This window comes from Copidosoma floridanum, unplaced genomic scaffold (assembly GCF_036245765.1).
Source record: "Copidosoma floridanum isolate Cflo_tuat_1 unplaced genomic scaffold, Cflo_Japanese_pri ptg000019l, whole genome shotgun sequence".
Lineage (NCBI taxonomy): Eukaryota > Metazoa > Arthropoda > Insecta > Hymenoptera > Encyrtidae > Copidosoma > Copidosoma floridanum.
Window position 1 is genome coordinate 20781775 of NW_028321896.1, and position 111701 is coordinate 20893475.

The 111701-nt window shown below is 42.7% G+C and overlaps 7 protein-coding genes across 9 annotated transcripts; 3 read left to right on the forward strand and 4 right to left on the reverse strand.

Moving 5' to 3' along the window:
* The first annotated feature begins 2861 nt into the window (after positions 1-2861).
* Positions 2862-8002, forward strand: LOC106641017 (uncharacterized). Its single transcript, XM_089593062.1, has 2 exons — positions 2862-3165; positions 3227-8002. The coding sequence occupies exon 2, from the start codon at positions 3737-3739 to the stop codon at positions 6011-6013; it is 2277 nt and encodes a 758-aa protein (XP_089449188.1). The 5' UTR covers positions 2862-3165; positions 3227-3736; the 3' UTR covers positions 6014-8002.
* Positions 8003-11791: 3789 nt separating this feature from the next.
* LOC111642970 (uncharacterized) lies at positions 11792-12541 on the forward strand. Its single transcript, XM_023389845.2, has 2 exons — positions 11792-11894; positions 12195-12541. Exons 1-2 carry the CDS (start codon positions 11799-11801, stop codon positions 12426-12428), a joined length of 330 nt encoding a protein of 109 aa, XP_023245613.1. The 5' UTR covers positions 11792-11798; the 3' UTR covers positions 12429-12541.
* Atg5 (autophagy protein 5) lies at positions 12054-14155 on the reverse strand. Its single transcript, XM_014355238.3, has 4 exons — positions 13843-14155; positions 13536-13747; positions 13144-13466; positions 12054-13065 (listed from the first exon to the last, which is right to left on the reverse strand). Exons 1-4 carry the CDS (start codon positions 13996-13998, stop codon positions 12953-12955), a joined length of 804 nt encoding a protein of 267 aa, XP_014210724.1. The 5' UTR covers positions 13999-14155; the 3' UTR covers positions 12054-12952.
* A 37312-nt stretch (positions 14156-51467) lies between these two features.
* On the forward strand, positions 51468-56974 carry LOC106641025 (uncharacterized). The gene is made up of 4 exons (XM_014355236.2): positions 51468-51984; positions 54377-54520; positions 54729-55286; positions 55418-56974. Exons 1-4 carry the CDS (start codon positions 51500-51502, stop codon positions 56427-56429), a joined length of 2199 nt encoding a protein of 732 aa, XP_014210722.2. The 5' UTR covers positions 51468-51499; the 3' UTR covers positions 56430-56974.
* Positions 56975-57643: 669 nt separating this feature from the next.
* Nup54 (nuclear pore complex protein Nup54) lies at positions 57644-60968 on the reverse strand. Its single transcript, XM_014355245.2, has 5 exons — positions 60707-60968; positions 59381-59851; positions 58355-59295; positions 58052-58279; positions 57644-57947 (listed from the first exon to the last, which is right to left on the reverse strand). The coding sequence occupies exons 1-5, from the start codon at positions 60807-60809 to the stop codon at positions 57819-57821; spliced, it is 1872 nt and encodes a 623-aa protein (XP_014210731.2). The 5' UTR covers positions 60810-60968; the 3' UTR covers positions 57644-57818.
* Positions 60969-61375: 407 nt separating this feature from the next.
* LOC106641023 (uncharacterized) lies at positions 61376-105664 on the reverse strand. Of its 2 annotated transcripts, none has more exons than XM_089593198.1 (6): positions 105520-105664; positions 98347-98792; positions 65862-66111; positions 64903-65270; positions 64234-64618; positions 61376-64088 (listed from the first exon to the last, which is right to left on the reverse strand). In XM_089593198.1, the coding sequence occupies exons 2-6, from the start codon at positions 98367-98369 to the stop codon at positions 63912-63914; spliced, it is 1203 nt and encodes a 400-aa protein (XP_089449324.1). In that variant the 5' UTR covers positions 98370-98792; positions 105520-105664; the 3' UTR covers positions 61376-63911. The 2 variants fall into 2 exon arrangements, with proteins under 2 accessions (XP_089449324.1, XP_089449323.1); XM_089593197.1 differs by having other exon boundaries at positions 61376-64091.
* A 2375-nt stretch (positions 105665-108039) lies between these two features.
* Positions 108040-109544, reverse strand: LOC106643650 (uncharacterized). Of its 2 annotated transcripts, none has more exons than XM_014358865.2 (3): positions 109367-109544; positions 108849-109279; positions 108040-108769 (listed from the first exon to the last, which is right to left on the reverse strand). In XM_014358865.2, exons 1-3 carry the CDS (start codon positions 109443-109445, stop codon positions 108452-108454), a joined length of 828 nt encoding a protein of 275 aa, XP_014214351.2. In that variant the 5' UTR covers positions 109446-109544; the 3' UTR covers positions 108040-108451. The 2 variants fall into 2 exon arrangements, with proteins under 2 accessions (XP_014214351.2, XP_089449388.1); XM_089593262.1 differs by having other exon boundaries at positions 109352-109544.
* Positions 109545-111701: the final 2157 nt, after the last annotated feature.

The window sequence follows — 111701 nt, forward strand, 5'->3', positions numbered from 1 at the left end:
CTGTGGAGCGCAAGATATTATCAAACTTGTACGTGCCTTATAGAAAAATTGTCGAGATGGTTTGAGATGTTGTGTAAGTGTATATCGTAGAGGTGAGTATTGCATGATGAGTGCAAGTATATGTTTGCATTAGAGTATATATGCGCATACACATGTACACAACAAGATGAGAGTCATGAGAGAGAAAGGAAGGGAGAAGAGAAGCCACGGCGCGTAAAAATCCGCTTGGCTCCGCGCTGGCTGGCTCGTTCGGCTGCCGCGGCAAACGACGGCACGACGGCAGCCGATCGGGGCAGACAACATGGCGCCGGGACTGACTCGCTCGCCTCGCTCCTTCTCTCTCCCCTGCAGCGCTCACTGCTCCCCCACCTCTCTCTCTCTCTCTCCCCCCTGCGCTACCGCACTTCTCTGTCCCTGTTCGCTCGCCGACCGGAGAGTGGTCGTCGGAGACCCGGCGTCGCCTGGGATGATGTTTCCCGCCTCTACAGCTCACACACTCGCTTGCCCTGTGCAGTGTCTCTCTTGCGATCTTCTTGCATATTAAGGTAAAACGCCCAATACTTGGACAGATTTTTCGAAACTAATTTTAACGCTCATATTCCGAAGTTAATGTGCAATACTTCCATATTTTTTAAATAATTACTTGTAATTAGGATGCCTTAGGATTATATAACACACAAAAAATGTTTTAAAATAGCTCTTAAATAATAGTTATCGTACATTTTAAAACATGTCAACTTATCGGAGTAGTTGGACAATCATTCTCGACTGTCGTAGTAGTTGGACAACCTTGAAAACCAAAAGTTGGACAATGCTGCAGTACTTGGACAAGTTGGAAAGCAGTACTTGGACAATACTAACTTAAACGATTTTACAGTTGTATAAATTACGATAAGGCACAAGTACTTATTAAAACTAAAGTATGTATTTAGATAAATACCTTATAACGAAAAAATGTTAACGAAGGGGATAAATAATAACAAATTTATTACGTAAAATTCGTAAGTAAAATTATTAATCTTTTTTCCAAAAATAATTTATTAAATGCAAGATAAATCCCTCAGGGTGCATTTTGATTTTCAACATTTTCAATTGTGAGGAATCGCACTTCTCCTTCTTGATTTGAATTTTCTTTAGAAGGAACTGCATCTCTTCAATAGCAAACGAATTATCCAACTCAATTAAGCTCTCACCTCGGTACTCAGTTTTTTCAATTATTCTATCAGTGAGATAGTGTAAAACCAATTTTACTGTTTTTTTTTTAATTTTGTTATTTAAGATTTATTTTTAATAAGACTATAATTTTTCTTACTTTTCTTTTTTGTTTTTGTTGTATGACCTCCACTTTTGTTCTTTTTCATTATTTTATATTTTTTTAAAAACATTTTTCCTCTTTTCAGAACCCATACTTCATCTGTATTTACAGTGAATTGGAGGTTAACTTTTAAAAATGTTGAAAAAACAATTTTCTTAAAGCGGTGCACCCCTTAACAACAAAACTGATTAGTAAAGTGTTTTTTTTCTACAAAGTACTTCACTTTTTATACACTTTTGTTTAAAAAATTCGCATAAAAGATTAACTACGTTAAAAGGTAAACAACTTTGATTGTATGTCCATGTACTGGCTACGACGTTTTTGTGCCTATGACCTGAAGTTGGACAAGAGCTCCACGTCTGTCCAACTACTACGAAATCGTGAGGTGTACTTGGACAGCTAATTTTACATTATAAAAATTTTTTTTGTCCACGATTACATTAGAAATATTGTTAATTAATGTAAAAGTTGTAAAATAATACCATACAGCATTTATACAAATGCATTGGATTAATTTTAACGAGCATTACCTATTATCAAAATCATAGAAAACGGAGAAAAATTATCGCAGTCTTATGGCGCCTACGGTGAAATTTAGAATCATTCGCATGTATTAAATGTTGCTGAAATTTTTTTAAAAATTCAAGTATATCATCAATAATAATCATAGCAATATTAATCTATTACGTTTTTTAAAATATCTCTTTTTTATTTGCTACAATGACTGATTTTCCACTGTCCAAGTATCGGTCTGAATTTCAGTTTTGTCCAAGTATTGGGCGTTTTACCTTATACGTTTTTCCTATAGCGACGACAATACGACATCGAGGATGACGATTTTGTCGAGAAAAAAAAAGTATAGATGCCATGCTCATGGGGCTCATGTTCGGCTCGTCATACCAAAGTGTTAAAGGAGAGGAAGGAAGAAGGGAGGGCGCCTACGCCTACAACATGCTGTACTAATGTACATAAGCGTGCAATATTGCAGGCTTAAGGCCAGCAAAATAAGTCAAAGAACGACTGCGGTGGCACTGGGTATATGGCACGTCTCTCTCTCTCTCTCTCTCTCTCATTCACTTTTTTCATCTTGCTCGGTCGTGCGGCGGTAAGTAGTAGCATAGCCTGTAAAGCGCTGCCGGTGCTCTAGCTCACATAGCGCCTCGTCGTGCTGTTTCTCTCTCTTGCTCGCACACTCGCTCCCTCGACCATTCCTGGAAGGGTAAACGTATAAACGGTCCGAGGGGCGCGGAGCTGGCAGCTATAGCGACCGAGCGGGGGGTCATGAAGGGAGGGAGGGGGAGAGGCGCGTCAAATGCGCTGCTTGTAATACTCGTGTGCTGGCTCTCCTCGCCCGGCATGCGAGGGGAAGAGACGAAGGCGAGCGGAGCGATAGAGGGGGTATAGCCGGTCGCAGTGAGAGAGAGTGCCAACCTCAAAGTATATTGAATGCGCGGGCGGGAGAGAGACAGAGCAAGCCGAAGCGACTAAGAGTCTGGCGAGGCTGGCACTCTGGCAGCAGTACGACGAGTCAGTCAGTCGTCTGGTCTACAGTGCGTTAGATGTTTGACGAGGTGAGTCGTAATAGTAGTACGCCCAGCTCAGCGTAGCAGCAGTAGCTACAGTAAGAAGATACCAATAGAGTGGGGAGCTCGGTATTAGTTACGGCATCCTCGGCTGTAATCACAGTTAAGCCCTGTAGCACCGAGGCTTGAAGAAACGTTTCTCACCTGATCTTACCGTCTGCTCGAGTTAACGTCGTTGCTTCATGTGTCATACGGAAAAAAGCTAATGGTTCTACCAAAAGATGAGATTCTGCTCGAAGCTTCTGCTACTGACTCGTCCTCAACATAGTAAGTTTTTTCATCGCTGTACCATCATCACGTACAGTAACATTCACCTCGTGTTCAACAGTGTACGTTAAGTGGCCGCAGTGGCACGATTCTCCGAGTGGCGCCTCCATCTCCTCTCTTAGACTGGCCTTCTCTTCATCTCTTTCTCTCCCGTTTGCTTTGGTTTATTTTTTCTTTTCTCTTCTTATGTTCACTGTCCGGTATTTCGTTTTAACTTGGTGATGCTTACCCCTGCTACCGCTGGCACAGGTTTTCTGCCGCAATACAGGTATACGTTGGGTAGCATTCACTAATATTATACTCACATACATCCCTCGCACTTTCCTCGGCGGCGTTGAGGCAGCAGCGGCCACCGTCATCATCATCGCCGTCGTCGTGTCTCGTTCGTACGTACGTTTTACCCGGGACCAAGTGAGCGGCAGCATTGTGTAAGCCGTTCCCGGCGCCAACTGTGCTTAACGCCACCGGTGCTCCATCCAGAAGCGGCGCGAAAGTGCAAAACAAAATTGCAGTAGAAGCTGTAATAGTAAAATTATAGTAACAATAGTTGTGAATTAATAAATTTACAAGCATGGCATACGAAGTGAGTGAAGTGCTTAGCGAAGACAGCTCTGTCATCGAAATGCTACGAACCAAGCCCCAATCCCGGCAACGACAGCAGCAGCAACATCGCCCACATGACTCACATTATAGGAACGTCATGGGAAGCAGGCGTATATTTCCACCTTCGTTTAAGGTCAAGGTGCTCGACTCCTATCGCTACGACGATGATTGCAAGCTGAATCAGCGCGCAACCGCACGTAAGTTCAATATACACCGGCGCCAAATACAAAAGTGGCTCCAAAATGAAAAGACTCTGCGCGAGTCTTGTCTCAATGGTGTTAGTACGGCCTCGAGCAGCAGTGTTGCCATCCCCACGGCTTCTCCACCACAGGACCAGTCTTTGCTCAACCAACAATACCATCCGCAATCGAGCGAACCAACTCCAGTTTCGCCGGCCTTGAACCTCAGTCTTGCCAGACTGCACGGCGACGAGCTGGCCGCTCAGCAGCAGCCACCCCCTTCACCGAGTACAGCGCAAGCGCTCGCTATTCACCAGCAACAGCATTCGCCACAGCAGTCGGATTACCAATTCCGAGTCTCGCCTGCGGCAGCTACGACGCTTGCCGTAGCAGCCACCGGATATCCGGACTTTAAAAACAGCCTTCCGATTCGTCAGCCGGCGCCGGATCATTACGCTACCCCAGTTCACCAGGCACCCGCCAATTACCCGATTCTCGACGTGTACCATCACCAGCCGCTGGTCTACCAAGCCCATCAGGAGCACCAAGCCTTGCCAACCATCACCCAACATTGCTACGAGCCAAACCTCGGTGAAAACCTTCAACGAACGCGTTACCACCCATCATCGCACTTCCCGATGACCTTCGAGCCGAAACCCGAATCCTCCTCGTCCGCGTCCTCTCCCTGCTCTACCTCCTCGCCACCACTCCAATCTGAAGATGAGCAGAAACGTCGGGCATCATTCATCTCGTCGACCAATATCAAAATTGAGCGCGCCAGTCCAGACTCGTTGATTACGACGACGGTCCCCACCACCAGTCCCATTTTCTCCAAAGCCACGCAAGCCCCAATCCCAGCACCGATTCCATTACTCAGACCCTACAACACTCAAAGGCCTTTGAAGCGCGAACGTTCTGACGAGGAGGACAACTGCGAGGAGCACCATTTTAACGGTTACCATCCCAAGCAGGCTCGCAGCGACAGCTGCAGCCCGTCCGCTAACCATGTGGACCAAGTACTTGTGAATTCTCTGCCACTGAGCCCAGACAGATCCAGTGCCTCGTCCGATAGCGAAACGGAGCCGCAACCGTGCGGAAACGCTGATCTCGCCCGCCGGAGGTCCTACACCTTAGGTTTCAAGGTCAATGTGCTCGACGCCTTCCACAAAGACAATGAAATCGGGCAAAATCAACGAGCCACGGCGCGCAAGTTCGGCATCAACCGCCGCCAGGTACAAAAGTGGCTGGGCCAGGAGGAAGATCTCAGGGAACTCTTGAACATGTACAACAGCGGAAATCGTCAGCGCCTGGGACCAGTCCAGGAGACCGAAGAGTCGGCCGTAGACATGAGGATGTCATTTGTCGCTATTACCGATCTCGGCCGGATCTCGCCATTGTCGCACCATCCAGAACCCTACAGCTCGAAGTACAAGAACGCCATGTCACCCAGCAACTACATCGATTCCTCGCTTACACCGCCCTACAGCTCCCCAGGCTGCTCGTTATCTTGCTGCCCGGAAGTGCCCCAGACGTATTACTGCTACTCGCCACCCGCTGACTTAAAGTCGTTGAAGCGCCCAATGCGCACACCGTCCTGCGATCTACCACTGGCCAAGAAAGTTCACGCTGAAGTTGTAGATACAACCCAATTTCCGGAACAGGATGAACCTGAACAGGAGAGCGCACTCTGCCTGGTAAAGCCAAAAGGCGACTCGACGAGCCAGCACAAGCAACAGCAGCCCGTGGAACCGGTCTCGAGCACCGTATCCAGTCCTCTGGCAGTGCCCGTGGTGGTACAGCCGTCCCGCAAGAAGGATGCTATCCTCTTTAAACCCTACCTGGACAATCCCGTGAGCAAGCCCTGCCTCGATGAGTCAGCCAACAACAACTGCCAGAACGTTTGCAACCTCAACGAGCGATCTGGCCACGATCTCAAGCTGGAGCTGAGCTTCAAGCTGCCGGTCAACTATAGAGCTCAGGAGGTGCAGTCTCAACCCTCGTACTTGGACGTCTCCCAGGCAAGAAGTGCCTTCGTCAGGTATCCCTCGAGCGTTCACTACTCGTAGTCTCACCATAATATTCAGAGCGTTGCCTTAATTGCCTTAATTGTACAATATACGTTTATTATTATATTTTACGCGTAGTGTTATATATACTTATTTTGTTGGAGGACTGAGAGAGCTGAACAGATGGGATCTAGTCGGTAATTGAGATTTAATCCCTTCTAACGAAAAATTGTTTTAAATTTTATCTTTGTACTTTGAGGTTCGGTTCTCACTCGAAGACATTATCAAACGGAAAATAATTTAGCAATGAGACACCCGTCGTATTATTTTCCTTATTTACAATTTAAAAACAAAATTGTACACATATGTAAATAGACATATTCGAGCGCTAAGCAGCAGAGATATTTTTGTACCTCATAAGGTCAGATAAAAAATTCTGAGATAATGTTAAGTAACAATAACTTTTTTTCTAGACTTGTTACAATGAAATCAAAATGGTGAAGAAAAAAAAAAATTTTTTTATTGCGTGCCTTCACTTTCGCTGAGAAGAGAACTCGCGATCGGTGCTTTGTTGAATGCAGGATTCAAAAGAACGGAGTGCGATCTCGATTCAAAGTCTTGACGAACGAAACAAATACTAATTGCAACTCATGTGCCTTAAACGTGCCTAAGCGTACGGATATATAGGAAGATAATATTTTTAAGAGATATATTGCTCATTTTAAACAGTATTTGTTGTTCAGACTGCCAATCGAGCCCACAGCAAAGACTAATTGCATAATAACGCAACACACATATACGATGCATATTGATGTATTTTTTCCAACGATTGTCATAGTTGTATATACAAATGTTGAATAATCGTATTTGTGTTGTATTTTTATACAATTGTTCTTTTTAACTTTTAACGTAATACAAGCTTATGTATGTATATACATATAATTTATATAGCTGGAGCAGATTTTAATAACAAAACGGAGCATACCGCCTAATGACTGAAAAAGGAGCAGGTACTCGCCTAGTGCCTTTAGCGTGCTCCCTAGCATCTAAGCGGTCCGTTGCATCATTGCCCACATGAGTCTAAAGCTATCTATAGCTATCTGTATATTAACTCATTAATAATAATATTTTATAAGGTAAGGCGGCACTATTTTTCCTGAATACTGATTATATGAAATATCTCATATTGCGTACGTAAAATGCATGAAAAATATCATTTTCGTTCACCTCTTTCTCCCAAATTTTTCCTCCCCTTTTTCTATGCACTCGATGCTTCGATTATAAATATATTAAAAATTTTCTTCTCTACTATATGATTTTTTTAATCCATCTTACTGAAGGTACGAGATATTTTATGTAATTGATACTGAGGAAAAATATTACCCTCACATCTTATACAATATTCGTCTTTTGTATATATATATGAGAGAAAAAAAAAAAAATTAATAAAGAAAGAAATTGCTCTATACTGTAATGAAATGTGATAAAAATATTCTTTATAAAGCGAGCGATGATTATTTTTACGATGTATTATAGTGCCTGCAAAATTTTTAGAATATGTATATTTATTAATGAATAATTAAATATTATGAAACATTTGTTGCACGATACAAATGTCTAAACATTCACACACGGAACCACACCGTATTTTTGCATTGTTCTCGCCATTTTTTTTTTCTTTGTCGTATTAACATTAATGACATAGGCGATGAATCACAATGTTTAATAACGTGCTTGTTTCGCACGTTCAAAATTTTATTTCATTGTTGTTTGTTTGTTTGATTTTTGTCGAGATACGATTTTTTCCATGCATAATATACATTATACAAATACTGTATCGACTTGTAAAAAAAAAAAAAAAAAAACATTAAAAGTTAAAATTTTATCGATTACGAAAATCGTCCCTTTTTCTACTTTCAAAATCGAAAATATATATATTGTATTAACTATTTTATTGTATTTGTACGTGTACATATTTTGTATATTCTTATAAGCGCGTAGCTGTATAAGATAATACGACCTTAAAAAACTTATGGAATTTGAGAGAAATATAAGAGATTATTTTAAACACATAAAACAAAATTGTTGTTATTACGTGCATTCTTCCTTTCCTCAACTTAAATTTTTTGCCTCTTCATAAATTTCTACGTCTTGAAAATATACTTCGATATTAATCGAAATGTATCAAGTAATTTTTTATTAAAGAGTTGATTCAAGTAACGATAAATAATTTTAAAATTACTATGAATACAAAACCTTAATTTTTTTAATGTATTCAAAATTTTCTGACAACCGAAGGCTGAGCCCATTTTCGAACATTGACGTTTTATATGTAATTTTTCCAAAATGAGAAATCGCTTCTCTCAAGCATTTAAAAATGAATTGAAAACGGTTACACCGCATTGACGTCTATCTCACTAACCCAAGTATTCCAAGTTGCCGTAAAATCGAAAAAATTAAAAATTGAGGTACTAAGCCAATTTACATTAAAAGCTATAAGGATATATATCGATGAACCTGAACCAGTGAGCTTTTTAATTTTCCATGTACACGCAAAAAGATTGTACGGCGTAAAATATTGGTATTGTTCGACAATCAATGAAATTCAGCGATAAGATCGTCTGCGATTAGGTGTTTTTGTAGAACCGTAATTGAGGTGATATATGCTTTCCCAATCGCACAGTAACGTAGAACAACAAAAAAATGATTGGTCATAACTAATCTTCGGCTTTTTTAGTAAACAATTTTTTAATTTTTCAATAACTGAAACAGTCGTGCCCGTTTCCTGGAAACTCGAGCTTACTGGAGTACTAAGATCGTCTCGATTTCGCGCTCGTCTCATCTTGAAAGTACCTGCCAGTGGCGCGAGGCGAGTGTCAGTGAAAAATCGGCGAAAACACGCGCGTGGCGCTCCAAAGAGACGTACTTGCCTACCTTTAAATATAGGAAACAAAAGAGATCGCGGCCAAACCAAAGCGGCGCTTGTAGGTATACTGGCTACCACGAAGGCTAGCTGTAGCTTCGATACACTAGTTTTTCGAGCTCTCGTGAATCATAACATTATTTCCTCGAATGATTTCAAGAAAATGTAAAAGAAAATAGGAAAAAAAGCTAGTAGCCTCGACTTCTTCAGGAGTGGCATGAAAAAGTGTCGCAACACCGAACACAGCGACACCGTGCCCCCCAGTGGCCGAGATAAAGTCGCGCGCTCGCATTGTTTTTCCGTTATCTTGCTCGCCCGCCGCAGTGATAATAGGCCGAGATAGAGGAGGGAACGGAGAAAGAGGCTTCTTCAAACATTTCGAGCAGCCCATCACTCGTGAGTGCCTACACCCATAATTGGAAGAACTTATGCTTGGTGCAACTAGACAACTTGGACCTTCAAGTAGACATCAGGTATTGAGTAGCAAAGGTCTGGTTACTTAAAGTTAGTGAAACACTTGCGCACGTAATTCTTAACGGCTTGATCGCTCGAGCAAGTCGTCGCCAACTTCATACTACATACGAAATAATTGAGCTATACTAAAGGCAAATAAAAATAAGATTTTGATTAAAAATTATCAAATTAAAAAAAAAAATTGACTTATGCCACCATACTATATGGACACAAATATTCTTAGTTAACACTACTTCGCTTGGCTCAGTGAGCTCATAACCATTTTTTTTAGATTCAGCCCTCCCCACATATTATATCACAAGCGATTGAGCCCCTGTGACAATTTTACATGAAAGAATGTCATTTCCCAGCGAGAGATGAAAAACTCGCCATTGTGTGACATTAATAATTAAATTAGACCTATTGAACGATGGCGTGTTTATCGGGTTATTATTAAGTATTGCAAAGCTGCAGCAGCAGCCAGCCGAGACGAGCAAACATGTCACTCGTGCGCCAACTACTGCGAGCCGATTCCTTCCTTCTTCTTCTTGTCGAGTTGCCTATCCTCATTTATTTACTGTATGTCGCGCGATTTACACACACACACACACATATGCATGTACGTATATATTGCAGTTGCAGAGAGCACAAGTGCACGCAAGAGCGCACGTGTGTGCATAATAATGTGTGTGAATGTCGTGAATGAGTCGATGAGCGCGCGACCGATCGTCTGACCGAACGGTTAATTCTCTCGGCTGGCGCGCGGGCGGCTAATTACCTGCGTCGCATCACGACGCAGACAGACCATCTTATATACTTTGTACTGCGCTCATGTGGTCTGCAATGCTCCGAAGCTCCCACAGCTATTGATTCCGAGGCATTTTTGCACGGGACTCGAGTCGTTCGATTAAATGCTACGGCGATCGACTCGACTGCTTTTTTTTGCTTTTTTTTTTTTTTTTTTTTTTTTTTTCGATTCACAGTGGGTGCAGTGTGCAGCTCTCGAGCTATTTTTTTTTGCGCGCCATCGCTCGAATACGTAATTATTTTGTCAATCGCTTCGTGAGACACTTATCAATGAGCCACAGCTCGTTGGGAATTCCTCGTACGGATAAATTGTTTAATAAAATAAAAAATTTCCCGATTCTTAGGCCGCAGCGATGCATGTTTGCGCGTCTCGTGTTGTTACGCAACGTTTATTTCCATTTGTCGCACAGCGACGAAAATAATATTTTGTCAGCGCTCGAAGCAGTGCGAGACGGTGGAAGGGTTGATGAATCGCGCGTAATTGCATTTTCTTCGACGGCGCTCCGACACCTGCAGCTGCACTCGCTTGTTTCATCAAAGTGAAAAATATCATTTCAATACCGTATTATATAGACTTTGCGTTACAAATGTACGACGAGAAAGTTGCGAAACAAAACGGTTCGATAATTTAATTGGCGAGGAAAAAGAAGAAAGAAAACGTTAGCGCATATACACATCGTCCGTCCAATTATTGTGGATAAAAAGAAAGTAAAAATAAATCGGCAATTCTTCCACACATTTGGAGAAAAAAATCACATTTATTATATACTATTTACAGGAATTGACACGAATATAACAAAATACAAAACCTTGTGCGATTGAAAAGTACCTGCGCAAACAATCAAACGAACCCGATCTCTCGGTCGATTTGATATTTGCCTTCCCAAAGCCAAAAAATTGCCGAACGCAAAAAACCCAGCAAATAAAGCAAAGTACGATAAATGTAAAAGTTTGCATACGCACAAGAGTCGCGATTTTTCCCTTATCTCCCGCAGCACTACATACATGTATAACACTCTCGCTTTTGCTACAAAGAGGAGCCGCGCGAGAAGAGATCGCGTTATCTCGAGTGAAGGCAGCCGATGAGGATGAACAATGCACAGAGTGCAACTTACGTAGATCGGCGCTCGATCTCCCTGCCCCCACATTATGATGTACAACAAATGGCCCGGGGGGGAGGGGGGCTTAAATGGCGCTAACCCGAAAGGCCACCACCGACGCACGCTACGCACATCACGATTCCTCTCTGTCTCTTTCTCACTCGCACGGGTATCTATATATACGCTTGAACTTGCTCTAAGCGTCGAGAGAGCGTCGTAAGTTATATTTTTATCTCCTCGAGTCGGTAGCATCGGCCGAGGAGATACGCTGCGTTAATCTTCTTTACACCGATAGATAGATACCTTGTGCTTTGCCGCTAGAGCTTCTGCACGGGCCGCCCGAGCTTTCGCTTGAAAAACACCGCCGTCTTTTCACGCCGACTCGCTTTGATTCTTGTGTTGTATACATATACACACCCACGCACGTGTGGTCTTTCCTCGGATGCTGTTGCTTTTGCTTTTTCTGTTTCTTTCGCACTGCATCTGCATCGCCCGTCCTTTGACACGAGCTCATTCGTGAATTTTGCAGTTTTCCAAACGGTGCGGCGTGTTTTTTTCTTGGATGCCTGCGAGCTATGAGTCGCCTGAGGTTGCGAGTGCATTGACGCCACACCAAATACGCCAGAGATATCGGGACACGTCGCTGGTCATTTTTAAAGTAAGGTACCTCTCTACTTTGTGTGCCTCTTTTTTTTTTTTTTTTTTTTTTTTTCTTCATTTCAATCTTTGCTTTTTCCCTTAGATCTTTATTTGTCTTCTGAAATGTCACCACCGTGTGTACGTATATGTATAAGATATAAACATTTTGGTTTTGCTGTATAGCTAACGCAAGAGTTAGAAAAAAAAAAAAATTCAACTTTTTGTTTTTTAATGCCAAAAATCAATTTAATACAGCTAATCAGCTCAGATCGATACAATGCCAAAAGAAAGTAAGTATGTGCTTTGTTTTTTTACATAGGAACAACAACAATATCAATTGCGAAAAATACGTGAAAGCGAACGGGATCTTACATCGTATCTAAGTTTTGGTAACAATCGAAGAGTCATGACGTACAATAGCAACGGCAACGAGCCTGTAGTGGTCCACAGGAGCACAACTAATGCCGTACAGAGAGCAAACAACTATGTCGAACTATCCTCGCAAATTTTCAGGATACATCGGAAGCCTCGTGACAGTTGCGCAATTACTTGACTTTTTTTTTTTTCTCTTCTTTTTACATCTTTGTGTGTTTTTATGTGTAAATAGCGTCGCAAAGTCTGTATAGCAAACGTATTTTTTTTATTTATCAATAAAACTTTAAACAAAAACAATAATCACATTATTTAAAGCAATACATCGGATACTCGAAAACACTCCTAAAACTATTAGCCAGCTTTGCAAATCTGATCAGCCATTACTTTAAAAACTTATGTACACAAAAAAGTTCAACATTCAATTACTAGTGGTTCAAAAAAATTATGTACATCACAACAGATCAAGATTGCCAGCTTCATTGGAATTCAACTTTAGTAATCTCAAGGTACACACTCTATAAGCTTACAGATACAATTCTAAAACAGATTTCTTTTTAAAAGAGAAAAAAAAAAAAAAAAAAAAAAAAAACGAAAATAAAATTATGTATAAAAAAATAATATACAATATTCTTTGTCTTCTGAGATTCCTTCTCAGTTCATCAGTGAGAACAACCAGAAGCAACACGATTTTTTTTCTTAATGTTACGTTGCTAATACTAAATGGATAAAATTATCTGGATAACTTAGGTGCTCCGATAACCATTGCAGAGGTGTATCCAACGGAGGAATGATTCCATGTGTACGCACTACAGTTGCTGTGGAGAAAAAGTTAAATAAATGTTTTAAACAGATTCATCGAAAACAATAATGAAGAAAAAAGAAATCTATTGTACTTTGTTCGCTATCTGGAAATGTTTCGTCTAATAAATTTTTTAGAGTTTTTCTCTGACCTTCCTCGCCAACAGGCTTCACCAATTTTTGTACATATTTATCTTCGCTAATGTAACATCTAAAAGGTATGTATTTGAAACCTTCATCACCACTGGGTTCCATCAGTTTGCGATTCACAGCCCAAAATTGATCAAACTTGTCGTTCAAGAGTCCAAGCCACAATTGATTGTGATCCTTCTTTTGCATACCAGACACCACTTGACCTCGATGCTTCAGGACGTCTGCTTCTTTGACACAAGACAAAAAATATGACTCCACAACATCTCTGGAATAAAATATGAAAATGATAAATAACAGTTATTCCGACAGCATAAGATAACAAGTTACAGCATACTTATTTTGACAGCGCATTAGGACATCTTCAGGATACTTGTCAAAGTGAACTGTTATGTGCCAGGGCAACTGAATGTCGTTGTGATAGAGATCCATAAGCACTCCAATGGGCAGATGCCATTTGAGAGGAGTACCATTAAACTCCAGCCACATTTCAGTTTCTTGTTTATCTTGGATTTCTTGCTGAATGTGGCGCAAAAAGTGTTTTCTAACCTGCTCGCGTTTAGGAATCAAAGTACAATTAAACATCGCATATTCACAATAATTGAAGATAACGAAACGTTGCAAACAAATGATGATTAGCTTACCTTGTCGGTACAGAGAGGAAAGTAACTAAGTCGAGGTAACATCAAATAAAAAGGATCGGGAGCCTGTAGGCCGTAGATCTCTTCCGAGTCCAATTCAAAACAAACGGGAATCTTGCCTTCCCATATTTCTCGCAACACTTCACGATCGTTTGCCATTATAAAATCGTTGGACACTCATTGACGTGTACCCGAATCACAATATACAATTAGCTTTGGTAAACATTTCGACAGGTAATGTCAAACGCAATAACATTGATTTTGATGTTGTGTGTGGGTTATGTTTCCAACTTTCGTCGATAAGTATTTCCTTCTCTCTTTTCTTCCACTTTGGCAACATGAACCCACCGCCATCGCCCAGACGCCCACACCATAAATACCATACACCATATACCTATATACGTTTTCGTATACCATTACCATGTAGTTTTCTGATGTAGTAGTCGTATTAGTAGTGTCATAGTTCCGAAGGAATCACTTACTTATCGACAGCAGGTCAACGAGAACTTGTTATAGGTACCTGTATCGACCAAAATCGGATAACAATTTTCTTGCACGTATACCGCCCGTAACTTGAAATAATATTTACAATACCAATCTACGATAAACGGTATTATTTATCTTTCGATGCTACGAATAACCAGTTGTTAGTTCCTGTCCTATATGCTTTTTGAATTAAGTAACAAAGGAGACACAATTATTCGAATCCAGATGATGTTAATTTTTCGGTGTTATGTCCACAGACAAATTTAATTATAATATTAATTAAAAAATAAGAAGCCTCAATTTATGCGAAACACTATGTACTTGCGTCCTCGCATTGAAATAAGGCACACCAGCCATTACAATACATATTCATGCAGACACTAAGTACATAGATAAAAAAAAATTAATTTCTCACGCGCGTGTGGCATCACGAATTAATTTTGATTTCTATCAATTCTCGATATCGTATTTCATTGAATTATGAAAACGAATTTTTTATCGAAATGAGAAAAATGTTTCAAGTAGCAGATGACTCCAAACATTGTATGTAATAAACTCAAGTTTCTTCAACTTTTATATTAAAAATAAGTAAGTACACAAGGATTTTCGTCATTTAGAGTAATTTAGTATTAGCAACATAAGATTTAAAATACAAAAAGTGGTCGTTCGTTGGGATCGTATATATAGCTTTGTCTCTTCGCGCGAATGTGCATAAGATCTCCGTGTTAAATGTCATAGCGAAAAGATAGGTTTTTTTCCTCAAAGCGGCATAGTAGAAATATTATTTTCTATGAAAAGGTTATAACCATAAACCCAAAGTTTATCGCCCACACAGGACCAACTCGGCCCACACGTGTTGACACCCGAAAAAATAGAGTTTTAACAAGTAATTGCACCTTTTGGTCCAACAAAAATACACATGAAAGACGCTCCTATGCCCAAAAAATTACAATAGTTATAAACGATCGCTGTATTTTATTTAGATTTATTTTCGTAACAGCTAACTTGGACTTGATAAATCTGCGTACGGATTTAATCGAGAGTGAAAAAAAAAAACACATCGATCAACAGCATGTCATACATAGATTCGGGCTTTACCTTATGGATGTGTATGGGTACTTATCTCGAGTTGAAGAGAAAAGAAAGCAAAAACAGCGTCTACAACAAAAGCTCCAGCTGCGAAAGCGATAAGCCGCCTGTAGAAAGCTTCTCCATCGGTATCATAACTTACACACGCGGACGCGTGTTTACTCGCGATTGATGGAAATTATTATTTTAATATGTTTTTTCACCGCGGATTCGTCGAAACGATGACATCATAGGAAAGATCGCTCGCGCAACCCCGACCCCTTACGTAAGTATAATATGTATATTATGCAAACAACTACTCGGCGAAAAAAAAAAAAAAAAACGCAGCGTGACGCGACCATCGGCCCTTGCGTACAGAAACCAAGTCGCAAAAGCTTCGGGAAGTTTGGGGAGAAGGAGAGGTGGTGTGCGCTTATCGGCGCTTTTCAGATAAGGGAAGAAGCGAGGAGATAACGTGGCTTAAAAATAATCCACTGCGCGTACGTATATACACATTGCAGTGGGCGATTAAAGAAAAGCCGCTATCCATGTCCGACCTTTGCTCTGAGAAAGTCCTCGGCCAGCCATCGTGTATAATTATACTTTACGCCGAGATATATACGGGAGAGCGCGAAGTAATGAAAAGCCCCTGCGCAGACGATGCAGTTTTAAATAAAACTGTTACGGCCGGCTCGGGTTTTCGGTCGATGGTCGCATCAATCATCATCACCACCATTCTCCAACCCTACGAATAATAGTCCCCACCGCATCCGAGGAGATAAACATAAGCGCGTCGCAATCATACGCAGATATTCGGTGAGAAACGAGGAAAACTATATGCGCAGACTGTTCGAACTTTGTACGTAGGTATATACGCTTCACGGTCTATTTGTTTGGGGTGTATTTTTACTATAGTGTGGCGGCGACGCAAGACAATTATAACAATGGGTACATTATCGCCCCTCGATATCGTAGTTTATTGCGTGTACAACAGCACTGGTGGATCGAGTGCACGGCTCGCCGTATCTCGAGGTTGTCTCTCAAATTGACGTGTAGAGTCGAGTGACGAGTTTACGCATGGCCCCTCGCTGGTATACAGGTATATAAACACACAAAAACAAGTCACTCCCGCGATCGTAATTCACCGGCCGCTTAACGAACTTTCATTCCTTAATTAATTAATCGGCAATTTGTTTTAATTGAGCAGCTCATCCGCGGCTCGGGAGATACGTTTTTTTTTTTTTTTTCGGACGGGGCCGCGCAGGAGTATAGGAGGAGTGCATCGGAGAGCCGTTCCACGTGCATCTGCTCTGTGCGCTGTATCGTGCCGTTGGCCGCGAGGCGCGACCTCGCGACCCCGACTTCTTCTCCTGCCAAGAAATTTATCCCGCTTCGCGTCTATCGGGGAATTGAAAGCGTCGCGATTCGCTTCCGCGTTTTCATGCTGTATATACAGCACACCCTCCTCTCGCGCGCTATTAATATACAAATCTGTGTCGATAGTTTCGATGGTTCGAGTATGCCGTGCGAGAAGTTTCACGAAAATCATTCGTTTTGTACAACTCAAATAAACGGACGATTTCTGTGGTTTTTCTTCCAAAGGTTTTATTTTATTGGCAGATATATTGTCAATGGCATTGGCATCCAGTTACATTGGCACACCTTGGGGAACCGTTTTGGAATTCCGAAAATAGTTTATTCTATAGCTAATTGGAGGTGGTTGAAATTGTTCAGCGTGAAATAATAATAGGTGAACTGAAAAATATTCACCAGAGATAAAAAGTCTGTGATTTTTGTAATATTCATCAACTTTGACCAAATTTGGTTGGATTATTTTTTCACCTAAAAAAGTGAAAGAGGCGTTCAACAATATATATTATAATGAATTAAATATAATATCAATGGTAAATTACTTTTGACTTTTTTTCGGAATAACATAACTAATGATTTTTTTGAGGGACCTCCCACGTATGTATGTTGTTTAAGTTAATTGTAGACGAATTTTTTTTTAGATAAGGTGTGCAATGCGCGCGAGTAGTACATATATATATATATTCGAGCGCATCTGTAACTTGTACGTTTGTATGTACCTCGTCGCTATCGTTTGCTCCCGTTTTTTAGAAGTTTGATGAAGTCGGCGGAGATAACATGCATTTTTGCGTGCAAACCGCAAATCTGAACGCGCAATGTATCGCAAGCTTATCGCAACATTATCGACCAACCCTTATCCTGATTTCGATATGTTTCTTATCAGGCAATCACATATCTATCGAAAAAAATGAAAAATAGTGATGTACACTTATTTTCCTCATAGTTGATAATGTACTGAAATACGTATCCAACGTCTAACATTATAACTATTTGTTACTTATTATAAGGGTATAAAGAAACATTTATTAGTTGTTTTAAGAAATTAACATACGTTAAGTAAATAAATTCCGAAACCGGTGTTTCAATATAGATGACACCACAGTTAAACAACCGAATAAAATATCCACGGTGCATGGAAGACTCGAAAAAAATCACATTTGAAAAGCGAAACCCGTGCTCTCAGATCCAAACGAACCAAAGTCACTAACAAGAAAATTAGGCATTGTAAAATCATCGACAAGCTGCCAGCGTATCTGTTTGGTGGTAAAAAAAAAAAAAAAAAATCAAGGGTCTCGAGGCGCACCCCTCGAAATCAAACACGGCTAAACAGATTGAAAGTATGCACCGGCTAAATTGGCCCGGTCTGTAACACCCGTGTATAAGAGCACCGAGGGTCGAGGGTACCCTATACATTATACGTATATCTTTCGGTGTAGGGGGCGAGAGCGTGAAAACAAGTGCATTATATAAGCATCACCGGAGCAAAGAGGCGCATAACGAGGGGGTCAAAGTGGCGCTGCCCACAAGGTGCAGATATGACACTCGGGTGTATAAAGTTACAAGCCTATATATGTATGTATACGCATATATAAAATGGGCACGTCGAGCTGCAGAGAGTACCGAGGGAGGGTGGGACGTGCACGTAGGAATGTCCCGCTTCCGGTCGGCGAAGGAAAAACCTGCATGCGATGGGTACAAGTATATTATATACAAAACCTATAGGTGCGTGCACGCGCGGGAGACGGACACGGTTACCTACATATACGTATACATGTATGTGTACTGGGGTCTAACGATCGCTCGGCTCGGCCTCGACTGCACCGGGTGATTTCACGCCCAGCCGAGCACGGAAACGAGCCTCCCCTCCTTTACTTATTACGAGCACCCATACAACCTGCACTTGCTCACGAGATTTTTCTTTAGTTAATCAAATCGCGACCCCCCCCCCCCCTCCCTTCCATTTTCCTGGAGTGACCATAAAGTGTCGGGGGGCCATTTAACGCACCTTTGACGCTATTACAGCGTATAATATATACAATTACCCTACATCATAATATTGGACGGTGCACCTCGACGATGAGCTTTTGATGTGCTTACACGACCGAAGGGGGCCCGCTCGTAAAGCCTTGTCGAGGGCGCGACCAACGAAACTTTACGGATATTGAAAATTCGACGTTTCGGTTTCGGGAAAACTAATATTTGACTTGGACGAGACGGAGCCTCGTATGGTACATGTTGCATATGACGCGAGCGTGTCAGAAACGAAAAAAAAAAAGAAAAGTATTCCCTCGCGCGTCGACGAATCGACTAACAGAAAAAATAAAAAAAACACATCACCAAAAAGCCTCGAGGGCTCTCGATCACTGACGCGTGAACCCTCGTGTGCATGCTATCAAAGTAACGTATGCATATCCACCTATATACATACGAAATAGTAATTGTATAGTGCCCTCCTCAAACCCCCCGATCATCTGATGCCTCGAGCATCGGCACACGTCATTATAATTGTACGCGTGACGCGCACAGGTGTCGGGGTATGTACAGGCATACAGCCTCCGTTGGTATGTATGCATGGAGGCATCGAATGGGGCCCAATATGCTGTCGTTTATATACGTATATGGAAGACGGCATAACCCGAGCGCGAGAGCAATAACGATCCGATATCACGGGCATACGTATATGTATATGTGTATAGCCGGTGTCAATGTTGTAGGTGGGCTGTATTATTATAACACCGATCGCGGGTCGACGTATGTGTATCGGCAGGTGAGTATCGGTATATATGGCGATGAGATACGTGTATATAGTATAATATATACGGGGTACGTGTTTATGGGGTGTATAAAAAAAAAAGTACATGGCTATCCGACAGACGGGTAGCGACGACAGAGAGAAGAAAGAGGCGCGCAGCTTTCCGCTCGTCGTCGCACATGCTGCCGCGGACAATTTACCACCACCACGACCACACCAGCTCCGGATGAGACATATGGACGGACAAACCATTCGCGAGATCCCCTTCTCTCTCCCCTTTTTTTTTCTCTCTTTTCCATGCGCATCTACATGTAACATGTATATAATACAACACAAGTAGGTGTATATGCGCGTGGCGTCGTGCATCTCTCCTGATGGTGTCCCTGGCACGCGCCGGCGACCAATGGCACCACGTCATGCATATATATATTGTTACCAAGGGAAGCTCGCCTGTAGATCGTTATTATTTTTGTGTTGTACTCGTATGCGCGGACCCAAATTGCTCGATTGCTCTGTGTGTGTGTGTGTTTGGGTGAACTTTGGGTGCCGTTGTTCTGCAATTTGTCGATTATAATGAAATTTGCAGGTATAAGTACGAGTGAAGAGAACAAAAAGGAAGGTGGGTCCTTGTATATTGAAAAAGCTAAAAAATTCGAGGCAGCGTTAAATCGATATTGTATATTTTATCGTTGGAAAATGTGGCTTATCTCACTTATCTCAAAGTTGGAAAATTGTAAATTGGAACAATCACTGCTGAAAATATAAAATATCATTATGAAAAAAAAAAAAAATTTTTCCGAGAAGCCGGCCGCAAGCTCTTGACGCACAGATGCGATAGTCGGCGAGTAGTTTGGCGCTAAAAATGTCATTAAAGGAACGTTGCAGCCTCTCGACACCCAACTGACTGAATAATTGCATATATTATACAATATACAAGCTGGTGCGCTTGTTTTTCGTGAAAACTACCTGTAGCTAATGCGATGGCCCGTGAGTATGTATACATGTAGAGAAGAGGAAGCAACTCATCATCATTGGTGTCCCAAGAGAGGGAGAGGCTATTAATTTTTTTTTTCCCCGGTTGACACCGACGCGTCACAAATTACACACAGCATTTAAGGAGGATCTGTTGGCAAGAGCACCCACACAATATCCTGATCCCGATGGGCTAGGGTGGATAGAGAGCGGCCTGACAAAACAAGTCGACGCACACCCTGCATCATCATCACCGACAACCGCCAAATTCTGCTCTCCGACTATGACTGTACTTGTATACACGAGTAAGGGCGAGCATAGTTAAAACTCGAAAGAGATATATATACAGCTCATCCTCTGCTCACGCGTATACATATACCTATAAACACGTGCGAGGCGTAGTCGGCGCCGAGGAAGGGAGCACCTGATGCTCCCGGGACGACGGTTGCTCGCAAACGGTCAAACGGTCGTCGAGCCCGCGTGATTCCCTTCGGCCCACATACAGATATAACATGTGTAATGTATACGCAACACCATCATCCTCTCGTCGTGATGTACAACTTTGGAGGATCGATCGGCCCTTTGGTAATGAGGCGCAGGTGATCGCCCATACCTCTAACGTCTTCTTGACTTCCTGCTTCTTTCTCCTTCAGCGCAGCTCTCGCTCGGCCAACGTAATTCCTTTGGATTCTAGAACACCATCGGCGCGCCCTGTGTCGCCTACACCCAAATTCTCTATGTTTTCCTCAATTTCGGTATTAGGTGTACGTAAGAGGCGATTGGTTAAATTGTGTGTGTGTGTGTGTATGCATTATTATACATATATGTAGGACTGGCCTCGCTCCACGAGAGGTGTAAGAGGTCGCGCTATACCAGATCTCTTGGAAACGAGGAGGTGGAGGCCCGGTGGGCTCCTGCACGTATATGTATGGATACCCACTTTTGTGTGTGTGTGTGTGTGTGTGTGTGTGGAGAGCAAAAGGAGAATAAGCACGAGAGAGGGATGGGAGTGTGTATATATACATGGTGGCAAGTGGGTGCGGGGCCCCCGTGCACCTGCTGCCCCAGCCGACACCTGTTGACCGTTGCGTCGCGCGGACTCTCTCGCTCCGGTGATCGGTTACGAGTTATACTCTTCTGCGCGCACATACATACATACATACATATATACTACCCATCAGCAACGGAGCAGCCCAAAAGCGAGTAGACCATTTTCGACAAAACGAACTTTTCTTTTTTTTTTTTTTTTTTTTTTTTTTTTTCTTCCATACATAATATACTTATATGCTTGAGTTTTTATCTTTTAATTTTTATTTCTTTTTCATTACTTTTTTTTTTTTTTTTTTTTTTTTTTCTACTTTTATGTCCCTCGGCGGTGTTTTCATCCCCAAGTCGGTGCGAGGCCGCGTGCGCACAATATCGTGCACCCGCCGGCGCGCACCGTCGTTGGTAGTCGCCGGCTCCCCGCTGCTGGGCGTTTGTCGGGCTGTACATGAGAGGCGGGCGGTCGGCCGCTCGAGGACTTTTCGCGCCGCTCGACAGGTATACCCTATATACACACACGGCTTTTCCGTTGCAGCTCCACGGAGAGAAAAGGAGCACGGCCTCCCTTTTTCTTCTTCTTTAATAGGTGATGAGGCGGTGACACTTTGAGTTACGGCAGCTGCCGTTTCTCGGACTTTTCGACTCGTGAACCCACCACGGCTTTTGTTCTCGCGTCCATGGGTATAGCCCCATATTATATATACATACGGCCCGTTCCGTGCAATTGATATACAGACACGTATTTACACGCGTGGGGTAATTTAAATTCAATTTCTTTGCATCTTTTGTTCCGCCTCTGTAAACCTATTGAATTTCCTCCGTTGGCGAGAAAAATCAGAGACGAGCTCGTTGGGGAGGTCCGCCGAAAAACAAAAGGCAATAATATATTATTCCGTTCCAAGCGACAACCGGGTATGGATGGGAGACATTTGCAGTATGGACCCTGCATCGATCAGGAGGGAAAAACAAGGAGTGGAAACGTTAATTACTCGGAAATTCCTCGAAGCCGCAGCAGCGGAGTCGCGAGTCGCGTGCGCGAAATTTGGATCTCCTCTCGTCCTTCCCGTGCAGTGGCTGTGCATATAATATATACCTATAGGGCTGTCGTTGCTCCGAAAAGCAGCAGCTGAGCCGCACGCGCCGTGCAATTTCGCGACGTAGGAGCCAACAGCGGCGGCGGTTTCCTATGGTACGCACACGCTTGCACCACCGGACACACATGCCGATACACCAAAGTGTTCCCCGGGAGAGGAGAGAATAGCAGCCCCCTGCGCAGCAGGTGCGTCGCAGGTGATTCCAGCCGGCGCTCGCCCGGTAGCCCCCCCCCCCTCATCTCTATACACGCTGCTCCTTATTCTTCTTCTGCATCGCCAGCTTTCGTCTGCCCCTATCGCCGCTGCCTATCTCTCCTCTCGTGCCACCCTGTCTTTTTTTTTTTTTTTTCTTTTAACAATGTAACGCATACATAGGCGCACTTTACTCGCTGGATCTTCTCCTGATGGTGCAGCCGGCCGTCGGTTGAGTTGCGCCACAGAAGACGAGAGTCAAAAGTCAGAGCCGCTCTTCGAAGGGGCGAAAGTGTCCCGAAAATCGTGCCCCCGAGTGACAGATGACGGCCCTCGCTCTCGAGCACTGAACCCGATTTCTATGGTAAGCGTAAGTACATCCAATGGAGCCGAAGCGGTCGCAAAGTCATAAGCAGCTTACCGGCCCCCCGAGCCGCGGATAGCCATGGCCGAGGTGTTTTGGCGGCGTTCGCGCGCTTACCGAGCCACAGTACATAATACCGAGCACCCATACATAAATATACCGAGGTACGTGTGTTGAGGGTCCCCGTGGATGCGAGCCATAAATTCCAACGGGGCCGTTTGCCTCCGTCGGTGCGGCTCGGCCGATGATGGCCGGCCTTTGCGCGGCTAATGAGATATTTATGGCCGGGCATCCGCGATGTGCTGTTGTGCCATTTTGCGAAGGTGAAAAAAAGTCCGAATCGTGGATATATTGTTCCCCGAGGCTTTGGCCGTTCGGGGACATCGTAAACGTGCGTTCGCTATACATACGTCCCTGTGCTCGGTTACTGTCCAACGCCGATCACGAACCGTCGGGTTTTTCGGTAAAATCGACACAACTTTTCCCGCGTGTATTTTTTGGTACTGGAAACAAAAGAGCTGCAAAGTCAGAGTGTGGGGGACGCTCTGGAAGCACATGGGCATATGCCATCTCGAGCACCGATCGAAAAAGATTTTTGAAGGAAAAAAAAAAAAAAAAAAAAAAAAAAAAGACTCAAGATCAGCTGCAACACCTGCGCTACATGGCATACCAAAATAGAGGCAAGAGAATAAACAAGCCTCTGCGAAGAATAAAATAAAAATAAGTCAACCCCGTGGGTGCGAGAGTATACCTATGGTGGATCAAAGTCGAAAAATAGGGGCTAACCGGACAAAGTAGATGAGCTTGCGTTCCCACGATGGTTCTCCAAGCTCGAGCGCAAAAGCGAATAAATAATATATAATAAGCTACGAAGCTCATATCGATGAGCAGCAAAGGGTGGGTTGCGTTTTAACGGCGTTTTAGCGCAGCTGTGACGGCCAAAGAAAACTGGAAACAGCGGCTCTTTGCCCTCCCCAAATTGAAGCGGAGGGAGAGAGAAGCAAAAAAATTGGATTCTTCGCGCCGATTCGGCAAAAGCGGCACGCGCGCACATGCTCCGCTCTCTCTCTCTCGTTGGCGGGCACGCGTTGTTTCGCGCTCCTTTTGCCCATGCCACACGGCGCAGCAACAAAAAACAAAAAAAAACCAAAAAAAAAAAAGAAAAAAGGTGGTACGAGAATAAGAAGAAAAAGAAGATATAGCTGATGGCCAAAACGCAAGAGAGCAGGAGGAGGAGGAGGAGGAATAAGAAGCCGAGGACGAGCTGCGGAGAGCAAGGTGCTCGTCGTCGTGTGGCGGTCGGTTGGTTGGGGCAGCAGGTGGATGTGTATACATGGGGAAGGTGCACGCGCCTCGCGCAAGATGCGATAGGAGGAGGAGATGCTATATATACACACACACACATATGCAAATAACTGCAGTGATGTTGCACGCGCTGTGGAAAGCTGCGCCGCCGGTCTTCCTCCCCCACCGGCCTCATTGTTACCAGGGCAAAAGGAGAAGTGGCCACGAGCCAACCGCCCTTGCGTTATTATCATCATTATCATTACGTATACCCCGCTGCTACTGCGGGTGTACACATGTATACCTCCTCCGCGCGCACCGACAGATTTATTATTGGGAGAGCCTGGCCTTACGCGGATCCCCGAAGCGGCCAATAATACACGATATCTATACGTATAATATATATTATATGCAGTATGGTTTGTAGGTCGATGATGCCGATGCCCCGGGGTATATAGTATTATAAGCTTGTATATAATACAATATATGGGTACCTATACTGGTATCGCTGCGAACCGACGGGAGAACTAATTGAAACGTCGAGTGCAAGGGATGCTCTGCTCCATACAGAGACTCTAGTTTGGCAGTCTATAAAATGGACAAATGATGGTAATAACGAGGAACTTTATCTATCGGATGGAGACTCCGTTGGACAGAGTTTTCGGAAATTACAGAGAGTAACTGATCAGCCCTCGATAATTTTGGGAGATTTTATGGAAAAAAAGAAAGAAAGGAAAAAAATCGACATCGAACGACCGAGTAGAGACAAAAAGGAAAACCTCGGACGACGAGAGGGTCGACTCGCACGGTAGCCGAACATAATTAGTGTAAGCGACGACACGGGATCTCCCACGGAGGTGCTCGGAAAAGAGAGGTATATCGAATAGACGACAACACCGGCTTTTTTCCCTCGGACACACACACACACACGTAGGTATAATAAATACGGACAGGAAGTTGAGATAAGAAGAAAGAAGAGAGAAGAAAAGAAACAATGAAAGGTGCCGGCTCTCTTTCGCACATTGTACCCCGTACCGCAGATCACCGGGGCAGTTGTGTCGGGAGATGCGTCGCACCGGCCGTGCGTTGTATTATATTATACACGGAGGCGTGTACCATCACCTCTGAAGTTCACCGCCCGTGTGTCGCCGCCACACACATAGACCGACGCTGCGGATGATGTAGCCTACTTTTCAGCCGAGAGTGGCTTATCTTACATTATATGCTCGTATATACCTACGCGCTCCCTATATATAGCTGGGCCCGGCTCGTGTCGCGTCGACGACCACGTAGATAAAAATTATCTTCCCCTCCCCTTTTTCTCTGTTACTCATCCTCTTTCTTCTGGTCGCAAATGCGTATAAGTACGTGCCTATATTTATGCATATCCCCGAGGAAAGTGCGCCTTCTTTTACAAAAGTACACCCATTCAATATATTATATACTTTAAAGAGCTTCCGATGTTCTAACAAGGGAGTAAGTATACTGCATTGACGAATCGACGTATAGGTAATTCTCATCGTCATAGTTACACCTACATACTTATTTGTGGGTGGTCAGGGCTAAAATAATCGCAGAACCTCGCCACCTAATCTACGGAGAGTTAAAAGGATGGAAGAAAATTCCCATACGTTGTGTAGGTACTCGTATATACATACAAGATACGCCTGGAATTTCTCTACAAGCGTGTATTTATGTTATATATACTTGGTTACCTGTACCTATATATATATATATATATATATATATATATATATATATATATATATCATCAGTGCCGCCGACAACGAGGCAAGACAATATAATAAAGGTAGAAAGACAACCGACCAAGACGATGGAGTACAGGCGGGCACCAACCGCCAAATCGAAAAAACAAAGAGAGTATATAAGGCGGTGTACAGCCAAGTGGGGATGATGAGGAAGAAGAAAGTTGGTGTGTATATAACCGCCCGTGCACGGGTATGTGTATATATATATGTGTGTGTGTGTGTGTATAAAAGAGGAATCACTCGGGTTTACATCCACCTGTAAGTATATGGATATACATGGGACGTAATGCGTATAACGTATGAGGTAGATGTACGTGCGCGTATCACGCATCAGCGGGTTGCGGTTTCGTAACGTCTTCGCGCGCCAAAAGAGCGCCGGGGAATGAGGAACGAAGTGGGTAATACGCTCAAGGCGCCTCGGGCCGAAGGAGAGTGTTTTTTTTTTTATTTTATAATATGCACGCCTTTCCCATCGGGGCCCACCACCACCACCTTCGCCGGCGTCGTCTTCTCATGAGTCTTTCCGTTATCCCCGCTTCCCATGGACTTCCTAAGCAGCGAGCGACTTACTTCCTCGAGGGAGAGGGCAGATGGCCCATTAACTCGGTCGGACACTCGTCCATATTCCCATGGGGCTGTCCGAGCAAGACACCACCACCACCGCCATCACCGTGGTGCATCCCCAACGTCTTTTCGCTCCTAAGGCGCAACAACAAAAACAACGATGACACCGAGTGCACATATAATATACATATATATACGCGGCACTTCCTCCCAACCCCCCGCCCTTTTCACGCTCGGACGAGCATCGAAGGAGCTCTCCATGCGATACACCTACATTGCAAGGGACTCTTTCTCTCTCTTTGCAGCCCCCTCTTAGGTATATATACATGGGGTGCGGCGTGCACTTGTTGCGCCTCTATATTATACGGTATATCCTCCTCCTCCTCCTCCCTCCGCCGTGCTTGTAATTAACCACAAGTGTATACAAACCTGCTGATGCTCGTCTTAGAGTTCCCACCGATGCGAATTGGCTTTGTTTCAATCAACCTCGATCGCGCTGATTTCACGCATAAAGCTTCTTACGCTATATATACAGATTTGTACAGCTTAACTGTGGTTCGATGTATATAAATCTCACGGGCCGGCAAACCGTTGGGTTATCCATCACCTGGTATGCTACAGTTGGAGGGTATAGTCGATTTTCATGGCGCCGGCGCCCTGTCGATCGGTATACGTGCAATATCACATTATGGGGTTGTATGTATATACCATCACCTGTATCACATGCAGGTGTGGGTATAGCAATCACTGCCAAAGAAAAATCAAGTGTATTCGTAACGCGGCTGCATGTATAGAGGCATTGAAATGAATACAACTACCCGCTAACGAGAGCTTATTGTTCGAGCCTCAAGCCCGCGGGTACATAGAGAGAGAGAGAGAGAGAGTTGTCCGATGGAGTTTCCAAGGCATCGGTAATTGTTTTCGCGTGTGCTGTACACACACAATACATTTGAGTATGTATATATAGGTACCATAGATTATACATCATGCAGGAGATCGGCAATTAGGTATATACACGGCTCATTGAGCGGCGGGGAGGTTTACGGGTGGCGCTTGGCTCTCGACCCTTCACTCTCGCTCGTACCGCCGACAGAACGGTGCAGGGAGGTCGAGCTCATTCACGGTAATGGGTTAATGAACTAATGGCCCCATCAGCAGCAACAACGGCCCTCGGAGCATGAACGCGCTCCTTTGGACCTGTTTAACTGTTTTGCGATGCGCCAGCCCCGAAAAAGCCCATGCAATAATTCGTATGACCATCATCCCTTGTGCACAGTTACAAATATATCCCAAGATGATAATCGTTTGAATACCGCAGCCCTGGACAAATTAAGAAATCTCCATCTGTCTCTCGCGTTGTAGGTATATTCTGCATATACCTCGATTCTCTGGACGCACGGGGAGAGAAAGACTTTGGCTGTGGAGGAACGGTGGCTATGGGTAAGTATATAGTATACCCGATCGGAGCGAGTGTACATATATATATATACACACATGTTATCTCGTTTGAATTCTCCCGAAAATCCGTGCAATCTCGACGCGATGTGCCGCATCATCGTGGGGAACAAAGGGGGACGAGGGGGAGTCGAGGAAAGAATGAGGATTGCTCTTCTCGCCCACTGCCCAGCACCAGCGGCAAAAGAGCCAAGCAAGAGGAGGAGGAGGAAGGTCAGTCCGAACGAGCGATGGTGCAGGCTGCGGCGAGGGAAAGATATGATCTGCCGGGAGAGAAACGGCAGCTCCCGACTTGAGCGTGTATATGTATATATAGGAGGGGGGCCAGTCTCTCGCGCTACTCGCGGGTCCTTTGACGCGGCTCGCTTGTGTCGACTTTTTCGTGCCGCTATTAAAAAGCCATTCCCTCTCTCTCTGGACTATATATACATTTATACTGTGTGTGATGGGTTCGTATGTTGTATCATTTGTACAAGCAGATGAATGAAGAAAAAAGCCGTGACGATTTTTTTATTTTCATCGGTTATCACGATACTTGTGCAATGGAAACTAGGTTTAAAAAAGAATAAAAAGTAAAAAAGTACGCAATACCATGCATGTATATGCACTTTGTTTTGACACTTAATACATCGGTATAAGGTATACCTGTATATACACACGTTCATCGCCGGGTTACTTGAACTTTTTGTTTTTTCCGTCTGCCCGCCTGCAAGCAATACCATATACACTTTACAGCGAGCATGCTTCGACAAAAAAGAAGAAAAAAAAAAAAAAAAAAAAAAAAAAAAAAAAGAGAGAGAGAGGAAAGAATTCAAGGGAGGAGGAGTTGAGGAAGCCTGCAGAATCAATGCAGGACGAAAGTTAGAATGAAGAAAAAAGAGCCGAGGCACATGCACACGCGAGGAGAAAGAGACGATAAAATAAGTTGCTGGCTGCTGATGATGCAGAGGCGAACGTGTATATATATATATACATACACCGAAGGAGTGTGGGACGATCAGGGGGACCGTATAATATAGTATAAAGTAAGAAGCAGGAAGAGGAGGTATAGGAGCGAAAGGGGTTGGTTGCTGCCTTGCGGGAGGAGAGGAGCTCATTCTCGTATATGCTGTATGTAATATATATTGTACACACACCTACAGTTATACGGCGGGGTAAGGGTATATATATATATATATATATAGGTACAACAGGACGCCGCGCGAAAGGATGAATGGACCCTATTACGTTGGCGTGGCCGATACGCGCGTATATATGTGTGTATAGCATGTAAGTGTGCCATTTATCCCATCGAGAGAGAAAGAGAGGGAAAGTCCTTTTCTTTGGTTTACCTCGAGTGAGTGTAGTATACTTGGACATATATGTACGGTTACGCATATAGGCACCCTATACACGCGTAATCCCCCGGTATATAATAAATATGTACCCCCTTGCCTTACCGATCCTTTGCTCCTTTTTACCCTCTGGTGCACGTGTACGTGTGTGCTACAACTTCTTGGTCCCGTGCGCGCGAAAGAAGGAAATATAAGATTCTTTGTCGTGCTTTTCTGATACAGATGGGCATACGTGCGTCAGCACAACATATACGTTGGTTGGCAGAACGTGCTTTAAACACGTGGGGGGGAGCTTGCCCGGTGACCTCGATTACGGGGCCTTACGAATCCATGTGCATGTATACGATACTTCTTCTCCCCCCCCCAAAAATAATCATCGAGGCAACGAAGCACGTATATTTTTGTACATATAAAATGTGCGGATGGCGCGTGGCTCTTGATCCCAGAGTATATACCTTATTTACCTATAGATATACCTACATTACGTGTACGGCTAATCAATCGTCTTTTTTCTCCTATTTTCCAGATTGCTATGGGTCTGTGTCCTACTGAATTCAATGGTACACAATACTTGATACCCACTGTTTTTTTTTTTTTTTTTTGTGTGATGTATAGGTACTTACAGTCCTTGTACAGATGACCGAGACATCGGGTACCTAAACATATAATCACATTGTTTGTATATTGTTTGTTCAACGGTTAAAGATTTTCTGAGGCTTTGATTTAATTTGAGTCAATACCCATACGCACATACTACAAGAAATCACTGTGCAACAATTGTGAGGGTTCGAAAGCCTCGATGGTCTCGAAAAGACGCTTGCGCTGTGAATATGTGAAATAAGTAGGTACTTATAAAATATCTACGGCTATATGGCACGGAGACCGCAGCAAACAATCCATCAACGACACGTATATCCGAAAGAAAAAATTCAATCATAAATCTTGGGCCCGGAGCAGCGAAAATCCGGAAAAAAGAAGAAGGGAAAGGTGGTAAAAGGGGAAAAAAAAAAAGAAAACACTCGGTCAATCGTCTGTCAACAGCACGTAAAATCATCATCACGGCCATAAGTAAAACTTTTCTCCTCGGAGGTAGATCCAATTTCTAAAATCTCATAAAAGAGGCCCCACGCACCCACACCTATCGCAGCTATACCTGTATACCTTTACCTATACTGTATATATAATATGTATACGTGCAGCCAAAGCTAGAGCTGTGTATATATATATATATATATATATATATATATATATATATATATTAATGTACCAAGAGAGAGAGAGAGACAGTCAGGGCTCTGTTGAACCCCGAGAGGAGGAGGAAGAACGAAAACCGCAAAAAAGGACCGGCGAGCCAAAGATTTTTCTTTCTTTCTTCCTGTGGTCCCCGAACGCACACACACACACACACGCATATATATATATATACCTATGATCCTAAGCAAAGACGAAAGCGAAACGGTCGTAAATATCAATAAAATCAGAGGGACGGATATAAATATGTATGTATATATGTGTGTGTGTACGGGGTGGACAATCGCGCGAAGGAGGAGAATGAAGGCGTCACAAGGCCACTTATCGAGCCCACATGAGTGTGTACATACATCATATATAAATGTGATAGCGGCGATACAGCTTCCCTTCTTTCCCCGCGCTCGCATCGCGACACGATGTATGTATAAGAAAGAGACACGTATAGGGCTCCGATTTGTTATATATATTACATGAGGGCCCAGGGCGCAGTCTCGATGCTCATCTGCCTGTCCCGCGCGACGAGCCGGCAAACACAGCGTATGTATATAGGTATATATACATGTAGAGGGAGGGGGGGGGAGAGTGTAGTAGACGAACGGCGGGAGAGCGAGCCCGGGGTCCAGCTGGCCCCAGGGAGTCAGAGGAGCGGGCGAGGGGCCACGACGGGGGGTGGGAGAGACGGGACGGCCGGGTAGAGGTATATAGCCAAGAGGATGGAGGAAGAAAAAAAAAAAAAAAAAAAAAAAAAAGAGATAAGTGAGACGCCCCCAGCAGAGCCGACTCTTCCGATGCAGACTATCTCCTCTCTCCCTTTTCTTTCTTTTCTCTCTTTGTGTACATGCGTATGCCCATATATATAGTTATACACGCGTCAATCGCTCGAGTCCCACGCTCTGCTCTACTCTTCTCGGCTGGAGGCTCGCTCCATTGGGCCTTTGTATATATATATATATATATATATATATATATATATATATATATATACATATTCTCCGTACACAAATAATATACGTATGATAATAATTGAGCCAAAGCTTTTTTGGCCGTTACCTCGCCTCTCCTTATCACCAACTCGGCTCTATACGGTGTATATTCATTACGTGTTTTACACGTAACCATGAAAATTAAATTAAACTGCGTGCAAGCATTACTATACTGGGACCAGTTGGTTTGATTTTAATTGATAATTATACAGTTATATACGCTCAAGTGTGCAGCAGATGAAGATTTGGGAGATGTAAATGTAGGCAGCGAGTAAGCACGTAATGAGTAAAATTTGCGGGGGAAAGCCAAGTAAATCGAGATCGTATCAACTGATTGTACACGTTGCAGTACATCGGGTTGTTCATTATATATGCCGGAGGCTTATTTGATTTTTCAAGATTTTCATCATCGATGAAAAGAAGAAAAAAAAAAAAAAAAACTCGAAGGCGTGATGTTTATTTCATGGTATTGTTGTAAGCGGATCATCAACGAAAAGCAATATAATTGTTCACGTAGGTGAAATTTAGTTTTCTCGATACAAATGGGGGTTGAATCGATCAAAATATTTGAAATGATACGTACGATGATGCACACGTCGAACAAATTCGATAAAGAAGCGTGTGTTTTATTGTTACTTGAACGAATAACGTAAAAGCAATGTATGGGTAGGAGGCATAATTAATAAAAAAAAAAAAAAAAATCACAAAGCGAGGGAAGATCCACCGGTTGAGCGATAAGAGATCGGCGCGCAATGAAATCTCGGTTCGAATGTATAAGCTCCGAAATCTCGACGACTTCCTGTATGCCACTTGTTGCTTCGGCTCGCTCCGACTCCCCTAAACCGAGTGCTCCCCTCGTGTGATGATACGAGCTCCAACCCCACAACGGTACGTGGCAGGGCACGGAAACAGGCAAACCCGAAGAAAAAAAAAAAAAAAAAAGGGAGACGAAAACAAAGAAAGTCCAACAAAAAGCCAATCAAGTACATATAGAACAAAGTTGGTTCTGCGCTAATATATGGGTATAATTATATATGGGATGCAGAACCGACGCACTCGGACTATATGGATACACATGTATACAAAATTCGTCCTCGGAGGATGGGCGGCATATGCAGCGCGATTCCGCAGCGAGCCAAACCAAGTAAGAAGGCAAGCAAACAGACACGGGGCTCTCTCTCTCTCTGCGAAAGAATGGCAGCAGAAGGTGGCAGCTGTCGGGTGGTGGGCGATAAGAGAAGCTCTCTCTCTCTCTTCTCCCTTCCTGCGCGCCCTCGCACACGATCATGCACGGGTGTGTGTGTGTGTGTGTGCATCGGGAGTAGTAGTAGCCAATAGGTGTATACGGCGAGAGATGAAGAAGGTGCGTGGACGCACGCGGGAAGAAAAAGCGCACACACGTGCAGCGACTTTGGTCTCGGAGCAGCAGGCGGCACATCCTGGGCCCAGGGTGTCGTGTATAGGTGTGTACCGTAGGGGCCCCCACCACCATATATACCTACCTACTACCGTGTCGGTGGAGCTCTCTCTCTCGCTCGTCCTCGAAGACGCTGGCGAAGGAAGTGCAGGAGAGAAGAGGGGGGAGAGCGCCTCCCGCGGGGCCCCGGGACCCACGGCCATCGCGCACACTCGCTCACCCGTATAGGGCAGCAGCACGCGCGCGCGCGCACACACACACACATACATCCCCCTCTCTCGGACGCGCTCCCTGGCCCTCTGGGGGAATAAGGACAGGAGCGATCGGCTCTAAAAAAAAGGGGGAGAGAGAGAAGAGCCGGCCGGCCACCTTTCGGGCTCCGGAGACTTGGTCGCTCAGTGCGCGCCCGAGAACACAGTCAGTTCGAAGCCGTCCTTAGAAAGCGCCGCTTCTTCGTCTTCTTCTTTGTATACTTGCTTGCTCGCTTGCTTAGGTCCCACGACCAAAAGACCCGAGCGATCGACGAGACATCACTCGATTGTGTACACATTGCATATATATATATATATACATATATATTTGCACACGCGCGCACGGAAGGAAGAGGAGGAGCACACGTGGATCGATCGGATATTCGCTCCCCTTGTCTCCGTTGTCATCGCAAATTACTAGTCTGGGCCAAAACTTTTTGGGACTGTTCATTCAACGCGCCCGCGAGATATCGTCTCCTCTCTGACCCCCTCGCCGATACAAGGACGGGGACCCTGCACCGGTCCATGGTCCGTACGGGGTCAGCCGGTGCGAACAAGTGAGGGAGACGAGCGGTGGACCGCCGCCCGAGGTGCCTGGCCACTGGTAAGTCCACCGAACCTGTTTTTCAACACATTTTATTATTATTATTATTATTGTTATTATTATTATTTTTGTCGCAATACACGTGCACTCGCGCCACCAGCAGGCTTTTGCATGTTGTGTGTATATGGTATACACGGGTGCCCCCCTCGACAGCAGCCGGCTCCTCTTGCTGGTGGTCCCGTCCCTCATCCACTTGATAATCGGCTCTCGCCTGGACAATCATCAGCATCATCATCATCATTATCTTTATCCCCTTCTTTTTGCTGCCCAAGTGATGCATTGTGTGATGATGGTGGTGATTGTTGGATCGGTGGCTTAGCGCCTCTATAGCAAACGAGATTTGCACACAAGTGTCTCGAGCCATTTACTTACTTTGACGCGTGTTTGACTTGTTGCGCATGCAGATCGGCTCCTACTCGCGTTGCGATGCACGATCGCTTGGCCATCAAACTCATTGTTTTTTAAAATTTTTCACATTTCATTGATCCATAAGTGAACCGAGTGTGTTTGGATTAAAAATTCCCAAATTTTCGCATATACATTAATTTTTCGCTTGGCTAACTTTTATCAGTAACTTTGTACTTTCTTACGGTTGTAAGCCTACGGCGCGGTACGGACACGTGTTGCGCCTCACGATGCCTCTCGTGTATGTAGCTCACACGGGGCGGAAGTAAATCCGCGGTGCAACAAGTCTACCCTTAGCATCGTACATCAAAGCCTGAGATAAAGGGGGAAGATAATGGCACCTTTTAAAGTTTGCGTGAAAACGGATAATCCTCTTTGATATTGAAAAACAAAAATAATGCTTCGGCTACTTATTCCTTCTTACAGTACTCGATGCAATAAAATGTTGACATTGTCAATGAAAAATCAATGAATTCGTTGTAACTTTTCTATTTTTAACTTACAATACCATGGATGCGCCGAACTGATAGCAAACTTTTGAAATCCTTGACAAAATATCTTTCATCGATAAACAAAAAAAAAAAGTAAATTTTGCAAGCAACTCGATTGATTTCCCGTAAAATACTCATATATCAGCTAAGAAATCGACGATCAACCATATAGGCAGATCTTTCGAATCGACGACTGTGCCCGGCCGCGTGTCTTTGTTACGCGCACCTAGAAAATGCCGCTCGCGAGCGTCAAACTCGAAAGGAAAATTAATTAGTCGAGCAACTGTATACGCGTAAAGGGAGGAAAAAAAAAAAAAAAAAAAAAAATACACGAAGCGCGGCAAATTCATTTGCGTCGATTCACGGTCCGTCGTTCTTTGTGTAGCGCGACAAAACCTGCAAGATCGGAGTACAACCATACCCCCTGTATTGCGTTCGCGTATAGAAATCCATCCCCGGAAGGAGCCGCAACCCCTGTACTCATATAGGTATTATATATATATATATGCTCCTTAACCTTGCGAAGGCCCGTAAGTGAACACATACCTATACACTTTAGTTATTCGCGGAGCAACACAGAGGACTTTGTCTACTCCCCCTTTACCCTGATCCCATACATATAGCATAGCGCCATACGTATAAGGTATATAATATGTCAGCGGCTGCACGCGACGGATTTTCCTTATACTACATTCTCCCCCCGCCCGTTGCAGCGTATCGTCATTTTCCAGCATCCCCCTATGATGTAGGTATAGGTGCGTGTCCTTTGTTGGTTGCGCTTCGTACTTACGTACACCCTGCAACCGACGATTTTCGTGAAATCTCGAGAAGGAAATCATCATCCCCTTTCTTTCTTCCGTAAACCCACTATACGAGTACACGAAACTGTGTTATACTTAGGTATACATGTATACAGGTATAGGTAATAAGGAGCGAGCACATGGCATCATCGGCAAGGAGTTGTTGCGGGGCCGAGCCAATGTAGGCATGCACGTAGGTATATATATAGGTACACAAAGGAAAAGAGACGAGAGGGAGATTTTGGTGCGTGCGCCAAGTATACGGGCTATGCGGACTCGCGTGATGTATCTATGTACCTTATACGTACGGGCGCACGAAAATATTGTTAGATTCGTGGGGGAGCGGGCCCATGCAGGGGATGAAAAGACAGAGAGCGGATGGGATTATCTTGGGTCAGGTAGCCATAGAGGGAAAATCACGGCTTAGCCCATACGGTACATATATATATTGTACCTTCCCTTTAAAAGCACCGGAGCCCCACGTACGAGTGTACGTATATAGATACGGCTATATGGTGTTCCACTCGGATGCTGCGACAATGTACATAGCACAACAATAATATCGTACACGTATCTAATGCTGAAAATATACAAGAAAGAGATCGAGCCCCCCCCCCCACCAAACAATAGCGATGCATTGCGCAAAAACTTGGAGGAATACGCGTCTTTGGGGTATTTTTATACGCGGGAGTTATAATAACATACACCAAGAGAGAGAGACTCCGGTTCGGGGGTCCCTCCGCACGGGAGACGTGGGAGTCGTCCTCTCCCGCTGCGGAGAATATAATACTCGCAACAACGCATCCGATTCCGGCACCTATAGGTATACCGGTATATATATTACATTTTCACGCTATACACAAGTATATAGATACACGTCACATAATGTACCAAATTGGCAAAGTGCTGGTCCCCCCCGCTTCTCACCTATATACGCGCCATATTTTCCCCCCGCGATTGATTTTTCCACACTTTTTCCCTCTCTTTGTGCGAGAGACGAGTCGGGGGTCCCGCTGTATACATGCATGTTCCCCTGTCGGGGCTCACGATATCGCTTGGTTCGCCGGTTCTTTTTTCTTTTTTTTTTTTTTTTTTTTTTTTTTCTTCGTCATCCGACGAGAAGGCCCGGGCCGGACCAATATACATCACCTCGAGAGATTTATACTGGCGAGAAACCACCGGTGCGATGAGATGATTTTCGCCCGTTGGTATCGCCAAACCATACACAGGGTATATAAGTATAGTATACACCGTGCAAGTACGGTTATTGTTTCCCAACTCGTCCGACCCGTACCGGCGGGCGGCAGATGCAGTTTCGGGCAAACCGTAACTCTCGGACTCGAACTCATTTCGGCCCAAACTAGCTTCCTCGCGGCTACACCGCACGCGCTTTTTCGGTTGGCTTTTTTGGCACTCGCGATCCGTTAGACAAACCCCTCGTGTTGTTTAAATGTACCTTCACGCCCGGCACGCAGCTTTCCTCGCGTTCCCACAGTGTACACACAACCATCTCGGAAACATCTCTCGTTCTGATCTTGGCGCGTAATGGTAATGATGGGTACGGGAGAGGGAGAGTTCCTTCCGATCCGGGACGTGGCCAGGGGTCCGAGCAGGGAAAACCGGTATCCCGTGGCAGGACCGTTGATGATGGAGAGCCTCCTCCTCGAGCGTGTATATATACAGTTGCGGCGAAACGGCACAGCCAGTGCGAAAAGCGGAAGGAGCCCAAGCGGGTACGTTACTTTTTTGCGTTCCCTCGCAGAGCACCCCTGATATGGTGCCTGCGCCCGCCACAGCAGTCACCTATTGCACCAGGGGATACAGGTTTCTCTTCTTTTGTCTTTTTTTGCGCGCGACATGTGCACGTGCCCTCGCCGGTGTACCCCGTGTACATACATATATATGCTAATGGGGATGTAGACATTCGTGCCGGCGCGTCGCCTCGGTCCGAAGACAAAAACGAGGTGAGTATATATATATATACATATGTACACACGGAAGCGGCCCGAGAGACAATCGCTCCTTTGGGAATTACCATATTTTCGGCCCGCGACGAGCATTTTATTCATACATATATACAATAGGGGAGAGGAGGACTATCCGCGGACGGGCCACGGCCCACGTGGGAATATTGCGACGTTGGCTCGGCCAGATGAGCTTTTTTTTTTTTTTCTCAAGCTTCCGATGCGGATCATCCCAGAGACAAAGGCTTCTCTTCTCCGTCCAACGGAGTGTAATACGTTAAGGAGGGGAGGGATTTGCATCCGCACTGGTGGAATCTTCGTCAGACTCGCATGCATTATTCCATCGCTTACCCGAGTAAGTAAGTATCCCCCCCCCCCTCCAAAATCATCGCTCGTATGCACATAAATATCCAAGGATGAATTAATAATTAGTTTTTCAATGTGCCACTCTCCCTTGCATCGAGTACAATGTAATACATAGTACATTGTCTTGAAATTTAATTCAAATGCGTGCGTTGAACCGCAGAGGTGTCGAAACATCATTCGGCCCATATGCACGGGCAATATTCTAAATAGGCGTGTGCACTTATGTGTGTGGGTCCATTGTCATGTGTACGTGGGTTACGCAGCTGTACGTATAGAGAGGTATGTGTGTGTGTGTGTGTGCACACAAGGTGTAAGGTACGAGGAGGGCGCGGTTGACACTGCGGTGCAACGGGACAAAAGGACCTCCGGGCTGCGAGCATTCCTGCGAGGAAAATTTGTCAGATTCCGAGGATGAAAGAGGAGACGTATGGCATAAGTAGCCGGGCAGATCGGAGGAAAAGGGAGGCAGATGAAGGAGAGGGGGGGGAAGACGGCAACGGAGAGCGCGACTGGGGGCCGGGCTATGTGGGCATGACTCGGCGGACCACCGCGACGACGTCGAGGAGCCCCCCGAACGAATGTATATATACATGTACCCACATATTATATGCATACGTGCACAGTGTATATTATATACAAAGACGGAAAGGCCGTGGCGGCCTTCATTCTCGCGCTCAGTCGGAGGTCGACGTTTTTACCCAAAACAGACCATACATGCGTGAACAATGGGACCTATTTGGGTATACCCACTTGGATCCCCAGAGGTGCGACGACTTTACTCCTTCCTTCCTCCTCCTTCTCTCTATGCCATTGTTGTTATTATTCTTTACTTCTCAGCCCACCTCCCGTTTTTTTTTTTTACTTTTTGTCATCGCTGTTGCTTCGCCCATGCTAATTCGTACAGACGTATACGATATAGATGGGTGCCGTTGAAGATCAAGTACTGTAGAGCTTCGACAAGGTCACCACCTTGATTATACAAAGTATAAAGGTGGGGATTAAAAGTGCAAAATCAACTGCAAGGGAGTTTTTGGTCGAAATGTGTCGACTGGAAAAATGTATGGTTTATTAACCAAATATTGCAATTTGTACAATTTGTATTTTTTTTCTCCTCCCGGACTCTCGGTTTTTCAGCTCCGGTATTTATCACATCAGCGTTGACGTATCCAAGAAAAAAATGTCTCTGTAGAGGCACTCGATCCTCCCGACTGCAAGTCTCTTGAATTGTTTGCAAGGGTTTGCTCCGAATCCATACAAAATAAATCTGCCCTCACTTTTCGGGATGACTGTCTTTTCAGTTAATTATAATCTATAGATAACACCAAAGCGTGCAGGTATCGATAATAATAACATGGCTGATGAGTAAGCATCTCTCGGATTGGCAACTTTCGCTCGAATTTTGGATCGAAGCAAAAGTTCCGTATACATACCTATACATGTGTATAATGGCTACCGGTAGCCCCGATATCATCAAAAAACGTATCTGATTAGGCGCTCTTTCTTTTGGACCCCCCTCCCCCCCTCTCCCAGATTTATGTAATACACACTCATTACCCGATTCTCTCTCTCTCTCTCGAAACTTGATAAATATTCGGAATCTCTGCCGGCGGGGTCCATTAACTCGGATTTTTACGAGCAGGTTCATGAAGGTTTTATTAGACTCCCCGGGCCTCGAGAAAATAATAACCATTGCACCGGCGCTCGATTAAATTCCCCGATCGCCGCGGTGGTGGCGGCTTCCTCTTCGAATGGACGAAAATTATTCCGATGTATCTCCATTAGGAGGAATTTACACGGTCTTGAGCGTTAAATTTAAATTCATACGTCCGGGCCCGGCTATACACACACCCATATAAAAATATACCTGCGTGTAGCTCACAGCCCCGCTCACACAGGTTATATATACAATACACAGCGGTATAATAGTGCAACATAGACACATGGTGGTAGCAGATACAGCGCGGATTCCCCACCCCCTTCTTCGATGGCGGCACGCTTTCATATCCGTGAGGTATAAGAGTAGGTAGGTATACCCACGGTAGCCCGAAACGCACAAGCTCGATCGCCGGGTATATATTATAATACATCGGCGGCGGCATCGTTATCGGGATGAGAGGAGCACGGGACCGCTGCAGGATATCAATTAATTAGCTCGGACAATTAGAAGCTCCGAGTGACAATCCAGATAAAGTCCGGCTGCGCTCCCTTATTGGGCTACCTATACTCGCCGCGACCGCGTGTACCGTACACGGTATACATATATGTATACATATATACGTATACAAAAAGACCATGTTGCCCCGGCGAAAGAAGAAAGAAGAGAAAGGAGGAGGGAGAGGCCTGGCTAGCCTTCGTGTGTGGTCCTTCGGAGGTGTCGCGTTGTGTGTGGTATCCTAAACTGTTTTAAAGGAGAGGAGGAGGAGGGAGGGGGAGCGTGCGCTCTCTCGGTCAGTCGATCTCCCGCTGGAAGAGCGGGTATACATATATATATATAGGTAAATATAGCCGCAAAGTGCTGCCGTTGATCCGATGCTGATGCTGGCGGACTCTGATTTGCACAGGTGTTGATATACCTCCGTGCTCGAGAGTCTCGAGAGCTGCGGTGCACTACCACCACCGATACGTGCACGTCGGGGGGATTCCGATGGGCTTGCGCGCACACGGAATGCCCATCACCCGAAGGGGTATGCACATCAGGGTGGGTATAGGAATTTTTGGTGCGCCCGGAGGCGTGAGAAAGGGATTTTGGCTCCATACCAGCCTATATACCCCATGTAATATATACATATACATGCAGCATGTGCCATTCGGGGCCTTAGATCGAATGACCCGGCCCTTTCGCGTGTCCTGTATATACTTATACTTATATTTGGGAGAGGAATTTGATTTCAAGGGAAACCCCGCTCACGGGTGTGTATATATATAAACATGTATAAATACGCCGCGTCTTTTATGGCTCTTAATTCGAGGAGATTTCAATTTAACAGCCGTAAATCACCGTAATAGTAGTCCCCCCAAGTTTCAAATAACAACCGCGTCAGCGAGTCGATTATTAAAATTTTCAAAAATTGATTTTTCAATTAATACCCGCTCGTGTGTGTCCCCCCTTCCCCCCGATGTTCTTTATATATACGTCACACACGAGACACGCACTTGCAATGTGCATACGCGCATATACAGCAGTAAAAGTCCAATTAAACCGAGCAAAATGGGGAGAGCGAGTACAATAATTATACCTACGCCCCACAACCCCTGATTGATTTCCTGAAAACCTTCGGAGCTGCATACTGCAACGGTCAATTATACGCAAAATCGCGTGGCAGCACTCCGGGGGATGGGAAGAGGAGGACACGCAAGTGCACGCGCATATATATATATGGCTTCGCGCTCCCGTTCCTCGCGGAGGACAGGACGCTGAAATTTTCCAGCCGACTTGCAAAAGCAGAAGGAAGTTCCCGCGCCGGCCGGTCGCATATCCCATCGGCATGTGTGTGTGTGTGTGAACATATTATATAGGTACACGTATAAAACGTTCGCTCGCTTGGGCCGGTCAACGTGGGAGGTCCTCTCGCGGCGGCGCTCTCTTGCCACCGCCTCCGTCCTCCTGCGTACACACACACACACACACACACATACACATATATAGCTATGATGCTCTCTGCCCGTCCATCCGTCGTGTGCGCTTATACATACATGTGTACCTATACAGCGTGTGTAGAGTACGTACACGAGAGCCCGGCTGTATCATTTGTCAGGCAGCGAGCCCCCCGCACATTCGGAGATAAGCCCCGCCACACCGTGGCTGTATATATATTTTATAAAACTCACCCCCTCCCCCACCGAAACGATGACGATAAATATCGAGCAGCGCGCGCTATGTGTGTGTGTGTAGGTATATCGCTGGGGGCTGCCGCCGACGATGATGATAGCCTCGGGGCTACCCCCCCCCTCCTCTTTTTTGATTGACGTATCCACGTATATAATATACATTACGTGCTGCCAAGCTTTTGTTTTTACGAGCCAAGTATACCTTGGACCTACGTACCCACCTACTCCGCGTGGCAGGTCGAAGGGGGAGACACGGTAAGGTATGCGGGAGATGAGCAGGCGCCGGAGGCGTCTTTCTATTTCTCTGGGCCCCCCCCCCCCAAAAATCGGCAGGGAGAAGTTTAAGAAGCGAATTATGAAAATGAGAATAGGGGCGCTCTCTTTTTCCCTTGCACGGAGGTGGGCGCCTCAAAGAGAGAGAGAGAGGCAGCAGCAGATATAAAATTACAGGTCTGTTGGAGGCTGCCGATGCAGGGGAGTCGCGGTGCACGCGTACGCGTATGTATACTGTACACACGTGAGCAAGGGACGTCGCATCAGGCGGCACTAATTTCTTTTGCGCTCTCTTTCTTTTTTTTTTTTTTCCTTCTTCTTTTCTTTCCGACTCGCTCGCCTCCTCCGAAAAACAAATTGTCAGGGGCCCCTCCGTTGCCCGGACGGTAATTAATTTCTCCTTCTTTTAATCTGCGGCTACCGTCGTTCGGCCCATCTTCAATACAACAGCGTGGGGCTCTCTCGCGTATACCTATATGCACGTTGTATTTAAACCTTTTATGTTACATAGTCCCTCGGTAGCGTTGCGCCATAGCGTATAGCTCAAGGACAAAGCCCCTTTTCTCTCTCGTCATCCTCGTCAATTGATAACAATACATCGAAATTTCGGTAACATACGAATTAGTACTTGACCTAAAGATGTAATTTGATGTAAATGTAATTTGATGGGAGCAAGTATTCTTAGGGCCCAAAAACACCCATATATAAAAGTTGTACTGTTTTTTCGTCTTGAAAAGACAGCGATAGCCGTACGCTCGAGTGGATTAACAACCGCGGCGTCTAATTGCCGGCCCGTATGGGCGCTCGTGTGCTTGTCATGGCTCACGCACCGGGAAGAGGGGGAGGGAAAAAACGCGAGCGTAAACGCCGGGACCGGCTCGTGCATAAATATAGGTATAGGTATTACGGGGACGAGCGAAAAGGAGCAGAGCTCCGGTGGGATCGGGGCATAATGTGTATCGGACCCCCGGCGCGATCTCCCGCTGCGACCGGTAGCCATCCTCTGTCCCGTTTGTATATTACGCCTCGCGGCTCGTTCCCTCTTTGCTTCTTCTTCTTCTGTTCACTCGTTCTTCACTGGCCTTCTTCTTCTTTTATTCCCTCTATTGCTCCTCTCTCTCTCTCTCTGTATGGACATCACATGTATACTATACTCTTCTGATATCGAATCCGGTAGCAAAGAGCGCTTTTTCGAGTATCGGGGATATATACCTATGCATATATACATATACCTGTTGTGTACCAATGCATTAGCGAAACTCGGACTTTTCAAACTACATGTATATCATACGTATACTCCTGTATACCAAAGACGAGCAAGACGACGGCTTTTGGCCTGAGAAAACGTGGCTCGCCACTACTTTACGCTCAGCGGGGGAACGCGTGCTTTTTTATATACACGTAAGTATACTAACTCTCCGGGACTCATTTCTGCGCGACTCTCGATGGTTTTTTTTTTTTTTTTCCCCTCTTCTCGAGAAAAAAAAACCCCGTGGCGCGCGAGTCGAGAAAACGCAGCACCCCGCGTACAGTGCGTATAGGTATACACGGTCTCGAGTGCCGTGGGAGAGAAAACGCATGCATATATATATATATATACGGGTAAGAGAGAGGCTCTTCAATCTTCGATGTGGCATGGCCCATCACGCGCCTCTCCTCCTCGAGAGCCCCCCCGACGTGTTTAGATTATACTTAAAGTGTCGCTGGGATTATTTATCGCTCCGTGGGGGGTAACGCACGGTTCGCGTTTAGCTGCTGGTGGTTGCTCCTTACACGCATATATAGTGCCCATCACCGACCACAACCACATAATATTATTATACCTTCAAGTTTGCCGTGCTTAACTTTCATTTTAATCCCACGACTACACATATGCGTACCTATATTATGTACACCTTACTTTTTCGGTTTTTCGAAAGCGACATGATACCCCGTGCACATGTATGTATGTATGTATATCACCATCGAAGCTTTTATTCGGGAAAAGTAATTTCTCGGCTCTCTTGTGCACGAGTTCCCGTGTACATGCATATTGTCCCGGTGTTTCATTCGTCAGCGAGAAATATACGGCCTCTCTCTCTCTCTCGGGCCACTTAATCACGGCACCGCGATTTGGAGGACGACGTGTAGGGGGTGAAAAATTCGAAAGGGGAGCGAGACACTGGCCGCGACATCGAGAACAAAAAGGCCGACGGGGAGCTTGGCTCGCGTGGGACATAATATATATAAACAGATGGGAGGAGGAAGAGAGCTATACCCGAATGGTATCTAGATGTGTTTTCTGAAACTATACTCGAGACTCTTTCGTGTTGCACGTACACAGATATATAAGCCGCGTCTCTTTATATACTTACTTACTACCGTACCCTTGGAGCACGTGAGTCGCGCATCTTCCTCCTTCATGTGTATAATATGTACCAGGCGGCCTCATCCTCTACCTGTTGGCCGCTCGCGTTCCTCACCCATTCATATATATATATACGTGTACACGGGAAAAGAGGGGAATAAGAGAGGCTCTCTCTCTCTCTCTACCTACACGGCGTGTATAGCTTACGGTCGGCGAAAGATGAAAGGGAGCGCGCCTCAAAAAAGAGAAGCGGATCACAGCCTCCGGAGTCTCTGTGTTGCCGCCGCCACCGTATAGCTGGACCCCCCTCGCAGGGGTCTCCGTAGCCCGCAGCGCCTACATTATACACGTCTACTTCTTCTTCTCGCCGGCGGCATCGGCGCGCATAACCTGAGGCAAAGAGGGAAAACCGCACGCTACACGATTTGCCGAAAGATCGCCCTGTGGGATCGTCGCCGCTCCCCTATACATCGTGTGTACGTGATATACACGTTGTAGGTGACGGGGGTACATATACTTGACTGGCTCCCATCATCCATTGCACTTGACGACAGGCGAGGAAAAGCCAGACAATGCGAGAAGAAAAAAAAAAAGTAAAGGAGCTTTTCCGTCGACTCCGACGCCGACACGGTGTGTATGTTTTATCGGACTCTGCCCGGTGGGTCCCGACGCTGCGGTCCCCTTTCATCGTCCGGCCGCTGTTGTTGTTGTTGTTGTTGTTGACGTTTTTGTTACTCCGATACTTCCGACGGAGGTCCCCGCAGTCCTCCTCTCTTCTGTTAACTTTCGGCCGTTCCACATCTGGCCTGTGCCCATATATACACCTATAGCGTACGGTTAATACAGCGTTTAGTCGTGTCAAGCGTCGCAAGTGCGAGCGGGACACTTGGGAAAAACTCTCGGCTCCCTTGATGTAACGAATACTCGTATACCTTATATACTCGTGGCTCGAAAGATAAATGGCGTATGCACTCGCTTTGTATACGGTGGACCACCTGCTTGGGGTTTGTATGTATATATAGAACTAACGAGGGAGTGTAATTAACGATTTCGTTGCTATGGTTTCTCGTTAAAGATCATACAGGGTTACATATATACCAGTATATATCAGTGGGGTTCTCGAGAGCCGAGGTGATTATTGTGTTCTCGAAAGCGCGAGCGAGGCGATGGGTGATGGATTTTTTTTTTTTTTTTCGAAATCGGGCGGGGTCGGAGGTTAAAAAAAATGAGAAAACGAAACGGGGAAAAAAAAAAAAAGACGATTAGATCGCAGATATACGACTGGGGTTCATTGGTACTCTTCGAACGAATCGAAATTAGATATGATGGTACAATAATTATTATTTAATCTCTGCGCGCGAGCGAATCGAGACGAATATAACGAGATACGCGTACACTTGGTAATAATCGCCGAGAGAATAATGAGCAAAAATCGTACGTATATCTCAATCGAGCGAGTGCCACGGCCCGAGATGATAAAAAGCCGAAGCACCGCCGACCAGACTCGTGTCGACGTTTTTGCCCTCCCCCCCCCTGCTATACACACATACGAAGCGCACTATGATGATTATATTGTAATAACGATGTACCTACGTCGGAGGGACAAAAAACGCGATCGAGTGCACCCAAGAAAGTCATTCACTTTCCGCATCGTTTTCGCGTACACAAGTGCGCGCGTGTATTTTTGTAATTTTTGCCGTCCGGCACATGTGTAGCAGAAGCAGCAGCGGCGCACGATTATTCATCCACTAGATAGTGTTTACGTGTATCAAAAAAGGGAGAAACGCTGCTCCGTACGCAGCTCTTATCAGCTTCACCGTCTGCGCGAGCCAAACCCTGTGGGGGGGACCTTTTCGAGAGTGGGTATATTATATTGTGCGCGTAAAGATAAGCCCCCTCGGCGACACCTCTTTCCTTCTGTTACGTTTATTCCCAATTTTATCAATTTTTCCTCCAGCAGCGGTGGAGCGCGTGCTCCGCGCCACGTGCTTATACGTTCCTCGGACGCGGTTACATTTTGTTTTTCTCTCGCTTGCTCTTGTACACTTTGTGTGCCGGTGTGTACACAAAGTTTCGCGGCCTGCATCAATAAATCTTGCGGAGAAAAGAAAAAAAGAAAATAACAAGCGAACGTGCAGGTGATTCCCCCCCCTCCCAACTACACAAATATAATAGTGATAACGGTCGCTCTAATCTTCTCTGTTTGACTTTGATTTGACGCGTACATTGTATGCGGCAATCCACAACGAGCAATCTATTTTAAACTCCCTGTTGCCCCGCTCACTGGGATAACAAAAGCGTCCTTGAGACATTTGCGGCCGGGGATCGATCGGATGACAACAAGACACGTATAGGTGCAGAGAAAAAAAAAACAAAAAAAAACAAAAAAAGGGTAAACGTAGGCAAAGGCAGTCTGATTGAGCTTTTTAAAATCGATGAGCCAACTTTATCGGAAGACTCGATGCGTTGGATCAAACAGGTAGCTCAATTGATTTCGGCTTGGTTCTCGGAAATTGACAACTTGAACGGCGCGGGATGTGAGTATATACATTCCTCAAAAGCGCGTCCCGCAGAGTGCAAAAAGTTGGCGATGATAAAGAATCGTCTGTGGCTGATAGGAATCGTTGAGATCCAAGGGGAGGGGGGTAGAAAGGAGAGGCGCGAGATAAGACACCCGAGATATACATATCGGAGAAATGCTGTGTACTGTCGCGCGATTGATTTTTATACTTTTGTCGCGTGGTCTAATAGCTCGTCGCGTCGATGCTTCCTGATGAAAATGAAAATAGGATCAAGTAACATTTGTACGTGGGGAAAACCCTGTCACTCGAGTGTTTTGGGTATACTATCTCTCCTGCTCTCGCTTCTCATTCTAAATATATATATTATTGCGTAATGCGATTATCGTTCGCCGTATACTGATTTATCGGGGTAATGAAGCGTAAGAAATTAGCGATCGAATCTTACTCGCGGGTGTGAGTATAATGTACACAAGAGATTATATATTAGGTACCTGTGTGACGCACGCGCGTTTTATTTTATTTTTTTTCTCGATCGAGCCAGGGGCCAGCACTAATAGCTATCTGGCGAACGATCTGCTTGCCGATCGATCTTCTCGAAAGCCCCTTCGCGAGACAATGACACGTCAATAATTTAATATCCTCTCGCGTGCGGATAAAGAGCTCTGAAATAATTGGGCTGTACTACTTTACGATACGGGATGCTAGTCTTGAAGATGAAGAGAAAAAGAAAAAAAAAATGTACGTCAATAACTCGATAGCAAAAAGATTCAAATGTGTTTTAATTGTCCACAATATGACGCAAGTTTGCCAACGATGCCGCGAAGGAGAAAAAACGAGGGCAGAGTCATGAACGCCGTCTCCTTCCTCGTCCTAGCGCCATCCGTCTCGGGGGAAGCGAGCCATGCGCCATCATGTCTTACACGCCGTTTGTATACACATATATACGATGTATACTTACACGCACCGCCGACGCCGCCGTCGTTTTAACGTGCGCTCATAATATATATAATATCGGCCAAACGAGAGGAGAAGCAGGGGAGAGAGAAAGCTTACGTAACGCGGCAATCGTCGTCGCGTAGTGTGACATCTGGTGCTTCAAAAGTTATAAACATATACCCTACACACCAATTGTACAGAGACGTCGCGGAACGGGCCCCTTTTCTTTCTTTCTCCCCGTATGGGCTCCCTCGCTCTATCGCCTCCTTGCCTCCTGTATACTTCCCCCTTTTTTGTTTCGGATATACCTATGCCTACTTGTGTGTATACGTATGTGAAGTACCGAGTGCCATATATAGGTATATACGTGCCGTGCAAGACGCGGAGGCTCCCCGAGAGTCATCCTTCACGCTTTTTCGCCGCCTCTCTCGCTTTTACGAGAAAGATATGGATGTGCAGGCCCTTGAGTTATACGTACGCAGAGAGAGGGATTTTTTTTTTTTTTTTTTCTCAACGTATACAGTGTGCGTTTACGGGCTTCTTTGTGTCGCCCAAACAGCTACCGGTGAACGCGTACTTATCGACTTTGGTTTTTTAATTTTACGCGTTTCTCGAAATTTGGCTCTACCGGCCAAGTGCGCTACGATTACACAGTATACATAATTGTAGTACCCGCGGGGGTAAACGGCTGACCTATCGATATTGCAAGTAAGCGCGTCGAAAAATTTCGTTTGTTCAACATTATGAATATCCACGGGTATATATGATTTTGGACCATGCGCTTCGAAAAGTTTTTCCTCCGTGCGGAGTAACTCGCGCTCGTCACTTTGTTTGCCAGCGTGTGGGGTTCGTTTCCTGCGCTCTTTACACCTATGGCAGCTTATCTCGGTTGTCCTGGAAAAAAATTCTTACATAAAAGATACATCGAATTCGCCAAGAAAAATGTTACATTGGGTAAACCGCACCGCAACAAATGAAAACTCCCGGCAATTTAGACGGGAATCCCTGAAATCGGCTCCCTGCTCGTGTACTACAATATACGCATATGAAGCTTGCCAGTGAAATCCTAAATTCACCCAAGCGCAAGTAAATAAACAAACGGAGTAAACTCTCGATACCTCCGCGCGCGCGTTATCTCGTCTGGTGCACTCGAGCGCTATCGCCCCAGCGGAATTTCGTTCAACGCCTGACTCACTGCACTCCACACATACGTATACCCCGGGGCAAATAATAACGCGGTGGTACGTAAACGCGATGCACTCGCTCGAGTAGGCACAAAGTACAAATTACATACATGCATATATACACGCACACCCATTCGATCGGTGTATTATACGAGCGACCACGAGTCGACATTGCTCTCTTCCCGGGGGGTATCCGCCGCGCGGCTGCCTCTTATCGGCTTATCGGGCGCGGCTGTGCTTATCTCGCCGGCGATACACACATGTACGCAGTACGTGAGCGAAGAGCAAGGATTCTCTCTCATATCGTTGTACCAACGAATTGACGATGCGTTGTGTACATACGCACATCATCACCCTTGCCATCCTCGACTCTCGGACCTTTATGTACATACGTATAATAATTAAGTGTATTGTATGTGTTTCCCAAGTACTCGAGGACTTTTGACTTTTTTTTTTTTTTTTTTTTTTTTACCCTTGTTTTTGCCGATTATTCACTACTTGTTGCTGCGGTTTGTATTATCATCGGTGGTCATTATATTATTCGTCTTTCGTCAATCCTCGCCAATTCAATTATAGCGCGCGTCCAAATTAATTAATATTGTTTTCCACTGACTGTACTCTCTGATTGAATTATGAAAAAAAAAAAAAAAAAAACAAGATTAAGTGCACGCACCAAGTGTTACACATTAAACCATCAAACAAGATATTTGTCGAATCGAGCGCGTATAACAATCACAACGTCGGGTGGGTCGTAAAATTTTTCACGTCTTGTCTCGACTTGATAAAAAAAAAAAAAAAAAAAAAAGAAATAAAGATACAGAGTTGCAGCGAGTTGATGCGCCGATTACAGCCGTATATATACACGGTACGCGTATACAACGTCTGCCACCGCGTAACTTTGTTTATAAGTACTTAATGAAGCATCGATTGCAGCAGCGAAAAAAACAATAATTATGAAAACAGTGTAAGAGGCCGCGGTGACTTTGGCCGTGAAACGTTACTGTATTTATGTACTTGCTTTGCGGCGATATAACATGCATCGCCTCCTGCCGCGGGTCATTGTAAAAAACACGTACATAAAAGCCGATCGAGTTGCTGATCACTTCTTTTTCTTTTTTTTGTTTTCAATTACCGACTGACGCTCGCACATTACACGAGCAGACGGGCACAATTGGGCACGAAAAAACACAAATGTATTAAAAAATCGCGAGTCGCAGTCAGTGGAGAAAAATTACATAGGTGGGCGGCGCCAACAGCTCGCCATCGATAGTTCAATTCCCCGTTATGTAGTAACTATATAATATAGTATGGACCGAAAAATGTCTAATGCGTTTGGTGGAAGAACATGCACAAGCTCGATGAAATTGGGAGATACGTGACTTGCTCAACCGTTCCGATACCGATTTCCTTACAGTTAACCATAAGAAGCGACAAGAACGACCTGTTATCGCGCTCCAATGGGTACTCCCACGCGAGCGGTATTGCCTCCTCCCACCACGTGCTCTCTTTCTCTTGTACCAATACATGCGCGAGATTCATACGGCGGTCGGCGCAGCCGCGGCTGATAGCGCGCTATTTATAAAAGAGCCCGCGTCGTGGCGCGTCCAGTTTGACGCCGCCAGTCCAGCCGAGTGTTTCTCAATAGTTTGCCCGCTAACTCCTTCGCCTCTCGCCGACTCGACGGTTCTTCGGCTCCAACGTCCACTCCCCGTTCTCCGCGAGCAGTAGCAAAATGGAGGCAGCGTACTCCTAGCAGCAGCCAAACCCGCTGTGCCCCCCCTAAGCCGAACCCAGTGATCGCCGGCCTTCGACAGCCAAAGTGCAACACAGCAGCAGCAGCAGCAGTAGTCGTACGAGCCAAAAGGGTGTCGAGTGTGGCTTCGTTTTTGGATCGCGTCGTTAAACCAAACCGGCCCAGTTATGTTTCCCATAGGGTACAGCAAGCAGTTCCTCAGCTACCGCATACTCAAGTCCAACCGATTCAAGTACATCTGACGATACGGACTCGGACCAAGTGTTGTTGTTTTTTAACGTAGTGCAATTGCGGTCCGCGGACCTCGTATTATCGCTCGGTTCCCGCCGCGGAGAGACCTGGAACGTCTCTCCCGCTAAACACGAGTCGTCGCCCCTCGAGAGGAACATCTGCGTGTATACGACAATAATAACAATAATAATAATAATAACAATAATAATAAATAACAATAATAAATAATAATAATAAAAAAAGTAGAAAATACGAATAGTAGTGAGATATAGAGGGAGTTTTTGGGGGTGAAAAGTCGTCTCACGATGATCATCAACTTTCCCGGCAGAATGCCCATCAGGCAGCAGCCGGCGTACCAACATCGGCAGATCGGTACCGGCTACTACTACGATAGTCAGCCGGGCCGCAACAGCAGCAACGACACCTGTTACTATTATTATTGCGGGCGCGGGCTGCTGGTACAGCCCGAGTACGGGTGCTCGCCGTCACCGTCGCCCCCGAGCCCGGGGGGCCCGAGTTACCAGCTACGCCAAAATCACCGGGCCGTCGCCGTCACCAGCCCCAACACGCTGTTCTCGGGCTGGCCCCGCACGATGCCCCAGGACGAGGAGATGCTATTGACCACGACAACCTCGGCCCAGCACCACCTGGGCTGCGCCACGGGCCCAGGCGCGGTCGTCGTGGTGAACAACGGGCCGCCCAGTCCCGCCCACAGCGACTCCGACGCCTCGAGTTCCAGTCTTGAGCTCGGCTCCGTCAGGAGGGGAGAGCACGCTCAGCTCAGATGCAGGTAAGAAGCCCATTATAATATTTACTTTTCATTTTTTTTTTTTTTTTTTTTTTTTTTTTTCCCTCCCAATGTCGCGGCAGAGCTTTCAACTCCGGGAAAGAGCGCGCGTCGTTTCCCACCGTGACCGCAGCGTTGCGAGATTATACACGAGCCGGGATGATAAGCGCCAAGCCTCTCTGGGGCACCAGTTGCCGCTGCTTTTTTTGCTTCGTCGCGAAGGTAGTTACACACCTTTACCGGCCGGCCTTGACGCATGTAGCCAAATAAATGAACGTAGAAGCAAGTACAGAATCTCAAGGGATGACGATAATGACAAATAAATGATTAGGCATCGCTCGTTTTTATGGATAGCCCGTCGATTGAGCAGTTTTCGGTAGCTATGTATATGGTTAAACGCGCAACTTGAAAATACACCGAAATAATGGAAATTCGGACAATATTAATTGGCTTTGAAAATGGGCAAACGGAGAACGGTATTTATTACGTTATCAATAGCCAAAGAGTTATGGCATATAGAGACGGTAAATTGCAAAAGGTATCACAGCAACCCCCTGCCATATTATCATCATCTTGAAAAAAAAAGAAGGAAAACGGTACATGTATTTTATATAAAACGATTCGGAGTGTATCGTGTGCGTTCATAGGTCAGTCGAGCCAGAAATCGGCAAGTTTCGACAGCGTCGCGTAAAGTATATTATTTCGCATCGAATATGTATATAGGTACATTATAGTGTCAATATGAACACGCGGTGGATAGTTACGTATAGGCTTTTCTTGGTAATTATATTCTCACGGCGATTAACGTAATACTCATCCGAGGTAAATAAATCATCCCACGCGTGCTATCGCTGAATTTAATATAATGCTGCACTGATGTATAATAATAACAATGTCGAGCTCGACTACTGTGTAATCGCGAGTGTGTGCGCATGTGTATACGTATATTATGATAGGTGCCCCACTCTCCACCGCTATTAATGTAACCCGCGGTATATCAGCCAGGCGCCACGAGCCGATCACGTGTAATATAAAGCTATATATATGCGTCTCGCCGGTGTCTCCCGCACTGCAGTCGCGCGCACAACTGATGATTTCGGGTAAATGTACTCAGTGTATACACTGAGAAAAAATTGCTGTACGTTTACGAGGAATTTTACTATCATCAAATGAAAATTAAAATCTATACGTAAATGATAAAAATGTTATGTTACGTTGAAGTTTATAAACGTATAAATTATCACTTTCTTTGTAACAATACAACAATTCTCGATGTTTCAACGGGGAGTGAATAATAATTACGTGAATATGCTCGATCGCGTTATAGCTCGCAGTTGCTGCCGCGTGTACGAAACGGTGATATTTAAAAAAAAAAGAAAAAAAAAAAAAAGCCCGGAGGAGAAAAGCCGGCTTATCTTATCAGCGAGCGGGCATATTTATATTGTGTCTCTTGGAGATGCCACGTTACAATGATCCCCCGTATGCAATGTTCAATAAGTATTTAATTATTGCGTATACGTACTGTATCGGCTATATGGCTGATTACGTGCTACCCACTTATGTATCTCAAGAGAGTTTGCACCGCTAATCGACATCAATAACAATATAAACAACAACAACAACAATACGATTACGTTACGTGAGCAATTCTGCAGAAATACTTTTGAATTTCAAAAAATTTTAAAAAAAGTCATCGAATTGTTTTGTAACGCACACATTTTCGAAGCTAATTCGGGCTTTTTTAAACATTGCTACATTTGACACGCGCTCATAGATTAACGAGAAATGCAGAAATATAATTGTTTCTCTTACCTATTCAAACGAGCCCAAATCGTGTAGCAACGAGAACTCGGGCACATGTGCCGATTCTCCATCGATTGTTTTTTCATTTGATGTCGTTTGTGCGCGCACAGGAGCGATTATTTTTATCATCACAACTGCGCCGTACACGCTTGAGGTAATGCGGGTATCGTCGCCAATTGACTCGTTGATGCGGGGAATTGGCGTCGATTTGCGGAGGCCAGCGCAGCTTAGATCGACTCCAATACGGTCACGTACTACACGATGGAAACGAAATAAAAAAATAACAAAGATCTACTGCAGGCAGTAGTAAAGTACTCTCATAGTTCATTGTTGTCATGCTCGTGCACATATGACGCCAATTGACTTGCGAGCTCGTTCCTATCGCACATACCTCGGCGATACACATACTTGCGCGAAGGAGTCGAGATCAATTGCGCCGTTTAGTAAAAAAACCCCTACTCGCGTAATGAAAGTACAACGTATGGCAGGATGCGATACTGTAAAATAATGATGAAAAAAGCATGTTGTGGGGAGAGCCCAAAATTTGAGAGCACCTGATTGAAGGATCGACCTCCTTTTCTACTTGTTTCAGATGGCAAAACTGCGGCAGGTGGTTCACGTCGCTGGACCAACTGGCGCGCCACGTCAAGCAGCTCCACGCCGCATCCGGTCCCCGTGGACTTTTCTACTGCGGCTGGGAAGGATGCCAGAGGGGCGAGCGTGGATTCAATGCGAGGTACGTTTGCATGCATTGATTTTGCTCACCTTTCTCTCTTCCACAAAATTAGCGCCAAGCGCCGACTTTTCGTGATTTTGCAAGAACCTGTTTTTCAAATCAAATTGCAATTATTAAAAAAATATGACGACAGGTCGTTTGTTTGAAACTAATGAATGGAAAAAAAATGCCTTTTTGCCAATGTATTTATGCTAACTGTACAATTCAGGTACAAAATGTTGGTTCACGTGCGGACCCACACGAACGAGAAGCCGCACCACTGCTTCCAGTGCGACAAGAGCTTCAGTCGAGCCGAAAACCTAAAAATCCACGCGCGCTCGCATACGGGCGAGCGGCCCTACGTGTGTCCGGTCGAGGGCTGCAACAAAGCTTACTCCAACTCCTCGGACCGTTTCAAGCACACGCGCACCCACGCCGTCGACAAGCCCTACTGTTGCAAGATCCCCGGCTGTCCGAAGCGCTACACCGACCCCTCCTCCCTGCGCAAGCACGTCAAGACCTACCGCCACTACGTCGGCGCTACCGGCACCACCAACAACAACAATAACCACGACGGTAAGCTGCTGCTGCTCGAGAAGAGCATCGTCCAGCCAACTGCCCGCCAAGAGGACGCGCAACTCGTTGCCCCTGCCAAGATCTCGCCACGCGACGTCAGTCCCGAAAAGAGCACCGCGAGCAGCTCCAGGTCGGACTCCTCCGACAAGAAGGACTCTAGTCTCGAGAGTAACGTCACCAGTAACAACACCTCCGTCGTTTCTTCCGTCAGGTAGGACGATCTTGCCATCACTTTACGATTAAACTTGCACCTAATGAGTCACGGTGATTTTGAAAACAAACAAAATCCAGCACCAACCTTTTTTTCGCCGATCCTTATATTCTGCTTTCTTGATTGTTTAGCACCGAGAGTCCAAAGGCAGCGTCGTCGACGAGTTTCGACGATCAGCAAAAGTTCGGAACCGAGTGGAACAACGTGTACAGCAATCTGCCGGAGCGCAAGGACCAGCACGAGACCGTTCACCAGCCCACGGCGTCGCCCACGTCTTCGCTCTCGCTCTCGTCCTCCAAGAGCAGCTACGAGCACGAGCTTCAGACCACCGGCCGGTACAGTCACTCGGCCCTCTACGAGGAGTACATGCACCCCGATCGGCACCTCTCGGCCTTCCGGCCGTCCAGTTATCCGGCGATCGACGCAAGGCACTGTCCACCGGCCTCGCCCCCCGATCACCTGCTCGCGGCGACCCCGCGCATCGGCATGCAATCGACGCCGATCAAGAGCGAGGACAAAGCCGCCAGCGGCGTCGACTACCGCAACATCGAGTCCATCGTCAACAGTAGCACCAGCAGCAACAGCATCAGCAGTAGCAACAACAGCGCCAACACGCCCATCAAAAAGGAGCCCCTGACGACGAGCTACCGCACCACCAGTTCCGTCAGCTCGGTAGCCAGCGATCTCTGCGTCCGCAACTCTGTGATAAAGCGTGCCGATCCGCAGCTGCACTCCCCCGTGTCCTCGGGGGAGGCACCGGTGACCGTCCCCGCCCAGCAATCGCGTCACTCTCCTGGAAGCGCGACGAGCGAAGCCGAGTGCTGTTGCAGGCACAAGTGCTGCCGGCACGGCGCCGACGACACTCTCATCGAGAAGAGCAAGATTCTCTCGGATTTTATTCTCAAGTCGCAGAACCCGCTCTTCCGACACCTCTTGGCCTCGGTCGACCTGCAGTACGGTCTGCAAAACATGTGGAGCGGTGCCGGTCAGTCGTCCCCGAGCTCCGTCGCCCACGAGCCGGTCCTGGGTCCAACGGCAGCGGCCGTAACCACCTGCGCCCAGGATCTCAGAGCCAAGTCCGCCGAGGGCACGCCGATGGAGATCGACCAGGACCTGCCGCTCGACCTGACGATCAATAAATGACGCACGACCGCGCTGGCTCTCGCGCCATTGTCAACCGTCGTCGCTGCGCCAACGTAACGTTTTCCCATGGTGTAGTCATGTATTTCTCTGATCGGTTGGGCGGCGACTCTCTCGCTTCTCTTCATTTTGCTTTCCCTTCCTCTCCCCTTCGGGTGTATACTCTTCAGCTCTTCCGCGTTGTTATGTATAATGTTGTTGTTACTGTTGTTGATATATGTACTGCGCCGGGCGTCGAGGTGGTCCGGTTGGCTGGAGTGAGGGCTCGTCGCGGCCGATCAGACTGTACAAAAGCCAAATATTATAATCTAGTGGGTTCTGGCGCGCGGTACACGTTGCAGACGCCGAGGCATTGGTGCTCGGTTGCACCGGGTATACGCGTCGTCGCTCGATTGACGCACCGTCTTATTAATTATTTTTGTCATTATTATTATTATTATTATTATTATTATTATTTTTTATTATTATTATTGATTTTTGTCTCAACGTTGTTAAGCTTTCTCAGGGGGTTTTGCGATTGTTGTGGTTGGCGATAAAAGGATGAGGAGGGGTCGTTTTTTTTTTTTTTTTTTTTTTCTTCTTTTATTAATACCGGATTGTTGAACGACTCTGTGTATTGTACATACATTGGTTTTAAGAATTATCAGTAGATAAAAAAGACAAAAAGAAAAATTGAAATCAAACAAAAATCGGAAATCGTGAATCGGAAAACGATATATATAGTCTTGCATCGAAGGTACTCGATCGACACCGACGAGATATAAATATTTTGTCTATAAATATAAATATATGTGTATAATTTTGCGTGTATACTGAAAAAAATACTCATTGAATGAGATGAGCAGAAATTTTTAAGAAAAATGTTATCGGTTGTAACTATCAAATCGACATTGACTCTTGGTTTGATAGTTCTAGTACCTGATACTAGTACCTTCCGTGCTAGATTTGTTATATTTCGAAAAAAATAATTTTTGTACTAAAATGTAGAAAAATAATGCGACATCGAGACGACGAATGGACGTATTGTTTCGGTGCCGTATGTAAATAATATATCTGTACATGAGATTGATGAAAAATGTATATTCGATGATGGCCATTACAAACAGCGAAAAAAAAAAGACTAAATCATGAAAGTGCCTTATTGTCAGAAAAAAAAGAAATGAAGAACTAAACTATGTCATTTTGTTCAATAAAAAAAAACATTATTTATACATATGTACATGTTTTACTAAAATTCTTTCCATTTTATTCATTATTACAAATATCCTTCAAAACCTTAACAATATATTTAACAAAATTAACGTGGAAATCCTTTGAATAAATAGTTTTTATCAAACGACTTTGAAATTAGTCTAATTACAAGTAAATCGTAATAAATTTAACCTGCGAGAATCAAGAGGCGGACGATCCAGCACTGGCAAGAAGCTCTGACATCCCATCTTTGATAATCTTCAAACATTCCAAATCAGTATTAACGGTGTCTATCAATTGTGCCATTCCCTGTTGCTCCATGTTCAGATACTATAAAAAAAAATCGGAATATTTGAATATTTACACCAAATGACAAACATTTAAAATAATTTAAAAAAATTGTTATTTAGCAAATCACAAATTTTTTAACTTACCGTTTTAATGTCGTCTTGCGCAATAGGATCCATACTATATCTTTCTTGACATTGGGTATCCGTATGCCGTCTCATTCGTAACTGTGACAACATTTCACTAATTCTACCCTTAAACTGAGTTGGGGCGCTGATTTGGGAATGCATCGTTTCGAAACTGTTGGTTAACACTTCCTCCTCTGGTTGCAACGAAAAACCAATTTTTCTGGTTATTTCTTGCCGTACTAAAATCTGAAAGGATTACAAAATGAGTTCTGTAAGTTCAAAAGTTAAAATTTTGATAATATAAAATTTCATGACCCTTACTTGAAGTACTCTGTGCTGAAGTTCCATGAGCGATCTCCTGTGCTCTTTCAACCTTGCCTGTGTAGATGTGTGTTGCCTTTTTAAACTTTGAATGTTTTCTGCTGTTAAATCGAGAAATGCACGATGTCTTGCAGTTTCTTCCTCTTGACATTTAAGTCGATGTTTTACCTGTTGAAAACCAATCATCGGTACAGGAATGTAGTGCTCTGGGTTTGGATTGTCCAATTGAGCTTGTTTCCATAATCTCGGATCTATGGAACATGGTGGGTTATCCATGTACTCTTTAAGCTGTGCTGGATCTAACTTTAATTGTGGAAACATATTTTCTACTCCTAATTGTGTTAACTGTTGCTTTTGCATGGCCTGAGAAAAGTAGGAAAATAATTCGCCGGCAGGAATTTTCCTGAGAGATCCTGTGGCGCTCTTTTCCGTAACAAAAATCGTAACTTGACCCTTTGCTTCGCCCAGAGACTTTATATTATCTATTGTCACTGTGAGATTTGGTTTGTTACCTAAAATTTGTCCTAAAGAAGCTATCAGCTGTGGTTTGGCATCTTTTAATTCTTGTTCCTTTTTTGCAAAGCAAAAATTTACCAAGCCATCATTGTTATCTGCATCTGGCATGCGGCTGTAGCCAATAGCTTTAAAGCGACACAACGGATTTTCTTGAATTAATTCTATCGGTGGCGCAGTTGCATAATAGTAAGCTTTTCCTACACCCCACAATGCTTGAATCAGGTTTAGCCTAGCAATTGTATTATCTCGCTCATCATTGAATAACTGGCAATTAAATACAGCATTGTACAACGCTTCCGATATCGCGTTTGAACTTTGCTGTTGCTGCTGCTGCTGTTGTTGCTGTAGTTGTTGCTGTTGTTGCTGTTGCTGCAACTGCTGCTGTGGCTGAGTCAAGCCTGTACCAAAACCCGAAAATGTACTTCCTAAAAAAGAAAATTTTGTCATTTGTAATTAAATAATACTTTGATAAAATTCGTAAATTTGGAGTATGAAAAAAAATTACGATACCAGTGCCAAAACCACCAAAGCCAGTACTAGTGCTGGTTGTAACTGGCTTTGCACCAAATCCTCCAAAGCCTCCAGTACTGGCACCAAATGCAGGTTGTGTATTTGTTGTACCAAATCCTGAAAATAGGGATGGAGCCGAGGTAGTGGTAGCTGTAGTGCCAAAGCCTCCAAAACCTCCGAAACCTCCTGTGCTACTTGTTGGCTGACCTGTAGAACCTAAGCCAAAGGACGTGGAAGCTGCAGGAGTAGCACCAAACCCTGTACTAGTACCCAGTCCAAATCCGAAATTCGTGGCCGGGGTTGCAGCTACAGTTCCAGAAGTCATGCCAAAACCTGTTGCTGCTGGCGCACCAAATGTTGTTGACCCAAACACAGGGGCTTGTTGAACAGCTGGTGCACCAAACAGGGATGTGTTTGAAGCTGTTGCTGGATTACCAAATCCAAATCCAGTTCCAGTTGTACCAAAACCAGCTGAAGGCCAAAAATCGTTAATCAGTGAAGCTATAGATTGTCATTTGTATACGCATTCGTATGTTTCTGTTAGTCAAAGATAAACAAACCTAAAAGTCAAAATTTTGACAGCTCTCGCAAAAGTTGGGAAGCTTTTTTTTATAGTAAGAAATAATATTTATCACCTCGTTATTGTCATTTATACTACATCATTAATTAATGAGTAAAAAATGATACTTTAAGCATCTACAAACGCAATGATGGACGGAATACTGAAAGACGATTCTATTGATGTTTTCAACAAGAGCATTCCAATGCAGAACACGGGAGGAATCAAAGTTTATGAAATAGAGATCGAAGTCACATCGGCACCCTACATGGACCTAACAAACAAGATCCCTGGACTGGGCCAACTATCCCATTCGACAATTATCATCATTGGGATTTCAACGATTCTCGCACTACTTTTTTTGTGCTGCATTGCCGTGTGCTTGATAAGAAAGTGGAAAAAGAAATACTACAACTGTCTGCACAGTGGCGAGGACAGATGCGATCCCAAATGTTGTGGATCCCGCAGACCATTACTGAAAAGGGACAAGTCCATGGATTCTCTGAGCAGGACAAGCCACAGCTCAATGAGGGATTGACATCATAAGTAGCATGTAACGTCATGCAACGCGGTAGGAATTTCAATTTATAACGTGAAAAAATCAATTCGAGACCCTCGATCGAGTACATACATTTAGTATTACAATTGTAAGGCCAACTAGAGTATAAGTACCGTGTAAAATTAAGTGACGAATAAAATTAAAAGCAAATTGTGTGGGAGAGCATTTTCTAACCTAGAAAAGACGTGTGTGGAAACCCTCGACTTACCAGGCTTGATGGGGGTCGCGGTGACGGCGGGGTTCGCGGCGCCGAAGGAGAAGGCCGAGCTGGCCGCGGGTGTTGAGGCACCGAATCCAGTTCCGAACGACATGTTTATTGACGCGTTATTTAATTTTCAATTATAAGCACAACAAAAACTGTCACTGTCAACGAACACGCTCCCGCACTGTATTTCCCGCCACGGTTTTACGAATACGAGGCATGCATGATGCACACAAAAATATCTCTCACGACTCGCGAGTCGCGACACGCCGCAACGAAACACGAAACTGAACTGAATTCTTTCAGCGAAAAAGGATCGATCGCTGGCGCCACTTACCGCAGGTTCGAACTTTCTATTTTACCGCTCGTAAGTACTTATACTTTTTCTTAGAAAAATTCGATACAATTATTGTCCTTTGTTGTCATCAGATGAGGCTGCAGCTGCAAATTGTGGTATATACATCTCAAATTTGGATTTTTTGACTTTATAAATTTTGTGTTTTCTATAAAAACAATTTCTAATGTAGCAAGCCATTTCATGCACTTTGATTATGGTAATATTGGATAATACCATGACTTTTGATTTTGTTAATCTCCAGTCTTATATTTTGTGATATGAAAGGAAATAAGGATAAGCAATGGTACACTTGTTTGATTTTATTTGTTTCTGTTTATTGTAAGTATTATAATGTAATTACTGAAATAAGAGGCGAAGGTCGTTAATTTTAGTACATCAGTTTAGTAGTTCGAGCTTCATCATTCATAGCAATGCAACGCACATGCTTGTGTGGTTTTCTTTTATACGTAGTTTACGTGGTGTATATTATCAGATTATCAGGCAAATTATTTTCAACATACTTATAAATACGATTGTTCTTCGGTTTCAGGTAAATTTTACGACGTCTTTCTGCTTTCATTTACTTACATTTGTTTGTTTAAAAATAACTTTTTCTTTACAATACTAGTAGTAATTATTACAATGATGATAATTAGTAATGATAATATTCTTTATTGATCTTCCTTGAAAATCAAAGGACGATTGATTAATTATATACACATTTTTAAGGATTATAGTATCATATATTTATTAATTTCTTGTTAAAGTCTTGTGATCTAACTGTACAAAATACATTGCATTACTTACACAGCATTTTATAATTTGGTGCACACGTACTGTCACACTACAATACATATGTTACTATTCCTATAGATGTGATGTGCTCTTATTTTTTATTTCTATTCATCGTGTATGCTCATACACTTATATTATATATATTTGTAAATATTTACACATTATATGCTACAATATTAGCAATCCACGCTGTTTGTGTTGTTATGCAAGAGATCGCTCGATAGCTGTTAAACAGCTCGCAGGAACATAAAATTCATACAAGTACTACTTATGATAAATTTTTACTCGTAAATTTCATCTTTTCAAATGCAATAACTAAATCGCAATCTTACGTCTTAGGTAAATATCTTTTACACAAAGCGCCGTCCTTTATTTTACCAGCTACAGTCTCAATGTGTGTAGGTTGATTATCCATTTTTTAAATTTATTTATTTATTTATTTATTTTTAATTTAAAATCAATTTACTATACCGCGTTTTATATATGATAGCCGTGCAGATTGTCAGTGTTTATTCAAAAAGCAATGTTCGTATCGAGAAAAAAAAAAAAGTATTTTGTTTCTTAAAATTACGTCTCGGATCAACGAGACTTGTCAAAAAAGTTTCCGAATTTGAATACCAAAATTGTGTGTTTGATAGGTAATTTTGTAACATTTGGGATGCTCAATACAAAATAATTTACACCAGGTAAATATCCATTACAAATATTTATCGAACTTTTGTACGAATTTTATACATATTAAGATTAACAGCTTGAAAATGAAATGATAAATCTTTACAAAGTCGCAAAATTTTACTGTACATATTTGATGATATTACGCATTGCCTCTATAGTTCAACTCCATAATACGCGATAAGAGACTTTTACAACCTTAAAGAACCTGTAGTTGTACATTTGATTTTTTCTAATCTTTCGTAGATGCATTTTTTCGTTCAAACAACATAAACAAAGCAAAAAACAAAGAATATGATTGGCAACGCGTGTTTTATGAAATTTTGTAAAATCACATACGAAAGTTCCAAGCGACAAAAAAGGTAAGCCGAAATTAAAAACAGCACAATCATATACAGTCAAGCAAGGCACCGTACGTTCAAAAAGAACGCGAAACGAGCTTTTTTACATTTGTACGTGAACCAGTGCAGCTTTTTTTTTCTTTTGATCGCCCGGTATATCGAAGTCTTTTGAGTATTTGAGGTTTCTTTCGTTCACCTATTTTATAAAATAAGCGAGTGCCGGCAGACTAAATTACATTAAAAGCGTAGGCGTGCACCTATTTCTCAGTTTTCTTTCAAACGAACTCAAGTGATCTGTATGATTGTTCAAGTTAAGGCTCACTCGTGATTCTGAATACACGTAAGTGTAAAATGTATTTTTTTCATCGACGCGCATCAGCAAAGATTTCATAAATTGACCAAAGGGAACCCTCCGTCGAACGTACAAAAGCAGGAAAGAGACGGCGATGTAGTGTAAAAAAGAAGAGAAAAAAAATTAACTCTGTCCAAAAAGGACTCGGCGCGTTAAAGCTAATAAATACAGTTTTAAAAGAAGTCCATGATTGGATGTAAAACAATGGGGATGCGAAATCGATTAAACTCGAAAGCACGAAAAATTAAACGCGCGCGGTATTCGCTTATGACTTTAAAAAAAAATAATAATAATAATAACAATAACAACATCAACAATAATTTATCACATTTTTATGCTCGTAAACCCTCTCTCTCTCTCTCTCTTATTGATCTCGACGCGCAAATATCACAATAGAATTGATTTGTCCGTGCGGACAAAGGAGAGTAGTAATAGTAGTAATAATAACATGATTGTATAGTTGCCACGGTCCGAGTTAACCGAAACAACTCGCGTTGGCTGACTCGAAGAAGTTAGCGCACGTACTTACACAGTGTGCATCAGGGAGGAGAGAGATGGAGAGAGAGAGAGAGAGGCGCAAGCTAATAAGTAACGGACACGAGTGCCCGTCCATGTACAGGTGCCGATTCGTCCTGGCGCGATGATAATCGCGAGAGGCGTACATATATATATACACACGCGTAATTATGTACCCATCACGGCTGGTGCTCATAGTCAGGCGTACGACTGGTCGAGGGAGATGGCTATCTTGTTGCCCTTCTCGACCCAGTTCCTCAGCCTGCCGCGCAGCTCCTCCAAGCTCTTGGACTTGGCCTTGTTGATCCTTTTGTACTTGACGTCCTTAGGCTTGGTCACCGACCTGTGGTTGCTCATCACCCTGTTGTAAGTGACCTGCTAGCGTCACGCCCGGCGCCCATCAGCCACCGGAAAGAAAAGCAACGACGCGCTCGTTAAGTCTTAAATATTATAACAACGCCGAGCTCGGTAACGGACGCGTCTTGGAGGAAAAACAAAAAACAAAACACACGACAGTCACCTGTGCCTGCTGGCTGCTCTCGTCCCTCGTCCTCTGCACCGGGGCCGGGGAAGCAGCGGGTTTGTCCGCCGACGCGGCCCCCTCGGACTGCTGGGCCTGCAGCCTCTCGAAGCTACCGTACAAGTCGCGCAGCCTGGGCTTGCCGCTGCTGGACGGCGTGTCCCGGTGGTCGGGCTGCTGTCGGGGGTCGTTGTCCGCCTCGCCGTCGGTGGGCTCCGGCCGGTCCCCGTCGTTGTCCTCCTCCACCGAGTACACGGTCTCGAGGACCTCGGGCCTTCGCAGGAAGCCGTTGCAGCGCCGGCTCGCCGCGCAGTACTTGTTGGCCGGCTCGACTGCGTCCGACACCGATCGTATCACCGTCACGTCCGTCAGATTCGAGCGAAACCTACGTATAGTTGTAGAGAAAAAACATATCAAACATCACCGCAAGTGCGGACGAACCGTGACATTAAATTGTGGAAAACAATGCGTTTGGCTAACGGGAGTAAACGGGACCCACTTGAAATCCGTGTACCCCGGTCGAGTGGAAAGAAATGCGCGAGCTAAGAGCTTGCGATTTGCCCTCTGTCTCGATGTCCGTTATTTTAATAAATGTATATTGTCACACTGGGGTCTAATGAGTGCAGTTGCGCGTGATTGGCTCGGTGCAGGGGGAAAATATGGTCGTACCTTGGGGGAGAGGGATCGTCGAGAAAGTCTAGGACGACGGCGCTGTCGCTGTCGCCGAGGCTGTCGAGGGCGTCGCAGGGTGGCGAGTCCCCGGCGAGGGGTGTGCTGGCGGCCCTGGTATCCGGTGCTCCCGGGGTTCGGCCACCCATGCTCGGGCTGCCAGGGGTCGACTCGCCGGTGTTCCGGAGCCTCTGCTGGAGCTGCTTGATGGCCCGCTGCTGGCGCATGATGATGGCCTCGCGCTGCCCCAGGCACGCCTCTATCTCCTTTTGCTTCCTGCAGAGGCGCGACTCGAAGAGCAACAGCTGCGACGACAGGCTCCGCAACTGCTCGGCCTTTTCCCGCGTCAATCGCGACACCAGCTCCTCCTGCGATTCATCAATACATTATACACACACCTCGACACCTCGTGTATCAATTATACTATATTTATACATAAATATATCCGTTTCATGGGTTTCCTCCCGCCCCCTTTCCATTCGTTTCGCTGGAAAATTCAACCGATTTCGTTATATACCGACAGACAAGCTTATATTCGCTGCCAATGACGAGCTTATCGGAGGAGGCGTTGTACAGCTTTTGCTCGAAAGTTATTCCTTCCGCACGGGGAGGTTTCTAGTAGCTCGGCCGATTCAAATGTCCCAAAAGAGGAGTACTTATAGGGCTTATTTCATTAGAAAAACGTTCGAAAGCCAAAAGGGATTTGCCGCATCAGCGGTCGATTAACATTATTGCCAGCCGTGACATTGTACGCAATATTTATAGATATCGCGAGTCGAGATGAAGGTAAAAAAAAACGCGTCTCTGGAGATTTTAGCGCGGAGAAGGACAAGAAAAAAAAAAAAAAAAAAAAAAAAGTGCAATGATATCAAATGTAAATGTGCTTGTATAGATGACACGTTGATGTTTTGCGTGCGAAGGCGTGGAGTAAAATTGAAAATGCAAATTGACAGACGCACCTGGAGTTTGAGGGTCCTCCTCCATGCGAGCATCTGGTGAGCCTGTGCCCTCTGCCGCGCCCTGAGAGCGGCTATGACCTTCCTGGCTTCCTCGAGGCTGGTGACCTCCTGCTGCTGTGGCTCGCGGGTGACGTCCCTGCAGCTCGTGCACTCCTGACTGCCGAGCCCACTGTCGCACTGCCGCTGATGCTCATCCTGTTGATGCGGCGGCGTAGTCGCGAGGCCGCTTTCCATCGACGACTCGTCGAAGCTGCAAAGTAGGCGCACCAGTTATACACGGCGCTCGACCGATTAGCCGGCTTTTCTCCAGCCTCTTTTCTTTTCTTTTCTCTCATCTCGTCGCTCACGATTCGGATGGCCTAGATTTTTCTTTCTTTCTTTTTTTTTTTTTTTTCCTCCTCCTCGCCGCGTGACGTGACTAGACTCTTTTCACGGCTGCTCTCCCGCGAAATCGCGTCTCTCGACTTTCCCTTTTCGCTCTTTTGATCAATTTTTTTTTTTTTTTTTTTTTTTTCCTCCCGCTTACATACGATTCAAAGTGTGTACTCGCTCCTTCACAACAGCGAACGCGGGCCGACACGGATATCGGCAACAAAGTTGTACATCCGAGGACAAATCGATCAATTATTTTGGTGAAAAGTAAAAGCTGTGTATACATGGTATTTGAGGTATGCGGGGAAAAGTTGAAAGGAAAACGTATATACACAAGCAGGTATAACGAGCAAAGTGATAGAGAGAGAGACGTGCCAATCACCGGGAACAATCCGTTGGTCAATTTAGTCGGCATATTTGCGACTAAACCCGAGTTTGCAATGTGGGCATATAAATCTACGCGGAGCAGGGACATAAGCGTGCAGTACCTGTACACGACTATATATATATAGTCGAAAAAAAAAGAAAACAAGCGTTATCGTGTACGGCTAATTTACAGAGCCTGTCCTCGGGCCTGTCGTAAAAAATTACGTTCCGTCGTGATCGTTTAGCCTCCGAGTGAGCGAAAGGAGAAAAAATCCCTGCATTTGGAAGCCAATTTTTCTTTCATCGCTTTTCCTTTCCCATTATATAGATACAGTCTCCTTTCCCCCCCCCTCCCTCCCCTCTCTTGGCATCGGGTACATCGTGCACCTGTTGCGAGTCGAATCTCAAGTCACGTGCGGCATGTAGAGGCATATATGATTAGACGTTCTTCGGCTGCGTTTTCTGCAAGAGCCGGATTAAAATTATAGATCCCCGACGAATACGAGTAAGTAAAGGAACGATGGGGCGAAAACTCAATACTTACTCACGTGTACACCATGTAATAATGAAAAGTCCGCACGCGGATGCCCAATTAGCGTTCACACGGATGTCTGTATAATATATACATACTCGTGCAATATAATGTAATATTGTATAAAATGTTACCCGATGCATTTGTGACGACGGCGACAAGTGCATACATGTCCGTGCCGTTTTTTTCATATTTACGGACACACTCGTCTATGTTTATCATTACTTTGTTTTTTCGCGTATATATATGTATTTCACTCCTATATGTACATATATTTATACATACACACACTATACCCTTTCGATCGTGCCAAGTGTACGAGGCTGGACTACAAGTGTCCCCTCTGTTTTTACGATCGAACCCAACCCAATGTACTTATTACAAAAATATACAAGAAGCAGTCGGACGAGGTGCAAGTGAAATCAAATCACCAGTAGTGGGGGAGGATCTTAATTCTACTCTTTTTTTTTTTTTTTTTTTTTTTTTTTTTTTTTTTTTTTTCACACAAGGAGGACGCTGTGGTGTGGAACCAATGTATCGCGAGACGCAAACAAAAACAACGGCTTAACCAATCAAACGGGCAGCGGTGAGCAAAGCAACAATCCACATCGAGTCTATAATATCATATAATATGAAGTAGGTAAATCCCACAACTGGCGATTTGCAAACCGTGACAATTAAATCCTGTGCCAATGAAAATGCAAATAGATTAGTTAGCAAATTGATGGCAAAACATAAAGCGATCGTTGTGCGTGAGCTGCAGAAAGGGGTGTATATATATAAAAAAGAAAAACCATTGAAAAATGTAAACGTAGAAAGGGATGCACTTATCTGTGCAGCTTCTTCCGTGCTATAATACGTTATACCGTCGGCAGTGTCGGCTGCACCCTCTCTTACTTTGACCTTGCGGCTCCGAGAGGTATAGCCTCTCTCTTTTGGACTCATCCTCGGGTATAATATGTACGTATATAAACATCTATACGCATCAGCTGTACCTACATGTGTACCTATATGGTGCTGTTGTAGCCAGTCGCTGTAACGTACATATTAATTGTTTTCTGCGGCTAGTGCTGGCAAAAAGACCAGATGTTTTCGTATCATGTACGTTGCTATCTTACCCTACTGCAGATAATATTGCCCCCGCGCGCTCATTCCTCCCCACTTGCACTTCCTGTATCACATATTACGTGCGGTACGTAAATATATATAATAATATGATACACGATGTGTATATAGGTATACGTTTGACTCGTGCCCTTTCTGTGTGTACGCGCCGCGATACCTAGCAACGAACGGGGACCTTATTTGTGCTTCCCTTCCATCCGTATATGCCCTCAGTTGACTCGTTAGGTTGCTTGTATTTTTTTTTTTTTTTTTTTCTTTTCTTGGCTCAAAAGTTCATTTCCACGTTGCCTGAGTTAAGTTACCATGCGGAAAAATAACAACCCCGCGTTTTTTTCAACAACTTTTACAGTTTTTCCATGTGTTTGTTCACGGCTTCTTAAAGTTTTTACATTTTTTTTTCGATTCTCTGGAATGATTTCAACATGTTTTTAGCTTTCTCGATTAAATATTAGCAATTTTTTCTGTAAACCTTATATGATTTTGAGAAAAAGTTTGAAAGTTACTATTTTTTGAACTTACGAGAGCTATTATCTCAAGAAATGGGGCTTCGCGAAAAAATTATTTTTCTACTCCTTTTCACTCTAAAAATGTTTTCAGCTGATTAAATTGTGTGTTTTTTTTTTTTTTGTTTTTTTTCTGGCATATAAGTATTGCATATCCACCCGAAATATTTAATAAATCGTGAATTCACACATGTGCAATGGATGCCCGGCACAGTTGCTTCAATCTATACAACAGAATTACGGGTTTTTCATGAAATAAAATTCTCAACAAATTTTTACCTAGTAGAGTAAAATTTTACCGTTAGCCTGCATAGGTAGGTATTTCATTAATTAAATCCCCGTATCGAGCAAAACTATTTTCTCCGGTAATAATAGTACTGCATTCCATTTGTAATGAATATATTTTATACCCTCTCGTTAAAATAATTATTTTCAAAGTAAAATACCGTATCATTTGTACATCGACACAAACATATTGATATTCGTATCACCTCACTCGAGTATGTATATGTATACCGGTATAATATACTCTTTGCTCCGAAAAGCAAAATTTTAATTAAAATATCGATATGGATAAAAGTAGTGGGAAAACTCGCCGAGCTGTATCGCGCGGGGGCACTCACACTCAAAAATATAACACTGTAAATACCGAAATACCTACACATAAACAAAATACATCATCGAGAATATTTAAACATCGTTGTCGAGGATTGTTGATTATAAAAAAAAAACACAGCTACCGCAACTGCGCGCTCTGTGAAAATGTAATTTTCAACAGGTTTGGATTTAAAGTGTAGTAGATATAGGTGTACCACGGTGAAGCCCCGGTACATTGGGTACACTACCGTGACCCGGCGCGCAAATCGCAACTGCCGACCCAAGCGAGCGTTATCCGACGCCCAGGCCTGCATTTCACGGACGGCGATCATGTACAACATTTGCAACGTACGTACATCTCGTGCACGAGCGAGGGAGAGCGTGACTCGCCATTGGCGCGCACCTCCGAGGCGAAAGAGGACGACGAGGAGCGCAGCTACGGGCAAAGTATTAGGTATTACACACACAGAGCCAAAGTCCTCGCGGGAGCAGAGACTTATACCTGGTCTGCACTTTAACCGGCCTGCGGACACGCGATGCGATAGGGGAGGCTCGCCGAGCCGTGCTATCCCATAGCCGATTTCGCGGAAAAACCCGACGGGGGCTAATTCCTACTCCACGCTCAGAGAGGCATAGCAACCGGCCTATGTGGTCTTTCTACACCATCGTATACCAACCATACATACACAGGTATATACCGTATGTTATACGGGGGTATAGAAGGGGACACGAGTGTCCTTATACGATTATTCACCGAGAACACGCGATCTCGACTTTACATATATAATATGTATACCCTAAGCTGTATAAGCCATCATTCGATGTGAGATGGGGTGGTTTTCCGGATCTCAAGTTTTTTTTTTTTTTTTTTTTTTTTTTTTTCATTCAGCAGATCAATCTTTTGCATCTACAGTACCCTTTCAAACTAAATCAGGGAAATAACTATACTCATGGGTACTGAATTTTATTTTTACTGGGTAAAATCGGTGAAATCGACTTAATTTCAATCAGTGAAAATTGTCGCTGCGAATCTGTAGTATTTCACTGATTGCAGAGTTCAAGAGATATAATATGCTTAGGAATATGACAATGTGATCATGTACTTGCACGTAGCTCTTCTTAACCACAATGTTTTCTGCGGAAAAAAAAAATAACATAGATAGCTCCTTTTTATTTGCGCACCCGTCGGTGGCATATATATATGTAAAGCGAAATTCTATTTATAAACGCTTGTGTATACGCGGGAGCGAAAACCTGGAAATCCCGGGGATGTATGCTAATTTTGCTAATGTTCGAGCAAATGTTGCCGAGGGCGTGGGCGAGGGTTGTATCATTACACGCTGGGCCAAATTAAATGAGCCGGCTCGCCTTTCTTCCTGAACTCTCACGTGCACCCCCTTGTGCGTGAATATAGGGGGAGTTGCAGCTGCCTTGAGTCGATGACGTGGTTGTGAATATTTCCTGGAGTCATTTGTGGGTCCCCCCCCTCCCCCTTGAAGTTTGAAATGGACTTTTAGGGATGGTGGATAAAAAAACCACGTTTTTTTTTCGCACAATACATACTTTTTTCCTTTTTCCTTTTTTGCTAAAATTACTCAAAAAAAAAAAAAAAAATGTTTGGGACGACAAAAGCACTTTGTTGATTTTTTTTTGTTTCTCGATGATTTGACCATTATTTCTCAAGTCCCAATTAGGAGTACTGCCGTGCATCCTTTTTTGTTAAAAAATCAAACGTGGGACTTGAATAAAATAAACTGCGAGACGATATTCTGGGCAACGACAGTTTTCCCGGTGCAGTGCGATCCAGGGGAAGTAAAAACCCCTGGATCCAAACGAGCTACCGCCATTTAATTATCTTCTGCTTTTACGGGGGAAGGGAAAAAAAGCACGGAGCACGCCCCCGAGTAAAATTAATACGCGCAAAAGAAGAATTCATTAGCTCGGTCTATAAAAGTACAGAGTTTTAACGAAGCGACAAAGGTGCCCAACGATCGGCAAAGAAAATTATTTTTCGAAAATTTGCGCGAAAAAAGAAGAAAACCATTGGGGCGCAAGAATATGAATTTTCTTCACGGGGAGCTCATTTATACAAACAAACCGCAGGCTCTATATTATATACGTATGTACATAGCGGGGCGGTCATCATCGTATACCCTTAAATTTAATATACTCGAGCTCGTGCGTGCGATGAGCTAATACACGCCGTACATAATATATTATATACGTGCTGATGTATACGCGTTATATCATACGACAGGACGCAAGTGAGAGTATAGTAAGTACGACTTACGGGTGTATTATACAGGTGTGTGTGCCCGATAGAAATTGCCCTGTGGCTATACAAGGTTCCCGCGGCCCTTACATCACGTATACATATAGGTACAAACACACATACATCCGGACAAATGCACGAGAGAGCGGCCACCGCGTGGGTTAGATCAAAGAGCCAAGATACACCACAACCGACTTGATGCACCTTGTAATCTGTACATTATTCGGCTGAGCCGATCTTTCTCGCGGGGCTCGTGCAGCATCTTCTCCCCCCTACTTGTGTGTATATTATATAACAAACCCTACAATATAATATATTTATATATATACGGTGGATCAGCATAATAACACCCCCTTCCCCATACCAGCCTCCGTACGCCATATGGGTATTAGAAGAAGAAGGAGCTACATCTACATCTGCACGGATGATGCTTGGACGCGCGTTTATTGCGATTTAATGGATTTGAGGGAGGTCCCGGCAGGAAAATAAGGTATACACGGGTGCTCATATTACCCCGCGCGAAGCTGCGTAGCCCGGAGATTCATCGCTCGGGGGGTCAGCGAGCAAACAGACCCCTTCTACTTGGCATCGCACTTTCCCCACTGACGACTTTTTACTTATTCGTCCGCTCGCACACATAAATATGATTTTCATCCAACGATAATCGGTACATTACGTATCAGCGGTCGCGGGTATTCGTAAACGAACGGCCGAATATAGTATACCTATACCAACTAACTTGTAATATAAATATATATATATGTGTGTGTATCATCGCGATTGCCTGCACCGGTTTATTCATTCATTCTTATGTTATTTTTATTTTAATGAACAACTTTGGTCCTTCATCCATCCGATTTTTGTTTCAAATAGATATGATATGCAATGATCCTTTTCAAAAGTTGAACACGTGTAGTAATATACAAACGCATTATAAGACACCGGACAGTACCGTAGCAATTGAGAAATTAATTTTGCAGCATTGCACGTAGGTACGTTTAAACAAACGTATATATATGTAAGCTTATACACGAGAGTTGCGTTGACAAAGTTAACTCGGTATTTTGTTAGTCATGTCAGTCATTGTTTATATTTTGTACCATGCCAGGGTAAACGTGCATGAAAAAAACTTTACGTGCACGAATCCCCTGTACAAGCAGCAAACTCTCTCCGGCACATGCAGAAGCAATGGAAGCCCTTCGCTTCAAAAGAGTGAGTATATATATATTGCAGTGTAGGTGTATTGTCAGCTCCGTTGCGACAGTACCTGTATATATATATGTATACACAGCAGGTGAGGGGGCGCAATTGGAATTCCGTAATGGAACCGATAGAATCCATAGCCGGCTGGCCTTCGGAATCATTCCGAGAATGACCCGAGGCATCCGATCCCTTTCCTCGCTTCTGCGGTTGCCTGCTCCGCTGATCGGACGGAATATAAGTACATTATCCTATACCGTCGCGCGCTATACGGGAGTCTGGTGCGTACAACCCGCACTTCGAAACAGTTTTTCTAATTTTGCTCCCTCCCATACTCGTTGACAGTACAAAAAGATGCCACGCGAGTAGCGATTTTTTAACGGTTTAAAAAAAAAAAGTGCCCAAGTACAACACGATTTTAAAAAGTATACTATTTGGATTTTACATGTATACGACATATACCATCTCAAAAGTAAAAACCTCTTATAAAATAGTTTCGCTCGGACTTCCTGAGATACGAGTTATATATACCAACACTTTCAACCGAAAGCCTCGACCCCACCGCGTGGGTTTGATACCGATCTTTATAGTGGGACGAAAAATAAAAATCAAGGGACGAGCACTCCAATTTGGCGCGGCTGTCGCTTATTGCCGAGAGGCTCGAAACAAAACAATCCACCTATATAAGAGTAACAAGCAAGTAGGTATACGCCTATATACATATACCAACCAACGGACTCGTTATAAGTATTATCCTCTCTCCGCGTGAGGAGTTGTTCCAAAGGAGTTGGCGGAAAGAAAAGAGATAACAAAAACAAAGCGAGTATTTCTCTCTTGCAGTTCGAGTAGATCGCGAAAGAAGTAAGACAAACACGCTCTATGGGACATTTAAATCCATCCATACCCACCTCTTGCTGGTTACACACGCGCCAAAAGGAGAAAACGCGTCCTTGTGTCCAAATAACGACGTGGCTCGTTCGATCCAATTGATATACAGTAACACTCTTTCAACTACACAAATAACTAAGTCGCGAAACTAGCTGTGTCTCTAGTTTAGGTGCACGCCACAATGAAAGTTAAATTTAAGAGAAAAACACCTATTATCGCGGAAAACCCAAAGTAAGTACAAATGAAATTTGAGAAATATGTCCATATCCTTTACGTATACAGCTATATTGTACAGTATATGATGTGATAATGCCCACACCACGAGATACATGTGGGGTATATATATATATAATACAGGCCAGTTGCTTATTGTAGCTCGCGTTTCCGGGAGACGGTGTGGACATGGGTCGCTATGGTTTCCGGATCGGCCCGTTAACCGCACGTGCGTACACAAATATAAATATATATAGGAGAGGTGCCCACCGTCACCCGCAGCCTTCTAGAGCGGAAAAAAGAGGGACCGACCCCTTCACGTGTATTTCATCCATCACGATGTGTGTGTATACATATCATGTTGCGCCTGCGTACGTGGTGTAATTGCGTGGGCGGGCGCCGCGGCCTGGCTATACAGGTACACACCACTGCGGCACCATAGACCGCGATTTTCCGTCTTACAATACTTATCGCGAGAAAGTCATCTTTCGGGAATACATGTACCACCTGTGTAGCTGTTTAAGAGCAAGTAAAGCACGCACGCGCCCGATATACAATATATACTTATATATTACACATAATATACTCCTGCATAAGTTATACATTGTGCGAACTGTTGGTCTACTTGTATACATACACCCACACGTGCCGATCTCTTGAGTATAATGACTGACCGAAATCTCACCTGCTCCTGGCATCAATATCTATATAGTTACTGTGTGTTGTGTACCCTTTGTTTTTCCTTTCCCCTTTTTTCCCTTTCCTTCCATTACTGTGTCGGCGCAATGGGCTACAACGACTATACGACTATACAACCTACAATCGATTGACGAATCGTCATTTATTCATCGACGCGAGACAGGCTGATCGTAAAAGTAGATGGCACCGGAATTGTCGCTTGTGATACATATATGCGTGTAGGTGTACATATTTATATGCATGGGTAACCAAAAAATTCATGGTGAGTTGCGTCACCAGTATAATAATATATAGGTAAGCACTAACTTACTCATTTTGTACGAGAGTACTGATACATGAGGAAACAAGGTAACCTTGACGCACACGAATGCCACAATTGGTCATCATCATTGAAGCGAATGTATAGGTACAACGAAACGTGCCGACACGAGTATATATACCTATGTATTTAATTTATGATAGGTACATACTTACGTGGTGTCCATTGATATAAAGTAACGAAGCGCCGAAATCGCAATTCATCCGAAGTAAGTATTACCTACGTGGTAAATTATAGACGACCTCTTTGAAAAAAAGCTACACGCGCAGGACGCGCTGTACTAATACGTGTTACATTTATATATATATGTGTGTGTGGGTGTGTGTGTATATGTATGTATGTATGTATGTATGTATGTATGTATGTACATGTATAGCGGTAAATTGCGGTATAAGGAGGAATTAAATCGAACTGCTGATTAATAATTCGCTTTGTAAGTATGTGGGGCAGTGCTCTCGCGGCTACACGGCCTACAAGCGTGATGTATGCGCGTATACACGGAAGTTTTAATAAAATAATCTTACCGCGATAAATAAGTACAGTTGGCGAGATTTCGGCACGGGATAAGGACTATTATTACATTATTATATGTAGGTTTATACGTTTGTGTACCGATTTATGTACCTCTACGTATATATATACACGAGCCGTTCGTTGACTCATACGTTTTAGTATACGTATATAAATAAATTTGACACTAGGAGCCGGGGTGTATGGGTGCACATACACTCGTAATACGTATATGTATAAAATTGATTTGCGCGCGAGCTCGATAGGGTTGTTTCGGTGTATCTATACACGGATGATAGATACGGAAAAAAGATTAAATGCTTGTATACGTATACTAACTGTTACTCCCCGATGGAATGCGCGAGATAGGTGGAGTAAAGTAAGTGTACCGTGTGACAATAGTAGGTGTGTGTTGTATGCCCACTTCATTACATGTGCCTACACCTAACAAGTGCGAAGTTAAATTATTGCGGGCGAATAGCATACGGCTTGATATTACACCTCCACTGCCAATAACCCCCGCCCACATATGTGAGGATTGGTATACGTTTACTCGCAAGTAACTTCCAGCTTTAACACTTTGGACCTTGTGATTGTTGGGATGTGCTTTTGAAAAATTGGGCTCAGGTCTTTCGGCAACTCGACCCCGCTCGGGTACGGAAAATTCATCCTTTTTTACGTCGGGTTATTTCATTTTTCGTGCAGTCTGGTATTTTTGATTCGACTTTACCATGCAGTTTAACTAAAAGGGTAGAAACGGGTGCAAAGTAAAGTTTTAAGAAAATAATTTCAGTGTGATTATTCACATTTTAATGATTCAACGGGAAATCAGGTATATAGATTTATCCTTACGATTATCCTCGCGTAAAAATGTCATGATTTACATTGAGGAAGGTTCAATAATGTAAGATGAGGACAAAATTAATTTTTGTTTTTCCTTTATATCACGAAATTGTCACGTTATACATGTTATTGTAGATCTCTTGTGGTATCGAATAATTTTTATTGTTTTCTGGGGAAAATCAAATAACCGCTCATTGATTTGATGTCTTATTAAAATGGGTACCACGAGAAAATATATAATCATACAATGCAAATAAATTTTAGTTTATAAAATAAATTTTATAAATGAAGCCACTTGTTTATAGTATTAAACCTTTTTATTAGTTCATGCAAGCTAAGATAAGTACCCGTCAATCTGAAAACACCATGTTACGCTTGGCAAGCGTTGTTGTCGGTTGATACCGTATGTATATATAACACGCAGTGCGCACGTGTACCTGCTTCCTCTCCTTCTGCCATTCGGTTCTAATTAAATTTTCAAGCAGGTAGGTGTATATACGCGAGCTTTAGGAAAAATGTAAACGTTTTTACATTATTCATGCGCTAAAAGTGGATTACGCCGCATCCCATGAAATCACAGGATTGAATGAATATATCTAACGGAATATCATGGGAGGACTTGGCAAATTTCCATCCAAATGAGAAAAAAAAAAGAAAAAAAGTTGGAAAAAAAGGGGGAGGGAAGAGCTAATTTTCCGCTACTTTCAGTAAACGAATCCGCGCGGCCCGCAGCATCGCGTTAGCATCGAAATCGAGTTTACCCAATTTCCTCTCTCTCCCCCCGTGCAGCGCATATAATACACATCAGCCATACACATCCCCTTGCAAAATTCGCAAGAAAACAAGAGCTGCGTGCGTATGGGTACACAAAAAAAATGTATACATATATATCTCACGCCGTACATGGCCACCTCCCCTTCTTTCCAATTACCGATCTATACACAACTATATGTGTACGTATATGTATTAACCCGCAGCTGCACTCTCACGCGACTCGAGCCGTTGAATAAAACGATGTTTAACAATGCGAAAGTGCTCCTCCTCCTCCTCCTCCTTCCCCGAGAGCTGGCGGAGTATAAAGGTGAAACGAGGTTTTCTCGCGCTCGCACAAAGACAAGGAGATAAGAAAAGGAAGAGAGAGCGAATTCGCCACTATAATCTCATTTGCTTGTACAGCGGGTGGATTGGTGTATACGCATGACTATGACTTAGGACATTTTTACGCCTTCTTTGACGTTTTCGCTCATGCCGAGAGCTGAGAAATCAAATGGCTCTCCCAAGTGATTGTGTGTGCATGCTTGTTTGAAAAAAAAAGGTGGCCAAGTAGTTATATTTATATGCATATATATATATGCCTCCAAGTTCCTATTTGATGCTTTAGGTGATGGCGAATGAGCGCCTCGTACATAAATATAAATGTATATTGTACGCTGGGGCAATAACAAAAAACCCATTGTCTTTCAGGCAGACAGTGGAAATTGAGTGGGTACCTATATCTATATACAAATTATACGTATGTACATCAGGTACACGCGGACGCGCTATATAATGTAGCTTCCGGTTTTGTAATGCTCTTCCCCGCGCGCGTTATTCGCGCATAATTATCATACAGGCAGTGGTACACACACAAACACACGCGCCATGTGAGCATCGTAAACGTTGCCTACTTATATACACCTATGGTAGTTATGTACATTTACCACACGCGAGAGCTAAAAAGCCAAGTACCGGTGGCGAGGCTCATCCTTTTTTTTTTCCCACAGCGCACCATATCTTTAATGCGATGCTGCTCGTTAAAAGGGCGCGTGCCGAGGTGACGAGGGGCAACCGGGGAACGCATGAGGTAGCGGAGCGAGCACGTACAATACACAAGTCGGCTCATTTACATGACAATCTCCGGTGAAGAATAAGGAGCTCTCCTGCCGGTGCTGTAGCTTATACTTATGCGTACATGTATATACATACACGATATTACGTGGAGTGCGCGTGTAATTGGAGGTATTTAGTGACACTCTGTAAGGAACCAGATCTGTTTTGATGCATGTACTTTTGGGATGATATGATCCTCGCTAATTCATCAGCCGGACACCGATCCCGAGAGAAAAATGGGTCTAAAACTGGTCTGCCCCGTACGCCAATAAACTCTCTTGAAAAAGCCTGACTTTTGCCAATGACAGCGAATTTTAATCAAAATTACTCCAAGAGCTGCAAGAATCTTTTAAAACTTTGTTTTTCAATCCGGTTTATCGCTATACTCCGACGTTTACGATGGCACTGGATGTGTAAAAAAATTGTTTAAAAGTTAATTTTGCCAATTACGATATGGTAAGCTATCATTGCGTTGAACTTTATTGTCTTTACATTCAACAATGAAATAAAGAAATGGATTTTCTCGAGTAATTTTTTTATTTTCGTATTAAAAATCATTACGCAATAGTCAAAAGAAAAATAATTAATAAAAATTACAGCTCCTTAAAAAACTAAAATCGCAAGTGTAGCATAGACCGCGAGCTACTCTCTTCCGCTCCTCGAACACAAGTGCCATACTTTATACTTGATGTAATTCCGCGCAGCGTATTGTTTTCCTCTGTTTTATATGATTATGCGCGCCACGTACAACCACATATAGGTATACAACGCGGCTGCAAGTGCAATCGAATAAATGCAACGACAACTATTTGCAGCCGGATAGGAGTCGTCGGTCGACATCCCGAGTAATGGACGTGCTCGAATTCCTCGTTCGTCCGACGCGATTTTATTAGGATTTCCGGATCGAGTAGTGGCGGAGATTTGAATTTATTACCATCGCTCGAGTCTTTCCTACATATATATGTATATCTCTTCGCTCGGGTATTCGTGCACACACACACATATATATATATATAAAGCCGATGATGCTATTATATGCACGATAGATCGGTACGTATATATATAGGTGCAAGCACATTATAACCGACGGGCAAATTGAATTCGAGAGTTGCATTCGCGATGAGCGGAACTATAGAATTGTTTTTCTCTTTTTCGTGTACAAAATGTAATGTATATATAAGGTGGCTCAATCGTTATCGCTGTGTTGGATGTTTTTTCGCTGAAAATCGCAGTTTAAAAAAAAATATGTAGCTGAGATTTCGTGAAATTGAGCGACGATGGCGTGGGTGGTGGTGGATTTATGCTTTCCTCCCCCATACCTAGCCCCATCATTTAAAATGCTAACGAAGTATATTCGCGAAAAAGTGAGCTTGCACAGACTATATTTATGTACCTTCGTGTGATTTTGAATTTCAAATTATTTACAGCTGCTGTCGAAATTTCATTGAATTTATCGCCAATTAACAGCCGTGGCCGAGCTACATACGTATATACTATGCGTTACAGGTGTCCTACGTATATGTACACATTATTGTACACCGATATCTATATCTCCAAATTATTGAGATTCGTGTACAAACGGCATATATACATCCTGCACGGAAAGTTTGTTTGGAGAACATCGCGTATATATGTATTTCACATCGATTGTTATAATATTTGCAGGTACAGCCAAATTAAGATCGGATAACTCGGAGCATACGTTTATTGTTGCGGTTTCTCATGTGCCTGATGTACGTACACGAAGTGGACAAAGAGAAAATTGTCAGTGCTTGTATATAGGCTGGCGCACTTTCATTATTCTCCGTTACGACTCGGTTGCAAGTAGGTAATATTATGCCTATACACTTGAAAGGCACGACGGGACAAAGCTGCACGGAAGCCGATAAAACAACAAATGGCCAAAGTACCGCATTTTCATATTGTTTTTAATAATGATGATGATTATTTAGCGCAAGTGAAGCGTGTGCCGAGTGAGTTACTCAACCGTTATTATGTGCCCGTGACCATCAATCCATCCGCGTGGAGCACGAAAACAGATTATGTACCGTGTAGGTATACCCAAACGGGTAGAGGCTCATCTCCGAGTGCGAAAGTAGTAAAACATATATACAAATGGGGGGGGGGGTAGAGTGAAAAGCCATAGTGTATAGTTTGACGACCTGCCGCGCTTGTATATACGGATGGGCAGCTGCAGCGCGATTTGATTTTCCGTTTACGGAGTCGGTTTGCCCGGCGTCGTAAATCATCGGGCAGCGAGTCATGAGCTCCTCTCCGGCACCATTGCACCGGGGCATCACTGGCGCGCGCATCATCAACCCCTCGCAAGGACGAGCTGCGAATTTCCTTCGGGAAGATTTGTGCCTATATGGCCTTCGAGCTCTTCACCTCGAGAGCTGCTCGTTTCGCCGCAGCTCGAGTACAGAAGCAAACATACCTACACCTATATATATATATACGTGTATGGCGGAGGAGAAGAGCCATAGAGTCTTTTTCCACGAGAGAAGACGCGACTGTATACAGATATACATATATAACATGTCGAGGCGCGCTACTTTGGCGTCCTATTTCGCGAGAGCTCCCCTCTTACTTCCGACCCTGTTTGTATGTATATATAAGGTAAAACGCCCAATACTTGGACAGATTTTTCGAAACTAATTTTAACGCTCATATTCCGAAGTTAATGTGCAATACTTCCATATTTTTTAAATAATTACTTGTAATTAGGATGCCTTAGGATTATATAACACACAAAAAATGTTTTAAAATAGCTCTTAAATAATAGTTATCGTACATTTTAAAACATGTCAACTTATCGGAGTAGTTGGACAATCATTCTCGACTGTCGTAGTAGTTGGACAACCTTGAAAACCAAAAGTTGGACAATGCTGCAGTACTTGGACAAGTTGGAAAGCAGTACTTGGACAATACTAACTTAAACGATTTTACAGTTGTATAAATTACGATAAGGCACAAGTACTTATTAAAACTAAAGTATGTATTTAGATAAATACCTTATAACGAAAAAATGTTAACGAAGGGGATAAATAATAACAAATTTATTACGTAAAATTCGTAAGTAAAATTATTAATCTTTTTTCCAAAAATAATTTATTAAATGCAAGATAAATCCCTCAGGGTGCATTTTGATTTTCAACATTTTCAATTGTGAGGAATCGCACTTCTCCTTCTTGATTTGAATTTTCTTTAGAAGGAACTGCATCTCTTCAATAGCAAACGAATTATCCAACTCAATTAAGCTCTCACCTCGGTACTCAGTTTTTTCAATTATTCTATCAGTGAGATAGTGTAAAACCAATTTTACTGTTTTTTTTTTAATTTTGTTATTTAAGATTTATTTTTAATAAGACTATAATTTTTCTTACTTTTCTTTTTTGTTTTTGTTGTATGACCTCCACTTTTGTTCTTTTTCATTATTTTATATTTTTTTAAAAACATTTTTCCTCTTTTCAGAACCCATACTTCATCTGTATTTACAGTGAATTGGAGGTTAACTTTTAAAAATGTTGAAAAAACAATTTTCTTAAAGCGGTGCACCCCTTAACAACAAAACTGATTAGTAAAGTGTTTTTTTTCTACAAAGTACTTCACTTTTTATACACTTTTGTTTAAAAAATTCGCATAAAAGATTAACTACGTTAAAAGGTAAACAACTTTGATTGTATGTCCATGTACTGGCTACGACGTTTTTGTGCCTATGACCTGAAGTTGGACAAGAGCTCCACGTCTGTCCAACTACTACGAAATCGTGAGGTGTACTTGGACAGCTAATTTTACATTATAAAAATTTTTTTTGTCCACGATTACATTAGAAATATTGTTAATTAATGTAAAAGTTGTAAAATAATACCATACAGCATTTATACAAATGCATTGGATTAATTTTAACGAGCATTACCTATTATCAAAATCATAGAAAACGGAGAAAAATTATCGCAGTCTTATGGCGCCTACGGTGAAATTTAGAATCATTCGCATGTATTAAATGTTGCTGAAATTTTTTTAAAAATTCAAGTATATCATCAATAATAATCATAGCAATATTAATCTATTACGTTTTTTAAAATATCTCTTTTTTATTTGCTACAATGACTGATTTTCCACTGTCCAAGTATCGGTCTGAATTTCAGTTTTGTCCAAGTATTGGGCGTTTTACCTTACACGGATATTTTGTGAGCATCCTTGGCTTTATTTTTCTCGCTTGTGGAAGAGTGCAAACTTCGGATGGGATGAGCAAAGTATCGGTAAACACATGTGCACGCATACAAGAATTGCTGATGATTAGAGGACGATTTTCTCGCTTTCTCGATCCATGTATAGGTCTCCTGTTCTTCCTTTGCTTTTTTTTCTCTAAATGTTCATTTCAACTCGTGATTGCCACGATATATATAGTATATAGGTATAGCATGCAGTTCGTCCGAGTATATACCTACTATACGTATACGTCTGCGCTGCAGTTAATTTCGGCCTTGCGAACACAAAGAAACTCTATCGGAAAATTGGCAGGGGCTTTTTGCCGCTCTCTTTCTTTCATCCCTTCGTCCTTCCCATTGTGACTCGCCGTGGCTCAAATTGAGAAATTCGAGAGGCACGAGTACAACGGTATGTAATATAGAGTAAATGGAGTATAAAATTGCATTTTTTGTTTTCGCGCTGTCGAACTTTTTTTTCCACGCAATAAACAATAAAACGTTAGTTTTCAAGCAGTTATTTAACAGCCCTTAGAAATTTATGTGACATGGAATTTTTAAAATGACGTCTTTCCGCTGTAGCTTTTTTCGCGGGGGTCATTTGGATGGGTCACAAGTAGTCGAGTTGTTATTCCTGCAGAATAATCCACATCTAGTCAATTTCCAAGATGATTCATGAATTTTAATCGCGTGTCCGTTTTATCAGGATTTTCAGATGATGTTCAACAAATCGAATGCGAAAATTTTATTACGTAAGTACTTTTCCCCCTGAACAAAGAAACGATGATTTTTCAAAGTGTATGTGTTATAAAAAAAAGCATCGAGTGCATCTGCTCTAACCAACTTTAAACAACTTATTGCTGATTGTACTTCATAGGTATATTTGTGCGGCGAATAAAAACATATAGGCGCAAGTTGTGGCATAAAAGTGAATTGATTGAAAAAACAGAAGAAAAAAAAAAAAATCTTAAAACGTGCACTCGCAAGTGGGAGAATCGATTTTCTAGATACACGTGAAACAGTATACATTCCGTTAATCGTATACATCGAGGACATTTTAATAAAGTTTACACGGAACGAAGACGAAGCAAGTGATGTGTTAACCTACACGTGACAACCAGACATTTGGAGATTTAATTTACCTTAGATGAATTAATTTTTCTAAAAGGGTGAGGAAACTCTTATCTATTGTCGTGAAATTTCCAATATATATACATGTACATGTCTGCAGTTACAGTTCAAACAAACCGTTATAATGTATATAGAGGTACAAGTACGAGCGCTCGTAAAGCTGCTGCACTCTGATAACGAGGCTCTGTTCCTCTAATGTGCATGCACAGAAAAGACCCGTCGAGAGCATGGCAAACATACTCTCAACTACTATACACACACCTACACCAGCAGCTTCGCAAAACAAACAGACCCTCGGAGCAATCACTCGATCAATCTGCCCTATCTATACGCTGCAATAATATACCTACGTGTACGTGTACATGCCACTTCCGAGCCGTGGACAAATGGGTGATGTATATGTATTCGTACAATATTTGCTTGGCTTTATACCCATCGGCACTGCAATCAGTGCAAGCTGCTATATCAATCCGCCGGGGGCGCAAAAATTAAGGGACACCAAAAGTTATAAATGAAAACAATTGCAGCTTAGTTAATCCATTGATCGACTTTCCACTATACATAACTGCCGGTTAGTGTTGCCTCCAGTGCTTGCACCACGTGTTGATGAATGTACGATAACTTGTTGGCAATACGACTACTTATTACATATGTTTCGTGGACCGATCAAAGGAGAGGAGAGATCACGGAGGAAGAGGAGGGAGTCGGCAATGTCGCTGTGGAGGCTATGTGTTTTCACAAAGTTTTTTTTTTTTTTTTTTAGTGCAAGCACTTAGTGGTACAGCGAACCAACATCGGAATGGTAAAAAAAAAAAAAAAAGATCGATTAAAAGTGAGAGTAGGGAAAGAGAGTTACATAGAATGTAGGTAGATCAGAGAGAAAGAGGTATACCTAATTTAAGTATTTATTGAGCCGAGAAGCTTTGTAAGAGCCTTGGCGAACCATCGACGTGTTTATCGGTACATAAACTTGTATATTATGAGAGGGAGAATATGCATATATATACATATCCACTTATTCACCATACCACGTGTACGTAAAAAATGTTACTGTTTTTCTCGTGCATAAAAGTAGGTATACCCATACCTATCTATATTCGTATACATTTGTAAGGATACCACCTCGCCTGAGTGGCGCGCCGAGGAAGGGGGAGGATTTCGCGACTTGGTTTATGCGCTGATGGTTTTTTTTTCCTCGCACCTTCTCTTTCTTTTTCATGCCCATTCATACGTATGTACTTGTTGAAATGCGTATGTATAGGGATACACGCAATTGTCGTGATAAATAAAAATAGACCTTATTAGTGGTTCGTGTTGAGCGACATTGCTCCATAGCTAGACAACCCAAAGGCCCGGTGTATGTTGTGTTCATATGGACCTATATAAACTATCTCAAAAAGTTTAACTTTCGATTAGGATGTATGCCATATCTTTCATAAATACTGATGGTTTAAAATCGAGAGATTCGTCGAGGGGATAAAATTTACCACCCACCACTGATAAATTGGCACGGCTTGAAACTTGATATGAAATCAGCTATTCCAACAAACAAATCCATTGATATCCATACGTGTATTCTTGAATGGATCATTGTCGCGGATCTTATTAAAACACTGCTGATATAATGATATTTTTGCTTGTTACAGCAATATAAATGTTGGGTATATAAATAATATTATGTTGTTGAAAAATGCAGCTCTTTGTAAGTAAAAATAATCGCTTGATTTTCTCCACAATAAAGTTGAAGAACAGCGGATAAAGTTCATGCAAATGCGTCTAAAATTAAAAATTTTACGTCCCTCCGAGGTCGAGTCAAGTTTTGCAGAAACTTACAATAATCTCTAGCTCTTCAATATATATTACGCTCGATGTAAATAATACATTGGTTTTCATGCTCCTGACATACTTACTTATGAACTTTTAAGGAAAGAACAAGCAATCGTAGACATAAGTATATGATTCGTTTTATATCCAAAAACTGTAGTATTTATCTAAGGGAGAAAAAAATAGCACCATACCATTCCGCACGGGTATATATAACCAACAGATATCCCTTATCGTGACAATTGTAGTGAGAATGGAGAGAAAAAAAAAACCACCGAGGAAATCCTCTGACCTCCACCCGCGCGCCGATGCAGTGGTATAAGTGTGTATAATACATGTGTAGGTATACCTTTTACGACTTACCTCCTGCAGTATACTTGTCCCGAAGAGAGAAGGAAAGGAAAGTGAAAGTCGGCTGCTGTGCAGGCAACACACTCGTGTGGCATATGTACACATTGTATACGTAAGTATTTAGCTGCACACCACTGCAGTTCGACCGACTCGCTGACAGAGGCGAGAGGATAAATTGTGAGAAAAGGTGAGCCTCTGGACCGTTAGCCCAGCTCTACCGGAGATGCCCCAATAATCCTTATATAATATAAGTACCTACAGAAATACCAGCATGGGGGAGTACAAAAATTGTTTAGCTTCTGATTTTCGGGGGATAAGAATAATGGAGTAGTATAGGATATGGTCGCGCCCCGGGGAGTTTGATCTATCGCGGCTGATGGCCTCCTCGCGTGTAGCACCTATATATATATACTTACACAGCCCGAATCTGGAGCAGTTTCAATGTCGTGCCCCACACGTGTTTTCTTTTTTTTTCTCCTCCTCTGCAACAGTAATACATAATATAGGTGTATTGGTGTACCCATGGATGTGCGAGAAGAACCGACGCTTTCGGAATTAACGTAATAATACCTTCCGTACAGGACATACAACAGTTGGGTAGGTATATATACTTATTTATTTGGATCTGTCCTATAACACGTAATGCGTATACATGTACATATAATATTATGTACCTTACAATGTGCGCTGATGCTGCTATGTTGTGTGCTGTATGTATGCGGTAAAAGTCGAATTGAAAGTTATTACGTATACGGGTACCTATATAAAAATGTATCTCTCTCTTTTGTGCGTCTAATAGGTATAATATACGGTACTACCAATATACTACGGGTGTACCTATACTCAAGTTTCACAGTAGGATGTAGGGGTATTGCGAGTTTGCAGGGGGCGATCGATGTATTTTTTGATACCATCGTATATTATATATACTCATCACTATAATAATCATCATCATCATCGGTATCGTTATTAATAGTGTTTGTGTGTTACAGCAATGGAAAACTCAATCGCAAGTGTAGTTTCGTGTCCGTACCGGTAATTTTTATTGTAGAGGTTTACTTGTTGGTGCTGGCGCGGTGCGTTACATAAAAATTCATTAGCCGATATATTCCGTCCGTACAATCTCATCTACGGCTCACTCCTGATAATTTTCTCCTTTGTTTTTTTCATTTGTATCGGTATACCTTGAATCACTAGAGTACGGGTCTCTATCGGTATACCTACGTACGTCGCGCGTGAAATGAAATAATAATTACACTTCTTTTCAACGCGCGTCGCTCGATTGGGAGAAATAATGGGCCTTTGATTTTTTTTCATCTTACCAGGCGCGTGCTGCTCCGATTATTTCACCCGTGATTAATCGTTCCACATGGCTGATGAAATTTTTCAATCATCGACAGATTTATATGTGGTTGTAAAAGATTGGTATATACATTATGTCACGTGTAGGGCTTTCGATAAATTACTATATTTAACACTTACGGGTACCGATGTATTTCGATGTGTTTCACGAAGCACCAAACCCACGTGGGTTTTTTGATAATATATATGCCATGACGTGAAATAAATTTTATGATTTGCAAAATTTTTGTTTGCCATTGGTTCAAGACTAACATCGGTATTTCATGAAAAGCTTTTTTCGATGATTCCTCAATTTATTAAATTTTTAAATTTGATTTCTTCGATAACTTTTATTACTCATTAAATGTATATCCCAGTTGTAATGAGCAGTTAACAATGGCAGAAATAATCATTTAGTGCGTCCCGTACAATTATGTATAAAGTATAAATATCGCAGATCGTTTTACCGATGCATACTTATTTTCCCACGGAGGAGAGAAAGAGGGCGAGGATTATCATAAATTAGGCGTCACGAAGCAACATCACAGCAGAGGTGTACCTTGCACTGAAAGTGTATTTTTATACGTATTTCGTATACCTATACAGAAGCCCAACAAAGTGTATTATCCATACATGCAGGCCGAAACGAGCCTATTGAGTAATTTTCGTAAAATGATAATCGGCCACATCTTCGTATTTTATTTCTTCCCACCTCCGTGACGTTCATCATGTACATCGTACGATCGGGCCATAACAATAACCGGTTATATATATACACAGATCGCGCGGTGCGTATATACGAGTAAGAAGTAAAATAATAATTCCATGGCGGCGATAAAAATAAATTACAATATACGCGCGTGCAATATGTAATACCCGAGAGACGTATATATATATATTAAACCAGACGCGTGTGTAGGTGTGCGCTTGTTAATAAGCGTTATAATAGGTACAGCGGGTGTAATGTATAGTTGTGGGGTGTGTGCGCGCAGGATCAACAGGCGACCTTACATTATTAGGTATATATAGGGAGAGAGAGAACGGATATCGGCTTGGTTACGGCGCGCGTGAAATATATATATATATATAGAAGGGCTGGGCGCGATAAATAAGGAAAAGTTGCCTCCTTCTTCCTCCTCCCGCGATTCGACACACGGAGACACTGTGCGTACACGTACACGTCCACACAATGGCTTATATGGTATATCAGCGCAGCAGCAAATCACCACCGCAATAAAGAGTTTCCTCTTTCCCGCGCTCGAGTAGTCTTACTTGTGTATATATATATAGGCGCAATAAACTTGATTCTCGAGAAAATGAGAGCGCAAAAGGTTTCGCCGCGGAACAAGAGGGTCCACAAAGAAGTCGTTCTCCGTTGCGCCACGGCCAAATAAGAGAGGAATGGATGGAAACGTGTGCGCTAATTTATTCCAGCAGGATATGCACGGCAGCCAAAAAGGCTAATTAAGCACCCCCGAGCGAGTGTAGTGTTGCGCCAGGGTCCCTCTCTTTGTTTTTGGTAGTCGTTGACGTCATCGCGGGTGTACATGTGGGGGCCAGCTTTTACGGGGAGAAAGTCGAGCTGCAGAGAGAGAGAGAAATGTGGGTACGAGGCTTTGAATAATTTGCGGAAACGATGCACCTATATCTTACCAATGCGAGCGGCTGGTATACATGTTATCATCGCGCGGATTATTAATTTGACAATGTTGGGGTGGACGCGAGTAAACTCGGTCATATACATAATGGTGCAGTAATCGTTACCGGTTGCAAATCCTTTTGTTAATATTTCAAGTCTCGCTAGTCGCAGTTTCTCCTTCATCTTTTTATTTATCTTTTTCGAAACCATAGAAAAAAAAAAAAAAAAGACTCGCCTCGTAGTTTGCCCTATTTATACATTTACATTCCATATCGTGCACAAAATACGAGTAGGTATCGCGCTCACCGCATCCGATTGAAAATTTTTCCGAGAGCTTAAAAACTTGTCCGCGGGCAGCGTATACATATGTATAGTGTGGATATATGTATATGTATAATCGTTGCTCGACCGCAGTCGGAAGTTTAAGGTCACATCTTTCTCTTTTACTTTCTGCGGACATTTATTTTTCTCCCGCTACGCTTCCTGCAGGAAACTTTCGTCGCCGCAACGACTTTTCCTTCCCCCGGCAAAATAAAAAAAAAAAATGCAACCCTTCCAGACTATTGTCGATTTATGTATGTATGTATGTATGTATGTATACGCTTCGGAGCGACAAAATATATATACCAGTATAGTACTGTTGATACGTAAGATGTGGATATGGCTTTAAATGTGTGTAACAGCAGCAGTATAGTGGTACAGTGCAAAGTATTGCGCAGAGACGCATGCTATCATTTTTTTTTTTTTTTTTTTTTCGCACTCTATTTATACGTACACGTAGAGGTGCAGGTATCAATTATTGCGAAGTATAATCGGCGCGAAAAAAATGATTGATATCGTAGTATTATATATAAATATATCGTAAGTATGTGCGTTGCATTGAAATTGTTGCGATGCACACGACAAGATGAGCCAAAGCATGAACGTGAACTCTGGTATACGAAAAGTAGCTATATCGATTATGCCGCGCTGTCGGTGCAGCGAAGCCACCCAGTAGCAATCCCCGGCTACTGCTGATGCTGCACGTACAATAGTATGTATGTATATATGGTGGTGGTGGTGGTGGGTGACCGGCGAATCCGGCGATGCGTTCGGAGGGTGGTGTGGATACGTATATGGCTGCTTGCAGTGCTTGCTGGTGGTTGTTGGTGCCGCCGAGTCTGACGCCCTTGACGGGAAGGAGACACTGCACGCGCACTCTTTTCCCTTTTGGTAACCACCATCTGCTTCCATCGGTCCGACTCGCGTCTGTGTGGTACTTCCCGTACTTATATATACGCGTGTTGAGCGCGTGCGAGGACGATCTCGAGCTTGCGCTGCTTTTTGATAGTTTCATAAGATAGAGATAAAACGAGGGACCATCGGGCACACGTTGTTATCGCTTGATTCTTTTCCTACTTTGTGCTGATTTTTTTCTCTTTTTATATGCGTGCTCGGTACACGGGAGTATACAATTCTTTGTTATAAAATGAAAAGGTTAAATGTTTAACATGATGAGAGCGACTCGAGTTGATCACGTATTATACGTGACAAAATAACTATTCGATGGAAAAAATTTGGATCATGAAGAATTTTTTTTTTTCTCATATCGGGTGCTTTTCTGGATAAAGGTGCCAGGAGGAAAAATCTTCTATCGGTCAATTAATTTTTTTTTTTTTTTTTTTTGAATGATTCTCATTTTATAGATTAATCAAAACATACCCGACGAAAGATTTTTTATAAAATTTTTATAATTTAACTTATTTATAATTCTATTGGATCAAATTAATTGAGAAAAGTTTGTAACTCGTGTAAACGAGAGCCGCAGCTCAGCGTGGGAAACCAGAATTCAACTAGATGCATAAAGCTTAAAATTCGTTCGTACATATATATATTATATGCATATCATGCATATTTATTATGACCTGAAATAATCTAATTTCGCATTTGGAGCGCAAAAAAACGTTTACTCGTGAAATATTGTATCGATTGGTGTAAAAATTGTAATAAATTCACGAATATTTCAACGTCGCTAATATAATAATAATATTTTTGGTGATCAACAGTGCCGTGGTATTTGATGGAAATTTAGCACCTCATTTGATATTACATTTCATCTCTATAAGGGAAAAAAAAATTTTTTTCTAAAAGTCACTAAGTACGAGCACCAGGGGATTATAGCGATTCCTTGCGAAACGAATCGGTAAAACTTTATATTGAATCCGATGGCTTGTTGTTACAAATTCTCCAGGGGGATTATGGAAGCTTTGCGCGTCGCCGAGCAAGAAGAATATTGGCCTCACCATTTTTTTCTTTTCCAACAAAATATTGGTTACAACGTAATACGTGATATTCGCCCATGCGACTTGCACTATCGTAAACAGAAGTAAAAAAAAATCTTCTCAATCCCTCTGTACCACACAAGCGTATTCCATCATTATTATTATTCCTCGAACAATACGTATCTATGGAATTCCCACAACTATCCACTTACTTGTTCAGCATCCCATAAATATAACGTATTTCTGCTCTAAAAATTTTTGCTCGCTCGTTTGGAATTTTACGAAGGTGTACCCGTCAAAAAGCCATCAATGCCTATCTCTCGTGCGCGAATATATTAGACAGTCCGCCCTTCTTTTACGACGGCACATGCCCATAACACTCGACGTCTGACGGATGCATAAACTCGTATGGTTACCCAAAGAAAGAAAGCAAGAAATTTTTCATCAGACCCTGAAGTAAAGTGCCTGTCAACTTTTCCATACCTACACATCGGGTTATTATTCGCATGTATATATATACAATACGTGGACGCACTCGTGCCCGTGATGGAAAGTCATGCAGCTATGATTGCGAGGCCAAACATTTTTTGGAGATGTTGAACCGAAAAAATTCGTTCTTATGGTATTGCCGATGAATTATTTCAGCTATTTCGACTCAACGCCGCGAGACTACCGATTCAAAAGTGAAGAACTCGCACAAACTTCTAATTAGCTTGGATTGAAAATAGAAAATTTAATGATTCGATTGTTAAATGACTGCGAAGAAAAAACGAATCATATCTACGTTTCATCTGTCGGGAGATTCATTTTTGAAAATTTTTTCATTCGAGTCTTTACAGCTCAATTTTGAAGTTGAGAATATTAATTTAAGGGTCGTTTAACTTTTACACCCTCCGCTTTGGAATACGAATTAACAATCCATTTCAGTTTCCATATTAGCAACTTATGGGGCTGGTAGCAGAGAGTTTTGATAGTGTACTAAATCTCAAATTACATTTTAAGCCAAAAACCCCTTACGGTTTTGTATTCCCGAATTTAGAATATGCAAGTTTTAGCATTGCTCGGAGGATTAAAATAATTGCTGCGTGTTAGCAAAAAATGATGTTTTATATCAATTACAATTAGAAGAACACTTAATTTCCAATAACGAATTCATTGTTGCAGATTTGGGGAATTCGTACAAACATTTTCAACGTTGGATATGGGTATAAGTAAAACATAGAAAATTCAAGTCGTGTATTAAAATTCCAATTTTTCCACAAATGAAGCCTCTTGTTATCTATATGGTGCAGTACAATATTGTGCTAGTAAAATGAACTTTTGTCCTGTGGAGCCGATAAAAAATGAGAGCAAAAAGATAACGCTCGGAAAATGCATGTACCAGAGCAAATAGTACTACTGTGCTCTGCACGTACAAAAATACGTTTCGCGTTTTGTTATCCAGATTGTACCTAAATACTCTCCATTTGCATCGGAGGGCTTTTTTCCCCGTTTTAATATTATATGTATATGTATTAACGATTAAGTACTTAAAGCCAAAACAGAGTGAGTAACGTACTAGTCTATGTCCCAGATTAATGAGTTATAGGGTTTTAGCTCGGGTGCGCTAGAGAATTAAACAGGTTAAACGCTTATTGCTAACCTTTTATGGATAAAAATAATGTTCGTTACATGTTACTAGCGGGGACCACATGAGTTTTTCTCATGTCTTCAGGCATATTTGTAACTAATTAAATTCACTCGCTGTGCGGATCAGTAAAAATATCGCAACAGTTTAAAGCGAAAAAAAAAAAAAAAAAAAGAAGAAGAAAAGTTTTCCGAAAACAACAATGACAACGCATCATCATCGTCACAATTGCCGTTGTCGTTGCGCATCGTTGAAAACCATCGGCATCCTTTCTTCCAATAACAGCGCTCACCTATAACTTATCCCCGGAATTTAATAAAAACATCGCCGGAAAAGAAAAAAAGAAAAATAAATAAATCACACGCAATTTCGCTTTCCTCGAACGCCTCCTCCTCTCACTAGTATACATATATATTATATACACGCTTACTCCCCGAAGACGACAGCGAGGGCACCGGTGGCGGCGGCGAGATTATTTACGAGCGTCGCGCTCCGCGATATCGAACTTTCTTTTCCGTCTCCCCTCTCGCCTATCGTTGTATACCCATACGCGGCTGTGGGCTCTTTTTCATGAAAAAAAAAAAAAACCATTTTACGAGCGCTTTAAGCACTTACTTATTAGATTTAAAAAAAAAAAAAACCCGTGCGCGCCAGTTAAAAATTTAACGACCAGCAGCAGCTGAAGCGAGATTCGTGGGAGAGAGAAAAGTGCCACCGGTGATGCGTATATAGGTGTTCCGAAGAAAAAGCTGGGAATCGATTGTCAAAGGGGGGGGGGGTGTTGTAGTGGTTTCACCTTCTTCTCTTACACGGCGTGCACGATTCAAGGACGCGCGGGGGACATTCGGAGCAGTGCTGCTAATTTCCCTCGCGTATATTATATACACCTATACGTGTAGAACCAAGGGCCGCGGTGGGGGGGGGGGGGGAAGAAGAGGCTGTGTATTCTTCCTCTTTTTTTTCTCTCTCCGGAGATATAGAGAAAGGAAAGGGAGAAGGAAACAAAAAAAGACGACTTCGCGTGTATAAGTTATTCACGGCGAGGGAGCCGCAGGCGGTCGAGGATGTGACGCGCCGGCCACTTCCTTCCGACTCTCCTTTCGCGGCGATAAATACGTATGTATATAGCATCAGCCGGATATGCCGCCACCGCGCGACGGCTATACCTATATAATAATGTATGTGTTATGCATCGGCAGCAGACGCGAAGACCCGCAAGCGCAGTAGCCCCTTCCTCTTGTAGGTGTTCTCCGCTTCCTCCTCCTCTTTTTGAGCATCACCAGTCCCGGTGCAAGAGCAGTTTAGCTGATTTTGCGATCGATGCCGGAGCAGATACATGTCGTGCGTATACAACGCCGGACAGAGGGGAAAAAAAAAGGTATCGAAACGGAAGAGGACAGTGATGTATACGTATATATACAGCGACCGACCGCAAGTCGTTTGGCCGAGAGAGCGCGTGTGGCGGCTATACCCCGTGGCTCGCGTATTGTACCCGCACGTGCCACCCTCTGTTCTTACCACGGAGGGGACCTTGCCTTGTTTTACTTTTTTTTTTTTTTTCGCTCGAGCATCAATTTCTTCGAGCCAAACTTTTTTTCATTACAAAAGTTGAAATATAATAGGCGAGCAAGTCAAACGGAAGTTGTGTCGGTAAAAGTAAAGTAAGAAAAACGAGGATTGTTCATCCGATTGTGATTGTCGCGGTGAATTTTCGGTGCAAATTCAAGTTAGTGGAATATTGATACCACGTGGTGTATGATTAACTGGTTGGGGGGAAAAAAGTGGCTCACGGTTGGCTAAGAAGGATTTGACGAAAATAAAGAGAGTAGGGCACGGTCGCGCTCTTTGAAGCAAAAAAAAAAAACTTTACCCACTCTCGCGTGACTATTTAACGTTAAATCAATACGTATAGGTATACCGGTGGGATATCATAAAGGTTTTTTTGATCTTCAACAAGGAAGCAAATGCACCTGTAAGTTATTTTGGGCGCCTTGGGCCGGTAAACTTGTCTTGGAACGGTACCTATATAAGGGATGACGAGAATTATATTGAACACATATGTCGGGTCAAACGGAGAAAATTCAGAAACAGCAAGTTACAGCGTCTAATAAGGGGACTCGAGGAGAGAGAAGTTAGGGTTATAGCGAGGCTCCACAGGGTGAAGCTTTTGTGCAGCGGCGCTCTGATGTATGTCAAGGCTGGATGTGCAGGTATCTATAGGTGCACGTTGCAGAATAGTGAATGCGGTTGCACACCTTTTTTTCTACATGTATGTATTTGCACGTATATAAGCATCTCCCTCTCTCTCTTCCTGCACATTCGTATTCCGCACACGCGGTACAGTAGGTGGTGGTGACGAGGGGGATTAATTTTTGTGCCGGGGTGATTGGAGAGAGTGAAATTTATCGTCACTTTTTATGTTTTTATCATCACCACGCCATCAAACTTTTTCCGTTACGTACGAGAGTATTTATCGATCATCACGTAACTCTTGCGTATTCATTGGTGGTTATATTGAGTTTAACGGCGCTCAGCTGTCCGAAAAAAAGACAATTGTAGGTGGACATGAAAAAAAAAAAAAAAAAAAAAAATTGCACATATGGTCGATCAAGGGATGAATGTGACTAGCGATTCGACATCAGCCATTTTATTTGTAGGGCAAGGGAGAATCGATATGCGGGAACGAGGCTGCGAAATTTAATTACCGAAGGAAAAACTTGGTCGTCGGCGAGTGAGAGCGACTCTTTGTTTTCCCACTTTAGCCGCGGAAGGAGGGTGGGGCGGTCTACTGCGCGTAGTCGGAATTTCATTGAAAAAGTTCGAGGCTCGAAAATTCAGCGGCTCCGTACTTACCTACCACTTTTTTGCTATTCGCAAGATTATTGCACCTACACTCGTACACTTATGTATTCATTCGCGCGTACAGCTAAAGTTGAAAATTAATTGTGCTCGTAACATATAATTATTAAGTGTTTTTTGCGACTCGCGTTGCTTTACTCGTACTTTCGTTGTATTGTTTGAATCGATTCATTAAGCAAATCAAAAGAAGCCACTCGCGCACCGACTCATTTGTCTCTTCGATTAATTTAAGTTCTAGGACACTTTGCTGAATGAATTAGACAATATTGTTTCGTCTCTGCACGTATACACCTACAGGGTCCAAGTAATATCAGCATAATCGTGAAATCGATAATTGATCAGCTAAAAAAGTAAAATGGAATCTGCGTGTATCCATAGCTCCGCACGTGTCAGGTGATTCGTTGGAGATGTTCAACATTCTCATGAGTAGTACCTACTTGACGTATCGATTGCTCAATGACCCAATTGGAGAAATTGAAGAAAAAGAAAGGAAAAAAAATAGAGCGAGCTATAAGCTGAAATTTCATACACGCGATGGATCCGATGTACATACGTGTACCAATAGCCGCTTTTTACGAGCATATATATATATAGGTAAATACCCTGTACACACACACTAGGGTAACGTGAAACTTGGTCCGACTTTCCTTCTGAAGTTGCGAAAAGCCTTTTTGCATCTATCTGCGTGCATGCAGTTGCGAGTACAAGAGCCATCATATAGAGAGTGGGTACAGGGCTCTCGAGTTTTCTCATATATTTTTCCGAGGTCCATCAGCTGTTACGCAGAGGTGAAAGAAGCAGGTACATGTACTATATGCATCCATAATATACACCTGTAGGAAAAAGAGGGAGAGAGACGAACGTCGGCTGAAGTTAGACCGCAATCAATCGAACGACTTTTTTTTTTCGCGCATAGCGCATAGCGGCGCTCTCAAACGGGGAAAAACCTACATATATATAACAGGTGATGGATGATGGCAAGAGTGATTTGACTGACAATAACGACTTAAACGGACATAATATATACGAACGAAGAGTCGACAATGGCGCTTCTTCTTATGGGGTTTCGTATTAATCATAAGCTTGCTCCTCGTTTAATTAGGGGGCGCTTCTACCCGACGCAGCCTATATATGTATACGTGCTCCGATAAAAAAGAGATTACTCGCTGTATTGCCTATAATTATACACTGGATACAACCACACAATGGACGCGATGTTGGCTGGTTACGACACGGATGAACAATACATATATATTATTTCCCGTGTGCGGTGGAAAACAAAGAAAACGAAAGAGGGGCCCGGGGAGTGGGGGGGGTACCATAATATTTGGAGCGCCGGTCTCTGATGGCTGGGCTTTTCGTGCTGCTCACACGACGCCGAAGCTTTCAAACGCGCGCGTGAATGCATGCACTCTATACAAGTACTCTATATGTATGTATGTGTATATATATCTACGCTGCTGTTCAACAGAGAAAGAGTTTGTATGTACACATGTATATAGATATAGCTATGGAATGCCCCGATGGTAGATGGATAAAAAGCCGAGGATGAAAATCGTCGCGGAGACGGAGTGGAAAGTTGGTCGATCTTTTTCATACACGTATATATATACTCACAAGAGAGCCCGCCGACGCGTTCTTTTGGTGCAGTCTGCACGGCATTTCGGAGTAATCTCGTTTGGCTTTGAATGAAAAAATGAAACACAAGAAAGAAATCTGGCGCGCAAACGCATGAAACGCTTATCCGCTCGATGTGCATTGTGTACAGTGTAAAATCGGGTTACGGCATTATTGTATTTTTTTTTGTAATCCAGTTTGGCTTTTATACACGATTAATTTATTATTTATTTCCATCCTAAATTCCATCGAAGGTATATGATTGTTCGTGCAAAGTTTGGGATTTCCTGGGTACATGAAAACATATAACTGTACAACGTATGTGGGGTGACGTGATTTAGTGGGATTTTTTTTTTTTTTTTTTTTTTTGCCTATATACACACGCGCGCGAGCAAGTTTTATTCCTCTAATGAAGATTAATTAAAATCGCCCGCCTTATTAATCATTTAAAATACTCCGCTCTACTTTCACGAGCTGCCGTTCATTAAAGTGTATATACGTGCTTATACATATATAAAACGTGTGCGTGCATCTGTATACGCCATATGGTATATATATTTATGTATACGCGCAGGAAAACTCTATAATTCGATTGAATTAATGATCGCTTAATTACTCGGCAGAAATTTAATAATCGCGCGAAAAACAAAGACAGCTTCGTATTTTCGCATTATTTTTTCGGGGCTAATTGAATAATTGCAGCGAAAACAATGGATCGTTAATTGAAAAGTGTAAAAACGCTCTAGTGGAGAAAAGTAGTATTTTTTTTTTATTTATTTTTTTTTTTTTATCAAGTAAGTAGGTATAGGTATACTACCAATGAATTAGTGAAAAATGGAGTGTATCCACTAAAGGCTTGTTTGACAGTGTGTTTACATTGACATGCCATCTGATACGCGCAACCAAACATGATAGTCCACAAAAGCTACCAGTTTGGAAATAAACTCTGTGCTATTATCGTGTATATAAATATATGTACAAGAGAGGGACATCATGATGAAAATAAAAGAGATGAGATAAGTATAGGTACCTTTGTGTTGTGATTTCTTTGCTACTTTGTACAACATAATATGGGGTAAATAAGTATGTTATTCCTAGTTTTGCGTTTAGTTATCGAGTCGAAAACCAATTTAACCGTAACGAAATAAAATTTGTCCACGGGAAAGCGCAAGTATTAGGTGTTTATAGGTGATAAAGCATATCTTTGAGATCAGTGGAGGTCCACCGATAACGCCCCGAACGAAAGCGACACCGAGAGAAAGAAAGAAAAAAAGAGAAAAAAAAAAAAAAAGGAGGCGCAATAAGGAAAAACTCACCTCACGGCCCTCTGAGTCTTCATGCTGCCGGTGATGGCTCTCTCTCGCAAACTCTTAATTGTATCCTCACCAGCAGCTGTGCTTATATATACTTACTAGCTCTTATGTTTATAGACTGCACAGCTAGCTACAATACGATGTACACACATAAACACACACTTTGTGCCGTGCAGTGTTTGCGTCCTTGGGTCTGCCACGGCAACGCGATGGACTCTATATACCAAGTCGCAGTCAATGCTTATTATCCATGAACTTTGTTCTGCCGCGGTGGTATACTGTGATGCCGATGATGATTTCCTTGCAAGTGCACGTAGGTACAGCCAGGTGTATAATACTATACACCTAACACATGGGCCACGAGGTAGTGGTCGGGTCGCAGCCGATCAACTGCGTGAGTTGACGCTTTCCTTTGCCTGTCGGTCTATATAAGACGATGGAGGACATGCCTGTAAACACACACATAAATAAATAGATAATAAATTTATGTACACACTATACATTTGAAGCAAGTATGATGATAACAATATTCAATTGGATGTAAATACAAATGGTGTGATGTATGGGCATAGGAGAGCTCGCCAAAATATTATATTGTACTTGTGCTAGGGGAAAGCAGAGAGAGAGAGAGGGACAATAAAGAGTTGGATTATACTCAGCTGGCGGCTAATCTACCTGTATAATATACCTATACGGCTGCTGCAGGGATAAGGAAGAGGAGAGGGTGTGCATGCATGCGTTGCAGGGAAGGGTCCATTACTACTTACGCTACTAGCCAAGGGTAAGTACATATTGTACGCCGTCGACAGCAGTAATGCGTTTGTGCATGATATTAGGGCTCGTACTCGCTAATATTTTCCGGAGGCCAAGTTGTACAGAATTTATGTTTTATTAGCAAAATTATTGCAATTCGGTCGTTTCGATTTATATCGTTGAGTAAAAGTTTAGATCTCCGATCGCCGTTTTATTTTGAAAATGTAAAAAGCCACACTACACTTACATACGAGGTATACTTAAAACTGAGAGATGAAAAAAAAAAAAAATTTAATTACAACTAAATATCTCTGTATCGCAACGAAATTGTTAATTTTTTTTGTTTGCTTCTCTTTGATCAGTCGAGAAGATGGGGCGTGAGAGTACAGTCGAATTAAGAGAAACTTTTCAATCACATTGGTAAATGAGAAAAAAAGCTCGGGTAACAATGAAAAAGTGACAGTCAGGATAGAAACGCTCTTTTAGCCGCGCTCAATATAATAAATCGAAATATCGGCTTACGCATCGGAGTACACCGTATAGTGGTATAAGGTAACTTTTTTCACTCATGACTAGAGAGGGAAAAAAAAAAAAATAAAAAAAAAACGTTCACAGAGGAGAGACTATTATCTTACGTTACACGCGTCTCCTTTACGAAATGTAATCTCTCGCGAGAGAGGAACACCACAGGTATATAATATATATATATATAGGTGTACCCACCAGGTTGTGCGCCTGTAATCTTAGGTGGTCTTGAGAGCCAGAGGGCTCTTGTACTGTATGGTATGTATCAACACCTTCGCGTATACACGCGAGAGCGCCCGCATGTAACTGTATACACATCGGGTGGAACAAACAAATGCCAGAACAAAACTCGAGCGCGCGTTTAAAAGCTGCTGAAAATTATTTACCACGCGACTTTGGTCCAATGGAGTGCATAGGACACGCGTATTAAATTTGCTGTGTACCAAACATGTGTTGTATTAATTTAATGGTATATACCATACGCGCGTTTATGATTTCATCCCGGAGAATTAGAGATTGTACATGGCTTACGCTCGGGGGCGTGAGTTATCGCGAAGACGAGAAAAACACACCGCATCTTTTATACGTACGGTAGATTGTACTATGTATTTACGGAACTCGTTAGAACGGCTTTTGTTGCTGCAAGTTCGCATCTGTTATACACCTATACGCGCAGCGCTGGAGTTTTCAAATCAAAGTTTAGAGGAGAAGCCGATTTTCATGTAGTTTACCCAAGTTTCGGGAGCCGCTCTAATGATCGGAGAACGCGCAAGTTGGCAAGTACACGGAAGCATTTGCACCGATGCCCGTGTAATTAACGAGCTACATAAATATATGGGCAAAAGCCAGGTAAGTGCGGCAATTATACACCATTTGTAGGGGGTTTGGTTCCTCAATTGAGTTTGGCACAACGATGTATATGATCAATAAAAGTACATGTACGAGCATCGTAGCCGAAACAACGTGTTATCCGAAATTCATTTTATTTCATGAATCGAAGAGAAAAAAAAAAAAAAAAAAAAAAAACAACAGGCACTCAAATCCAAATACAAAAAAAAAGGGCTTTTTTATCGGAATCACACGACAGGATAGGTGGAACCGGAGGGAAAGGAGAGTGTATATTATTATAGGCTCGCTCGATCCTCTACAGCGGGAGCATCTGCAGACTCGGACCCGTTACTTGGAGCACCATAGGTATATACATACATATCCCGCCTGCTCGATTTTTCGCGCGCTCCGAGCCCGGGGGTATAATATACTCATCTCGGTCTGATGTACTTGCGCGTAAAAAAAAAAAAAAATTAGCACAACAAGGCTGGAGATCTATAGTCTCGCGATCTATACTCACGGCCAATCGGAAGGAAAAGTTGTACCGATGGCGCCATGTGTTTGTAGGCACGTCCGAGTGAACTTTCGTGCGTAAACGCGTGTGTTTTTCCGGTCGCGAGAGGAGGATGGATGGTCAAACTTGTCGATCGGCGTGAAAAGGGGGAAAAAAAATCGGTAGCGCCGCCCGCAAATCCACAAGTGATGCACACGTAGACTGCGGGGGTATATATGTTTCGAGCGGAGGAGAGGAGAGAAAAACAAGAGAAAGAAAGAGATACCAGTTAGAGCGACATTTTCTCGTACAGTCGCGTCGTTGGGCAACTTTCCTCGCGCCCGTAGGTATACCTACACCATATAGGTATATATAATATGTACCCCGCACAGGCCTTGTGTCGCCAAGTACGTTCACCTTTCCTTAACGTTTTTCCCCAACTTGTCCCTCTCTTTACCTCCGTAAACCAGAAGACCTCGATACACTTTCCTCTCCGTACCGTATAGGTGCATATACAAGTATACATATTATCTCTAGCTGCTCTTGGAATTTTAATATATATATATGGTATAACTATAATAAATAATATATGTATAGGTACACCGTGAGCATTGGTACCGCGTGGCTCTCCAGCGTTGTATACGGGCGAGCGTTCGAGTCGCCGCGATCGATCGATTTTCCGCGATTTGAAATACATTTGGCGTGGGGGAAGAAAAAAAAAAATTTCCAATCATCCCGCAATCGTTTGGCTGATGTGCTTTGTTTTGTTTCTTCAACAACTCCCTTCTGGGGATTCCGATTTTTGCAATTCTCTTTAACCCCCTACGAGGGGAAAGATGAAAAGTTGGCGAATTTTTTTTTTTCATTTGATTTCAAATTTAACACGAGAATGTGACAATTTTGGACTCTGGATACTTGTATAGCGGTTCATAGATGCAATAAGTCGTTTTCCATCATCAGATCTGACTGACGTTGAATTTTTATAGTCTCTGATTTCGAGGCATTCGAGAAATTCTGTCCAAGAAATATTGCTCTAGAACATCTATTTATTTTTTTGTTTAAACTTGCATGTCGTCTTGACAAACTGCAGTATTCCAACAGGGAATTTTTTTCATTTCGGACAAGAGGATGAAGTGATAAAAAAAAGTATTTTTGCATAATTACAAGGCGCAAGTGATGGACTTATCACCGAAGCATAATTACAGGACATATTTATTACACGCACGGCAACGTAGAGTGACGTATAAGACTTGCAAGAGAATCTTGGCACATTGGAGGAAAAAAAAAACATTCGAGATAGTACTGGATAAAATCCCGAAAATTGTGTAAAACCTTGAAATCTTTGAGCAAAACGTCGTAATTTTTTTTTGTTCGTATAGTACACCTCTCGCTCTGCACGTACCTATATAAGTATAGGTACATAATGCCAACACGCTTTGTTTCGCTGCACTGGTGGACAACAAACACCAGATCTGCAGCTATATAAGTATTTTGATCGGTACAGGGTACAATAAGGGGCGAATGATTTCCCGGCCTACATTCATCACATGTTACACATGCATCCCCACAACAATGTGCATTATATTATACGCACATGCATATTTTGTATAGCTCGGAGCGTCCAACTGAGCGTTGAAACGTATAACACACACAAGTCCCGTTACAATTATGCCGATATAATGTATATAGGGACTATATGGGGGCAAACACGTGCGCCTCCGTAACCATGTGTCATTACCATCATCATAATAATATATTTGTTGGGTATACATATGTATAGGATAAAATTACTAATAGGCGCATGGTATGGTTGTTGGGGGAGAGTAGGTACATAGAATAGAGCGATGGGCTCTGAAAGGCAGGATCATCATGGAGAGAGGAGCACAAAATAAGTACATCGCGTTGAACTTCTTTGCGCGGCATCGATCTGGTACATATTTAAATAACTTGGACTGGAAAAGAAATGCGACACGTGTAAGATCGGTATGAATGCCCACAGGTACAAAGTATTGAAATTAACGCCGGCGAGACAAAACAAATGCGAAGCAAGCAAGCAAGTAAGTACTTATATTAAGTATTACAGTCTGTAAAATCTTGCCGTATAAAAGTTGTTTATCGAGCGTAAGCCGAATGTTGGGGGGAAAAAAAAATGTTCAAAAACCATGCCGATGTAGGTACGCGTAAATAATGTTGTTGTTATTGAACTTACAACCAGCTGATGTATACAGTATGTATATGTACATATAGGTATACATGAAGAGACAACGTTGATTGCAGCTATATACTTACGTTGTGTACAACATGTGCCAAGTGGGAAAAGCTCGATTTAAAGAGTACATGGGTATACACTGGAAAAACTGGCTAGCTTTCCCGCGCGGGAGACGATGAATTGGTACTGGTTTCGTGGATGCATCGAGGTAAGTACCTACAACCGGAGACACATTATATTATATTGAAAAAGGGGAACTCTGGAGGAAGAGGGCGAGAAATAAAGAGATCTTTTTAATTTTCCTGATGCGGTTACTGGAGCATAGGTATATATCGTTATCGCGGGGATTGTTGTCAAAACCAAGCGATTTCCCATGCCCTTTTCTCCATACGTTATCGTTCGATTCGGGTTGCAAGTATTATCTACCATCGAGTATACTTATAAATAAGTAGAGATACCTATGCCTACACATCCTATACATGTATCACGGAAGGATAAGAGGGAAGAAGCTATATAGGAGAGAGAGAGAGAGACGAATGGCTGGTCCGAGGACCTATACCTACTCCGTGTGACCGCGTATACCTTCGTCTACTTACCTTCCTATGTATATAATGCATACGTGAGAGTGCAACTGCAACATCAGCTATCAGAGGAGGAGGAAAAAAATAGCGAGAGAGAGCGTATAGAGGAGTTTTATATGTATATAGGTATACATGCACGTACAGTATAATATATACATATACATATATATTACATGGTTCTCTGCGGTTTCACGAGAGCAGAGTGTTGGACTCGTGAGCGTGTACCTATATGTATATATAAATATATAAGGGAACACAAGCAAACGCGAAAGCGAAAGAGAGACCGGCCAGACGACTCTGCGATGGAGGCCCCCTCCTCCTCGGGCATGCAGCAAAATAATAAGGAGCCTTATACATGTATATAATATATACACTCCTGTACGTATATTATCCTGTGCATGTGCTATATTATATATGCCTACTCGTAATATCCTCCGTGCAAATGTCTATACAGTTGGCACCAACCACTGGGCCATTTTAGCCGATATAATTACGAATACCTATAGTTATACAAGTGGGTGTGTAAGAGGTAGCGTCCGTAAATAATATAGTCGCTGTTTAAACAACGGGAAGGAAGCGAGTATCGTGTTAATTAAATATAAGGACACCGCCGCGCCGAAAGACTCCAAGGAGAAGAGCGCTCCCATAGCAGCGCAACAAGAGAGTGAGTCGTTGCACTTATACTTATACTATACTTGCATTATATTATGTAGGAAGCGAGATAAAAGGCAGGAGGTAGATAGTTAAGTATATATAGGTACTTAGTAGGTATGGAGTTCTTTCCTCGATGATCGGAGCACCGCGACTGCATCAGGAGCAACAACATATTATAAGTATATAGCATAAGAGAAAGAAGGAGGAGGCGGCAGAGAGAACGAGGACTGCCGACCGTATATTATATATATATATATATATGTTCCGTTGCAGAGAGAGAGAGAGAGAGAGGAAAGCAAGCAAGTACTGTTAGCGAGGCAAAGAGCAACAACAGAGATCGAGACTCCTTCTCCGCCTGCTGCAGGCCACATATTATACCTATACATATATTTGGCGCGCGCACGTGAGACCGATCGCCGATTTTCTTTGTCAGGGGGCACCCGTTCGGCGCTCCGACTTTGGACCACCAACACCTTTTCGACCCCATCCCCCCCTATAAAGAAGCTAATTTTGCTTCTTTTCACTATGCGAACAAACTGTACATGTATATACGTGGCGAAACGAATATTTATGGGCACGGGATTTCTTTTGTTTAGTGTAGTGCCGATCTTTGAGGCCTAAAATCGGCAAAGTGTAATAACGACATCTGCACGGCTACACTTTGTCGTGGGGGGGGCTCCTTCCTTCTTTCTTTCTTTCTCTCGGGTGTCGCGTTCGATCGCGATAACGGACACTCTGTCGTTTCGTTAGTTCGGTCGCACGCAGTTTGCAGGTGTACACCATAACACCGTAAGTATAGGTAGGTATACGTTTACTTGGGTGTTACCTATACGCGTAATCGTTATCCCCTTTGTGCATACGAGAGCTTTATAGGTGTACGCGGGACATATGGGTTACTGTAGGCACGTGAAATTTGAGCATATCGTGTAATATATATTAATGTATACCTATGCTTAAATAAAATAAGTATAAGTAGGGGCAAGGTAAGGTGCTTATAATATAATATATTGTACAGGGTACAGTCAACCAGACAGAGAAAGAGCGCATGAAATTTTCAATGCCGCACTTTATAACAAAATACTTGTATTTACGGTCAATTCAGTTACCAATGTATATGTACTTATTATGTATACCTGTGGATCGGGCTCCCTCGTCCCTGCAAATGCCCGTAAAATACGGAGTTGTTGCACACCGGCGAACGAAACGCGCGCACTGTGACCGCGCACTACCTTTGCCTATATACAAGGCTGCAGGATATCACGCCGTCACGCGCTCGGCGCTTCGCTTCCTCTTGTAATGTAGGTAAGTATGTATATATAATTTAAATACCCCTTAGCACAAACACTTGGGTAAGTAAGTACTCAAGTACCTACTCAAACTTGCACGCCAACGAGGCGACCGAATACCGTATAACGTACAGTCACCTACATCAGTTGTTGTTATCGCGCTAATGCATCGCTGCCCGATACATATAACGGGCGAGCTGGTGATGGTGCAGCGCTCTCCTCGATGATGATTGTCTTTGTATGTCGTTGTACTACTGTCACTACTGAGGTTGCCGATGACAGCAACGTAAGCGCTGAGGATCGCCTGGAGACCAGTGACGATTGATGCTGCATGCACCCTGCAAATTCGCCCACATTTCGCGGCTCATTCAACCTCTGCCAGCAATTGCAGGTGATGCTCCGAAATGCATCGAGAGCTGCGGCGCGCATCGGTTAGACCTTACAGTTGTTGTTGTTGTTTGGGTAACCGTGTGCTTATTACTACAGCATTTTATTGCTACCTTGCAGCTGTCAGTAATACTAATAATGGTCCATGCATCAACGTGTACTTACTCGCAACGCGCACAAAAAATGATAATCAAACGCGAGAGCTGGAGCTGTTTACCGTGGGGCTGCTCGCGGCTCGACTGTCGGTCGGCCTGGCTCCGGCTGGGCCGTCCGTCCACCTATAGGGTATATATCTCTCACGCTCGCGTATAGGTAAAGTATATATACCTACAGTCACTCTCCCCCCGCGTTGGCGTGTGCAATATATATATGTGAGATTATCATTGTGTGTATGTATACGTGTCCTCCCCTATTACACCCTTCTTTTCGGCTCTCTCTGCAGCTATTATACATCAGCTAGGCTGGCCTTCCCATTTACCAAGTGCTGGATACACACCCGCGCTCTTTTTCCTTTACACATTGTATGGCTATATGTATAATATCCAGCTCAACTGCATGCATGCAGAGCCCGAAGAAGAGAGAGAAAGAAGGAGCCGCCGCGACCGCTTGTGCCATATCCTCTCTCTCTCTGACATTCTGAGTGTGTCTAGAGTATAGGTTTCGCAGCTACATCGGGAAAGTCCACCCGGTGCCGCCATCTCTGCTGCTGCTGTTGCACGAGTTTTTCTCCCTCTAAAAAAATTTTCGCGCAATTATCATCCCTTCGAGAATTTTGTTTTAACTTCACATGATGAACGTTATTATGCATGCTTGCACGATCAGGTTTACTTTTTAATGCAAGTAAGTACTTATCAATCAGAAAGTTAATTATCGTTGTTTAGAGGTATATCGATCGTGTCTTACCAGTCGTTGCATGTATCTACTTCGCCATTAATGTAAATTACTTTTTTAATTTTGATCAATATTAAGTACTTTGTTATTTGAATTATTGTGTTGAAAAACAGGAACCCTTGAGTTTAACTCTCGCAATAATAATAAATTTTTACGAGGGACGCGCGTTCGCAGTTTGAGCAGGAAGTTATTATTATTTGTACGTTATTACTTGGTCTCTACATTTGACATCTGGCTGATCTAGGATACACAATACTTTTGTACATTATGCATTATGTTTTTAATTTTAATTTTAGACCGGAATTTCGTAAACTCGTTCGTACGTCATTAATAAGAAATAAAATCGAATACCTACCGAGACTTTTCAGATTTTTTTTTTTTTTTTTTTTAAGTTAGATAATGAGCGCCTAGTAAACAATAAAATTAAGATATGAAAACAATGATAATTGTTATTCGAAGAAAAAAAATTAAGTCAGATAAGAAAAATAATGCAACGCTTATCTCGTGTACGTAAATAGTAAGTGATTTTTAACTATTAGAAAAGTAATATTTGTTTTCACAATCTCAAAATAAGTTCTAAAATTACATTAAAATGGACTTTTAAAAGGAAAATATTATAAAACGAATGCAGGTATGGTTGTGTGGATCAGTTGAGGCACATCTAAAGTGTGACTGATTATTTTGCGCAATCTGGAGTGTTTACTTATTTGATTCTCTCGAGAAAATTATGTGCGATTTACAAAAAAGATACTCTCATAAAATATTGAGTTTGGGAGTTAGAAAGAAAAAACATTTTTATCTTTTAAAGCTAAGTAGTGAGAGGGTCAGAGTTTTTTTATTGTCATAACAAATTCAAAACTTTTTCAAACCATAATTTTTAGTTTTACTGTTTTTAATTTAAAGCCATGAATCGTAAAAAAACGTAAATTACTTTTCATTATGTCATTGTAGCTAGTTAAATTACAAAAACATTTATGCTTCAGTTCATCGAGAAATCGTTTTACAGAACTTTTTTTTATTTGATATTGAAGAATCAAGTATCACACAAAATATAGATATTTAAAATAAATTCGTTTTTTCAGTGTACATTATGCATCCCATTGTTAAACTTTGTGCTTTACCCATAACTTTAAAAAAACGCCAAAGCATAGTTTTATACATTTCAAAACTTGTCATTACCTTAATCTATGTTACTTTTATTTTGTTCAAAAATTTAAAGGACACAATAAATTTTACTCAACGTCATTTCATTCATTAACGTTAGTTAAAAATTAAAAATAATCAAAAATTTTTTAAATCAATTTGATGTAACTATAAGCTAGGTTTTAGTAATTCAACTCCACCTAGTGTTTGCACACTCTACTGGTACTTATCTCTTACAGTTACTCTTATGATAAAATCACTTTTCGCACATTTTACAAATACAAGTATAAAAATATGAAGTAACACTCTCGGTCACTATTAATTATATTACAACGATTAGTCTTTGGTGAAAAATTACCTAAGTAAAGTGTTTCATACTTTGCGACATCACTGCTACACTTGCTTTTCTCAGTGCCAATTTTTGTTCTTCGATTTTTAAGAGTCTCTCTTGCACGTTGAGTAGGTTTTTAAATAGTATCATTTGTTCCAAGTGTCGCCTTTCCCGATTGTTTTCTGCATCGTTGAAAATTTTCCTTACTTCTGAAAGGATCGCATTAGTCTGAGTTTTAACAATATCTGTCAATGAAGTTTGTCCATTTTCCGTTGGCATGGAGTCGAAGAATGCATCTACTTTTGGAGCAGATACATTCAGAGATTGTTCAGTTGCTGCATCTTTCTGTGAAGCATTTTTATTTTTCAGATATTTTAGGAAAAAGTTGAAAGAAACAAGCTTTTTAGGATGAAGAAACACGTACCTCCAAATAAATATTTCTGTTTTCTTCGCTATATATTTCATCAAATACTTTTTTGTGCTGCCAGCGTCCATAATGTTTTATTCGGCCAGGTTTTTTTAGTTTTTCTCTCAACGCCAAGGTTTTGTACTTGCGTTCCATGACCCTCCATTTGTTCTCACACTTTTGTGGACTGAAGAAGAATCCATATTTTTTCATTTCCGCCGAAATTGTATCAAACATATCTCGAAAACTTTTAAACCTTGTATGCTGGCCAATCATGGGCTTGTACTTTTTGTACAACTTTATCAAACAAGATTCAGCTTCGGATGTCCAAATACCAAATGTTGGATCATGAATAATAACTTGGGGCTGAATGCCTTTGACACTTTGAAAAGTAAACTCTTCTTCACACTTTTCGGGCACTTCCATTTTAATTTCAATATCAGTCTCATCTGTGAAATAATTTGACTTATCACAAATATATTTCAAACAATTAAAAGTACAATCTTAACCTCAAAATTAACCTGTTGTGTGCGAACCGTTTGAGTTTGAAGCGTGTTCCGAAACTTCGGCAGTAGACATTGCGATGCTCGTAAGAAGCACTGGATTTTGATTCATATACGGCGATTGATTAAAAAATTGTAATAAAAAGAAGAAATACACTCGATAAGTTCACGCACTAATGTCAATATTTGGCACTTCATAGTCAAGCGAGGCGGGGACATGTTGTAAGCAGTGTGGAACGTGGGTAAACTGGTTCCAACACTTCCAACTTCAAACGAAAGGCGCGCTATTTTAAACTTTTTCGAAGGTGTACCCGTAGGTAAGTATACAGATTTTTTTGTAATGAGCGCATACTTGATCGACAACAGAAAATTATTCGTTTCAAATGCGTAATCGATTGGCTCACAAATAATTATGAAAAATTTAGTTAAAGTTACGTTTGATTATATCCCAATGAAAAAATTTTTCATAGCCTCATAAGTAACACCCATTGAACTTGAATGCAGTGGTTTTACATTCATGTTACGTTTTGCGAAGTAGGTATCTTGACAACGCGTGGTACAAGCCAGGGTAAAATGGCGCGTGTTGGTCGCAAGCATCGGTTGCAGTTGGACAACTGCAGAGTCCCGAGAATCGGGTCCCCGTTGCGAAACTGGTTCTTTTGCGGTTTCGAGAAGTCACGAGCACGGCTGGGATATAGCCTCCTCTTTTTTACGCTATTACTTTGCACTTACACTCACTAATATGTGTATACATGTACGTATAAAATTGACGCGTGAGAAACGATTTTTTTTATTTTACGATGCTGATGCTTTCTTTGACATTTTAGTCTTGTGTATGTATAAATATAATACCATACTTTCGATCATAGGTAAATAAATCTACTGCATATTTCGTTTTCCACATCAAGACTTACACGCGTCACACGTGTAGTAGTGCGACTTGAATGATTTTTTTTTCGTTGATACCTACGAGTAGCAATATTGTGGTTTTCTATGTAGTGTATTTCTGTTAAATACTATTTTAAATACAAACGATTCCAAATGGGTCGATATAGTGTGTTTTCAAGGTGTTTGTACCGAGTGAGATATATTGTTATTATTATTACTTATCTCATTTTCAAATGCTTTTATACGCTTTTATGGCTCAAGTTTTCGACCATCGCTTTCCCACTTAAGTAAAAAAATAAAAAACAGGAGAGACATCGAGGTTCGTTTATGCACGCATGTACTTACTACATAAATGTAGTTTATTTAGTACATAATGTACGCTTAATTATCTCGCCGCTATGGAGAGAGTATAAATTTCGTTGTAATGGCTCCAGCTTGCAAGTAGGTATATATGTATTTCTCTCTCTCTCTCTAAATTCAAGACTTTTTAAGAAGAAAATTAACTAAAGCCAACATTGCCATTATGATACACATTATTTCTTGCTTCGCGGTCCACAAAACCCTCCCGCTGAGGAGTGCAATAATTTTCCCACGTAACTCCTTTTGCTGAATTTTTTTTTTTCTTTTTTCCCAACGTAACGTACAATAGTAGGTATTATCATTAAATATGTTTAATTTTGACATAGTCGCAGTTCTGCGTGCATTTCTAATTGTTAGTGTATACCTTTTTTTTTTTTTTTTTTTTTTTTTAATAATAATAGCAGCTCTTCTCGCGTCCCTGTGGTTTTGAGTCTCAGGTATGCAATAAAAAATAATTATGAGCGGACTGTAAAAATAACGAACAGTCCCTACTGGGTTGTCAATAAAATGGTTTTTTTTTTTGCTCGAAAAAAAATGCATAGGTACGTATATATAAGCACGAAATTACTAAAGAGCTGCACTGCTAACTTGTTGAGTAAGGAAATGTATTTTTTTTTTTTTTTTTTTTTTATTACTTTAATTGAAACACGGTTTAAAGGTTAAAATTTGAAAAAAAAAAAAAAAAAAAAAAAAAAAACTATAATTTCGAAGACAGTTGTTTGGAAAAAGAGAGGTTCTTACCTTATATTTGTATATCCACTATTTACAGGTGCAAAGAATTTGTTGTTTTCCGAGAAAAAATGAAAATTTTTAGTAAAATCGATTATCACATCATAAGTGTCAGGAACACGCGGTGATAAGGTTTTTTTATTCTTTGCTATCTGTTATCGTATCCGTATGATAATAGAGTAAATTAAGTGTAATTTTAATTTTTTTAATTTTTTTTTTTTTCAGCTCTACCGACAAATTCTTCTCGCAATGCATTAATTTTACTGTATTTTCATGTATTATGCCGCATGTACGTTGTATTGTTTTATGTTGAATTCTCGGAAGACATAATAAACATTATGTTATAGGTACAACTTACTCAAATATAATTTGAAAGTCATTTCTATACTCT

Coding starts and splice junctions, on each gene's coding strand:
- LOC106641023 (XM_089593197.1), bottom strand. CDS start 98,369: ATGAAGACTCAGAGGGCCGTGAG. Junction 65,271..65,861: donor GGAGGACCCTCAAACTCCAG/GTGCGTCTGTCA, acceptor GATGAATCGCAG/GAGGAGCTGGTGTCGCGATT. Junction 64,619..64,902: donor GACGATCCCTCTCCCCCAAG/GTACGACCATAT, acceptor AACTATACGTAG/GTTTCGCTCGAATCTGACGG.
- LOC106641025 (XM_014355236.2), top strand. CDS start 51,500: ATGATCATCAACTTTCCCGGCAGAATGCCCATCAGGCAGCAGCCGGCG. Junction 54,521..54,728: donor GAGCGTGGATTCAATGCGAG/GTACGTTTGCAT, acceptor TGTACAATTCAG/GTACAAAATGTTGGTTCACG. Junction 55,287..55,417: donor TCCGTCGTTTCTTCCGTCAG/GTAGGACGATCT, acceptor TTGATTGTTTAG/CACCGAGAGTCCAAAGGCAG.
- LOC106643650 (XM_089593262.1), bottom strand. CDS start 109,445: ATGAATCAAAATCCAGTGCTTCTTACGAGCATCGCAATGTCTACTGCC. Junction 109,280..109,351: donor AAACGGTTCGCACACAACAG/GTTAATTTTGAG, acceptor ATTATTTCACAG/ATGAGACTGATATTGAAATT. Junction 108,770..108,848: donor ACAGAAATATTTATTTGGAG/GTACGTGTTTCT, acceptor AATGCTTCACAG/AAAGATGCAGCAACTGAACA.
- Nup54 (XM_014355245.2), bottom strand. CDS start 60,809: ATGTCGTTCGGAACTGGATTCGGTGCCTCAACACCCGCGGCCAGCTCG. Junction 59,852..60,706: donor CGCGACCCCCATCAAGCCTG/GTAAGTCGAGGG, acceptor TTTGGCCTTCAG/CTGGTTTTGGTACAACTGGA. Junction 57,948..58,051: donor CGCAAGACGACATTAAAACG/GTAAGTTAAAAA, acceptor TTTTTTTTATAG/TATCTGAACATGGAGCAACA.
- LOC111642970 (XM_023389845.2), top strand. CDS start 11,799: ATGCCTGCGAGCTATGAGTCGCCTGAGGTTGCGAGTGCATTGACGCCA. Junction 11,895..12,194: donor CGTCGCTGGTCATTTTTAAA/GTAAGGTACCTC, acceptor TTTTTTACATAG/GAACAACAACAATATCAATT.
- Atg5 (XM_014355238.3), bottom strand. CDS start 13,998: ATGGCAAACGATCGTGAAGTGTTGCGAGAAATATGGGAAGGCAAGATT. Junction 13,467..13,535: donor CTAATGCGCTGTCAAAATAA/GTATGCTGTAAC, acceptor ATTTTATTCCAG/AGATGTTGTGGAGTCATATT. Junction 13,066..13,143: donor ATTTCCAGATAGCGAACAAA/GTACAATAGATT, acceptor TTTTCTCCACAG/CAACTGTAGTGCGTACACAT.
- LOC106641017 (XM_089593062.1), top strand. CDS start 3,737: ATGGCATACGAAGTGAGTGAAGTGCTTAGCGAAGACAGCTCTGTCATC.